The following is a 144,179-nucleotide window of genomic DNA, read 5'->3' as shown; positions in this document are numbered from 1 at the left end:
TATCCAGGTTAAAACTTCTTGCTTCTCCTCCCCACACCCCAAGCTTGGGTCTCAGTTATGGGGAAGAGGAGTACCATTCATTTCTTTGCTCATTTGCTTCAAGGATGAGTGCAGGAGACTGGGATAGAGAGGAGGCAAAGCAGGCAAAGTAATTTTTATTTATATGCTGGCTTTTAAAATTACTGTGGTCTCTTGAAGACCATCCCACATGGCTGCCATGTAGGGTCTGGCTCTTTCTTGCATGAGGTTAGAGATGCTTCCAACCCCCACACAACTTGCATCTTCCAGGTTTTGCTCCTGAGGCATTGGAGAGAGGGAGCTTACATATGTTGAGATATGCTGGGAAGAGGATCAGGGGATCACATTGGAATGGGTTAAGGTTGTTGAAATGTTCGTGAGACATCCAGGTAGAGATGTGTAATAGGTAGGTGGGTGTACAGTTGATCAGAGATAAATTCTGGGAAATACACATCTGGGAGTTCTATTTAAGGCAATGAGAAGGGGTAAGTTTAACCAGAGAGAGTATAGCTGGAAAAGAGAAAAATTAAGCCTAGGGCACTCCAGGGTTAAGAGGTAGGGAAGATGAGCTAGTAAATGAGATTAAGAAGGAGCATTCAGTGAGAAAGGAAAAATCCAGAAGAGTGTGATATACCAGAAGATAAGTGAAGAAGGAATTTTGAGGAAGAGGGCAGGGACAGAACAGGGAAACCCGAGTTGAACCTGATTGGGTTTACCTGTACCCTGTGCTCTCTTTCATTCGTCTCTCCCCCAGGTCTTCTTTCTTCCTCTTCCACCCCTCTTTCTTACTTCTCCTTTTCTTGTTTTGTTCAGTGGTTTCACTGTTTTATTTTTCCCATCTGTCCTACAAACTTCCTCTGATGCCCCAGATAAGGAGCCATGCCTTGACTAAAACTAGCATTTATTCCTAAACATAATGTGAGGCTGACCTAGACTGAATGTGCCTGGAACAAAAATATTACACACGATTTTCAGAACTTGTTATTGCCCAAAGTGACACCTTGTTCAACTGCCTGCCATTAGTAGTTTATTCTGCCTTACGACTTTCCATCTGAACCCCTGAATCCTTTCCACATGGATTCACAGTTTTGGGCCCTCTTCTCAAAGAGAAGCTGTCCTACTGTTTTAAATTAATTGGAATTTAATTATGCATTCATGTTATGTATGCATGCATGCTCAGTCATGTCCGACCCTTTGGACTATAGCCTGCCAGACTCCTCTGTCCGTAGAATTTTCCAGGCAAAAATATTGGAGTGGGTTGCCATTTCCTCCTTCAAGGATATTCCCAACCCAGGGATCAAATCTGAGTTTCCTGCATCTCCTGCATTGCAGGCAGATTCTTTACAGCTGAGCCATCAGGGAAGCCCTTCCATTAGAGTTAGTATTGATCAAAATAATTGAAGTGCTGATAGAAAACACACTTTTGTTAATGAATCTACTAGGATTTTCCCATGGTACTTCCTTTATGGATTAAGGCAAGTGTTGATGAAGATTCTAGCCAGATTCTTCTGGGCTAGCTGATGGTGTCATTTCAATTTGGCCAGCACATCCTAGCTGCACAGTGTGATCATCAGTAGGTAGAACTGTGTACTAGCCTTAAAACTCAAGGTTGTGGACAATCAATGGTGCCTAGTGGCAGATTTATAGGAAGACAATCTGATTTTCCATATGCTATACAAATGACTCAGGAATTTGGTAATAAATAATAATCTTTTATAGAATCCTTCCTACAACCCAGCCAATGGATACATAAAGTACAATGTATTTTTACTATGAGACTGAACCACAGCTACATTTTTTTTTTAAAGAGCTACATATATGAATATGGGGAAAGGATCTTGAAAATGTTTGCAAAGGAAGTTGTAGAAAATAAAATATTCCAAATGATATAAATTTGTATAAGAATTTAAAAACACAAAATAATATTATACACATTGTTCATAATTACATTTACATGCAATAAAGTTATAAAAACATGGATGTAAGTAGTACCCCTCCCCACTTCAGGAGAACTGTTACCTCTGAAGAAATAAGGAGAAGAATGGGATAACTTGGTAGTCTGAGAAAAATCTCACCTGATGTTAACATATATGAAGTATCAGCACCAAAACTGTTTCACAAATTCAAAAAAATCACCCTACATTAAAGATTTTTTTTTAAAGTGTCAGTACAAATATCTCTTAAAGGATGCTCTTGTGGAAAAATGTGGAATCCTCCTCCCCAGAAAATGGTATGAAATGGGTTCATTAGAGTATTCCTAACCAAAGGCATGGATCATCACTTAAGGAATTTTATAAGGGCTCAGTCTTTCATTTAAATGCTAAATCTACTGAAACTCTTTCTCCTCAGGCTTATCAAATACAAAAGTCAATATTAATAAATACTCCCTGGACCATTGAATCATGTTTTGAAAGTGATCTAAATAGATCTCTGTTTTTCCCACAGGAGACCTGCTTGTCTGTGCAAAAATTTATTCAAGGGCCATTGGGCCATTATGCTGTTAATGTGACAACTGCAGCCAAACTCTGCAGTCAGAGTCTATGTAACAATAATGGAAGATGTATTCGAAAAACATCCGAATCCTCCTCCTACCTGCACATGCCGGGGAGTAGCAGTGAGAAATATGGCCCACGCAAGAGCTTGAGAGCCGTCATTTCCCCAGCCAATAAACAGAAGACAATAAAGGACATGAAGGATGGGTTTGTGTGTCATTGCTACCATGGCTGGCATGGAGAGTCTTGCCAGCAACTTTCTTCAGATGTCCTGAGAGGGAAGAATAAGGCCTGTATTGCTAACTTTAAAGTATCAGTTTTTCTCAGCATGACCTTATCTGTGATTCTCTTCATTTTTCTACCCCCATGACAATGTCATTTTTTCCTTGAAATTCTGAAAAGCAGAAGATGCTGTTTTTTTTCTTTAACTTCAATATACTTCTAAAATATTTGTTCTCTTAAAAGTGGAAAAAAAAAAAAAAGGAGGGGTGGGTTGGTGGGTATCTTTGGCTCTATAGAGCCATTAGATAGAGCAATTCTTGCTTGGATGCTTACCTCATGCGAGGCTCTAAGGATAAGGATGTGAATGTACCAAAGTCTCTGTCCTTGGGGAACTTAAATTCTTGTGAGATGAACGATAATAAACAAATTCATTTGTATCAAATGGTGCTAAGTGCTGTGGAGAATAACAAAGCTTGGTAAAGGGATAAGAGAGAGCAGTGGAGATTGTTTACAGGGTGGTCAGGTATGGCTCCCTAATGAGAGGACCTGAAGGTAGGAGGACCAGATCACAAGATGTCTGAGAAAAGCATCCTCAGATGAAGGAAGAGCAAATGCAAGAGTTGTTATGTGAGAGCAGGTTTAGGCCAGTGTGGCTGATGCAGGAGGAAGAGTGAGTCAGGTCATTAACTATTTGAACTAAGAGGTTAAATGAAGGTAATTAAAAAAAATAATAATTTAAGAGAAATTTCTGAAGGAAAGTGATCAAGAAAGATGTCCCTTCATTTTTATTTTTTAAAAAATAAATATACACTTAAATTGGATAGCAACAAGAACATCTATTATGATTAGATGGTGCTACAATGTTTCTGAGACTCCGATTGTTAATAGCAGATAAATTTGTAATAAGGTCATAAGAGATATGGAATGCACATGGGACCTAAGGAAGGCAACCACTGGGTTATGGCTGTTTCTGCTCCAGAGACTGGGAATTCCTATACAATACAAATGACCCCAGGATACCGAGTCGTGGGACCAGAGGGAATCTATACTGAATACTCTAGGATTCATTTCTAGCCAAAGTATCACTAGGGCTCTTGAAAATTCATTTGGTAGTCATCAATATCAGAAAGTAAGCCCTATTATACTCCCATAAGATGGAATTTATATAGGAGATTCTTTGCTGTGATGCTTGTTCTTCATTGAAGTATAGTGTATCCAAGCAATTAATTTCCTTTTAGTTCTTAATGAATGGCAAGTCTTTTGTAAAATTCATTTGGGCACTTGATCTGACCTAGTTACAATCCAGATAATTTTATTTTATAAAGACTCAAAAGACATTCAGTTCAGTTCAGTTGCTCATTCGTGTCCGACCCTTTTCGACCCCGTGAACTGCAGCACGCCAGGCCTCCCTGTCCATCACCAATTCCTGGAGTCCACCCAAACCCATCAAATACTGTTTCCCTTCATAGTTTAGGGAAGGTATTTTCCTGCCTGATATCTTCCAATTATTACACTTTTATATGTACTTTATCCAGGTGTATAGAATGCTGATGGGCTTCCCCAGTGGCTCAGAGTAAAGAATTTGCCTGCAGTGCAGGAGCCGTAGGAGACACAGGTTTGATTCCTGGGTCAGGAAGATCCCCTGGAGGAGAAAATGGCAACGCTCTTCAGTATTCTTGCTTGGAGAATCCCCATGGACAGAGGAGCCTGGTGGGCTATAGTCCATGGGATCACAAAGAGTTGTATGATTGAAGTGACTGAGCCCACGTGAATGTTGATAGTAGACCACAGTCAGATTCAGACTCCCATTTCATTTGTTTGTCTATTTATTTATGCATTTTCAGGAAAAGTAAAAAGTTAAAGAGGCAGTGAAATAGAGTAAGCTAAATTGGGGGCTATTTGTCAGTTTCTCAATTTTGTTGGTATCCTGCTGTACCAAGGGTACAATTACAGTAATTAGATTCTCCTGCTCAAGTTAGAAATGATTTTACCACTGTTAAAGTTAGTACTAGACCATGATAAGTGAAAAAGAATAGCTCCTTCTATCATTACAGTGATGATAGGATTTTAACAATTATTTTTTTGAGTTTTGATATTCAATGAATTACAGTAAGGCAGACAAGGGCAAATATTATCATCATTTTGAAGATAAGGAGAGAATGAGAGGGATAGCCAGTTTTACTCACTAATTAGTGAATACATAAAGGATGGTATACACATCACTGTTCTCCACTGTTTTGTTTTCTTTCTTTCTTTTTTTTTTTGAAAGAAACACAAACGGGATAATTTAATTACGCAGGTTTTTCTAAGTTGTTTTTCTGAACTGGGATATTGGGTCTGTTTGTTGCTCAGTCATATCTGACTCTTTGTGACCATATGGATGGACTTTAGCCCACCAGGCTCCTCTGTCCTTGGGATTCTCCAGGCAAGAATATGGAGTGGGTTGCCATTTCCTCTTCCAGGGGATCATCTCGACCCTGGGATCAAACTCATGTCTCTTGCATTGGCAGGCAGATTCTTTACCACTGAACAGCCATGGAAGCCCCTACCCTGAAACTCCTATGACTGTCTATTTGATGTGGCAATTATATTTTTAAGTACATTTTCACTAGCTTCAACTGTTGTGGGATTCATATCATAAATCAGAGGAAAAAAGGATTAGGGTCAGGGTTAAGGTTAGCCTCTTCATATCTTGGTTAAGAGAATGTGAAGCTTAAGAGATACATAATTTTTTATTGATGTTTATATATAATGAGATAGGTAGTATTTTCTAAATTTATTCTTTTAGGCAGCATAGTATTTGTCTGGAAGAAATACTTTGAGGAGCTACCTAAGGTAGAGGGCAAGATTGCAAAGGCATAAACTCCTATGTGTAAGATTAGAATCATTTATATTCTTTCTGAAATCTAAAATGACTGCTTTCCACTATTTAATAGTCAATGTGTAAGAAGAATTAAGGCAGACAAGAAAAAAAGAGCTGACATATGGAAAATACATAGAAATAAAAAGGAAACTCCAAATCCTATGACCCACAAATAATCATTTAACTTTTTCTAAATAAAAAATATTAAATTTGGGGAATTCCTTGGCAACCCAATGGTAAGGACTCAGTGCTCTCACTGTCAAGGGCTAGGTTTAATCCTTAGTTGGGGAACTAAGGTCCTGTAAGCAGCACAGCCCAGCCAAAAAATTTTTTTTAAGTTACAATTTTATTTTACTTAAATTTAATAGGAAGCAGAAGAAACTAAAACCAAAGGATGCCACATTTCTAACAACAGGTTCTTCCAAATTTTTGGTTTGTTTAAAAATCTGCAAGTTAAAAACAAATCATGGAAGACATTGAATTTTTGTTACTTATTTAGACTTGCATAACTTTGAGTTTCCAGACAACCATCTCATAAAAAGTCATCAATTATATCTACTCCAAAGACAAACATAAACACCTCCATTTTTCTTAAGTAAAAGACCAGAATTTAAACACCATCCCTATGGTTATAATTCTCCAAGAGACATTAATAAAGGGTACGACTGTAAGCAAAATAGTTATAAATACTGCAAACCACTTTAGTAAATGAAATATACCTTCTAAGATGATGGTAATACCTGTTAGGAGCCCTAAGGGTGCCCATCTCATTTCAAAATTACCTGAACAAAGATACTTTGATGTCTAAGGCAGTGTTGTTTCTTACCTCCAATTAATTGTTTAAAAAGCTTGATTGGAAACAGACTTTTTGATGAGATACTTGGTTCCACACCACTCATTTTTAAATCAGAAAGAATGTATATCTTTATTTTAGAAGTAGTATGTCATAACCATACTTTTTGTTCCTTAGTAAATTCGTATCATTGTGTTTATTTGTATATAGGAGATATTCTTTACAAAGCCTTCTAGCTTTCTTTTCTGATTTAGACACTTCAGCTCAAGATAATTTTCTTTCATTATTTTTCAAACAGCTCATTTTCATTCTCTTTGTTCATTTAGGAAATTACTGTCAGATGGATCTTAGCTCTTCTTGAGCTATACTCAGTGTTGTTTTTCTTTCAAGTATTCTAAGCTTTTGTCTTTTTTGTTTTGTATCATGGATTTGCCCACTTTTTCTTTTAGAATGCTAGCTTTATCATATTCTGACACTCATATTTTTAATTTCAAAGATACCTTTCTTGTATGTGTATGTAATCCTTGGCTATCCATTTATATTTATGAAGGAACAGAGTGATTGCAAACTGTCACAAGGATTCCCCTAACCCCTGCCAACCTCCTGCACTTGTGTGGGTATATATTTACTCAACAGGACTCTTACAGTGAGAGAATGGGCTGTAGACTGTGAAAGGGGTTGAGGTGTGTTGACAAGCAAGAGTCCATCTGGAGTATATGAGCAGAAAACAGGCAGGTTGCTAGGAACCTTCACAATTATCAAAGTAAGGAGAAAATTATCTTGGAAGAGGAGTATGGTTCCCTCGAGGACTGAGCAGCCTTTCCTTTTCTCTCCCCTCCATGCCTGCTGGGAAGATCCAGCTATATGCAGTTTAGCACTGCTGTTGTATTTGGTGGGCTTCTCCTGTGGCTCAGCTGGTAAAGAATTCGCCTGCAATGCAGGAGACCTGGGTTCGATCCCTGGGTTGGGAAGATCCCCTGGAGAAAGGAAGGACTACCCACTCCAGTATTATGGCCTGGAGAATTCCATAGGGTTGCAAAGAGTCAGAGATGACTGAGCAACTTTCACTTTCACTTGTATTTGGTTCCACAGCCCCTCTGAACCCTCCCTGGGAAGGTCTTTCTCTATATTTAAGTGTCCTGGGGTCACATGTCTCTCTTACTTGTCCTTCTACATACTCTGGGAAACTGAATGGTCTGACTGACTCTGCTATACTGGAAGCAATGTTTTAGTTGGTTGCTCAGACAATTGGTCCTCCATGCACTTGTGTTTTGTGGATCTGTTATCTCTGCACCTAAGGTTTTTTTGTCCAATGGAAGTGACATTCACACCTCTAAAGTAAATTTCTACTGTTATAAATCTCTGATTCAGTTTTGTTTTTGATCTTTGAGACATGACACCCCTTCTCATTTCCAGCTTTATATTTTTTTTAAGGAGAAATACTGCAGATGACACAGTAAATACATATTCCCAGTTTATCATCTTGAGCCACTGATTCTAGCATATTAATGGATTTACTCTGAATAAGAGCTAAAACCCCACGAAGAGTTGATTATTCCAATAACATCAAGGATAGCACATCCTGGGAAATCTTTTCAATGTACAGTTATTTTTACCTCTCTATTTTCCAACTGATGTCTCAAAGTTTTCTTCTTAAGTCAGTGAATTTCAACCGCGTACTTTCAGAAAGCAGTGGTCACTTATACCTATGTGCTTTTAAGAGAGTCTGATTTTGGTTATAAAGGGATGTAATGCCAGCCTCCAGTTTAACTTGGAGGACTGAGTCACCTCTGTAAAAAACATTACTCTGAATAGCCACAGGGTATCGTTTTGCCACTGAATCTCTGCTCTGCATCAGGTGACTAAAGGACTGGCAGCAAACAAAAGCAAAGGTAAAATACACATTTTTTTGTTTCGAAAAAAATTTAAGGGCTGTTTTTAGAAACATGCTTTCTCAGAGGAGTTAGAAGAAAACTTCCTTTGTTTCATTTCTTGGAATACCCCAGTTTCTTTTTTGGTCAACTTATCTTCTTTTCAAATTCAATACCTTTCAAAATGTGAGTTTGCTTTTATAAACCTAACATCGTAAAATAAAAAAAAAAATTTGTTGGTGATACATAGAACTTAAACTCAAGTTCATGTCATTTTTACTTAACCTAAATTTATATTTGAGGATGAAATAATTATTAAAGCCTTGTTTCATTTCTCTTCCACATGCATGATTTCTGGTTGTAATATGTTGGGTTATCATAATCTAATATTTAACTTACAATAGCATCAGAATGTATTCTCTGAAGCAGGTTAGTAAACTCACTTACTACTACTACTACTAAGTCGCTTCAGTAGTGTCTGACTCTCTGCGACCCCACAGACAGCAGCCCACCAGGCTCCGGCATCCCTGGGATTCTCCAGGCAAGAATACTGGAGTGGGTTGCCATTTCCTTCTCCAGTGCATGAAAGTGAAAAGTTAAAGTGAAGTCGCTCATTTGTGTCCTGACTCTTCGCGACCCCATGGACTGCAGCCTATCAGGCTCCTCTGTCCATGGGATTTTCCAGGCAAGAGTACTGGAGTAGGTTGCCATTGCCTTCTCCAAAACTCACTTAGATAAACCATAGAACATATGGATTTATGTCAGAGCCCAAATTTTAATATTTGTTATAATTGATAACTGTGAAGAATCCCTCAAGCTAACTTTATGTACCCAAACAGTTTTATTTATAGTATAAATGCATTTATTTATTTCAGAAGATTTTATTTTTGCACAATCATTAATTAAGTATGTTTTAAAAGATATGTCACAGAGTTATATATCTACTCTACTGGATAGTATTAGAGGATTTATTTGTAACAAGTATTGCAGTTGGCAACCTACTCCAGTACTCTTGCCTGGAAAAACCCATGGACCGAGAAGCCTGGTAGACTACAGTCCACGGGGTCACAAAGAGTCGGACACGACTGAGTGACTTCACTAGCATTGCAGTTTTCAGGAAACATGACATTTAAATTGGTTCAGAAATTGGTTTTTTTGTTGTTATAAAAGTAGGTTTTAAATTTTATTTCCAAGTACTAATAAAGGGACTGAAAATTTAGGATGAAAATTAACAGGCACACTTCAAACAAGAAAATCAGTAGTTGGGAAGAGACTATAGACATATACATAAAGGTTGTGATTTTCAAAAACAAGTATGAAAACAATATGAGAAAGACAAATCTTGAATCATTTACTCTATTGGAGAGAGTAAATCTGAAAGTCAAGAAATTTCCTAATGATGGAGAAAAAAAGCTGTTTACTTCATTGGCTACATACATCAAAATTAAAGTGAAAATTTTGAAAAATTATGAGTTGAATAAGATAGCTTAAGCAATGAAACTTGGTATGTTTAACTGCTTCATTGCCAGTCCCCAAGTGACTAACTGTAATCTAGACCCATTATTAATTGAGATATTGTATTACTAATCAATACTGATATCGTAGAAATAGTTAAGAGAATTTAGTTCTGTCTTGTATATAAATTAGAATTCAGTAGAAAGAAGGTCTCTTTTTGAAGTATTCATAGATTCTTAATGGTTAAGTAGGGTCAGAAGGAAAGAATTGAAAGATGTTAAATGGAGAATGTCAAGAAAACTTTTAAAAATAACAAGTTATAAAATATTCATGTGCAGATATTTGACATTCATGTTCTTTATAATAGTTTTGAGAATCACATTGTGCTTATTCACTCAGTCATGTCCAACTCTTTGAGATCCCGTGGACTGTGGCCTGCCAGGCTCCTCTGCCATAGTATATGCTATATTTTTCTTGGCAATAAACTCCTATAGGAAGTGAATTCTTTCTTAAGAAAAACTTTAGAAAATTCAGAAATTAAAGTTATAGCTATACCGTCATCTATAATTACTTGTTTGTTGAAACCTAGCCTCCTTAAGAAGCTAACACATTTCTTGAATTTTTCTACATATAATAGAATTGCAGATGCTATTAATTTCTAACAAGAGCAATCTCCAATTGTCTTTTTCACAGACTGGAGTTTTCCACCTAAGCATTGATCCAGTATTCATAATAGATCCAAATTAGTGAATCCCATGCTCTCTCTCATCAAGTATATTTTAAAAAACCAAATTCAACTTTTCAAGTACCACTATTTCTTAGATGTATTATATTGGGTGGTTCAAGAATTTGCTATTATCTTAGGCTGGAACTGCTCTGACTTTGTCACAGGCATTCCAGAATAAACTTGTTTCATCCTTAGTCCAACCCAGAAACTATGAATGGAACATTTCTGAATTTTCTTATTGTATTAGGAGATTCTCTCAAGGTTACATTTGGAAACTAAGATCTAATTTTAAGTAGTTTAAAGTTACATGGCTTATGTAAATAGACTGCATGCAATTAACAGTCTTGAACAAATACACATTTTTAAGGAATTAAAAATCCATTGTATAAAAAAGCATTTACTTCACATTTATAGTTAGTATGTTACTATAAGTAATGCAGAAACTCAATTTTCTTTAGTAATATTAAAGTAGAATGCATTTCTCATATCATGTGAACAGGCAACCATAGTAGAGCATAAGTTCTATAATGCTTTTTTTCAAATTCATACTAATTAATGACTAGTTACTATATTTTGTGTTTCAATAGTTTATCATAATTTTTTAAAAACAAAGCATGATTTCTTGGTTACATGATTGTAGCTACTATTTGTTATTAAAATCTGATGGATCTCTGGCTGATCAGCACATCCAGTTGCAACATCAAGAACTTTATCATTCATTCACCAGTTGTACCCTAAGTGGAAGCCAGGAGCCTTAAAAGGAGATATGAGATATCTAGATAGCTAAACATACAAGATCCAAACCTGGAAAGTGAAGAAAAATGCATGCCAACATAATTATGCCAAGGCATACTTTTTTATGTGCCATAATCTTTTAAGATGGCTTAATTTAATGCATTTGACAGTTTATAGGCAAGCTTAGTGAAGGTTGACAAGGATATTAGCTGCAATGCCAAAGGGCACTGCAAACTCAGGCATGAAATGACTGAGTATCAGGAATTCAGGCCATGGTTGTGAGATGTCCAGAGAGCAGTTCAATTCAGAGGGATTGCCATCTTGGTTAGAAAATCTGCCCTGTATGAAAATGTCAACCAAAGCACTATAAAGTTGCAGAGAGGAGTGGAGGAAGGAGTGAATGGCTAGATCTCATTCTATATTCATAAATTTAAAAATTAAGGTTTAAGTTCACAAGAATAAATTTCAAATGTTGGACTTCAGCTCATGGCAGAGGATGGATGTCAGTACTATATTTGGATACATAAAACACTCTCATTATTTATCATCATACCATTGTCCCCATCCCCCACTCCCACCAAAGACAGTACTGTGATATGCTGGGGAGGCAAATTAAAACTGTGTGAATAAAATTGAATAAGTGAGATAGTGAAACTTTTTATAGTGGGCTAATGATGGTAACTGGCCCTGGAGTCTAAGATTATAACCTCTGCTCCATACTGGCTTCTGTTATGGAGAAGATAATTCTGTTATATTACCTTGAGATTTCCTTATTTTGTGTTGTACACACCAGGGTAGTTGGAGAGAATTCAAAGAAAGAAATTAGATTTGAGAAAGGGTTTACGATAGGGAGGTATGGCAAAGAATAAAATAATAAAAACAATGCCATAAATACTGAAGAATTTAAAAAGAGAGGTCAATAGTTAATTTCCATCAGACAGGTACAATTGGATAAGATACAATGGAATTGAAGTGGTTAAGAAAATACAAGAATAAAAATGATCTGAAGTTGAATAGGTGAAATACAACTTAATTTTTAAAAATTACTTGGATAAATCACCAAAATCAATGCATAGTCAAGGAAATAAAGAACAACATCTTTTCATTACCAATTCCTCCAAATACTTTTATTGTTGTAACTAGAGCTTTGTATTGTTTACAGTTTGAGAAATCCTATTACTCTACAGTGTTTTTTCCCACTTGTAATAAATAATGTAGTGATATTGTGCACTGCCTTTTGTGGTGCGTAATGACACTAATCAATTTCTTCAGGTCTATCTCTGTGTTCCTACTGAACACCTACTAAGCCATTAACCACAGTTAGCTTTCCTTTACCATAGATAATTAAACAACTTATAATTAGCACTTAATACCCATGTGTCAGAATAGAATGGTAACTTAAAGCTCTGGCTGATGCTGTTTACTTCAGCTACCAAAAAAAAAAAAAAGCCCCTGTTATTTCCTGGAAAGAGTTTTGATTGCATAAAAACATACCATTTTCTCAAGTAACTCTATTAAAAATGATCTTTGTAATAAAATCAACCCAGTTTTTAAGAAGCCATGCCTATTCCTCATAGAATCAATGTGCATCTTCTTTCTTGTTTCCAAATAAATTTATTAATATATTTTTAAATTTGAGTAATGGTTTCAAAGAGCTGTTACATCAACACTGCACAAAAATTTCAACAGAAGTTGCCTCTCCCAAAAATCTTAGCCTACCGCTGCCCACTCCTCTCCTTCTCCTAGATGTTCTTCTTGCTCTAGGCAAACAATGTAGTCAACTCTTGAGCATTCAGTTCAGTTCACTTCAGTCGCTCAGTTGTGTCCGACTCTCTGTGACCCCATGAATCGCAGCACGCCAGGCCTCCCTGTCCATCACCAACTCCCGGAGTTCACTCAGACTCATGTACATCGAGTCAGTGATGCCATCCAGCCATCTCATCCTCTGTCGTCCCCTTCTCCTCCTGCCCCCAATCCCTCCCAGCATCAGAGTCTTTTCCAATGAGTCAACTCTTCGCATGAGGTGGCCAAAGTACTGGAGTTTCAGCTTTAGCATCATTCCTTCCAAAGAAAGCCCAGGGCTGATCTCCTTCAGAATGGACTGGTTGGATCTCCTTGCAGTCCAAGGGACTCTGAAGAGTCTTCTCCTACACCACAGTTCAAAAGCATCCATTCTTCGGTGCTCAGCTTTCTTCACAGTCCAACTCTCACATCCATACATGACCACAGGAAAAACCATAGCCTTGACTAGATGGACCTTTGTTGGCAAAGTAATGTCTCTGCTTTTCAATATGCTATCTAAGTTGGTCATAACTTTTCTTCCAAGGAGTAAGCGTCTTTTAATTTCATGGCCAGAGATATTCCTTTGTACATATCATATATTTACATATACATATTATATATATCATATACTGGTTGGGAAGATCTCCTGGAGAAGGAAATGGCAACCCACTCCAGTATTCCTGCCTGGAGAATCCCAGGGATGGAGGAGCCTGGTAATCTACAGTCCATGGGATCGCAGAGTCAGACACGACTGAGCAACTTCACTTCACTTATGTATACATATGTATATCCTTTACTCAGAAAAATAATGGAAGCATATACTTCAAAAAATTTAAATATATATGCAGACATATATATAAAACAAATATGTACTTTAACGAGTAATTGTACCTGGTGAATATCTGTATCAATATGGAGAGGCAACCTCTTTGTTACAGCTGCATAGTATTCCATTGTGTGGAAAGCCACATTTTATTTAACCAGTCCCTGACTGATGGACATCTGTTTCCAAACTGGAAATTATGGGCAATGCTGCAATGAACAGCAGAAGCTACATTTCTAGGTGAAAGTTTTGTGCAGTTTTGTAATTCAGATAGAAATTTCCAGTTGTCTATTTCCACCAGGAATATGCCCTCATTCTTTACTCTTTCTTTGTTACAGTTTAGAGCCAGTCCTTGCACATTTCACCTTGCTCAAATTTCCTACCTTGCCAAAATTTGTATGTTTGTACAGAGAAAAGAGTGCCATTAACAAAGCAAGGGTAACCCTAGATTCCAAGCCATTCCTGTCAGGACAAAGGCAGAAACTGAAATTAAGTCATGCTTGCCCAAGACAAAACAATGTGACCTGGCCACAGCCTTTGTCCTTCAAGTGCCTGCCCTGCCACTCCAGTCTGTGCCCTGACATTCAAATCTGGTATCTGGAGAACCCAGATCAAACTCTCCCATTTAAATATTAGTGCAGAAGGCAATGGCACCTCACTCCAGTACTCTTGCCTGGAAAATCCCATGGATGGAGGAGCCTGGTAGGCTGTAGTCCATGGGGTCGCTAAGAGTCAGACATGACTGAGCGACTTCACTTCACTTTTCATTTTCCTGCATTGGAGAAGGAAATGGCGACCCACTCCAGTGTCCTTGCCTGGAGAATCCCAGGGATGGGGGAGCCTGGTGGGCTGCCGTCTATGGGGTCACACAGAGTCAGACACGACTGAAGTGACTTAGCAGCAGCAGCAGCAGTCCCTAGACCTGAGGTTTGGCCTTAGCCTAGTTTTCTAGTTTCTGTTGCCTACTCTGCCTGGTATCCTAGCTCTTCTGGCTTACATCATTTTCTGGGATAATGGGGTGTTTTAAGTTATAATCTTGACTATGGACATTGAAAAAAAAACCTTAGTAACATTTCACAGACCACTAAATTGCTTTACAGCTCAACAACTGAGTGGAAAATTGAGGATTTAAATCAACCTAATGTTATTTTCCTGACTTCCCTGGTGACTCAGATGGTAAAGCGTCTGCCTACAGTGCGGGAGACCCGGGTTCAATCCCTGGGTCAGGAAGATCTCTTGGAGAAGGGAATGGCAACTCACTCCAGTACTCTTGTCTAGAAAATCCCATGGATGGAGGAGACTGGTAGGCTACAGTCCATGGGGTCGCAAAGAGTCAGACACAACTGAGTGGCTTCACTTTCACTTTCAATGTTATTTTAAGCAGCTTAGTTAGCAACAGCAGGATCCCTGGAGGAGGTCATGGGAACTGGTTTGACAGAGGGAACAGTTTATTCAAAATGTGGTACTAAGACCTTGTATACTTTTCCAAGAAAGCTGTTGATCTTGAATGTAAGAAATTTCAAATCCTAAGAGAAAAGTAATACTTTTTGACAAAGACTAAATGCATGTACTAGTGCTTCCCTGCTGGCTCAGTGGTAAAGTATCTGCATGCCAATGCAGGTTTGATATCTGGATTGGGAAGATTGTCTGGAGAAGGAAATGGCAACCCACACCAGTAGTCTTGCCTAGAAAATTCCATAGACAGAGGAGCCTGGAAGGCTATAGTCCATGGGGTCAAAAAGACACAACTTAGCAAATAAACAACAACAATGACACATGTATGCATTTATATAATGACAATTACACTCTCTTTCAGGTTGTAAAACACTCTTGCTTCATAAAAAACATGGCCTTTCAAACTGAAGAGTGACTTTCCCATTAGCACAAGTGACAGTAAATAGGTATTTTTATATACTTACAAAAGAAGCTCATTTTTAGGAAGACTGGAAGAGAAGCAGTTTTGTACAATCAAGATAGTCCAATAGTTCTAAAATTTGTTCAGATGGAGAGACATCTGTGTTCTTTGATTATGGCATGAAATAGAGTTATGAGAAAATTCATAACCTAATGAAGAATTGTGGAACTTTAGAGATCTTATCATTTAGTAGATTATATTGTAATACTATAGGCATCAAGTTTTTAAGAAAATGTATGGGAAAACTTAATTGGGAAAACTTTGTCTATAATATACATTTTTTTTACTCTTAAAAAATGGAACACTTAGAGCCAGCTTTCATGATGTTAATATTTAATGACAAAGAAATTAAGACTCATCAGCGTAAGACAGTGATTAACAGGCTAAGGTAATAACATCAATCAGAGAAAAAAAATAAAATAGAAGCCTATTATGAGAAAGCGGCTTAACAATTATTTCTACAGAGTTGAGTTAAACTCAGTAGCCTTGCTCTGTTTTCCATTTGATAAATATTTAGCATATGTATTTATTATTGACAACAAAATATCACTTGGAAAGCACTTTCCTTAAAGGTTTGGAAATAAAACACTGCCTTTAAAAATTTCCAATAAAAATGGGGATCATGACCTTCAGCACATCTTTTTAAATCCTATGGATTTAGGGGCAGACACACTTGGCATCTTAAAGGTTTTGGAAACAAGTCCCAATATCATGAAGAAAACAAACAGAACAGTTGTAGATTTGTAAAATTAATTCCTTCCGAGTGTGCTCAGTTGCTAAGTTGTATCTGACTTTTTGTGACCCCAGGGACTGTAGCCCACCAGGCTCCTCCATCCATGAGATTCTCCAGGTAAGAATACAGGAGTGGGTTGCCATTTCCTCCTCCAGGGGATCTTACCAGCGGAGGTACCGAACCCATGTCTCCTGTGGCTCCTGCTTTGGCAGGCGGATTCTTTACCATTGAGCCACTTGGGAAGCCTAATTCCTTCCACTAGCACTTTAATATTAAGATATATGAGTGTGTGTGTTTTTATAAGTCTTCCCAAAGTATTCTGTCTAATCTTACAGATTAGTATGAATCACCATGCTGTATGAAAGAAAGCTACACTGAGTATATAACACAAATTTAGGGTTGCGATCAAAATTAAAACTAGCAGGATTAATTTCAGTTCAGTTCAGTTCAGTCGATCAAGTCATGTCCGACTCTTTGCAGCCTTGTGGACTGCAGCACACCAGTCTTCCTTGTCGATTACCAACTCCCAGAGCTTGCTCAAGATCATGTCCATTGAGTTGGTGATGACATCCAACCATCTCATCCTTTGTCCTCCCCTTCTCCTTCTGCCTTCCACCTTGCCCAGCATCAGGGTCTTTTCCAAGGCATCAGTTCTTCACAACAGGTGGCCGAAGTATTGGAGCTTCAGCTTCAGCATCAGTTCTTCCAATGAATATTCAGGACTGATTTCCTTTAGGATGGACTGGTTTGATATCCTTGCACTCCAAGGGACTCTCAAGAGTCTTCTCCAACACCACAGTTCAAAAGCATCCATTCTTTGGCACTCAGCCTTCTTTATAGTGCAACTCTCACATCCATACATGACTATTGGAAAAATCAGAGCTTTGACTAGAAGGGCCTTTGTTGGCAAAGTAATGTATCTGTTTTCTAATATGCTTAATATGGAGAAGGAAATGGCAACCCACTTCAGTACTCTTGCCTGGAAAATCCCATGGATAGAGGAGCACGCTAGGCTCCTATAGTCCATGGGGTTGCAAAGAGTTGAACACAACTCAGCGACATCACTGACTCACTAGGTTAACAGGATTAATTTATGGATTTATAATATTATTTTTCTGTGTTCAGTTCAGTTCAGTTCAGTCGCTCAGTCGTGTCCGACTCTTTGCGACCCCATGAATTGCAGCACACCAGGCCTCCCTGTCCATCACCAACTCCCAGAGTTCACCCAGACTCACATCCATCGAGTCAGTCATGCCATCCAGCCATCTCATCCTCTGTCGTCCCCTTCTCCTCCTGCCCCCAATCCCTCCCCGCATCAGAGTCTTTTCCAATGAGTCAACTCTTTGCATGAGGTAGCCAAAGTACTGGAGTTTCAGCTTTAGCATCATTCCTTCCAAAGAAATCTCAGGGCCGATCTCCTTCAGAACGGACAGGTTGGATCTCCTTGCAGTCCAAGGGACTCTCATGAGTCTTCTCCAACACCACAGTTCAAAAGCATCCATTCTTCGGTGCTCAGCTTTCTTCACAGTCCAACTCTCTCATCCATACATGACCACTGGGTAAACCATAGCCTTGACTAGATGGACCCTTGTTGGCAGAGTAATGTCTCTGCTTTTCAATATGCTATCTAGGTTGGTCATAACTTTCCTTCCAAGGAGTAAGTGTCTTAATTTCATGGCTGCAGTCACCATCTGCAGTGATTTTGGAGCCCCCAAAAATAAAGTCTGACACTGTTTCCACTGTTTCCCCATCTATTTCCCATGAAGTGATGGGACCAGATGCCATGATCTTAGGTTTCTGAATGTTGAGTTTTAAGCCAACTTTTTCACTCTCTACTTTCACCTTCATCAAGAGGCTTTTTGGTTCCTCTTCACTTTCTGACATAAGGGTGGTGTTATCTGCATATCTCAGGTTATTGATATTTCTCCCGGCAATCTTGATTCCAGCTTGTGCTTCATCCAGCCCAGCATTTCTCATGATGTACTCTGCATAGAAGTTAAATAAGCAGGGTGACAATATACAGCCTTGACGTACTCCTTTTCCTATTTGGAACCAGTCTGTTGTTCCATGTCCAGTTCTGACTGTTGCTTCCTGACCTGCATACAGATTTCTCAAGAAGCAGGTCAGGTGGTCTGGTATGCCCATCTCTTTCAGAATTTTCCACAGTTTATTGTGATCCACACAGTCAAAGTCTTTGGCATAGTCAATAAAGCAGAAATAGATGTTTTTCTGGAACTCTCTTGCTTTTTCCATGATCCAGCAGATGTTGGCAATTTGGTCTCTGCTTCCTCTGCCTTTTCTAAAACCAGATTGAACATCTGGAAGTTCATGGTTCACGTATTGCTGAAGCCTGGCTTGGAGAATTTTGAGCATTACTTTATTAGCATGTGAGATGAGTGCAATTGTGCAGTAGTTTGAGCATTCTTTGGCATTGCCTCTCTTTGGGATTGGAATGAAAACTGACCTTTTCCAGTCCTGCGGCCACTGCTGAGTTTTCCAAATTTGCTGGCATATTGAGTGCAGCACTTTCACAGCATCATCTTTCAGGATTTGAAATAGCTCAACTGGAATTCCATCACCTCCACTAGCTTTGTTCTTAGTGATGCTTTCTAAGGCCCACTTGACTTCACATTCCAGGATGTCTGGCTCTAGGTCAGTGATCATACCATCATGATTATGTGGGTCGTGAAGATCTTTTTTGTACACTTCTTCTGTGTATTCTTGCCACCTCTTCTTAATATCTTCTGCTTCTGTTAGGTCCATAACATTTCTGTTCTTTATCGAGCCCATCTTTGCATGAAATATTCCCTTGGCATCTCTAATTTTCTTGAAGAGATCTCTAGTCTTTCCCATTCTATTGTTTTCCTCTATTTCTTTGCACTGATAGCTGAGGAGAGCTTTCTTATCTCTTCTTGCTATTCTTTGAAACTCTGCATTCAGGTGCTTATATCTTTCCTTTTCTCCTTTTCTGTGTTGGTGATTGTTAGAAATATTGTTAAGTTCTTCCAAATAACTGGATCGTGCCACTCTCATCTCTGTCCTGGATTGACAAGAGCCTCCTCACCAGCTTCCTGTCTCTACTTTGCTGTGCACTTTCCCTTTCAGGCTTGCCTCAACACAGCAGCCTGAGGAATCTGATTAAACTCAAGTAAGATAGTGTCATTCTTCTCTCCAAACTCTACAATCCCTTCTCATCTCACTTAGATTAAAAGCCAGAACCACAACAAGGACATGCAAGACCCTCTCTCTTATCTTTCTGTCTTTTTTCCTTAGTCAGTGGGCTCTTTGTATTCCCTTAAACATGACAGGCATGTGCCTGCCTTGGGGGCTTTGTATCTGCTTCCCCACCTCCATGCTTTCCGGGGCATCCTCCAAGCTTCTGCTTTATCTTCTTTTTGTATCTCTTATTTTCAGATTACTGATGCATTCATATTTAAAAAGAATCTTTGCTTAATTCTTTTCTTTGCTATTACCACATTCCAATATGCTGTATATTTATTTCACCTTGTTTATTATCTGTTTTCACTTGGAGAAGGAAATGGCAACTTACTCCAGTATTCTTGCCTGGAGAATCCCATGGACAGAGAAGCCTGGTGGGCTATAGCTCATGGCATCACAAAGAGTTAGACACAACAGAGCATGCATGCACACCTGGAAGGATTTAAGCTCTGTGGAGGCAGAGGGTTTTGCCTGTTTTGCTCACTACTGTATTCCTAGTACTTAGAATGGGAACCTGGTATACAGAAGGTGCTTGATACAAATTTTCTGAACACTAAATACTCTGCTTTTCACACAGGTGCCAGGGCCCCAGAGACCACCAGGAAACACCTGTCATTCCGTGAGTTGGGTGATGACACGTGGTAGCAAAGGAAGATGCACCCATGGGAGCTGGAATGTCTCAGTGAGAGGGGGTCAGACCGAGTTTAGGCTCAGTTGAGTGATTTGGCATAGGGTCTGAGAAAACAGGGATTTGTTCAGGATTGGATGTGGTCAGGACACAGGGGCACTTCTATGTTGAATAAAGAACAGAAGTCATTCATTTAGCTAGAGAGGGATGTTTGGTGTTCTCTGGGTAGCACTGTGTTCCTAGTTTTGTCTCTGCTTAGACACGATGAAAAAGTGGCCTTGCTTAGTCTTACTTAGTCTCACTTAGTGTGAGAGTAAACACGTTTGAGATTGGCATCCGTGAGACTGTGTATATCTAGTATGAGAAAAACATGGCCTAGTTGTGAGTATTGACAGCTTTTGCAGTGAGGATGGGTGCTTTTTTTTTTTTTTTTTTTAATGTAGCACAAGCAAGTAAAGCTTTGGGCAGGAAGGATTGAGAAGGGACATAGGAATAACCAGAGCATAGACACTTCTCTACAGACTCTTGTATCTGTACACAATGAGCCTCCTCCCCTGAGTGGGTGCCCTCGATTTCCTCTCTATTCTTCACTGTCAGGAGAAGGACAGAAAGAATTGTCTGGAAGGTGCCAAGTGAGGAACTCTCTTCCCACATGCCTTGTTTAATTAGGAAAGTGACAGACGGTACCAGTGCCTTGACTTGACTGCGTGGGCAACATCGATTGGAGACACACAGCAAACTGAAGACATGGGCACTGCATTTTCTTCCTTCATTTTGCCTGTATTCATTGAGCACTTGCACATTTTATCAGGAGATCTCTGCCACCTGCCGTGGAATGTATACCTTCCACTAATTGGAATAAGGAGATGAACAGTGTTCCAGGATAGGAGACAAGAATCACTCTGTGAGTTTGTAGTAAATGGAAGAAGATATTCTGTAGCAGAGATGAGATAGCTGACCAAAGGGGAGATAATAATCAGTGAAAAGCAATGTTTTGAGCAAAAGCAAAAGCAGGAAGCTTTGTGGGAGGATAGATGGTTTTTGTGTGTGTGTGTGTGTGTACATATGTAGCCTTCTCTAACATAAACTGAATTTTAAATTTAAAGAAAAAGATTTTTTCCTATTAATGAATACTTTATGCACATCCACTTTTTTCCATACCCTGAGGCAGAATATATTTTAAAAATTTGAAGATAAAGGGTAGTTTTGAAGACTATAATTCTTAATGGACTCATAAAATTATACTCTTTTGAAAATTCTGTTCTCTTCAAACCATAATTTATACCTTCAGTATATTTCATGTTACTGAATAATCTTACTCATTTTTTGCATTAAGAATTTTTTTTTTTGCATTGTGGAAGAATACAGATATTTATTCAATAAATGGGTGAGGAAATTTCTATATCCATATGAACAAAGCTAGTGGAGGTGATGGAATACCAGTTGAGCTATTTCAAATCCTGAAAGATGATGCTGTGAAAGTGTTACACACAATATGCCAGCAAGTTTGGAAAACTCAGCAGTGGCCACAGGACTGGAAAAGGTCAGTTTTCATTCCAATCCCAAAGAGAGGCAATGTCAAAGAATGCTCAAACTACTGCACAATTGCACTCATCTCACATGCTAGTAAAGTAATGCTCAAAATTCTCCAAGCCAGGCTTCAGCAATACGTGAACATGAACTTCCAGATGTTTAAGCTGGTTTTGGAAAAGGCAGAGGAACCAGAGATCAAATTGACAACATCCTTTGGAAAAAGCAAGAGAGTTCCAGAAAAACATCTATTTCTGCTTTATTGACTATGCCAAAGCCTTTGACTGTGTGGATCACAATAAACTGTGGAAAATTCTGAAAGAGATGGGAATACCAGACCACCTGACCTGCCTCTTGAGAAACCTGTATGTAGGTCAGGAAGCAGCAGTCAGAACTGGACATGGAACAACAGACTGGTTCCAAATAGGAAAAGGAGTACGTCAAGGCTGTATATTGTCACCCTGCTTATTTAACTTCTATGCAGAGTACATCATGAGAAATGCTGGGCTGGAGGAAACACAAGCTGGACTCAAGATTGCTGGGAGAAATATCAATAACCTCAAATATGCAGATAACACCACCCTTACAGCAGAAAGTGAAGAACTCAAGAGCCTCTTGATGAAGGTGAAAGTAGAGAGTGAAAAAGTTGCCTTAAAACTCAACATTCAGAAACCTAAGATCATGGCATTCAGTCCCATCACTTCATGGCAAATAGATGGGGAAACAGTAGACATAGTGGCTGACTTTATTTTTGGGGGCTCCAAAATCACTTCATATGGTGATTGCAGCCATGAAATTAAAAGATGCTTACTCCTTGGAAGGAACGTTATGACCAAACTAGATAGCATATTAAAAAGCAGAACCATTACTTTGCCAACAAAGGTCCATCTAGTCAAGGGTATGGTTTTTCCAGTGGTCATGTATGGATGTGAGGGTTGGACTATAAAGAAAGCTGAGCACTGAAGAATTGATGCTTTTGAACTGTGGTATTGGAGAAAACTCTTGAGAGTCCCTTGGACTGCAAGGAGATCCAACCAGTCCATCCTAAAAGAGATCAATCTTGGGTGTTCATTGGAAGGACTGATGCTGAAGCTGAAACTCCAATACTTTGGCCTCCTGATGTGAAGAGCTGACTCGTTTGAAAAGACCCTGATGCTAGGAAAGATTGAGGGCAGGAGGAGAAGGGGACGACAGAGGATGAGATGGTTGGATAGCATCACCGACTCGATGGACATGGTTTGGGTAGACTCCGGGAGTTGGTGATGAACAGGGAGGGCTGGTGTATTGCAGTCCATGGGGTTGAAAAGAGTCAGAAATCACTGAGCGACTAAATTGAACGTTCACACCATGGATATCAGATTCTGGATCTTTGGCAGGCCCTGCCACTCCTGGACATTGGAATTTCTTTTATCAGAATAATGGAAATTTCCAAATTTCCACTGGCACAACCACCTTTTAGCTGATTTGATTCGTAAGATCTCAATTCAAAGTCTAGAGTTGGATCTAATTGTCCTGCCCACAGTCACAGAGCAGCACTCTACCTTCAAGGAAGGCTGGGAGAGCAGACATTTGGATAATTGAATAAATTAATTAATATTTCCCCTGCTAACTTTGGGGTGCTTCAGAGGGCCCCTGAGGCCTCCCAAAGAAAGACATTAAACTAATTAGGTTCATTTGGTGTGTTCAAGGTATGTGGGAAGTATTGTTAAATAAGGGATAAGTCTTCTCAGGTTATTGTGTACAGTAAATACTACTAATGCAGATATTCTAAAAATAATAAAGAATTCATAAATATCTGATATGTCCTGATAAAATGTTCTAAGTAATAATTCTAGTTATTGTATTAAAGTGTTACATGTCAGCAGTGACCAAAGTTATTTTGTCAGGTCAGTTCCGTTCAGTTCAGTCGCTCAGTCGTGTCCGACTCTTTGCGACCCCATGAATCACAGCACGCCAGGCCTCCCTGTCCATCACCAACTCCCAGAGTTCACCAAAAATATGGAACACTTCACGAATTTGTGTGTCAATTGAAATATAATTAGATTTTAAATGTGCCTTCTTAAGCCTTTATTATTGACAGCTACGATTTTACTCTGATTCTCTTGCAAAAAAATACTATCATCTCATCAAGATTTATGGAAAGGACCCTCTTAGATGAAATTAAAATTAACTAGATAAATTTTATTATTAACAGTAAGCTGGTATCAGACTGAAATTTGATTTTCTCTCTCCATTAAGAGAATAAGATTTTCTTGGAATGTCACTTTTGATAATAGCCTATGTGAATTTCTTTGCCTTTAAGTGATTTATATTTGTTTTTACAATCTTTTGTTACTTTGGTAAAGTTAATATATATTATTTCACAGTGATCTATGAAGACTGTGACACACATAGATCAAGCTCTTCTGCTGCTACAAAACATTAACCCCTCATTGTCAGATTCTTGCTATCCTGAGGTCCTTATAACATGGCAATAGTCTACTCCTAAATCAAGGAATTTAAAATGAGTAAACAATAGCTGTAAATCAAAGACTTGGGGCTATGGGAAATCCAAGACAGCTGCCTGGCTTTTCCCAGCTCCCTGACAAACCTCACTTTTTTAATTTGATGGGATAAAGCCTTTCCTGGCTGCAGGGTTAATGCCCTCACAAAACAAATTATATATTTCACTGAATATTGAATACTACCAGTTTTGTTAACTGAGATTCATGTTGACCAAGACTCACTTCCCCGACAGTTCCTTGTTATGTTTTATCGCTAAAAAGTTTAATTGAATTATTCTAAAGTTTATCTCAGTAGTCTACCTTTAGATGGAGATCAGATACCCCATTAACTACAACCAAGGGACATAAAATCACATATATTTATTGATGAACTATATGCTAATTGAAGCTTATGGCAAAAACAGCAAGGCAAAAGAATGCCTTTGGGCTTCTGGAGTAGGAAATTTCCAGAGGCTGAGAGAAACTATGCTACTTTTGAAAAACAGTTATTGGCTTATTATTGGACTTTAATTGGTATGGAATAATTGACTGTAGATCATACTGTAATATTAAGACCTAAAGTGCCAATCATGCAATAGGTGCAAAGTTCATCCCAAACCTACAGGATTGGGCAAACACAGGAGTCCAGCATATAAAATGGAAATGGAATAGTCAGAACCGAGCCAAACTTGGGCCACATGGGGTTGCTGCATTCAATGAAAAGATTTCTGAAATTCTGTTGAAGGCCTCAAGCAAGAGGCTCTAATTAGGCCTGAGATAACTGAGTCGCTTATAAAATGGGGAAGGCCCTTTGACTTTCTAACTGCACGAGAAAAACAGCATGTATGGTTCACTGATGAATCAACTAAATATATAAGATCCACTCGCTATTAAGAAATGGTGGCATATAATCTGGTTACTACTGAGTTAATGACAACTACTAAGGATGATGAAAGTAGCCAATTTGCCAAGTTACAAGCTGTTTATCAGGTATTAAAGCAAGAGACTTTAACTGAATGCCATATATACACAGATTCTTGGTTGGTAGCCAATGGATTGGCTACTTAGCTTCCCCTATGGGTAAAAAACAACTGGTGAATTCACTCCAGAGAGTCATGGGGAAAGGAATTGTGGTCTGACATTTGGGAAATTGTTCAAACCACTAGTGTTTCAGTCTTTCATGTAGATGCTCTCAGTGTTCCAAATTCTATGGAACGATGGTGTTATATAATTCTATTACAGATGAACAAATCCAAATCCAAGCAGTCAGTTCATCTCCAGCAACTTAAAAGGTTTTGTTTTAGTAGGGAAGAGCTCCATCCATCCAATAAAGGTATCTATAAAGACTAATAAGTATTAGAAGCCCTGGAAAGAGGGCATCTGAGTGAAATCTATTTGCCAGTTTTCTCCTAGACAAGTCTTCTCCTTGACATTGCCTCCTGGATTACAGATAGCACAAAGGGCACAGACTTGAGCAACTCTCTTAATTGTCTCCATGAGCTCTTTCCCTATAAAAGATCAAAAACGAAAACAAAAACTAATCATAGACATTGTATCTCTCCCCAGGTAGAGAGAATCATGTAGTCCTCTAATAATTTTCTGCGGGGAGCTGCCCGTGAGAACGGGGTCCTTTATGTAAAGGACACAGCTCTGGGAGCTGCCTCAGTCCTTGAGGGTTTGCTTGCAAACATAGCTCTCTGTCCCGCCACCCCAGAGATTAGGCGATTATTTACTGCAGACACCTGGAGTTCTGGACAAACTTCTCACACACAGGGAAATGTTATCTGGTGTAAGAAATAATAACAGGGTGCCATTCCCATGCTCTCAAGATTTCTTGTGACTTTTTGTAAGATGTATAGGTCAACCAAGAAAAAATGTTAACTGTCTTGTTTTTCTCTTGCTCTCCTGTTTAAATATAAGATGCTGAATAAAGTCGTGGTCAGACCGCTTCCCTTTGTGGAGACGTGTCTGATCCTCTCAACCCCATCTTTGCTGTAGTATTCTTTTGCTGTAGTATTCTTTCTCAGCCGCGTCGTGCACGTTCTCAGGACCTGATCGACTTTGCCGGCTGGCTCCGGCAATTTTCCACTGGTCAGAGAGAGGTATGAGCAATTTTGGGTCTATGTGCCACCAGACATCTGTTCCCTTAGTTCCTTTCCTAAGGCCTGGGCAAACAGGTGTGGGCTGTCCCAACATCCCTGAGGCAATACTGTCCAGGTATATTTCTGGTTTGGCCTGAGTCAAGATTAGTCCACTTGAAGGCAAACATACTCTGTGATGAGGAATGAACTGGGATGCAAAAGAAGGCATCCTTGAGATTAAGTATAGTAAACCATTTAGTGTCCTCAAAGATTTGAGCTAATATGCTCTAAGGATTGGCCAAGAGGGGATGTATAGGGACAACTGTGTGGTTTATTGCTCTAAGGTCATGTACCATCCTATATCCACTGTTTGGCTTAACACTTGGTAGAATAGAAGTGTTGCATGGAGACTATCAGGGTACCCAAGAGGCCATGCCTTAGAAATTTATCCAAGGGGTGGTAAAACCTTCTTCACCTCCAACATTATAGGATATTGTCTCTTATTAGGATAGACAGTTTCTTTGTTGTTGTTCAGTCACTAAGTCATGTCTGACTCTTTGTGACACCATGGACTGCAGCTCGGCAGGCTTCCCTGTTCTTCACTATCTCCTGGAGTGTGCTCAACCTTATGCCCATTGAGTCAGTGATGCCATCCAACCATCTTATCCTCTGTTGTCCCCTTCTCCTTCTCCCTTCAATCTTTCCCAGCATCAGGATCCTTTCTAATGAGTCAGGTCTTCACATCAGGTGGCCAAAGTATTGGTGTTTCAGCTTCAGTATCAGTCTTTGCAGTGAATATTCAGGGTTGATTGCCATTAGGGTTGATGGTTGGATCTCCTTGCTGTCCAAGGGACTCTCAAGAGTCTTCTCTGACACCACAATTCGAAACCATCAATTCTTTGGTACCCAGCCTTCTTTATGGTCCAACTCTCACATCTGTACATACTCCTGAAAAACCATAGTTTTGACTATACAGACCTGTGTTGGCAAAGTGATACGTCTGCTTTTTAATACACTGTCTGGATTTGTCATAGCTCTCCTTCTTGAGAGCAAGCATCTTTTAATTGCATGGCTGCAGTCACCATCTGCAGTGATTTTGGAGCCCAAGAAAATTAAGTCTGCCACTGTTTCCACTTTTCCCCCATCTATTTGCCATGCAGTGATGGAACTAGAGGCCATGATCTTAGTTTTTTGAATGTTAAGTTTTAAGCCATCTTTTTCAATCTCCTCTTTCACTTTCATCAAGAGGCTCTTCAGCTCCTCTTTACTTTCTGCCATAAAGGCATATGCCATAAGGCATAAGGCATTCTGTCATCAGCATATCTGTGGTTATTGATATTTTTCCCGGCAATCTTGATTCCAGCTTGTGCTTCATCCAGCCCAGCACTTCACATGATGTACTCTGTGTATAAGTTAAATAAGCAAGGTGACAATATATAGCCTTAATGTACTCCTTAGTGATGGAGAGGGGGGCCTGGCAAGCTGCAGTTCATGGGGTTGCAAAGAGTTGGACACGACTGAATGACTGAACTGAACTGAATCCAAAGTTCATTATCTATTCATTCACAGACACTTATAAATGTGCTGAATTTTTGGCAACCATTGTTTGCATACCTTTTTTCATTCTGAAAATTTCTTTAAATGCCCTCACCTGAAATCCCAATTTCAGACTGGTTCAAAATTGGGAAAAGTGGTTTCTGGCCTAGGCTAATTCTTACAGGCTGGTTGCTTATGGTCCCTCCAGGGATTTCTTTGTCCCAAACTGCTTGGAGAATATGGCTGGGAATAGAATCTTGCTCTTCTGGCTGGTGTGTCTTAGTCAAAGTCAAGATAAAGGGCTTCTTGGACCTCCTAACCGGAGCATGGCCCTGAGGGGGCTCAGAAGGTCCCTCCCAAGAAGAGGGGTAGGACACTGGGGCACAACTAGAAATGCATGGGAAGTCAACCATTGCTCAAATTGGCAAGTGGGAGGCCCAGTAAAATAATGGGTACAAGGCTTTCCATCATCATAGTATGGCTTTTGGAAGAGAGAGGTCCAGCATTAGAAATTAAGACAGTTTACGTGGCTCCTGTATCAATTAAGAAATGGATCTTCTTACCTGTTACTTCAAGGACCACCCAGGGCTCATGGTAATAGACATCTTATTGAGGGGAGCCGCCAGAATCCCTGGGCTGCTTCAGTCATCCAGCATGGCCATCTTGGGAGTAGGAGCCCCTCTTCCCGCTTTGGAAATGAGGGCAGTCCCTCTTCCAGTGACCTGTTTGTTTGCAGGCTGAGCATAGCCTGGGGGCCTCTTTCTGGTGATCTTGGGCTCAATGGCCAGTTGACTTGCATCTGTAATATTTCCCCTTGTTGGTCTTATCCCCCAGATGAATAGTTGGATTTTCTTGGCCCCGTTGGGTTGTCCTGAAGTCACAAAGCATGGCGGATAGCAATGGCTATCAGTTGTGCATGTGCCCTGACCTGTTTTTTCTCACGTTGGGTTTTCTTCCTCCTGAACTTGATCTCAATTATTAAATACCCTAAAGGCCACATCTAGGAGTTTGTGGGCCCCAATGGTAACTTTTGGAGTTTCTCCCTAATATCAGGGGCAGACTGGCTAAGTAGCTTCCTGTTAGGAGCAGGAAGAGCTAAGTTTGGAGCAACAAGAGCTCAGTTTCTCCTACAGGAGGGCTTAGAAGGGGATCATCCAAAATGTTGGGAGAGCCTTCTGGTTCTCCAGGTTTTAAATTACAAGAGCCGGATGGGGCAGGATTTTGGTAAAGGACCACAAAAGCCTTTCTAGGGAATATAGGGAATCTCATTCAACTTTCTCATGCTGTGGCAATAAAGATCCAATTGCAACAGGTATTTTAATTTAGATACCTGTTTTCAGGCCATTTTTATCTACTCCCCAATTTACATAAAGGTCGGGTACTGCTACAGTAGAACTTTTTTTAACCCTTTGATTAAAAAAAAAAATTCCAGTTCTTAAGGATACATTCCAGAGGTGTTTCTTCTGGCTTGAAAGGGGATCCTCTCATGTTCAGTAACCTACAACTGAGAACAAGAGAGCACTCCTAGAATGAATCTGGCATCCCGGAAACATTTACCAGGAGGTTTTAACCTGAAGGAATTCAGGGCATCCCCCAAATTCCCTTTGAACCTGGTGGAGTTTCAAATGTACTCTATGCTCCCATCAATTTTTGGACAGACATCTCTGGCCCTCCTTGTGACCTTGCACAAGGAGCCCAGTCTGGCATGGATAGAGAAGGGTTTTTAAACCAGTGCCACAGGTTGCCAGGACTTTCTTTTGAAGGGATCCCTTGTCTATAGAGCTTATGCCTGTGATAAGTCTTCCTGTGCTGGGGTATTCCTTGAGACGGAGCATCTATAAAGCTCACAATTCAATCTTCTGGGTAGTGGCCAGCCTATTAGGCTGTCCATAGCAGTGTGGAGGCTGCCAAGGCCTGGAGTGAAGGGAGTCTGATTGATAGTTGCAAAGAGGAACCCTTGGAGAAATTGGAATTGGGCGATATGGAAGATGACACAGGTTTCTAGGTTTGAGGGCCAGCAAGCAGAGAAATTCTTATAGTGGATTTCTGAGCATAGAGACTAGACAGAAGATTAAACGAATGGTTTGCTTAAACAGTAATTAATTACACTTGGAGAGGGCTCTTATGAAAAACTGGGGGGCTAACTTAAATACTGTCCTCAATAGTTTAAATAATAAACATATAGGAGAATTAGAAATTTCTTTAATGGTAATAACAATTCCAAACTTACATATATATAAAATAAACTTCTATCCTGAGACAATCAAGTATTGGGAAATTAACCCAGGAGCACTAGTTCCTTTCTGAGCAACTCCTGAGGCTGCCATATTGAATTTGTACTCTGTATCTGACCATAGATTTACTGAAAGCTTGATATGTGCTATTTCAGCTGTTATTGGAGTAATGAATGCCTCCCAGACACTTTGGATTAATCAAAGAATGCTCCAGTTTAGCATTAAAAGTGATCTGTGTCTGTAGGGAAGTTATAGACCCAGATTACTAAGGAGAAATCCAAGCAATTTTACAAAATGAAAGAATGAATATTCTTTATTCATTCATTTATTCATTCTTTATTTATTATTTATTAATAAACATGATCAAATCACCCAATTGCTGATTTTTCCATGTGTGATTGGCAAAGTACAAAACGGAGAACCTCCCACCGTATTAACAGTTAGAGATGATGGAATGTTTGGATCCACAAATGAAATACGTGCAATTGGAGCCAAAGTTGGGTGAAGCAGCCTAGTGGTCCTCTCATACCTGCTGATGTGATTGTACAGAGGAAGACTAACACCATGCTAGTGACGATTCCAGACAGAAAAAGTGGAAACATGTGCCATTAACCCACTGTTATTCTCATGAGTAGATTTTTCTCAGAAGCCTGACCGTAATGTGGATTGTCATTCACAGCTCAACCTTCAAGGATATGCTACAATTAAAAGAAAATTATGAAGACGGCTACTTGGAAATCTTCAGCTGGAGAAACCTGAGCCAAACCCGAACTCAGGATAACTTCACCTGGCGGGCAAACAAGGCCTGTCCTAATTAACTGGCTTTTTGGGACAAAATCTGTCTGCTAGGTTATACAGCAGTGGTAAAGATATAGCGCAAGCCTTGAACACAAGTAGTATGTGCCAATTTCATGTGTTACTTTAATAGTCACACCCATTTACTGATAAACTGTGATAAGACTAATGAGGGACGGCTATGTGGACCAACTTCTCGCATTTGGGAAACACTCTTTATTGGAGAACTCCATCAACTATTGTGAATGGACTGCTTTCCCTAAAACTTACAATATGTTTTTTGAAATAGTACCTCAACTAGTATATATTGTAACTGATGTTGTAAACATTACCTCTATGTATCAATTAGGAACCACTTTCTCTGGATTCCTAATGCATGTTGATCATTTATATTGGAAAGGGACCACCTATTATTCCCCCCCATGAAAACTCAGATGTTTTATACTCAAATGCTATTTCTATTTTGTTCCTAATATCAGCTTTTCTTTAGAATCCCTACAATTTTGCAGGAAACCAAAGTATTCCAAAATCTCATAGAAAAATATAATTGTACTTTGATAAAATCTTCTATTGTTACCACTATTATGTTAATGGATATAGAAGTTAATGTACAAAAATACACTTCTCATTCATGGTGGGACTTTTTCCATACTATGTCGCCTACCACTCAGAAAGAGTTTTCTGCATTGTTTAACCCCTTGCTTGTTTCTTTGATTATTTTGTGTCTTTTGACCATTTGGAATTGTTATGTGACCTGTAGAATCAGCATGACTGCTTGGGTTATTTTGCCTTATTCCTATGCTCTTCAGCCTGAACAATCCTGAGGTTGACTGTTAGAGAAATTAAAGTGGCAGAAATTTTGTTCAGATTTCAGAAGCAGGAAAGCAGGGCTCTGACCTTGCTTCTGACCTGCCTGGACACTGCCCAGATTCCGTACCTGCCTGCAAGCATGGCTAGTCACACAGCACTTTAGAAAAGAAAGGGAGTGGGTCTCAGAACTCTTGAGCCCCTGGAGTCCTGGCCATAGTGCCTGGATTTTAATGAAATCCTATGACTCACAGGATGCTGTAAAAATGTTAAAGCCAGAGCTGCATTTTTGCATGCAAACTGATGATGATATCAGTTTGCAGCCTGGGATTATAAGCGAGAACTCCAGAAACTGCAATTTGAAGTCTCACTGGTGGAGTGAGGTCCACAGAGAATGAATCTCCAATTGCTTTACCCTGGGGGCCCATCTACTTCCTGTCTCAGAGACAGCTCTAGTTTTTCACTTGGAAGAAAGGAAATATCCATCTCTAGCCCTATCTAGCCAGCTCATCCCACCTAAGAGGCAATGTGGCGGGGAAACTGAGAAGCAGTTGTGAAGTTCACAGTCCAGAGGCAAAGGCTCACTAAGACTGAGATCTAATCGTGGGACTGTGAGCTCTTCCATTCCCCCCACACCTTACTAACATTTCGCAAAACTCTATTTATAGCAGCTCCTTTTCCCCAGTATGAGCTATTTGCCTACTGAGAAAAATTAAATCTTGTTTAGCTATCAAAAAAAAAAAATTTAAAGACATACTAAAAGGCAAAAACACAATTGCAGAGACAGAGAAAGCACCAGAATTAGAGTCAGATACATCAGGGTGTTAGAATTGTCAGACCAGGAATATAAAACTATTATTAGTATGCTCAGGGCTCTAACGGATAAAGCAGAACAAATGCAAGAACAGATGGACAATGTAAGCAGACAGATAGACATTCTAAGAAGAAAACAAGATGAAAGGCTAGAGATCAAAAACACTGTAACAGAAATTGAGGATATCTTTGATGGCCTTATTATTAGACTAGACACAGATGAAGAAAGATCCTCTGACCTCAAAGATATCTCAGTAGAAGTCTCCGAAGCTGAAAAGTAAAGAGAACAAAGACTGAAAAAAGAAAAGATAAAAAAAGAAAAAACATAGAACAGTTGTCCAAGAACTATGTGAGAGGTAGGAAAGGTGTAGAGACTGAACTGAACTGAACTGAACTGAACATACATATATTCATGGGGATATGTGTATTCCACATTATGTGAATTCTGTATCACATCTCTGTATTCAGGAAAGTATCAATGTGAGCAGAGGGAGAAGCTCTGATCCCTTCAGATCAGATCAGTTGCTCAGTCGTGTCCAACTCTTTGCGACCCCATGAATCACAGCACACCAGGCCTCCCTGTCCATCACCAACTCCTGGAGTTCACCCAGACTCACGTCCATCGAGTCAGCGATGCCATCCAGCCATCTCATCCTCTGTCGTCCCCTTCTCCTCCTGCCCCCAATCCCTCACAGCATCAGAATCTTTTCCAATCAGTCAACTCTTCGCATGAGGTGGCCAAAGTACTGGAGTTTCAGCTTTAGCATCATTCCTTCCAAAGAAAGCCCAGGGCTGATCTCCTTCAGAATGGACTGGTTGGATCCCTTTGCAGTCCAAGGGACTCTCAAGAGTCTTCAGTTCACCACAACAACACCACAGTTCAAAAGCATCAATTCTTCAGCACTCAGCCTTCTTCACAGTCCAACTCTCACATCCATACATGACCACAGGAAAAACCATAGCCTTGACTAGACGAACCTTTGTTGGCAAAGTAATGTCTCTGCTTTTCAATATGCTATCTAGGTTGGTCATAACTTTCCTTCCAAGGAGTAAGCGTCTTTTAATTTCCTGGCTGCAGTCACCATCTGCAGTGATTTTGGAGCCCCCAAAAAGATAAAGTCTGACACTGTTTCCACTGTTTCCCCATCTATTTCCCATGAAGTGCTGAGACCGGATGCCATGATCTTAGTTTTCTAAATGTTGAGCTTTAAGCCAACTTTTTCACTCTCCACTTTCACTTTCATCAAGAGGCTTTTGAGTTCCTCTTCACTTTCTGCCATAAGGGTGGTGTCATCTGCATATCTGAGGTTATTGATATTTCTCCCGGCAATCTTGATTCCAGCTTGTGTTTCTTCCAGTCCAGCGTTTCTCATGATGTACTCTGCATATAAGTTAAATAAACAGGGTGACAATATACAGCCTTGACGAACTCCTTTTCCTATTTGGAACCAGTCTGTTGTTCCATGTCCAGTTCTAACTGTTGCTTCCTGACCTGTATACAGATTTCTCAAGAGGCAGATCAGGTGGTCTGGTGTTCTAATCTCTTGAAGAATTTTCCACAGTTTATTGTGATCCACACAGTCAAAGGCTTTGGCATAGTCAATAAAGCAGAAATAGATGTTTTTCTGGAACTCTCTTGCTTTTTCCATGATCCAGCGGATGTTGGCAATTTGATCTCTGGTTCCTGTGCCTTTTCTAAAACCAGCTTGAACGTCAGGAAGTTCACGGTTCACATATTGCTGAAGCCTGGCTTGGAGAATTTTGAGCATTACTTTACTAGCGTGTGAGATGAGTGCAATTGTGCAGTAGTTTGAGCATTCTTTGGCATTGCCTTTCTTCGGGATTGGAATGAAAACTGACCTTTTCCAGTCCTGTGGCCACTGCTGAGTTTTCCAAACTTGCTGGCATATTGAGTGCAGCACTTTCACAGCATCATCTTTCAGGATTTGAAATAGCTCCACTGGAATTCCATCACCTCCACTAGCTTTGTTCGTAGTGATGCTTTCTAAGGCCCACTTGACTTCACATTCCAGGATGTCTGGCTCTAGGTCAGTGATCACACCATCGTGATTATCTGGGTCATGAAGATCTTTTTTGTATGCTTCTTCTGTGTATTCTTGCCATCTCTTCTTAATATCTTCTGCTTCTGTTAGGTCCATACCATTTCTGTCCTTTATTGAGCTCATCTTTGCATGAAATGTTCCTTTGGTATCTCTGATTTTCTTGAAGAGATCCCTAGTCTTTCCCATTCTGTTGTTTTCCTCTATTTCTTTGCATTGATCGCTGAAGAAGGCTTTCTTATCTCTTCTTGCTATTCTTTGGAACTCTGCATTCAGATGTTTATGTCTTTCCTTTTCTCCTTTGCTTTTCGCTTCTCTTTTTTTCACAGCTATTTGTAAGGCCTCCCCAGACAGCCATTTTACTGTTTTTCTGATCCCTTAGGTCTTTGTTAAAAGAGGCAATGGACCTGGACCCAGCAGAGTCCTCATTCTGGCTCTGCATTTCTTATTCTTCCTCTTGCCAGTATTCCTCATATCATGGATAATTCTCAAAACCATTTTGCTTCCACTATCTCATGTGAGCCTCACAAAAACTCTTCCCATACTTGCCATGTCATGTCACCTCTGACCTGTTCAGCAGACACCTTAGTCCTGGGAAGTAGAAATAGATGTAAGCCTGAAAAGAAATTATTAATAGTTTAAACCAAAATATTTTCTTATTTTTGAAAATTGCAAGGAAATTGCTGAAAAAGCAAACAAACAAAGAAACTTTAAAAACTGGGATTGTAAAATCTTTCATTTTAGTAGACTATAAAAGTGCAAGTAAGGAGACTTCTTTCTCAAGTATTGATACTAATATAAAATACCCAAAGCAAAAATACTGTTTAAAGTTCTGCTTTTAATTTCCACAAAATCACCCAATTGCATTTTCCAGCATATAACCTACAGAAATGGATCCTTAGAGTATAAGGTGAATGTTTACTATTCTAAAGAATGGGGGAATGTATTATGATGATTATAACACACTTACTTAGAAAACCAACTGCAGAAAAAATTAGGAAGCCAATTGTATACATTCTACTTTTATTTTCCCTCTTAAATGACCTAGATTTATGCTAACTTTTAAACACTAAAACAGTAATCCTTTAGGATTACAAAACCAAAATTCTCCCTGCTGAAATTTTATTTTTATCTATCTTAACCATATCTTAACTGAGAAAAATCTATGACTGGATGAATCATAAATAAAGCCCATTAAGTTAGGCACTCTAAAATTAACAACAAATATTTTCAGGGATCAATTATAAGGGCTGGATCAAATCAGATATTGTGGGCCCTAAACACTGTGTTCCTTTGCCTAGTCTGGGAATCCAAATGACACAAAACCCCTCTGATATAAAACAAAAATATTTTTAAAAGCCCTCTGAGTCACTATAGAGGCAAAGTTCTGGGGAGAGTGTTGCAAACTGAAAACTTGGCTTTTTGTTTTCAACCAAAGGAACTTGGCTAAGATGAATGCAAGGCATCCCTCACATTTGGAAAACTTTGGGATTCTGTTTCCAGGTCATATACTTATAGCTGCTTTGTGTGTATATGTCCCTAGTCAACTTTGACTAAACAACTATTGCTGGCTATCTACAGGCAAATTGTCTCAAAATAATATACTGTTTGGGAAGATATCAGTTCAAAAATATATATTTAATATGTTTTTCCATTTAATTATAGAGTGTAATATTTAAACACTGGTTCATTTAACATTTGCATTACTCTAAGAAATTATAGTGTCATCCTATTATTTTACATTTAGCCTCCAATCATAATCACTGGCAGGTTGTTTTATATTCAAATGAATAATGAACTCTACTGTTTTCAATCTGCAAGATCTAATCAGTACTATTGGAGAAAGTGCTGCCCTGAGAACTGTGGGCATTGTTATTTGGGGAGACATGAGTTTGAGTTAAGTTCATCTGAGTTAAGACGGTAACTTGGCAGTATGTTGTTGTTTAGTCTCTAAGTCTTGCCAGACGCTTTTGAAACCCCATGGCGTCTAGCCCACCAGGTTCCTCTGTACATGGGATTTTCCAGGCAAGAATACTGTAGTGGGTTGCCATTTCCTTCTCCTCTTGGCAGTATAGTTACTATTTAAATTATTCACTATTTTCCTATAGAACTTACTCTAATCAGAGCTCTCAGATCTCCCATAGCAAAATTGCCTTATAATCCAAGTTCAAATAAGCACCTGATACATAGAAGTAGCTCAATAAAGATGCTGCTGCTGCTGCTGCTAAGTCACTTCAGTCGTGTCTGACTCTGTGCGACCCCAGAGACGGCAGCCCACCAGGCTCCCCCGTCCCTGGGATTCTCCAGGCAAGAACACTGGAGTGGGTTGCCATTTCCTTCTCCAATGCATGAAAGTGAAAAGTGATAGTGAAGTCGCTCAGTCGTGTCTGACTCTTTGCAACGCTGTGGATTGTAGCCCACCAGGCTCCTCCCTCCATGGGATTCTACAGGCAAGAATACTGGAGTGGGGTGCCATTGCCTTCTCCAGGGGATCTTCCTGAACCAGCGATTGAAGCCGGGTCACCCACATTTCAGGCAGATGCTTTAACCTCTGAGCCAGGAGGGAAGCCCACGAGGGAAGCCCACGAGGGAAGCCCATGAGGGAATTTATATTAAGATGGTTAATATTGATGATTATTGAATATTTACTGTATTCCAGGATTGTACTAAGTGATTTTTTATTTTGAGTTAGCTCACTTACTGATCATAAAACCCTTATGAGGTAAGGACTAGCACCCTCATGTATAGAAGAGGAAAGGAGAAGAAATCTAACTAGGATAACAGCTACTTAGGCTCGCTAATGGTGAAGCTGACACTAACCATAAATGTACAACTCTGGAGCCCTTACATTTAGCCGTCATATAAAATGTGTGATATCATATTTTGAAAAGTGTAATTAGATGGTAATTTCTAATATCCACATTGAACTTATTTATCTTCTATGGAGAAACTGGTGGAAAAAATAAACCCATTTAAAGTAAGATTTTTCTCTTCAAATTTCTTCCAATTAAATATTATCTATTTCCAAGAAGTCTTCCTAGTTTTCCCCAAGCCACATTAATCACAGTCTCTCCTGTATTTCCAGATGTTTTCTGTTTATATCTCTATAGCATATTTTACCTTGAATTATAATGCTTGTATCCTCAATGCTTTTTGTTAAATTTATTTTTTGCAAGTTCATGGTAATCTGATATTATTCTTAGAATTTCATTCACATGCTCAATTTGTTGCTACCAAGATGTTGTTTATGAAATTACTTGTGACAATATAAAGTTAAAAGTCTCCTCTGTCCACATATGAGAATTAGGTAGACACTGAGAGGATCAGTACCTGACTCTACAGGTGTGATATTTCCCTTCTAGCCCATGTGGCTCCTGACGAGTCATCAGGAAGCTGGGTGCAAAACCAGGAGCCTCTGTTTAGAACATACAATAGGAAACACACACAAATTACTTGGTTAGCCTTCTAGGTGTCCCTGTGTTTGAATTGTATAGAGGAAGCTAGATCCAAGGGCAGTCTATGTTTGATCTTAACAGGAAAATCCAGAAGGCTCAGGTTGATGGTCAAGAATAATTTGGTAGAACAGAATAATTCCGGTTCTAACTCAACCCTGCGGAGAAGGCAAAGGCACCCCACTCCAGTACTCTTGCCTGAAAATCCCATGGATGGAGGAGCCTGGAAGCCTGCAGTCCACGGGGTCGCTAGGAGTCGGACACGACTGAGCGACTTGACTTTCACTTTTCACTTTCATGCATTGGAGAAGGCAATGGCAACCCACTCCAGTGTTCTTGCCTGGAGAATCCCAGGGAAGGGGGAGCCTGGCCGGCTTCCGTCTATGGGGTCTCACAGAGTCGGACACGACTGAAGTGACTTAGCAGCAGCAGCAGCAACAACACAACCCTGAAAAGTACACACAGCTGAAAGGTGGCCAGAGAACAACAACTCTGGCGTGATTTCTAAATTTGGGTTTGTTCCTCTTTTTTTCACACCCATTAACTTGGGTTTTAGAAGGAAGAAGAAAAAATAATATACATTGGAAGAAGGCAAGGTCACTTATGGGGCTTCCCTAATGGCTCAGAGGTAAAGAATCTGCCTGCATTGTAGGAGACAAAGGAGACATGGATTTGATACCTGGGGTTGGGAAGATCCCCTCGAGGAAGAAATGGCAACCCACTCCACTTTTCTTGCCTGGAGAATCCCATGGACAGAGGAGCTTGGCAGGCTGCAATCTATGGGTTGCAAAGAGTCAGACAGGACTGAGTGACTGAGCACAGCACAAGGTCATATATGCTGACGCTGGGGCCCATTTCCAAGCTCAGTTAGCCTAAGGCAATATATTTTCCATCTCCTGTCATGATCACCTTTATCTTTTTTGGTCTGGGTCCCCTGTGTTACAGCACCTGAGCCTGAGTTCATTGGCTGGAACCAATCCATTGTCAATCGAGTCCAAAGAGCAGCCTTGTGGGTCTAGATGCCCTAACCCTACCAGTGCTAGAAAAACACTAAATCCTATTTGTTTCTACATTTCTAGGGCAACTATGTTAAAGATGAAGCAGTTTGTGAGTTCTGATTTAGGGAGCTACATAGTCAATGTGACCAGAGCCGCTGAAGTGTTCATGTCTGCAGGAATAATGGGAGATGCATAAGGAAGGTATGGAAAAGGCCTGATTACCTTCACCTGAACCCTGCGAGTTACCACATAGAGGCCTCCAAGGATGGAGAATTTACTGTGAAAGGCAGAGCATCTGATACAGACCTGGCAGTGCTGGCGGAGAGATTCTCCTGTCATTGTTATCAGGGATACCAAGGGGCTGACTGCAGGGAAATGAAGACGGCTGATGGCTGCTCTGGGCCTTCCTCTTTTTCGGGCTCACTACTCACACTGTGTCTGCTGGTTTCCACAGGTTATCAGAGCCGTCAGTGGTGAGATAATTGAGCTTAAAGGGAATTGTGTGGCCTCTAGAGTCGTCACAGGGAAGAGATGAAACCTGTGACAGTTTTTTTCTCACATGAAATCCATTGAGAGGCACTATAAGTAGACATGTGTGTCACTTGATATAAACAGGAAACATTACATTCTTTGGCTCCAATTTGGCTAAGAAGCCAGACCCAGGAGTAAAATCAATGTACCTTTCTTCCTTGCTAGAAGGTTTAAGTTGTATTTAACCTAGAACTAATATATTTTAGTCTTAATATAACCATTGATAAATAAAAGTATACATCTAAATGTTAAATTATTAATTTCAATGACTGCCCTTCCAGCTAGCAATTTACTTAAGGACATATTACTAAGCAATTATCTGATTTAACAAATGGGGTCACCTTAGGGACCTAGTCACCTGGTCCACTGAAGAGAATTAAATGCAGAATTCCTGTTCCAGCCTTATGTTCAAACTTTTCAGGCTTCTTCTCCTTGCCTGGGCTCAATGAGTGCAGAACTGCTCAATGAGCAGATCCTGTTGTGACTTCACACAAGGGCTCAGGAACTGAGGCAAGGGGAGATGTAATCAACTCCCTGCAAAGACATCTATTCCAATATGGCACCTCTCTCACCCACCATAATTCCCTCCCTCAAAGACACTGGTCATGTAAATAAAGTGAAAGACTTCAGGATAGTATTCATGCTTACCTAGGCTGATACTGCTCTAGATGTAGAAACTGGAGACATGTTAATAAAAGTAGGGTTGGTGTTTTTGCAAGCAAAAATCATTAATAAAAAATATTTTAATGCATGACATATAAGGAACCCAGAAATGCAACTAGGAAGGGGTCCTATCAAGAAATGCTGGGTATTTTGGTCCCCATATGTGAGTTTAGAGCAGTGGGTTTTTAATCAGTTTAAATCTAATTTAAATCATTGTTTCATTATCCATCTGGTTATATGACTCTGGGAAAGTTATTCATATTCCCCCTTTCCTCATCTGAAATTTGGTAATATGACTTGGTAATATGATTCTTAGTTAATTATTCTGAGGAATAAGTGAGATAACACATCCCATGCATACTTTCTCTATTAATACATGTTGTTAAATCTTCAGTTATCTTCTCTGGATCACCAAAATAATGGAGACACTTAGAATGAAATGAGGTCTTGGGCAAGTTCCTCTTCCTGATGTTATGTTCTATGTATAATCACCTACACATGTATTCTCTTGCTGCTGCTGCTGCTAAGTCGCTTCAGTCATGTCTGACTCTGTGAGACCCCATAGACGGCAGCCCACCAGGCTCCCCTGTCCCTCGATTCTCCAGGCGAGAACACTGGAGTGGGTTGCCATTGCCTTCTCCAATGCATGAAAGTGAAAAGTGAAAGTGAAGTCGCTCAGTCGTGTCCGACTCTTAGCAACCCCATGGACTGCATCCCACCAGGCTCCTCCATCCGTGGGATTTTCAGGCAAGAGTACTGGAGTGGGGTGCCATTGCCTTCTCCATTCTCTTGAAAGGCACCATTTCAATTGATAGAATTTCCTTCTCCTAGAGACGATCTACATGAAAGGTAAACTCAAGACAGCTATGATGCTATTATAGAAGGCATGAGAGTTGATTCAATCTCCTTTCCCACCTCTTTCATCTTTCTGTGAAGTGTTTGTAATATAGATTTTACTTTTCAACTCTGGGTCCCTGCTTGTCAGGGGTTACTGACATTGTGAAGGTCTAATTTCTAAATGTAAAATACAAACCAAATGAAAATTATAATACCATAGGAGACAGGTAGCATCATGCAGATTAACTTTGAAGTATTTTCATTATTTATTTTTAGAAAACACAGTATAGAAAACTTGTGAATGTAATGGAAATAACCACAAAATAACCAAAAATCACTATAATATATACCGGTAACTCATGATATATTTCTTGCTAGCTTTCCTTTTCTTTTTTTTTTTAAATTTTATTTTGTTTTTAAACTTTACATAATTGTATTAGTTTTGCCAAATATCAAAATGAATCTGCCACAGGTATACATGTGTTCCCCATCCTGAACCCTCCTCCCTCTTCCCTCCCCATACCATCCCTCTGGGTCGTCCCAGTGCACTAGCCCCAAGCATCCAGTATCCTGCATCGAAACTGGACTGGCAACTTGTTTCTTACATGATATTTTACATGTTTCAATGTCATTCTCCCAAATCTTCCCACCCTCTCCCTCTCCCACAGAGTCCATAAGACTGTTCTATACATCAGTGTCTCTTTTGCTGTCTCGTACACTGGGTTATTGTTACCATCTTTCTAAATTCCATATATATGCGTTAGTATTCTGTATTTATGTTTTTCCTTCTGGCTTACTTCACTCTGTATAATAGGCTCCAGTTTCATCCACCTCATTAGAACTGATTCAAATGTATTCTTTTTAATGGCTGAGTAATACTCCATTGTGTATATGTACCATAGCTTTCTTATCCATTCATCTGCTGATGGACATCTAGGTTGCTTCCATGTCCTGGCTATTATAAACAGTGCTGCGATGAACATTGGGGTACACATGTCTCTTTCCCTTCTGGTTTCCTCAGTGTGTATGCCCAGCAGTGGGATTGCTGGATCATAAGGCAGTTCTATTTCCAGTTTTTTAAGGAATCTCCACACTGTTCTCCATAGTGGCTGTACTAGTTTGCATTCCCACCAACAGTGTAAGAGGGTTCCCTTTTCTCCATACCCTATCCAGCATGCCACCTGTACAAACCCACACACAGTGAGGGAACGCCACAATAAAGAGAACTCCACAAACTGCCAGAATACAGAAAGGACACCCCAAACTCAGCAATTTAAACAAGATGAAGAGACAGAGGAATACTCAGCAGATAAAGGAACAGGATAAATGCCCACCAAACCAAACAAAAGAGGAAGAGATAGGGAATCTACCTGATAAAGAGTTCCGAATAATGATAGTGAAATTGATCCAAAATCTTGAAACTAAAATGGAATCACAGATAAATAGCCTGGAGACAAGGATTGAGAAGATGCAAGAAAGGTTTAACAAGGACCTAGAAGAAATAAAAAAAGAGTCAATATATAATGAATAATGCAATAAATGAAATTAAAAACACTCTGGAGGCAACAAATAGTAGAATAACAGAGGCAGAAGATAGGATTAGTGAATTAGAAGATAGAATGGTAGAAATAAATGAATCAGAGAGGATAAAAGAAAAACGAATTAAAAGAAATGAGGACAATCTCAGAGACCTCCCAGGACAATATTAAACGCTACAACATTCAATCATAGGGGTTCCAGAAGAAGAAGACAAAAAGAAAGACCATGAGAAAATACTTGAGGAGATAATAGTGGAAAACTTCCTAAAATGGGGAAGGAAATAATCACCCAAGTCCAAGAAACCCAGAGAGTCCCAAACAGGATAAACCCAAGGAGAAACACCCCAAGACACATATTAATCAAATTAACAAAGATCAAACACAAAGAACAAATATTAAAAGCAGCAAGGGAAAAACAACAAATAACACACAAGGGAATTCCCATAAGGATAACAGCTGATCTTTCAATAGAAACTCTTCAAGCCAGGAGGGAATGGCAAGACATACTTAAAATGATGAAAGAAAATAACCTACAGCCCAGATTATTGTACCCAGCAAGGATCTCATTCAAGTATGAAGGAGAAATCAAAAGCTTTTCAGACAAGCAAAAGCTGAGAGAATTCTGCACCACCAAACCAGCTCTCCAACAAATACTAAAGGATATTCTCTAGACCGGAAACACAAAAACAGTGTATAAACTCGAACCCAAAACAATAAAGTAAATGACAACGGGATCATACTTATCAGTAATTACCTTAAACGTAAATGGGTTGAATGCCCCAACCAAAAGACAAAGACTGGCTGAATGGACACAAAAACAAGACCCCTACATATGTTGTCTACAAGAGACCCACCTCAAAACAGGGGACACATACAGACTGAAAGTGAAGGGCTGGAAAAAGATTTTCCATGCAAATAGGGACCAAAAGAAAGCAGGAGTAGCAATACTCATATCAGATAAAATAGACTTTAAAACAAAGGCTGAGAAAAGAGACAAAGATGGTCACTACATAATGATCAAAGGATCAATCCAAGAAGAAGATATAACAATTATAAATATATATGCACCCAACACGGGAGCACCACAGTACGTAAGACAAATGCTAACAAGTATGAAAGGAGAAATTAACAATAACACAATAATAGTGGGAGACTTTAATACCCCACTCACACCTATGGATAGATCAACTAAACAGAAAATTAACGAGGAAACACAAACTTTAAACGATACAATAGACCAGTCAGACCTAATTGATATCTATAGGACATTTCATCCCCAATGAATTTCACCTTTTTCTCAAGCGCACATGCAACCTTCTCCAGGATAGATCACATCCTGGGCCATAAAGCTAGCCTTGGTAAATTCAAAAAAATAGAAATCATCCAAGCATTTTTTCTGACCACAATGCAGTAAGATTAGATCTCAATTACAGGAGAAAACTATTAAAAATTCCAACATATGGAGGCTGAAAAACACGCTGCTGAATAACCAACAAATCACAGAAGAAATCAAAAAAGAAATCAAAATTTGCATATAAACGAATGAAAATGAAAACACAACAACCCAAAACCTGTGGGACACAGTAAAAGCAGCCCTAAGGGGAAAGTTCATAGCAATACAGGCACACCTCAAGAAACAAGAAAAAAGTCAAATAAATAACCTAACTCTACACCTAAAGCTAGCTTTTCTTATAAAGGCATTTTTAAAACATGGTTCTAAATAATATATAAGAATAATATACATGTATTCTTGCATCTCATGTTTTTCACTTAACCATATATTGTAAGTATTTTTTTGCTATTTAATATAAGTAGAATTTAAGTACTTTGAAGCCACATAATTGTCTATCAACTTCATGTGGCAAAATTTAATTAACAACTTTCCTTAACTTTTGAGTTTTAAAAATCAAGTTTTTACTAGTCACCTCTTCAGAGAAGTCTTTACATATCATCTTCTTAATTCATTTATTCACCTATTAATCAACTTGTACATTAATTGATTTAGTAAACCTTACTTCTTATCAGGCACTGTTCTAGGCTTTGAAATATATCCTTGAACAAAACAAAAAACCTTGCCTTTTTAGAACTCATGGAGGAGACAGTCAATACATAAATTAGCAATTTGTTTCAGATGTTAGATTTATGGGGTAATAAACAGAAGAAGCAGAATGGGAGAGAGTGGGATTTTCATGTGTTGGGCAGCTTTAGCAGACACTGTTTGAATGATAGAGAGTTGACTGTGAGGATGTTTGGGGGAGGGTTTTTCAGCCCAATGGATCAGAGGTGAACATTTGGGAGTGGGCCTGATATGTTCACAGAAGAATCTAGAGGGCACTGGGATGGGATCCTTCCCTTCACCATCAACTTCCCTTGTTTATTCTCTGGTCTGTAGCATTTATCACTGAAGACATAGTATAGATTGTATATTTGCTTATTTCTGTCTTCTAAACTAAGAAAATGAAGACTTCACTTTGTTCACTGCCAGAATACTACTTGGTACAGTGCCTGGTACACAGTAGGTGCCCAATAAATATTTGAATGAATGAATGACTGATGCAGAAACCCAAACAGTGGAAGTTATAAATTTGTTACAGGTTTTCTTTTTTTTTAAACTCTGCACATTTATAGTGAGTTATCGCAGTCACTCTCCAACATTATTGTTCTCTTCTTCTAGGAGTTCATGAGCCTCTGAAATCACATAGTTCAACTCCTCTGTGAAGACTTGAGGCCTGAGGAGAATAAATTACTTGGCAAAGTCAAAGAGCCAGTTTGCAAAAGAGCCCTGTCTGGATTCTGAGTTGCCTAGTTTTCTTCTTGCAGTGGAATTTGAACATTTTCATTCAAGTTTTGACCATGAATTTTACATATTTTTATTAATTTGGGCTGTGACTACTGGTTATGTTCAGTCAGTCCCCAGATATTCCAGCTGAAGATTCTGTTTAATTTGGCTCACTGCTCCTGGACAAGAAATCCACCTCTAAAGATGCTTAATGACCGCAGTTTCTTGGGACAGTCCTAACTTCCCTTTATGGAAACAGCAAGGTGTTCAGGTTCACTAATCTTCAGTGTTCTCTTTCATAAAAGGAAGATCATTTTGGTATCTTTTTTCCTTGTATACAGTTTAATCATATCAAGTAGATAAAACACTTAGCATGAAATCTGGCACATAGAAGTTCCCAACCAAATGTTAGCTATTACCATCAAGCACTATCAATATTGATCCTCATAAAAGCTGCAACAGGCAATCCTATCTTTATTTTGAGGTAGATAAAAGCCTGTATGACTCAGAGTAATGAAGTGACAATATCCTGAAGAAATACCCAGGCTTAGAACCCTTTTCTTTTGAACTTAAACTAGTTATGTTTTCATTAGATCTAATTATATATCCTGGATTTAATCCCTTATCAATCATATCATTTGCAAATATTTTCTCCTATTCTGTATGTTATATTTGCATTTTGTCAATGGTTTTCTTTCTTTTTTTTTTAATTGGCTGCAATTTGTTTAATTTTGCTTTTATATATTTATTTTTTGACTTAGGGGACAGATCCAAAATAGTATTGCTACAATCTTTTATGTCAAAGTATGTTCTGCCTATTTTCTCTTCAAATTTTTTGGCTTTAGGTCTTACATTTAGGTCTTTAATCCATTTTGAGTTTATTTTTGCATATGGTGTGAGGAAATGTTCTAACCTCATTGTTTTACATGGAGCTGTCCCATTTTTCCAGCACCATTTATTAAAGAGACTTTTTCCCATTCTATATTCTTTCCTCCTTTGTCATAGATTAATTAACCATTAGTGTGTGTGTGTGTGTTTCTAGGTTCTCTATTCTATGTTTGTACCAGTACCATGCTGTTTTTGATCTCGGATGGCCTTGGGCTGCAACAGCTTGAGGCTGGGCTTGGGTTCCCAGGCAGAGATCGAGGCTGAGTCATGATGGTGAGACTACCAGATTCCAGCCTCTAGACCAGTGATCAGTGACAAGGGTCCTGGCCCTTTGGCTTTGCAGAAAAGAATTTCCACAAAGACAGAAAGTAATGAAGCAAGTAAAGTGTTTACTTATTAGGAGGAAAAAAGGGTACAGTATGTGTGGATAGACACACGGATGGACTCAGAGACAGAGTTGTTGCATCACACCCCCCGTGTGAGTAACTTTTATGAAGCATTCTTCAGGGAATGAATCTCCAATCACTTTACATTGGGGGAGCCCATCTACCTCCTGGCTCATTTGTTACTGAAGCTTTGTAGCATAGTCTGAAGTCTGCGAGCCAGATAACTGCAGCTTTGTTCTTTTCTCCCAAGATTGCTTTGGCAATTCAAGGTCAGTTGTGCTTCCATGTGAATTTTAGGATTATTTGTGAAAAATATCATAGGTATTTTGATAGAGATCACTTTAAATATGTATATTGCTTTTGAGTAGTATGGCCATTTATACAGTGTTAATTCTTCCAATCCAAGAGCAAGGGATATCTTTCCACTTCTTTGTGTCCTCTTCAATTTCTTCCATGTTTTATAGTTTTCAGAATACATATCTTTCATCTCTTTGGTAAGTTTATTCCAAATCAATTCACATCTTTTTGATGTGATTTTAAATAGGTTGTTTTATCTTTTTGTCATTTTTTACTTTCTCATTGCACCAAATTTCTTCTTACTAATTTATAGACAAATATAACCTGCAAGTAGACTGATTCTGATATCACATAGTCAGTGTCCTTTTATTTATTTATTTGAGATAAAACTGTTAACTATAAGCAATATACCCTTAGCTCTCAAACTCTAAACATCTAAATATCATTGACCCATAATAGAAACTAGGATCCCTTAGGAAACTGTCTGATTCCAGGCCTAAGACAGGAAAAGCACATTAGGCGTCTGAAATAATTTGTTATACTATAAAGCAAGGGTTCTGCTGGGGGTCACTAGGATTGTATCAAAAGTACTCACTAGACAACTCAAAGAGCCACTGCCAAAGATGAGAAAATTTGAGAATCGCTAAATGGAAACCCACTCCAGTATTCTTGCCTGAAAATCTCCTGGATGGAGGAGCCTGGTTGGCTACTCTCCATGGGGTCACAAAGAGTCGGACATGACTGAGCGACTCACACTATCTATCTATCTAAAGAAATAACTGCAATAGATTGAAACACATCAAATACATTTAAATCCATGAGATCAAAATGATACTAAAGAAACTTCTTCACTGACCACCTCTGAAGAATGTTAAGAAAACAACTCATACTCTTTTTAGAAAATTTCCCAGAAACTGTCACGTGATGCATCAGCTTATATCTTTCAGCAGAATTCAGTCACCTGACCCCCAGCTAGCTTCAAGGAAGGCTGTTAAATGTGATCTGTATTTCTGGCATCCATTAGATTAGATTAAAATCTATTACTACTAAAAAAGGGAACAAGAGTGTGGGGAATGATAAGCAGTCTCTGAATTACTATATCCTACATGATAGACACGTTTTTTTCATTTCCTTCTCCCTCTACTCACTAAAACTTCCTAAGTCATAGAGAATTCATCATTGTATTCCTAGGTGAAGCTCAGAGCAGTCACACAGGAGACACTTGAAAAATATGTGTTAAAACAAAGGGCAGTAATTCAGTTATTTTTAGTCAAAGATGTATATTAAAATCATTAGGGAGAGAAAAAATCCACACGTGCATCCCTGGAAGTGACAGTTGGGAAAGGACAGTCCTAAACTGTGTAGTGCTTTGTGCTAGACAAGTGTCTGTCATTAAAAGACTCCTAAGAGTTTTTCAGATGCTATCAGCATGATATTTACCTCACAACATTAAATTTTACTCCATAAGAGAATTAAGAAAGAGATTCCCTTAGCGGAGACTAAGCACCCTCCAAGAAGAAAATAATCTGTGATGTTAATGACGATCAAAATCAGGGGTTATTTTCTAGTTACTCTAAAAATAAAGCAAGGATGTTCTTTATGAGTAACAGTGCAGGACTCTGTGTTCCTGAAAGACCAAGCATCCCCCTTTCAGTCCATTACAGCTTTTCATATACACTCAAGATCTGCATCTGAAATTACTTACTTGGCTTTCAACTTCTTGAAAACTGACTTTCCCAATAGCTTTGTCACCATTAGGCCTGATTGTGGAAATCTGGGGAGAGGTGAAGAAAAGGAGTAGTCACTGGTGACTAGGTCAGGGTGGACTTAATTGTCCTGACTGGGTGGATTCCTTCTGTTACCTTGCTTAATACCTGATCACAAGTAAATAATAATAAATTTCAAAATTGAAATCAAACGCTGTATTTGAACTTCTCGATTCTTTCCTTTCATTGACTCTTTTTTTTCCTTTCGTTGACTTTTGACCCACACAATTTAACAGACACTTGGCAGATCCCCCAAAGTCCCTATTACAGTCTGTGTGCATCCCCTCCCCCAGATTCAGTGGCTTTTCTTCCTCATGGCTCCCTGCTATTCAGTATGATTTTGCTTCCTGAAGCCCTTAATTGGATCTGCAGTGTGATCAGGCTAATGCTGCCTTCTGTAGGACTTTACCTGAAACTACACCCTTTCTTGGTTTTGTCCCCTTTCTTCTGTGGCTTTCTTTCTCTGAGAATTTCTACCTGAAAAAGCTTTCCTAGTAAATCACTTGCACGTGAAACCTCATCTTAGGGTCTGCTACTGGGGAACTTAAATTAAGTCCCATTTATTTCCCAAATATTTTGAAACAAACATAAAGAAAAGCAGCTTGCTTTACATGGAAACAGTACCATGGACAACTCGGAACATGAACTGGAAAAATATATTTGGAATACATGACAAAATAATAATTCTGATGATATATAAAGAGTTCTGAAGCAAATCAATTCAAAACAACTCAAACCTAACATGGGAAAAGGACATGGACCAAAAATTATGACAAAAAATGATGCATGACCCAATTTCTCAAAATAAAATAATAATTATTAAATAATGAGATATTATGTTTACATTCGGAGAAGGAAATGGCACCCCACTCCAGTGTTCTTGCCTGGAGAATCCCAGGAACGGGGGAGTCTGGTGGCTGCCGTCTATGGGGTCACACAGAGTTGGACACGACTGAAGTGACTTAGCATAGCATAGCTTGTTTACATTACTTGGATTGGCAAAGACTTGCAAAATATAGTAATACAGTGTTAGTTTGGGTCTGGGGAATAAGCATCACTTTTTGGAGGAATATTAATTGGTACAATCTCTTTAGGAATTAACTTTATATATTGTATACTGTAAAATGGACAAGAATTGCCTTTTTAACTCTGCTCTTTCTCATTTTTCTCTTTAAGTCCTATAATAGCATTTGCCACAGTCTGAATGTTTGAACCCCCTCAGTCTTCATATGCTGAACTCCTGATGCCTGTTGGGATGATATTAGGATGTTGGGTCTTCAGGAGATGTTTAGATCATGAAGAATGGGTGATTTTATCCAGGAGGCCTGAAGAGCTTGAAAGCCTCCTCCCACCATGTGAAGACAAAGTGAGAGGTCTGCAACCTGGAAAAAGACCCTCACCTGAGCACGCTGGCAACTTGATCTGAAGCCTTGCAGCCTGCAAAACTGTGAGAAAAAATTTGTGTTGTTCATGAGCTACCCAATCTGTGGTATTTTCTTATAGCAGCTCAGACAGACTAATTCAGCATTTATCACTTGAAATTATTTGTGTGTTTGGTTTTTGCTTATTATCTGATTCCTTCACTAGAATGTAAACCACATAAAAATAGAATCTGAGGACTTCCCAAGCAGGCAGGCAGTTAAGATTCCACTCTTGCAATGGATGCATGTATATGTATGGCTGAGTCATTTTGCTATGCACCTATTCACCTGAAATGATTACAACACTGCTTGTTAATCAGCTATTCCCTAATACAAAATAAAAGTAAAAAAAAAAAAAAAAAGACTTCATGCTCCCAGTGCAGGGGGAACAGGGTGGTATGATCCCTATTCAGGAAACTAAGATCCTGCATGAAAAAAAAAAAAAAAAAAGAACAAAATCTAGTCTATGTGGTATCCTCCATGTCTGCTCTTGGCATGTAATATCCCCCATGTCTGCTCTTAGCATGCACCATTTAAAATAGTTCAATCAATAAATCAAGTAGGCAACACTTAACGGTGTGGTTTGAGATGCCCCAGTCACTCCTTGATAGCCCTCTTCAAGGTCTGAAATTCTTCCTTAGGCAATAAACGAAGACCCTGAGGGAGCCTGTTAAACTATTACTTCATGAAAATCTAAACAGAAGTAAATTAGCTAAGGAACTTGAGCAAGAGAGAAGTAAATAATTAAAACTAAGGGTGTGAACCAGGTAAGGTCAGAATCACGCAGTATATTTTAACCAATTGCAAACAAGTAGATGTAGACACTGGAGGGAAGTTGGGGAGCCTCACTTGGGTTGTAGAGATTACAGAACCCAAATAAGACAAGAGACATCTCAAGACAGTTCAGAGGAGAAACTAGAATCTAAACCTAAGCAGGTGGAGGACTACGGTGCCCATGAGAATGCTCTAAACAGGGAAATAAAAGCGAGGCACAGAGGAAAACTGAAGGTATCAGGACAGTTCAAGCAGAAAGAAGTAGCGGGTTAGAGCAAGAGTCTAGAGAGACCAGCGAAGCTGAGTGTAGAATACACTGCAGTATTTCTGGATCAAGTGGGAGACATTTAAAGTATCAGGCATTTTGGCAAAAATATGTGAAAAAAATGATAGAAACTCCTCAATGTTGCCACGTGTAGGACTATGGAAGGGTTTAACGTGTGGTGTGTCCCTCCTTGTATGACCCTCTGTCATAGTCCAGCTGCTGCCAGGGCTACACTTGACTGCAGACCAATGCTCCAGGAGACAAGAGAGCTCCGGACAGAGTCTGGGTTCAGCCAAACCTCTGTTTTGGGACTTTGCTTCCAGCCATATTTCCCTGGGCACTTTCTTGAGTTTTCTTCCTCGGATTTAAAAATTTTATTCTAAATCTTTGAAAATAGCCAGAAACATCTCAGACATCAGTCAAGTCAGACTTTGATGAAATAGATCTCTTAAACTAAAGAACCCACTGGGCCTCCTTGAAACTGGCTTATTTTCTTCTTCTGACCTGCTGCATTAAGGCACTCCAGGACTTTGCCAATGAAATAGAAACAGTTCTGAAATCTGAATCCCAGGGATTCAATGGAAATTTGCTCAGCCTGAAGTATAAAGAAGATGAGTGACATTTGTAGAATAGGGACAATACTTGTGCCTCCTTCATAGGGTTGATATTAATATTAAATGTGTTGACACATGTAGAGTGTCTGAGAAGGAAGGAAGAGAGCTGGGGAAGAAAAAGAAAAGCTAAAATATTAGCAGTCATCAACTTGTCTGAGGATTGGGGCTGAGGTTAGGCTCCAACTAGCTCACTTTGTCCAGTTACTGTATCATGATTTAAACCCCAAAGGTGTTTAGGCTTGAACTTGCCCATTCTCTATGACAGTTTTCTGAGAAAGTTATATAACAAGTTTCAATAACTAACTTAATCACTGTTGGCAAACTTAGAAGATCACATACATTAACCAGGAGGTGAAAGACCTCCACAAATAATTCAACTTACTTCTACTTTAGGTAAAGTGTTGGTCTCTTAGTTTAAAGGATGTATTCTAACTTTTAGGTTGCAGTATGTGGAAAGTTAGTAAATAATACAGCATTTCCATTTTCCTGATCAAGACTGAGTAAACTAAGTTAAAACATAAGACACCACTGCTACGCTAACACTTGTAATCATTTGAAGCTAAAGCATATGCACAAAAATAGTTGAGTGAAAAAAATTAATAGAAGAAGTAATCATTCTGCAAATGTTATCTAAACCAAAACCAAGAAATACTTTGGGGCAAGTGAACTACACTGGAGTCTAACTAAATGCATACCTTTGAAGATATTTAGACTGAATTTTAATTCCTTTCTTTCAAGTGAGGTTAATTCTAATAGCCATACGCTGGTTAATTATACAAACAGAAAGATGTCCATCATCTACATATAGTACTAGATAATTAAAATATTAGGGCCTACTCTCAAGAACATGTCCCGTGTTTGTTTCATATTTTCATCTCTATGATAGTGGCTTATATAATAGAGAGGCTTGGGCACAACTTGAACATCAGAATTAGCTAGAATTGAGTTTTCTAGCTTTGGGATGGTGGTCATCTTTTAATTTTTTTCTAATGCTTATTTCTTCATTTGGAAAATGAGAATTATTCTTACTCCAGGGTGTTACTGAATGATATAAATCCCATAATTAATTTTCACAGAAAACCCTTAGGTGATTTCAGAATCAGTTGTTGATTGTCTGATTGTAAGGATTTGGTTGAAATTGTTTTCCTGCAAACACTGTCTTTTAATGACATTTTAATGAAAGTCTTGATGTACTCATGTTAGCATTTAAAATGTAATAAATATCACCCTAATTAAGGCAGTTTAGGCCATCCATAAACATTACTTATTATCTTGGATTTTTTTCAATTATAAGAATTGTGTGTGAAAAATTAAAAGCAGATAAGCCATACACAACTGAATAAAAGATTTTTTTTTTGTCCAGATCATAAACATTCATTAAGTAGCTAAAATATTAATTAAATACCACCTTGGGAGACTCATTACCTCATAATTATGTTGACAAGTGAGCGAGTGCCTTTAAAATTTTAACTCTTTGATATTGTCTTGTGATTTGTCTAATCTGGCTTACTTTATTTTTTTAAGCAAAAAAAAAAAAAAAATTAGTCTTATAAAGATTTTGTCCTCATCCCTCAAACTCATACTTGGTTTATCCCCCAATAATACTAGGTTCAGACTTTTACTAGGTTATACTTATACTAGGTTCAGACTCTTCAAAAATTCTGAAGTGGAACGGCCTACAATTTTCTTGACGTATGTTCTTGGATATTTCCATAGCTGATTTCTCCAGCCTCTCAGATGTCCTTCTCTTCTGTGCTTTCTCCCAGTTGGTGAATTTCAAGGACACTCCCATCCTGTCATAAACTGGCCAGATTCTTAGTCTCCTATCACACTCGCTCTGAATTCCTGTTTCTCTGGCCTCAGGTGAAAATTATCGGGCACTCCTGTTCACCTCTGTTCTTGGTGGAGACAGAGAACAGTTCCTGCTGTGCTCATCTACAAGGGTAAATATGGTCAGGCTTTTATGGAGTAGTGGAGAGGGGCAGAGATGACAAGTATTGTTCATATACCTTTATAATGGCACTAGAAGGTCGATGTTTTAGTTAATTTTTCTTTTTGATAGCATTAGTCGCCTATTTTGATACATATATATGATGTGCTAGGTGTATTGTTTGATTTGATAACAGCAATAATAATGGTTACTAATGATGACTCTTATTGTGTAGATGTAATAAACCTGCCAATAGACAAAGTAAGTTAGTTTCCAAGAAATACTCTTCTTAACTACTGCTTCTTTGATTTTTGATAATGGCTCTTTCTCCTCTCTGGTGAAATAGAAACAGAACCAGCCTGTTTAGCCAAACTAAGATATAATGACTTAACATTGTAAAACTATCTGTGTTCTATATTAATTGTTTTGCTAATATTTGTTTTAAGTGTCACTTATATGCCACTTGCTTATTTCACTAATCCAACTGAAAAGACTGAAAAGAAATCACATTTGACAGTTCAGTCAGGCTGAGAGAAGACAGTTTTAAGTCTGAGCTAGAATATGTTGTTTTCTAACTGAACTTTTCACAGGACACAAAGAGGCAGCCAAGTTAATGCAACATGCAACACATTCTAAAGCTTGAGTCAGTCTGATCTGCAAATGGAGTCATGACCCATGGAGATCTCATGTAGGTAGGCTCCTTTTCAGGGAGGATGTTGTTGTTTAGTCACTAAGTCATGTCCAACTCCTTGCAACCTCAGGGACTGTAGCCCACCAGGCTCCTCTATCCCTGGAATTCTCCAGGCAAGAATACTGGAGTGGGTTGCCATTTCCTCCTCCATGGGATCTTCCTGACCCAGGGATTGAGCTCAGATCTCTTACTTGGCAGGTGGGTTCTTTACCACTGAGTAAACTCAGGGAGAATGTTGCAGTGATACTGTGCCATCCCTCAGGCACAACGCCACCATCACATCTGGCTTCACTGCAGTATGACTACCAAGTATTTCATTTCCAACAGAACAATTTTTTAATGGCTCATATATTTAGATTTTTTAAAGTCTTATTTTGGTATTTCCTAGGAAGCTTTAATGCCAGCAGGTCTATGAATCATTACATGGTCTTGGGTTTCTATCCTTTCTTTGTACTTGTCTTTTATACAGAGGAGGGTGTAGGATAATAAAGGCGATAATTTATTAATTTTTATTCTTATTTCTTGTTAATTTATTAACATTAAGAACATTACATTTATTTGGTATTTACAATGTGTCTGGTGTAATGGCAGAAAAAAACTTTCTTTTATCCTCTTAAGTTCTATAGCTGGGGCTATGAATTGAACTGGCCAAAGACAGATTAACAGGAGAAAAACACACAAACTTTATTGAATATTTTTACCCATACATGTAAGTTTTTATAGGAAAAGGGTGACCCAAAGGAACAGTGAGGATCAAGAGTTTACAGATCTTTTTAACAGAGAATGATAAATTGTGAAGTGACAAGACAAAAGGAAAGGGGGTTAAGATTTGAGGGACAGTAAATTGTGGCTAGGAAATATCTGAGGGAAACTACTGGGGGATAAGGGTCATTTTCATAAGTTTGTTTGTGCACATTCATTTTAGCATCAGCTACCCATCTCTGGTGATGTTTCCCTCTTCCTGGTACAGAGTACACCTTTCACAAGGGAAATCTTCAAACAGCAAGGCAGAGGTCAGAATATTGTCTGCATTTGCTGTTGTTCAATCACCTTCACCTCAAAATAGTCATAATAATATGGGAAAGGGGCACATTTAGGGTGGCATGTCTGGAACCTCTTCACAGGCTTTGTGCTAAGCAATCTGTGTATTTTATCTCATTAAAATTTCACAGCAGACCTGTGAGAGTGTTGCCATTAATAGTCATATTTTTTAATTGAAAAAAAAAAGAAAAAAAGAAAGGAAAACTAAAGTGCAGTGAAGTTAAATAGTTTGGGCAAGGCCATATTGCTCCCAAGTTGAGAAGCCAGATTCCAGTCCTGCTTGTCCTCATGTAGAAAACAAAGTTGCCTAGAACAGTAGTTCAGTCATTTACAGACATGAAAGAGCCCCGAGACAGCTCAGAATTTTGTTGAGGCTGCTGAAGAGATTAAAGAGAATTAATAACATACCCAAGACCACATCATTAGAAAACAGCTGCACTGAGGATGCAGTATCCAGGTGTGTCAGGCTGAAAGCTTTGAAGAATCAAAGTGGTTTGATCCATTCCACAGTTAAAAAAAAAAAAAATACATTTTACACTTTGACCCATTGCATGCATGTATAATATGTATAGAAAAGATTTGTAAATTCATACTCATGCTTACTATATGGGAATATAGTACCTTCTGTGTTTCCTATTCTGTCCCATTCTATCTTTTTCTATTTCACTGTAGTATTGCCTATTTCACTTATTTTTTTAAAAAAGCTTATTCCAAACAATGAAATCAATCCTGTGGTCCACTAATAGTTTGTGACCTACAATTTGGGGGAAAATGCTAGAGATAAGCCTACTCAACATCACTTTCTTAGATAATCATGTTCACAGTTACCTGTGCCTAAAATGCACATACTACTTAGGTGATTTAGTTTCTGCTCTGAAATGTTAGTTTCTGTGTGTAGATTTTGACCAGTGATGATCTCAGTGCAGAGATTAGCTGTGCTCTCTTGTGGAAGCACTGACCGAGCTCTCCTATTTCCTTCAACTGGTGCCCTGTGATCTTTGTTGAGGCAAAGATCAGTCTTACAGTCATCAGGCAATGCAGTCTCAGAATCTATAGATGGAGAAAAAAAGGAAATGGTTAATGCAGCTTGTACTGAATTTCTACATTTGAAGTGAATTTTGCTAGGTATGACTCTTCCCTTTTCACTGACTATATTTTTTAAATGAGGCTTAGATTACTGTTATTACCCCCAAAATTCTCCGTATTGTCTAGCTATGCCAGTAGCCATGATAAACATTTCTTTATTGTTCTTGGACTGTGCTTACTGCTATGCTTGGTCATTCACTCTTTGCAACACCGTGGACTGTTGCCCTCCAGGCTCCTTGTCAGTGGTGATTCTTCAGGAAAGAATACTGAAGTGGATTGCCATGCTCTCCTCCAAGGGATCTCCTCTAGCCAGGGATCGAACCCAGGTCCCCCACATTACAGGCAGATTCTTTACTGTCTGAGCCACCTGGGAAGCCCCTAGTTCTTGGACTAAGAATTCATAATTCCTAACTTTTTCTAGAGATATCCCTAATCTAACTACACATATTGGCTTTTATGGGCTCCTATGGCACCCCACTCCAATATTTTGCCTGAAGAATTCCATGGACGGAGGAGCCTGGTGGGCTGCAGTCCATGGGGTCATGAAGAGTCGAACATGACTGAGCGACTTCACTTTCACTTTTTACTTTCAGGCATTGGAGAAGATAATGGCAACGCACTCCAGTGTTCTTGCTTGGAGAATCCCAGGGACGGGGGAGCCTGTGGGCTGCCGTCTATGGGGTTGCACAGAGTCGGACACGACTGAAGTGACTTAGTAGTAGTAGTAGTATAAGTCAAAAACAATTCTCTCTACACTTGTTACAGCTATCTTTCTTATAGTTTGGGGCCAAATGCAGTGAACCACAATAAGCAAGATTTAATAATGTAGGTAAGAGAGGGGAAATAACACTACACTTCAGATATACAGAGCTTCTTGTGAAGAATACTTCATAGGTATCATCATCACAGCATCCTTGGGAGTTAGGCTAATCTAGGTGCTACCCATATATTTTTATTTAAAGAGTTGAGTAACACTTAAAGGTTGAATGATTTGAGCTATCCAATCACTGGATAATAAAGCTAAGTGAAAGTGTGAAAGTGTTAGTTTCGTCCAACACTTTTGGGACTCCATGGACTGTAGCCCACCAGGTTCCCCCGTCTATGGGATTTCTTAGGCAAGAATACTGGAGTGGGTTGCCATATCCTTTTCCAGGGGATCTTCCCAACCCAGGGATCAAACCTGGGTCCCCTGCATTGCAGGCAGAATCTTTACCATCTGAGCCTGGAAATAAATGCTCAACTCTTTTCTGAATATAGATTCTTAAATCCCCAAAGTCACTGGCCTTCAGGTCCCATTGGCGAATGGAAGACTCAGTTAAGACAGAAAGAAAAAAGTTAAAAGTAAATGTAAGTAGAGAGAAAAAATGTCTCCTTGTAAAGGAAACCACCAGAAAATGTTTCCACTGCTGCTGTGTGTGCTGTATTCTAATCTTGGGTTATATCACATCATTAGATAGAATGGTGGCAATTCAAGAGAATTCTAAGGGAATAAGATTAGTTAAAGTCCCTGCTAGGGAATTTCCTGGCAGTCCAGTGGTTACAACTTGGCCTTTCCATTGCTCAGCCCTGGGGTTTGATCCCTGGTTGGGGAACTAGTTCCTCCAAGCTCTGGGATGTGGCCAAAAGAAAAAGAAAATAATCTCTGCTAATTGTAACCTCTAAGATACATTTTACTTTTCATATAACAAGGTAACGTAAAACATAGCTATTGGTACTTAAGTAATTGTCACATTACAAAATCATTCTTAAGTACCAATAGCTATGTTTTACGTTACCTTGTTATATGAAAAGTAAAATGTATCTTAGAGGTTACAATTAGCAGAGATTATTTTCTTTTTCTTTTGGCCACATCCCAGAGCTTGCAGGAACTAGTCCCCCACCAGGGATCAAACCCCAGGGCTGAGCAATGGAAAGGCCAAGTTGTAACCACTGGACTGCCAGGAAATTCCCTAGCAGGGACTTTAACTAATCTTATTCCCTTAGAATTCTCTTGAGTTGCCACCTACCTAATGATGTGATATAACCCAAGATTAGAATACAGCACACACAGCAGCATAGTTTGGAGAAGGCAATGGCAGCCCACTCCAATACTCTTGCCTGGCAAATCCCATGGACCAAGGAGCCTGGTAGGCTGCAGTCCATTGGGTCGCTGGGGGTCGGACACGACTGAGCGACTTCACTTTTACTTTTCACTTTCATGCATTGGAGAGGGAAATGGCAGCTCACTCCAGTGTTCTTGCCTGGAGAATCCCAGGGACGGCGGAGCCTGGTGGGCTGCCGTCTATGGGGTTGCACAGAGTCGGACATGACTGAATCGACTTAGCAGCAACTTGAATTTAATACAATAGATTGGGAGAATGATAGAAGATTAAAAGTAATTTAAGTGACACTCAGGATAAGCAAAAAGTAATTAGTTGAAAGGATTAGCAGATAGATTCACTCACTCACATACTCAGTTAAAAACTTAGGGGCCAAGCACAGTACTGGGAATTGGAACAGTAGTGAAAGTGAAGGAGGAGAATGAAAAAGTTGGCTTAAAGCTCAACATTCAGAAAACTAAGATCATGGCATCTGGTCCTATCACTTCATGGGAAATAGATGGGGAAACAGCGGAAACAGTGTCAGACTTTATTTTGGGGGGCTCCAAAACCACTACAGATGGTGATTGCAGCCATGAAATTAAAAGATGCTTACTCCTTGGAAGGAAAGATATGACCAACCTAGATAGCATATCTAAAAGCAGAGACATTACTTTGCCAACAAAGGTCCATCTAGTCAAGGCTATGATTTTTCCAGTAGTCATGTATGGATGTGAGAGTTGGACGGTGAAGAAACCTGAACACCGAAGAATTGATGCTTTTGAACTGTGGTGTTGGAGCAGACTCTTGAGAGTCCTTTGGACTGCAAGGAGATCCAACCAGTCCATCCTAAAGGAGATCAGTCCTGCGTGTTCATTGGAAGGACTGATGTTGAAGCTGAAACTCCAATACTTTGGCCACCTCATGCGAAGTGTTGACTCATTGGAAAAGACCCTAATGCTGGGAGGGATTGGGGGCAGGAGGAAAAGGGGATGACAGAGGATGAGATGGCTGGATGGCATCACCGACTCGATGGACATGGGTTTGGGTAGACTCCGGGAGTTGGTGATGGACAGGGAGGCCTGGCGTATTGAGGTTCATGGGGTCGCAAAGAGTTTGACATAACTGAGCGACTGAACTGAACTGAACTGAGTAAAGGAGGCAGTCCTGAATATTTATTGGCAGGACTGATGCTGAAGCTGAAATCTCAATACTTTGGCCAATTCGAAGAATTTACTCCTTGGAAAAGACCCTGATGCTGGGAAAGATGAAAGGCAGGAGGAGAAGGGGACGATAGAGGATGAGATGGTTGGATGGCATCACTGATTTGATGGACATGAATTTGAGCAAGCTCTGGGAGTTGGTGATGGACAGGGAAGCCTGGTGTGCTGCAGTCTATGGGATCGCAAAGAGTCAGGCATGACTGAAATGACTGAACTGACTGAGGGAGGCAGACATTTCAAATTTGAACACGAACTGTGACTGGTGCTAAGAAAAAAGTACAATTTTTCTGACCGTGTTGATAGATTTAAAATAACTTTAGTGGCAATCAGAGATTAACACTTCAATAGTCATGCATGCTAAATCTCTTCAGTCATGTCCAACTTTTTGCTACCCCATGAACTGTAGCCCATCAGGCTCCTCTGTCCATAGGATTCTCCAGGCAAGAATACTGGAGGGGGTTGCTATGGCTTTCTCCAGGGGATCTTCCTGACCCAGGGATCGAATCTGCGTCTCCTGTAGTTCCTGAACTGCAGGGAGATTCTTGACTGCTGAACCACCAGCGAAGTCCTAATAATCATATCTATTGGTATTTGGAAAGGCTGCACAGTAGGAACAGACATGGAGACATATATTTTTAGGCTCAGAATAGAGATTTTTAAAATCTAAGAAAAAGAAATTAACTGAGAGGTGCACGACAGGATCCCACTGGAAGAAGATATATAGAATTCCCATATGTAATTAATTCTGTCCATGAGAACCTGTAACTCCCCAAACTTCTTCAAAGGAATAGGAACTTTCATGGGTAGTGAAAAATTTGACTTTTATTTTTGTTTACATCCTGGCTGAAAAGTTGGCCTAGACTGGATTGCCACACATTCCTGCTGGGAAGACTGATTGCTTGAGACTTTAGCCATAGTTTTGCTTTCACAAAATAGCCACTAAAAAAAATTATTCATTTATATGGCAATGCTGTTGTAATTGCTGTGTTTGGGATCTAGCTCCCTGACTGGGGATTGAACCTAGGCCCCTTGCATTGGGAGTTTGAAGTCTTAGCCACTGGATCAACAAAGTCCCCCAAATATACATTCTTAAGGCAGACTGCAGAACATGGCTTTCTAGGATGATAAATGTTAAGTCGCTTAAAACTCTCGATCACATTTTTGAACCAGTGCTCTACCCTAAGAAAAAAATCAGTCTGCACCCTGAGTGCTCCATGTAGAAGTATCTCTACAGGCTCCAGATATCTTAAACAGATAAGAAGAAAACATCTGTTTGTCGCATTGTCTTTTGAAGCTGAGCCCATCTGTTCTTTAATGGTATTTATCTTCACCTTTAGTAAATGCGCTCAGGTATATTTAATGCCAGTGGGTCCTTGTTGTCTTTGGACAAAGGAAATTTATGAATACACAGGTGTTTTCTGTTTGTGTTAGACTACAGTGACCATTTGGACCTTTGATATAATCTCATATGTAGAAGATATAGTAACCAGGACTTTGATGATCCAGAGAAATAAAAAGTGAATGTCATCTGACTACTCAGGGGAAGAGAAACAAGTCTTATGGCTAATAGGAGATCAAATGCAAACTCATATCTCATGTTATAGCTATTTTACTGTTGTGAACTTCATTGTGCAAAGCACTGATAATGATGGAGGTATTATTTTTCTTAAACTTGAACTTGACTGGTACTGTTCAGGAGGTGGAACTATTCCTTGCTACCCCTCTTGAGTTCTTGTGCCTATACTGGTAATAAAATTTACACAAGACACATTAACAGGAGAAAATTTCATGTGCATGAGAGATCATAAAATGATGCTCAGAGAGTGATATGAAGTAGGCAGATTTTTCATCTTTTTATGTAAAGAAACAATACATTTGTGAGCATTTGACAAGACAAAGAGGCTTAAGTTTGAGGCCTTAATAAATAAGGAAATTAAGCAAAGTTTAGGCTTGGGTAGTAAAGTATTAAAGAAGGAACAGGGTTTGTGTATATGGGCTTGTCAGCCCTGAAATGAATTATCTCTGGTGATAAGGATGTCTCTATTAGCATCCAGTTACTGGGAGGGTACTCTTCACAAGGGAGATTTATCTCCTGTATTCAGGGAGACAAAGAAGGATCAAAGGGTTCATATATGTTCTGCTTTCCAAGTAACTTTAATTAGAAATAATCAATATGCAGCTTTGGCATCTTTGGGGGCAGGCTGTGTGCCCTGAACTCCAACCTGCTAAGCCCCCTTTGTCCATCAGTACCAGGCAGCTGAGGCACTGGAACCACAGAAGAACCAGCCCTGGTCCCAGCTTTACGTGATGGAATGTTGGTGGGATGACTGCAAGTCAGGCGTCATGGCGCTCAGCCTGGGGTCTGACAGGAGCACCCCTGGGGAAGCTACTGTACTTCTAGTTAGCCTCTAGGATTTAGAGACTCTTCATGGCTTTATTCCATGAAGTATTTGTTCAATTACTTCATTTCAGTCATATCTGGGTGTATCAGGAAGTCATGCTTGGCTATAGAAGACATACTTGTTTTCTGAGTAATGTTTGAATTCTGGCTTATGGATGCTACACTTTTTTTTTTTTTTTAATGTTTGAACATCTTCATTTTAAAGTGTCACCACAAGCCATGATTTTGAGTTTACTGAAATTCCAGGTACATCAAAGTCATTTATTTCATTAACTAGTTAACTCACTCTGCAGCCGCAAACAGGAGGTTGACAAAGAGTCTCCACTGGACCGTATGTGTCAGGCTCACTGAGGTATCTTTTGCCATGGCCTCAAACCCTGGGCTTCAGTGGGCTTCCTCATAGAGTCCAATTAAAGCAAGAACCCTGGGAAGGCAGTTTACCACGAATCCCCCATCCTCCTTCTCTGATCCCCTGGATCTGTAGCAGCTTCCTCATCTGCCACCATCCCCCACATGACCTCTGACCACCTGGCCTGCATTCAGCAAGAATCCTGTCAGGTGACTTTAGCCAGACTCTCCCCTCACCCCTGATATTTCCTTTAGTAATTTTGTACCCACCGACCACCCTCAGCCCCCTGTTCCTCAGTTATAAATTCTCAGATTCCTTGTTGTATTCAAAAATTGAGCCCAGTTGTATGCTGAGGTCTCTTTTCCCCTATTGCAGTAGTTTATCTTCACAAAATTTGTTTTTACTACTTCAATTGCTGTCTCGTTCTGGTTTTTGTTTGATAGTTCTGAAGCTTCTGGATGATACATTTTGTTCTTGTTTGAAAATCTTCATTTTAAAGTGTCACCATAAGCCATGGTTTTGAGTTTACTGGGATTCAAAGTATGTTGAGTTCATTCCTTTAATAACTAACTCCTGTGTGTATCTATTGAGTATCAACTAAGTGGCTTAGAAAGTTGACAATAAACTAATCCTACAGTTAAAGGTATATTATGTACACCTTTTATAATACCTCTATGGTGTACAAAGATATTTTGGACACAGAAAATCCTTAATAGGCACATTCACATACTTTTCAAAGGAACTGTTGTCCAAGAATAAGAAGAATTGCTTTCATATTTTCAATTAAACACTGTTGGTATTGACTCTGCCATGCATTTTCAATAGGTGAATGTTTATACCTTTTACAATATATCAATATAACTTGTTTAAGGTTTCAATATTTAGAATTCATATTTAATTATACTATGGTTTTCTAGCTTCTTTTTTAAAATATAAATTTATTTATTTTAATTGGAGGTTAATTACTTTACAATATTGTATTGGTTTTGCCATACATTGACATGAATCTGTCACGGGTGTACATGTGTTCCCCATCCTGAAGCCCCTCCCACCTCCCTCCCCATCCCATCCCTCTGGGTCATCCTAGTGCACCAGCCCTGAGCATCCTGTATCATGCATCAAACCTGGACTGGTGATTCATTTCACATATGATAATATACATGTTTCAGTGCCATTCTCCCAAATCATCCCACCCTCGCCCTCTCCCACAGAGTCCAAAGGACTTTTATCTACATCTGTGTCTCTTTTGCTGTCTCTCATACAGGATTATCGTTACCATTTTTCTAAATTCCATATATATGCGTTATTATACTGTATTTTTTTTTTCTGGCTTACTTCACTCTGTATAATAGGCTCCAGTTTCATCCACCTCATTAGAACTGATTCAAATGTATTCTTTTTAATGGCTGAGTAATACTCCATTGTGTATATGTATCACAGCCTTCTTATCCATTCGTCTGCTGATGGACATCTAGATTGCTTCCATGTCCTGGCTATTCCAAACAGTGCTGTGATGAACATTGGGGTACACGTGTCTCTTTCAATTCTGGTTTCCTTGGTATGTATGCCCAGAAGTGGGATTGCTGGGTCATATGGCAGTTCTATTTCCAGTTTTTTAAGGAATCTCCACACTGTTCTCCATAGTGGCTGGACTAGTTTGCATTCCCACCAACAGTGTAAGAGGGTTCCCTTTTCTCCACACCCTCTCCAGCATTTATTGCTTGTAGACTTTTGGATAGCAGCCATTCTGACTGGCATGAAATGGTACCTCACTGTGGTTTTGATTTGCATCTCTCTGATAATGAGTGGTGTTGAGAATCTTTTCATGTGTTTGTTAGCCATCTGTATGTCTTCTTTGGAGAAATGTCTGTTTAGTTCTTTGGCCCACTTTTTGATTGGGTCATTTATTTTTCTGGAATTGAGCTACAGGAGTTGCTTGTATATTTTTGAGATTCTTTGTCAGTTGTTTCATTTGCTATTATTTTCTCCCATTCTGAAGGCTGTCTTTTCACCTTGCTTATAGTTTCCTTTGTTGTGCAGAAGCTTTTAAGTTTAATTAGGTCCCATTTGTTTATTTTTGCTTTTATTTCCAATGTTCTGGGAGGTGGGTCACAGAGGAGCCTGCTATGATTTATGTCAGAGAGTGTTTTGCCTATGCTCCCCTCTAGGAGTTTTATAGTTTCTGGTCTTACGTTTAGATCTTTAATCCATTTTGAGTTTATTTTTGTGTATGGTGTTAGAAAGTGCTCTAGTTTCATTCTTTTACAAGTGGTTGACCAATTTTCCCAGCACCACTTGTTAAAGAGATTGTCTTTTCTCCATTGTATATTCTTGCCTCCTTTGTCAAAGATAAGGTGTCCAAAGGTGTGTGGATTTATCTCTGGGCTTTCTATTTTGTTCCATTGATCTGTATTTCTGTCTTTGTGCCAGTACCATACTGTCTTGATGACTGTGGCTTTGTAGTAGAGCCTGAAGTCAGGCAGGTTGATTCCTCCAGTTCCATTTTTCTTTCTCAAGATTGCTTCGGCTATTCAAGGTTTTTTGTATTTCCATACAAATTGTGAAATTATTTGTTCTAGCTCTGTGAAAAATACCGTTGGTAGCTTGATAGGGATTGCATGGAATCTATAGATTGCTTTGGGTAGTATATTCATTTTCACTATATTGATTCTTCTGATCCATGAACATGGTATATTTCTCCATCTATTAGTGTCCTCTTTGATTTCTTTCACCAGTGTTTTATAGTTTTTTCTATATATAGGTCTTTTGTTTCTTTAGGTATATATATTCCTAAGTATTTTATTCTTTTCGTTGCAATGGTGAATGAAATTGTTTCCTTAATTTCTCTTTCTATTTTCTCATTATTAGTGTATAGGAATGCAAGGGATTTCTGTGTGTTGATTTTATATCCTGCAACTTTATTATATTCATTGATTAGCTCTAGTAATTTTCTGGTGGAGTCTTTAGGGTTTTCTATGTAGAGGATCATGTCATCTGCAAACAGTGAGAGTTTTACTTCTTCTTTTCCAATTTGGATTCCTTTTATTTCTTTTTCTGCTCTGATTGCTGTGGCCAAAACTTCCAAAACTATGTTGAATAATAGTGGTGAGAGTGGGCACCCTTGTCTTGTTCCTGACTTTAGGGGAAATACTTTCAATTTTTCACCATTGAGGATAATGTAGCCTTTATTATGTTGAAGTATGTTCCTTCTATTCCTGCTTTCTGGAGGGTTTTTTTTTTTTATCATAAATGAATGTTGAATTTTGTCAAAGGCTTTCTCTGCATCTATTGAGATAATCATATGGCTTTTATTTTTCAATTTGTTAATGTGGTGTATTACATTGATTGATTTGTGGATATTGAAGAATCCTTGCATCCCTGGGATAAAGCCCACTTGGTCATGATGTATGATCTTTTTAATGTGTTGTTGAATTCTGATTGCTAGAATTTTGTTAAGGATTTTTGCATCTATGTTCATCAGTGATATTGGCCTGTAGTTTTCTTTTTCTTTTTTTTTTTGTGGTATCTTTGTCAACTTTGGGTATTAAGGTGATGGTGGCCTCATAGAATGAGTTTGGAAGGGTACCTTCCTCTGCAATTTTCTGGAAGAGTTTGAGTAGGATAGGTGTTAGCTCTTCTGTGAATTTTTGGTAGAATTCAGCTGTGAAGCCATCTGGACCTGGGCTTTTGTTTGCTGGAAGATTTCTGGTTACAGTTTCAATTTCCATGCTTGTGATGGGTCTGTTAAGATTTTATATTTCTCCCTGGTTCAGTTTTGGAAAGTTGTACTTTTCTAAGAATTTGTCCATTTCTTCCAAATTGTCCATTTTATTGGCATATAATTGCTGATACTAGTCTCTTATGATCCTTTGTATTTCTATGTTGTCTGTTGTGATCTCTCCATTTTCATTTCTAATTTTATTAACTTGATTTTTCTCCCTTTGTTTCTTGATGTGTCTGCCTAATGGTTTGTCAATTTTATTTATCCTCTCAAAGAACCAGCTTTTGGCTTTGTTGATTTTTGCTATGGTCTCTTTTGTTTCTTTTGCATTTATATCTGCCCTAGTTTTTAAGATTTATTTCCTTCTACTAACCCTGGGATTCTTCATTTCTTCCTTTTCTAGTTGCTTTAGGTGCAGAATTAGGTTATTTATTTGACTTTTTTCTTGTTTCTTAAGGTATGCCTGTATTGCTCTGAACCTTCCCCTTAGTACTGCTTTTCCAGTGTCCCATAGGTTTGGGGTTGTTGTGTTTTCATTTTCATTCATTTCTATGCACATTTTGATTTCTTTTTTGATTTCATCTGTGATTTATTGGTTATTCAGCAGCATGTTGTTCAACCTCCATATGTTGGAATTTTTAATAGTTTTTCTTCTGTAATTGAGATCTAATCTTACTGCAGTGTGGTCAGAAAAGATGCTTGGAATGATTTCATTTTTTTTGAATTTATCAAGGCTAGATTTATGGCCCAGGATGTGATCTATCCTGGAGAATGTTCCATGTGTGCTTGAGAAAAAGGTGAAATTCATTGTTTTGGGGTGAAATGTCCTATAGATATCAATTAGGTCTAACTGGTCTATTGTATCATTTAAAGTTTGTGTTTCCTTGTTAATTTTCTGTTTAGTTGATCTATCTATAGGTGTGAGTGGGATATTAAAGTCTCCCACTATTATTGTGTTATTGTTAATTTCCCCTTTCATACTTGTTAGCATTTGTCTTACATATTGTGGTGCTCCTATGTTGGGTGCATATATATTTATAATTGTTATCTCTTCTTCTTGGATTGATCCTTTGATCATTATGTAGTGTCCTTCTTTGTCTCTTTTCACAGTCTTTGTTTTAAAGTCTATTTTATCTGATACGAGTATTGCTACTCCTACTTTCTTTTGGTCTCTATTTGCATGGAATATCTTTTTCCAGCCCTTCACTTTCAGTCTGTATGTGTTCCTTGTTTCAAGGTGGGTCTCTTGTAGACAACATATGTAGGGGTCTTGTTTTTGTATCCATTCAGCCAGCCTTTGTCTTTTGGTTGGGGCATTCAACCCATTTACATTTAAGGTAATTATTGATAAGTATGATCCCATTGCCATTTACTTTATTGTTTTTGGTTCGAGTTTATACACCCTTTCTGTGTTTCCTGTTTAGAGAAGATCCTTTAGCATTTGTTGGAGAGCTGGTTTGGTGGTGCTGAATTCTCTCGGCTTTTGCTTGTCTGTAAAGCTTTTGATTTCTCCTTCATATTTGAATGAGATCCTTGCTGGGTACAGTAATCTGGGCTGTAGGTTATTTTCTTTCATCACTTTAAGTATGTCCTGCCATTCCCTCCTGGCCTGAAGAGTTTCTATTGAAAGACCAGCTGTTATCCTTATGGGAATCCCCTTGTGTGTTATTTGTTGTTTTTCCCTTGCTGCTTTTCATATTTGTTCTTTGTGTTTGATCTTTGTTAATTTGATTAATATGTGTCTTGGGGTGTTTCACCTTGGGTTTATCCTGTTTGGGGGTCTCTGGGTTTCTTGGACTTGGGTGATTATTTCCTTCCCCATTTTAGGGAAGTTTTCAACTATTATCTCCTCAAGTATTTTCTCATGGTCTTTCTTTTTGTCGTCTTCTTCTGGGACTCCTATGATTCGAATGTTGGGGCATTTAACATTGTCCCAGAGGTCTCCGAGATTGCCCTCATTTCTTTTAATTTGTTTTTCTTTTTTCCTCTCTGTTTCATTTATTTCTACCATTCTACCTCACTTATCCTATCTTCTGTCTCCGTTATTCTACTGTTGGTTCCCTCCAGAGTGTTTTTTATCTCATTTATTGCATTATTCGTTATATATTGACTCTTTTTTATTTCTTCTAGGTCCTTGTTAAACCTTTCTTGCATCTTCTCAATCCTTGTCTCCAGGCTCTTTATCTGTAACTCCATTTTGTTTTCAAGATTTTGGGTCATTTTCACTATCATTATTTGGAATTCTTTATCAGGTAGATTCCCAATCTCTTCCTCTTTTGCTGGTTTGGTGGGCATTTATCCTGTTCCTTTACCTGCTGGGTATTTCTCTGCCTCTTCATCTTGTTTATATTGCTGTGTTTGGGTGGCCTTTCCATATTCTGGCAGTTTGTGGAGTTCTCTTTATTATGGAATTTCCTTGCTGTGGGTGGGTTGGACAGGTGGCTTGTCAAAGTTTCCTAGTTAGGGAAGCTTGTGTCAGTGTTCTGGTGGGTGGAGCTGGATTTCTTCTCTCTGGAGTGCAATGAAGTGTCCAGTAATGAATTATGAGATGTCAGTGGGTTTGGAGTTACTTTGGTCAGCCTGTATATTGAAGGTCAGGGCTATGTTCTTCTGTTGCTGGAGAATTTGCATGGTGTTTCTTGCTCTGGAACTTGTTGGCCCTTGGGTAGTGCTTGGTTTCAATGTAGGTATGGAGGTGTTTGACGAGCTCCTATTGATTAATGTTCCCTGGAGTCAGGAGTTCTCTGGTGTTCTCAGGATTTGGACTTAAGCCTCCTGCCTCTGGTTTTCAGTCTTATTCTTACAGTAGCCTCAAGACTTCTCCCTCTATACAACACTAATGATAAAACATCTAGGTTAAAGATGAAAAGTTTGTCCACAGTGAGGGACACCCAGAGAGGTTCACAGAGTGACATGGAGAAGAGAAGAGAGGGGAGAGAGATAGAGGTGACTAGGAGGAGAAGAGGGGGAATTAAAAGAGGCGAGAGCAAGCTAGCCAGTAATCACTTCCTTATGTGCTCTCCACAGTCTGGACTGTTCAGAGATGTTCACGTAGTTATACAGAGAAGAGAAGAGGGAGGAAGGAGACAGAGGTGGCCAGGAGGATAAAGCAGGTAATCAAACAGAGAGAGAGAGACTGATCCATCCAGTAATCAGTTCCCTAAGTGTTCTCCACAGTCCGGAACACACAAAGAGATTCACAGAGTTGGGTAGAGAAGGGGGAGGGACGAGATAGAGGCGATCTGGTGGAGAAAAAGGAGAGTCCAAAGGGGGAGAGAGCAGTCAAGCTAGTAATCTTGCTCCCAAGTAAAAATGGGTACTGAGGATTGGGTTCTTAAAGGTATAAAATTGATAACAAATACCAAAAAGCAAAGATTAAAAATCTTAGTAGAGGTTGGATTCTCAAAAATACAATATTAAAGAAAAAAAAGACAAAGTCACAAAATTTTATAATATATATATATATATATATGAAGTTTGCTTTAAAAGATAGGTCTTTTTTTTTTTTTTTGCAAAGTAATAGTACATTATAAAAATGAAAATTAAAGGAGTAGTAGAGGACTTAAAAATTAAAAAAAAAAGATTTTTAATTTAAAGAATGATAATAGTAAAAATGTATCTAGGACTTTCTCTGGTGTTGTGGACAGTGTGGGGTCAGTTCATTTTCAGATAGTTCCTTGATCCGGCTTACACTTCTCAAGATCTATAGGCCCCTTCCTGTGTAGTCGGTGCTGACTACAGGGTTTTAATCTATTGCACCTGTCACTTCCAAGGAGGTTCCCTCTGTTTTAGCTTCTTCTGTTTGTTGGTCTCTTCAGTGTCTAATTTCTGCCCTGACACAAGAGGGCGGTGGTGGACCCTTCTTCAGGTTCACTTGTTCAGTTGTGCTGTGGGCAGGGAGGAGTGCGGCAAACAAATAACACTGGCGTGTGTGGGGGTTCGCAGTGTCTCAGCCACACTGGGTTTGCCTCCCCTCACAATGTGTGTGCTTTCCCTGTCTACACTGCTTAGCCTCTAGGCTGCTCTGCTAGGAACTGTCTGAGGCTGGCCCTGGGTTGTATGCACTTCCCAGGTCTAAGCCCCTCAGGTTCAGGTACTCGAGTACTCCTCAAAGGCACAGATTCGGTTGGGCCTGCGTTTTGTGCCTTCCCAGGTCAGAGCAGCTCAGGTGACCAGGTGTTTGGGAAGCGAGATTGCTGTGACATATTGCCTCCCTGGCCCCTGCCGCTTGGTTTTCTGGGTGTACAACCGGCACACCTTCACAGGCGGATGTCAACCGTCCAGAATCCCAAGAAGTTTTGGTTAGCAGCGAAGCCTGCTTGCAGTTTGGTAGATGATGCCTCGCTGGGGCCACGACTGCCCCCTTCTGGCTCTGGCTCTGGCTGCCCTCGCCTGCCTGTCTGCTGTGGTGGATGGACCTGTCGGCAGCCGGCTAGCTCTAGTCAGTCCTTTGTTCTGTAAGGCCTGGCGGTGTCTTAGGTTAGGGCTTTTCGCGGGGTAGCTATCCCACAGTCTGGTTTGCTATCTAAAGTTAGTTCCCTCAGATTGCCCTTGGGGCATTCAGGCCAGGTCATTACTCTAAGCAATGCAACCCGCGCCTCCCTGCCCAGCTCCTGCTTGCTAGTGGTGGATGAGGGCATCTGTGCTGCTTCTCCACTGGGAGTTACAGTTTGGCATGTAATCTGTGGGTTTTAATTATTTATTTATTTTTCCTCCCAGTTATGCTGCCCTCTGAGGTTCCAAGGTTCACCACAGACTCTCCAGTGAGAGTGTTTCCTGGTGTTTGGAAACTTCTCCCTTTTTAAAGACTCCTTTCCCAGGACAGATCTCTGTCCCTACCTCTTTTGTCTCTCTTTTTATCTTTTGTATTTTTTCCTAGCTCCTTTCGAAGACAATGGGCTGCTTTTCTGGGTGCCTGATGTCCTCTGACCTGGCTCCTGAGAAACCTATATGCAGGACAGGAAGCAACAGTTAGAACTGGACATGAAACAACAGACTGGTTCCAAATAGGAAAAGGAGTACATCAAGGCTGTATGTTATCACCCTGCTTATTTAACTTATATGCAGAGTACATCATGAGAAATGCTGGGCTGGAAGAAGCACAAGCTGGAATCAAGATTGCCGGGAGAAATATCAATAACCTCAGATATGCAGATGATACCACCCTTATGGCAGAAAGTGAAGAGGAAATAAAAAACCTCTTGATGAAAGTGAAAGAGGAGAGTGAAAAAGTTGGCTTAAAGCTCAACATTCAGAAAACGAAGATCATGGCATCTGGTCCCATCACTTCATGGCAAATAGATGGGGAAACAGTGGAAAAAGTGCCAGACTTTATTTTTTGGGCTCCAAAATCACTGCAGATGGTGACTGCAGCCATGGAAATAAAAGATGCTTACTCCTTGGAAGAAAAGTTATGACCAACCTAGATAGCATATTCAAAAGCAGAGACATTACTTTGCCAACAAAGGTTCATCTAGTCAAGGCTATGGTTTTTCCTGTGGTCATGTATGGATGAGAGAGTTGGACTGTGAAGAAAGCTGAGTGATGAAGAATTGATGCTTTTGAACTGTGGTGTTGGAGAAGACTCTTGAGAGTCCCTTGAACTGCAAGGAGATCCAACCAGTCCATTCTAAAGGAGATCAGCCCTGGGTGTTCTTTGGAAGGAATGATGCTAAAGCTGAAACTCCAGTACTTTGGCCACCTCATGCGAAGAGTTGACTCATTGGCAAAGACTCTGATGCTGGGAGGGATTGGGGGCAGGAGGAGAAGGGGACGACAGAGGATGAGATGGCTGGATGGCATCACCAACTCGATGGATGTGAGTTTGGGTGAACTCTGGGAGATGGTGATGGACAGGAAGGCCTGGTGTGCTGCGATTCATGGGGTCGCAAAGAATTGGAAATGACTGAGCGACTGAACTGAATTGAACTGAACTGATGTCCTCTGCTGGCATTCAGAAGTTGTTTTATGGAGTTTACTCAGCGTTCAAATGTTCTTTTGATGAATTTGTGGGGGAGAAAGTGGTCTCCCCGTCCAATTCCTTCGCTATCTTAGGGCCGCCTCCCTAGCTTCTTAACTAGATTACTTTCTGATTATGCCATGGCTCAATGGGACAAGTTTTATTGCATAAGATGAGCATGTATAAATTATATCTCTTTGTTCCACTACAGCAATTAAATAAAATTAGATTTTGGGGACTTCTTTTGAGGAACTGTGTTATTTATTTGACTCTTCTTTTTCTCTTCTTCCCGCTCCAGTCCCACCTTATGGAACAAAACAGAACTCAGAAAATTATTTTCCTATGGCTAACAAATATCAAACATGGCTTTCTTCATCATTTTGAAAATATTCAGTCTAATTCATTTTTTAAATTTTGTAGTAAAAGATTAACTTTACACTGAATGCTATATTTCCTTGAAACCAGTGTCTTAAAGTTGATTCTTCATCTATATTACACTGGAAAAATCTGTCATTATATACAAAATGTTTAACCATCAAAACAACTGCCATAAGAGTTTGTTCTATCATTGGGTTCTTAAACTCACTTCAAATGTCAATGAAACATTTATAGCATTCTTATATTAACTTATCATCCTGGCTAATTCTTTCTATTAGGAAGGCACTTGAATTTGCTGGAATTCAAACACACATATTGAAATACACACACCCGCACATACAAAATACACACACCCACACATACAAAATTCCCCTTTTCCCCATCACACAATAACATCTCAAAAAATTAAGTCTTTCTTTAACTGACTGGGCAAAGAGCTGTCTTTTATCATCCAGCAGGTTAAATACTGCAGACCTATTAGATTATCTGGAACTGTTTCTGACCTAAAGACTTTTTAGAAGAAAACTTAAATTTCGCTTCAAAAGTAAGTAGTCTTTTCAAATTTCTCCTGTGTAGCCTGATAGGGAACATGAGGTATGCCTTTCTGTGAAAAAAAAAAAAAAATTAAAAGTTGTATAATGTGCTGTGTTTTTAAAGCTACATCTTTGACTTTAGGAGGAAAATTTTTCTGCATTTACTTGTGCTTTATAGGGAATACACAGATTAAGGATTAGCAATATTTTTTAGTCTTGAGGATCTCCAACCTGTGTAAAATTTATCTGCGGGAGAAACTGACAAAGTTGAGACAAAGTGTAAGGAACCAATAATAAGAAATGCTGATGATAATAGTAATAATAATGATAGGAATGGGGAAGGAAAAGGAGTTGATGGAATGCCAGCAAAAATGCTACTAACTTCTCTTATTGAGCCAAGTTTATCACCTTATCTATTTCTGGCCAAGTTACATTATAAAATATCACAGTTTAATGTGAAATTTTCTAGGAAAAATGTCTTGCTTGAAAGCACCTTTCTTTCCTGAAAACATAAGTTTCTGCTTTAAAAGAAGAACCTGCTTTGGGGATTTTTCTGCTTTGAGGATATTACACTGGTCTCTTATTTCAGAAGTTTACTCAGAATTCAGTTTGGATTCATGGTTACTTGTTACTGGAGGTAGAAGTCAGCCTTTGCATTGAAATGATAAACTAAACAGTTCAGAAAGGGCACATGCCCTTCTGATATGGTTAGTGTATAAGTGCTATGAGGGCAATACATCTGGGAACTGCTGCTTCACTTGGAATTATGCTTTTTATTTGTCATGTTAAAGAATGGTTCCCAGAGTTTTTATGAATATAATTTATATATTATGTGTGTGTGTGTATATATATAATATATATACATATATATACATATACATATATGTATATATATATATATATATATGTGTATATATATACATATAATCCCTTATATATATATACATATATATGTGTGTATATATATATATATATATACATATAATCCCTTTTAGTATCATGAGGCTAGAGGCTGTTTGCTGGGTATGTATATGTATGTATATATACATATATGTATATATATATACATATACATTACATATACATATAATCCCTTTTATATATATACATATATATATAACATATATATACATATATATACACATATATGTATATATGTATGTATGTATATATGTATATATATATATATACATATATGTATATGTGTATATATATATATATATACACATATACATATAATCCCTTTTAGTATCATGAGGCTAGAGGCTGTTTGCTGGGTATTGTAACAGCGCCTTTATCATGCTTGGTTGATCTGGGGACTGTGAAGTAATGGAGACTGAGGAGGTCCTAAGGAAAGAAGACATAAAAGGAAACCCATAGACAATATAGGAGATTTTCATCTTGGCACTGTTTCCCCATTGCCAGTGATAAGAATGTTATCTTTCTGGTACCAAAGAGGGCATCTTTCTTATGGAAAATTTTGTGTCCTGCTTTTAGGTAGAAATAGGGAGATCAGAAAGGCTTTCCTATACTTGCTCTTTCTCAAGTATCTTCAGCTCAAAATCATCAATACGCTGAAGGGGCATATTTGAAGATGGCACATCCTCATCTCCTTCAATTCAAACATACACAGAAGTAGAAAAAATTGACCTTCATATCCTCATCACCAGTTTCTACAATTATTAATCCATGGCCAATCATTTCCACCTAAACTCAAATCTTCTCCTTCCCACCTAGTCACCCTTCCCCAACCCAAATTATTTTGTAGCAGATCTGAACAGGGCATAAAATGACATCTAAAAAACAGCTTAAAATATTTAAGATATCTAAGATATTTTACTTTTTATAGGAAATTTCACTACCATTATCTTTATCAAGTTTGTTACTATTTTTCTAACAAACGGAGAATTATGGGGATAAAGAGACTGAGTGACTCTTTTTGATTCAGTTTGATCCCTTCTAACTGTTCAAGCCAGAAACCAAGGAGTCTCAAGTTACCAGCTTCCTTAATCTTCCAAATGCAATTGGTGACCAATGGCTGTTGTCTTGTTCTTTTCCAGTCATTATCACTCTTCTTCTTCTTTTTTTTTTTTTTTTTTAGTAAAAGGGAAACTTTATTTGTAGTTAAAACTATTCTTAGATTTTTGAACTTTTAAAGAAGAACGTCTCTATCACTGAGGTTCAGAGGAAGCGATTGCCAGAAGCCACTTGAGGGCTGAGAATCTAAGAAAAAAAAGGGAAGGAAATATCTTCTGGTTTACTTGTGGCTACACACTGGACTATAAAGAAAGCTGAGCACCAAAGAATTGATGCTTTTGAACTATGGTGTTGGAGAAGACTCTTGAGAGTCCCTTGGACTGCAAGGAGATCCAACTAGTCCATCCTAAAGGAGATCAGTCCTGGGTGTACATTGGAAGGACTGATGCTGAAGCTGAAACTCCAATACTTTGGTCACCTCATGCGAAGAGTTGACTCATTGGCAAAGACTCTGATGCTGGGAGGGATTGGGGGCAGGAGGAGAAGGGGATGAGAGAGGATGAGATGTCTAGATGGCATCACCAACTGGATGGACATGAGTTTGAGTAGACTCTGGGAGTTGGTGATGGACAGGGAGGCCTGGCATGCTGCAATTTATGGGGTCGCATAGAGTTCGGACACGACTGAGTGACTGAACTGAACTGAACTGAACTGAACACACTGGGCCACACCAGACATGCAAGTGAACAGTCCCTGTTGCATCTTACAAAGCCCTCCTGGTGGCTCAGTTGGACCCTTACTGACAGTTTTCACACATTTCTACATACATCATTAAACTCTTGGGTTTATTTCACCACAGAGAAGTCAACGTGGGTTTCGTACAAGTAAATATCAATGACAATGACAGTAGCTTCCATTTATGGAGTGTCTGCTTAATACCTGACACTATCCCAGATGATTTAAATTATCTCTTTATTTTTTTTTATTTTTATTTTTTAAATTTTATTTTATTTTTAAACTTTACAATATTGTATTGGTTTTGCCAAATATCGAAATGAATCCACCACAGGTATACCTGTGTTCCCCATCCTGAACCCTCCTCCCTCTCCATACCATCCCTCTGGATCGTCCCAGTGCACCAGCCCCAAGCATCCAGTATAGTGCATTGAACCTGGACTGGCGACTCGTTTCATACATGATATTATACATGTTTCAATGCCATTCTCCCAAATCTTCCCACCCTCTCCCTCTCCCCCAGAGTCACTCTTCTTTTTTAATGTAAAATTTTAAAGATTTTTTTTGATCTGGGCCATTTTTAGTGTTTATTGAATTTGTGACCATGTTGCTTCTGTTTAATGTTTTGGCCATGAAGCATGCAGGATTTTAGCTCCCTAACTAGGGACTGAACCCTCACCTCCTGCATTGGAAGTGCAGTCTTAACCACTGGACTACCAGGGAAATCCCCCTATTACTCTTCTACTCTCTAACTTATTTCTACTCCTTTTGTCTTGCATCTCTAGGGTAATGACATGATCAGATTTGTTTCGTAACAATTATTATTATATAGCATGGTTATAATAATTGTTATGAAACAAATCTGATCATGTCACTACCCTAACAAAACACTATTTTGGAGCAAAGATCCCTGATAGACAACCCAAAGCTCTGTTAGCTGATATATTTTACCCCCTCTCCACAATGTTTGAACACTACCAACATTTATACATACAGACATTTGTCCTAATGTAAAATAATGTCCACATTTAAAAATTTTTCGTATTAAACCTTGAAGGATTTGGCACCATTCCAAACAACTCAAGCCAAATAGCAGATGTTCATTTAGAACAGGATATGACCTTTGACTTTGGCCATAGTTCCACACATCTTGCATTCTCATTTATTCTGTCACTTGCCTAAGGGCTACAGTCAGAAACCCTTGGTATGATATCTGAGCCTCCTCATTGTCAACATTATCTTTCTTTCTCAGGTCCTCAAATTTCTCCCTACTGGATTATTGAATATATTGCTCCGAACACTACTCCTCTGTATCTAATCCCTGCTTCCATTCCCAGCCCCTACTCCTACTTGGGTTTGTCCAGCTTGAGCATTCTTCTCTGTGTGGAGCCATAGCTCACCCACCCAGAGATCTTTGGTATTTGACTCTCATGGTGCTTTAGACATATCCTAAAGCACTATTGTGCTTTTCACATCTGGCCATCAATTTCTGCATTCCTAATACCTGTCAGCAAGTGTGTGCTATCATCTTTCTCTTCATCTCATCTTCCTTCTTTTTCTTTTCCTCTTCCCTCTCCTTCCCCTCGCCCCTCTTCTTCTTCTTTGTTACTACTGCTTGCCACAGTACCTGGCATACTATGGGGGTTCAGTGAATGTTGCATGCATGATTGGCTGGTTTTATTATTATCTTTAGGTAATAAGGCCCTGAGTATGTTGAGAGGTATTTGGGACAATTAAAACCTCAGCCAGCCCAAATGTACCTTTCCTACTCATATTGCTCTGAAATTATGCAGGTTCTTCTAACTGGGCCTCAGAAATGAATGTTGAGAATCCCGAAGATTCTGCTAACAGTTTAGCTGGGATTCATTTAAGTCTTTGACTACAAATCTATGATCTGTGATTTTGAGATCTTGCTTTGTACTTTAGACCTAAAACTGTTTATCTCTGCTTCCTTTCTTTTCTCTCACTTATATATTAACACCCTAGTCTCTGAACTGTCTATTTGCCCAGAGATATTAAATTTCTCTAGAACTCTTCTCATCTCTGGGACTCAAACCTGCATTCAAGTTCAAGTGAGTCTTCTGGCCTTGTGTGCTTTGGATTCTGATCATTACCTTGGCTCACACAGATACCAGTTGCCTTGCTATGTGTGAAACAGTGACATTTGAGGAGGTTATGTTGACAATCATCAGGTGGCCCAAAGGATGAAGGAATTCTCCTTTTCCCCTTAAACTCTGAAGACTTCAAGAAGGTTTTATTCCACAAAATGAGTCTGAAAGATGCAGGTTCTGGATCTGTCACTGGTTTGTTGTTTTTAGGTCAGTTTGGGTAAATGAGTTACTTCCTGATACATATAAATATACTAATCTTTCTCTTGAAACCAGTTTGAGAAAACAGACTTGTAGAAATTACAATCTGTTCTTCACATTTGGTGATTAGAATGAGATTCCCAGGGCTACCATAATGAATTGCCAAGGACTTGGTGGCTTACAGCAATAGAAATTTATTATCTCACTATTCTGAAGGATAGCAGTTCTAAATCAAGGAGTCAGAAGGGCCATTTTTCCTCTCAAAATTCCAGAAAATAGCCTTTCCTTGGTTTTTCTTAGCTTCTGTTGGCTCCTGGAAATCCTTGGCATTCCTTGGCCCATAACTGCATTATTTCAGTCTCCATAGTCACACAGCTTTCTTCCCTGTATCTTTCTATCTTTGTGTCCTCTCTTCTTCTTATTTAAGTACCAGTCACTGGATTTAGGTCCAACTCTAAATCCAAGTTGATATCATCTTAATATCTTTAATTATTTTTATCTGCAAAGACTCTGTTTTCTAGTAAGGTCACATTCTGGGGTTTGAGGTGGAAGTGTATTTGGGTTGGGAGGGGCATGTTAAACCCAGTAGAGTACCAGCCTTCTTTAAATGTCAACAACATTATTACTTTTTAAATTTTAGATTCACAATTTTCAAGGATAGAAGTGTCTATTTTTTTTAACAATCTGCTCTCTTTCATTATTTCTTCATAAGGAAGACACACATGTCCATTCTTTTTTGAAGATTTCTGTGGGTAGAATTCTTCCTAATAGGCTCATTCTGTCCCATGTTTTCCTTATATAAAATGACCATGTGGAAATTAGGTTTGAATGTTAATTATTTCAATAAGCCTAACTTACTCCTTCACTGAGATATAGGGACATCTGATCCTTTCTTAGTTCCATGTACTTGTTTCACTAGCTACCATTCAGGCATTTGTGTTGGTAATTGGTAGTTGGAAGGAATTAGTTTTTCCTCCACCATTATTTTAGGTGAAGATTATCTAGGTCCTAAATGAGGAAGTTTAGAAGGGCTTAAACTGTGAAAATCTTTAGTTCCTTTATATGTTCTAAACATTAAGGGGGGAAAAAATCCATTATCTTCAAAGAATGAGACTATAACAATTCTTAGGGTTTTATTTTATTCTGTTTATGATGTCCTCTTTAGAGTAATTCCTTTTATAGAAATGGGGATAAGTGGATAATTTGCTATGGTAAGGTCAAATGTTTGTGGGAAAAAATGGTACAATTCTCATTGTACCTTTATATAGCATATGCTACTAATCTAATTAAAATAGACATTCTAGTTTTCTCCTAGAAATGTAGCATATTTAAATATGCCTTCTTATAGGTAATTTTTGCAGATACTAAGTTTTAAATAACACATAGCTAATTTCTTATCCTTGACTATTTTATTTTACCACAAAATATACCCTAACATTTCATGCTGTGACAATAAGAATGACACTATAATCTCAATTATCAAAGGCTATAAAATAACAAAGTTCATATGTTGCTTTTATTAAGCAAAACCAGAACCAGTTCTTTCAGTGGAAGATATAATCTCATAAGATATTTTATCAACTGTAAACATGATTGGACATTACTTTGACATACAGTAGAGTGAGCTTTCCTGGTGACTCAGATGGTAAAGTGTCTGCCTGCAAGCAGGAGACCTGGGTTTGATCCCTTTGTTGGGAAGATCCCTTGGAGAAGGAAATGGCAACTCACTCCAGTACTCTTGCCTGGAAAATCTCATGGATGGAGGAGCATGGTGGGCTGCAGTCCATGGGGTTGCAAAGAGTTGGACACAACTGAGGGACTTGACTTTCACTTTCTTTGACATCTGATGGAGCATCATTCTAAATAGCACTTCAACTTACCCTTCAGTGGGAGGTGTTGTTTGATTTAATAGTTTCAAGCAAACTTTAGCATTATTACCTCTGGCAGAAGTGATTTTTGCCTCCTCCTCCCTTAAAAAGCAAAATATATATATATATATATATATATATATATAAAACCTCAAAATTCTCTGAAGTTGTTTTTACTTTTTTTTGGCAGACCACTATAAAGTGGTCTTTCAGGAAATAACAAACAAGCTTAAGAGGCTCAACTTGGAATTTATTTTTACTTAACAGTCTTTTGCTAAGGCATTGCTTGATACAGCATTCTTCACAACTAGGAAAGCAAAAGGAAAAATAGCTTCATTCACTTCTCTGTGATTCAATAATGATTGGAACAACTAGAAAATGGTTAGCTATTATAGGTTTTGTATCATACATAAGAAATGATCTATATCATGCATAGAAAATGATTTTATGGATTCAAACACAGGAGTCTTCCATTTTCAAACACTGAATTAAACTCCCTGCACTTGAAGCTGAGAACTTGGTAAAGCGTACAGTCTCTTATGCAGAAATGAGTATAACAATATATTCTACATTTCTTTTTTTCTTTTTTCAGTTACAGATGAAGCAACTTGCAAAACATTGCTAAAACAAGAAGCAAGAAGAATAATATTTAAATACTTTTCATCATTATACATTTTTATCCATCAAAGTGGCTTCATTCCATACTTTCTCTTCTGTGTTTATATCTTACATCAAATATTAGATAAACCAAAGTGTGTAGGAGAAAAAAAGTGCAAATCATTACTTTTTGCAGTGGGAATGCTAAGGCACCAGCATATCTCTTTTAGGAACTTTGTTGGGTCCAATGGAGCACCCCAGGCAGTGTTCACCTTCCTTCTGGTTCCATGTTGTTTGGCTTTGAACTTTACAGCACCCCCTCTCATTCCAAATATTCCTTTCCTGTGGGCCTGGAATGCCCCAACTAACCATTGTGCTAAAATATTTAGCATGCCTCCAGATCTGGGCCTCTTCTCCTTAGTAGGAAGCCCCCAAAAAGATGTTACAGGACAACCTATTACATTATTTTATGCTGATAGGCTTGGCTACTATCCTAAGATAAATGAAAGAACAGGTGTCCATAAGAATGGTGGAATTCCTCAGGTGGCTTCCTTAAAAAAACATTTGGACAAAGCTGAAAAAGACATTGCCTATTACATGCCAATCGACAACGTGGGCTTGGCGGTCATTGACTGGGAAAACTGGAGGCCTACCTGGGTAAGAAACTGGAAACCTAAAGATGTTTACAAGAAGGCGTCTATTGAGTTGGTTCTGCAACAAAATAGACACTTTACTTTGAAAGAGGCTACCAAGAGAGCGAAAGCGGATTTTGAAAAGGCAGCAAAGAGCTTCATGCAAGAGACTTTAAAATTGGGAAAGTTTCTTCGGCCAAACCACTTATGGGGTTATTATCTTTTTCCTGATTGTTACAATCATCATTATAACCAAGCTAATTACAATGGAAGTTGCTTTGATGAAGAGAAAAGAAGAAATGATGCACTCAATTGGTTGTGGAAGGAAAGCACTGCCCTTTACCCCTCTGTTTATTTGAATACCAAGCTAAAATCTTCTCCACAAGCTAGACTCTTTGTTCGTAATCGTGTTCAGGAAGCCATTCGATTGTCTAAAGTTGCCAATGTTAAAAGTCCACTTCCGGTTTTTGTATACACCCGTCCAGTTTTTAGTGATATGTCTTCAAAATTCCTTTCTCAGGTAAGAAAATCAAGGAGAGAAGGCTATGGAATATTGTCTGCATTTAGTGGCATTTAGTGGAATTGAACATCATTTTTGAAAGGACTGAAATTTAGGTTTAATAACCTTTAAGCTTCCCTGGTGGCTCAGACAGTAAAGAATCTGCCTGCAATGCGGGAGACCCAAGTTTGATCCCTGGGTCAGGAAGGTCCCCTGGAGAAGGGTATGGCAATTCGCTTAAGTATTCTTGCCTGGAGAATCCCATGGACTGTAGCCTACCAGGCTCCTCTGTCTATGAGGTCTCAAAGAGTCAGACACAACTAAGCCATTAACACTTTCGCTTTCACTTTTCAATCTTTAGGAAATATGCACTCAGGTAGTTCTGCCTCATTATATGGATTTAAAATAAATAAGACTATATTTCATTTTAATGTAATCATATAATGTCTTAGCAACCATGGAGGATTTCATAATATAGATAATGTATTAATTCAGTTCTTTTTATTTATTTTTTTATTTTACAGACCTACTCTCTTGTCAGAAGTAATTAAAATAATAGCAGAAAATCTGAATTTTTGTTATAGTAGGCAGTGGTGGCTTAAAAGATAGAAATGAATAGTGGAGAAATATTTACATAATTATTGTAGGGTCAGCATTCTTGGCTTTGGTGTTACTGTCTGACGTATAACACTTCATTTTATTCCTCCCTGTTAACTCTTCACCTTTGCCAGGATGACCTTGTGAGTACAATTGGTGAGAGCATTGCTCTAGGTGCTTCTGGAATTATAATGTGGGGAAGCTTCAACTTAAGCCTAACTAAGGTAAGTTGAAATGGTAGGAAATAGATGAAAATATTTTTGCTTTTAATGTTTTTCAGGGTTTCTGTGGGATTGAATAATAAAATAGACATGATCTTTGGCACACAGTAGTAGGTGCTCAATTAATAGTGGCTAAATCAAACTACCATTTGTGTGGTTGTATTGTAAGGCTGTTTTCCAGCGAGGAAACAGAAGTTTGATGAGATTAATTGAAATTGCCTAGGCTACATGACTAAGAAGTAGCAAAAACAGGACTACAGTCTTGGTTTCCTTATGTGGTCTTTGGTGTTTTCTCTACTATATAATTGTATTACTTTTCTCCTAATGCATTTTATTCAAAAAGCTTTTAACTATCACAACCTAATCCTTTTCTCTCTTCCTTTATTCTCATCTTTTTAAAACAATTTTCCATGTCAGGTTTTAATCTTTCACCTCTTCAATATTCTTGACTCAAAGCATGAGTAAAGCTATTACATGGACACTGCTGAGTTAGAGCTAAACTTTTCCTTCTCTAATCAATGTGGGAATACTAGTGATGTGGGTGCCATGGTGTCTAATAAAGCTCTTGGCTCAGAGGTTTTATCCTAGGATGTACAGAGAACAAACCTTATACTCTAAAGACCAGAAGAGATCTTTTGATATCTTGTCCTTCAGATAGACTAGCCATATTTTCCCTTCATTTATAAAGATATTTGGCTTTGTGAAATTCTTTCAAGGTTATCTGAGCCATACAACCCATTTAGTAGATTCTATTGTCTCTGGTTTGATTACCAGTTAAGGGAAGTAATAGAAACTAAGTTCAGAGAAAGGTATATGTCCTTTTTGCAAAATCTTTTACATGTCAGAAAATTATTTAAGAATTATAATTCTCCTAAGAATATTTCTAACTTTTATTAGTTGTTTTCTCAAATCTATAAACTTCTTTCTCCAGGATCCTGGTAATTCTATGATGGAACAATTTATAAATTCCCTATACGACTTCCTTTTTTTAAAGATTAAGAACTCCTTCTTTTAAAATTAAGAACTCTGATGAGGAATAAATCAGGCATTCTCCGATTAGTAGGATGACATGGCAAACTAGTCAATTGTCACATTTGTTTTGTTTTTAATTGCACTTTAATCTTAGATTCACACTCTTCTACTATGACTCTTAAATCACCTCCAGTATTATTTACCCAGGGACAGTCCTTCAGTTTTAATATGATGATTTTCTACTGGATTGAAATAACACTGTCTTGAAATTGTTCCCCATGGACTTTATGCTGCACATCTCTGCTACTTTTCCAAATTTATCATTTTGAATGTTAATTCTGGCATTACTTTGCTTTTTCCTATGTCATTGGAAATCAATAGAATCATGGATTGCTTGTGTTTCCTCTGATTCACTGACAACTTGAGAAACTGGTAACTGCAGGTTTACTTCCAATGACTGGAATTGACTTAAAACAATGGCTATTGAATGTAGGCAAACCATTCCTTCCATTCCATCTTAGTAGATCCAGTGCTATGACCGGGCCAGCTTCTCCTGGTCCCAATTCATGAGACCTGATAAATATTCAGAAATTTTGTGAACTGTTTGTTAAACACAGTCATTATTAAAAATTAAATTATGAAAGCTTAGAATAAAATTATGTTAAAAACAAAAGTAATAAATACTAAAAATGCATCGATTATTTATTTTCCTATTATTTATACTTTTAGGGTTATTTACATCTATTGTGCCTGTATAAATGGAAATGGTATTATATAGTGATATGTAGTTCACACCATACTTCCATCAGTGTAATGGTGGGGTACCTGATTCCTAACTCTGCACTCAGTGATGTCAGGTTGGTAGCTTAAAATGGGCCATGGTAGGAGTATTTACACCATGGGTCTTTAGAAACGCTATAAAACAGATTTTTTTTCTCTTAGAGAGCCAGGTTTAGATCTTTCCAAAGACTACATCTTATGCAGGCTAATGATTCTCCAACATTCTCATTCTTTTTCTCCTCTTCTCATCTAGTTCTTGTCTCTGTACCCAACTCCAATATCATCTGATCTTGGAATAAGTCCTTATATATTCTTGATACTGGTGTTACTATGTTGAATAATACTGATAAAGTCCCTGCCTTTGTGAAGCTTGGAGGGATAGAAACAATACAAAACAACAAAAATATTTTATGTGATAAGTACTATGCAGAAAATTAAAATAGTTGTGAGAAACTGGATAAGAAAGGTGTCTGAAAAGGATCTTATCTAATTAAAACTGCAATCTGAATGACAAGATGTAGTCAGCTATGTTAAAAACGAGAGGAAAGAGAATTCTAGACAGAGGGGACAGTAAGCGCAGTTTGAATGGACCTGCCACACTTGAGAAACAACTAGTACCTGCTGTGCTTGTGAAACAAGGCCGAGTGGGTGAAGGGGGCTGGACAAGAGGAAGGAGAGGTTTCACCCCAGCAGGCAGTATACAAGTGAATTGTATTCTAAATGCTATGTAAAGCTACTGGAGAATTAAGAGGTTTTCTATTGCTGCCATAAAAATAGCAACAGTGGTTTAAACAGCAGAAAATTATTATCTTACAATTCAGTACTTCAGAAGTCCAACATGGACCTTAATGCACTAAAATCAAGATATCAGCAGGATTACATTCCTTTCTACGGAAAGACCCTCATTTACTTGTTTGGGTTGCTGGCAGAATTCATTTCCTCGTGTTTGTAGCATCAAGATGTCTATTTTCTGACTGGCTATGGTTACGGCGATTTCCAGCTTCAAAAGGTCACTGTATTCTTTAGTTTTTGGTCTTCTCATCTACATTCAAAGCCAGAAATGCCAGGTTGAGTGTCCCTTACCTTTGTATTTGTCCTCCTTCTCCCAGCTCATTTTAAAAATCCAAATATAAAAAGTTTCTACATTTTTAAGGACTCGTGGTTAGATTGAGCCCATCAGATGGTTCAGGATATTCTCCCATCTCCTCCCATCTAAGTACTAACCAGGCCCAACCCTGCTCAGCTTCCAAGATCAGACGAGGTCAGTCACGTTCAGGGTGGTTTGGCTGTAGACTCTCCCCATCTCAAGATCCACAACCTTAATCATATCTGGAGAGCCCCTTTCACCATGTAAAGTAACACAGCCACAGGTTCCATGGGACTGGAGAATGAATATCCTTGGAAGGCTCTTATTCTGCCTGCCACTGATGGTGTCATTTCAAGAAGGTAACAAGAAATAGATTCAAGTGGAAGCTGCCAAGGTTCCTCAACTTGCCTGCCAACCTACCACAAACAAACCGGCCAATTCACTCAATGGAACTGTTGATCTTGAAAGAAAGCAACTACCTTCCATGTTTTGAAAAGGACAGTTTTCCAGTTTTGGAAAATATCAGTTTCAAGATGAATCATTTTAGTGACTCATACTCTGCCAAATAAGTATATCTTCAAAAGAGCTGTCATGGTTCAACCATACTTGAATTATACATAACACTTAAGATATACTCAGTTGAGAGCTTCCTTGTTGGCTAAGTAGTAAAGAGTCTGCCTGTAATGCAGGAGACAAGGGAGACATGTGTTTGATACCTGGGTTGGGAAGATTCCTTGGAGAAGGGAATGGCAACCCACTCCATTATTCTTGTTTGAAAAATCCCATGGTCGGAGGAGCCTGGCGGGCTACAGTTCATGTGGTCACAAACAATGGGACACAACTTGGCTACTAACAACAAAAAACTCAGTTGAACCTGTTTAGTTGTTTTGAGCTAGCAGTTTAGAAACCACTCTTCACAATGCCCGAACATATCTGACAAATGTGATATTTATTACATTTATTTGTACTTTATATTGATTATACTTTGAGAGGTAATCAATGATATCTTGGGCTCTGTGCTTAGCTGTTTTACATACATTGCATCCTTTCATCTTCACAATAACTCTATGAGGTAAGTGCTATAATTATCTGTATTTTGCAATGATGAAGCTGAGTCATAGCCAGTTTAATTACTTTCTACAAGGTCACCCAGAAAGGAAACGAAGAAAGCTCAAGGGATTCCCAAGCTCACACAGCTAGCTATTCATGGATCTGTGACTCCAAACTGGGCAGAAGGACTCCAGACCCCATGCTCTAATCCCTCCACCCACACTTCCACCCCTGTTAGTGTAGGAATTACTGAGGAAGCCCAAGGCTGGGTATATTAAACTTCAACTCATTAGTTATTTAGTGACATGAAATAGCATGTGAAACTTACAAATGTTACAAAGAACAGTTGGAATTGTCTTGCTTATTAAAGTAAAGAAAGATAAAAATATTTCCTACTCTTACTGAGTCTGGTTTTTATGTGTATGCTTCTTTAGAAATTGTTTGGCCTTCGCTGGTGGCTCAGATGATAGAGAATTTGCCTATAATGCAGGAGACCTGGGTTCAATTCCTGGGTTGGGAAGATCCCCTAGAGGAGGAAATGGCAGCCCACTCCAGTATTCCTGCCTGGAGAATTCCATGAAAAAAATTGCTTAACATAGTAAATTAATTAACATATGAACTCACTTGGATCTTAATAATCTGATCTTCTTATGATTTTACAGCAATCTTGCATGAACCTAAGCAATTACTTGAATACTATACTGAATCCTTATATAATCAACGTCACTCTAGCAGCCAAAATGTGTAGCCAAGTGTTGTGCCACGAGGAAGGAGTGTGTACAAGGAAACACTGGAATTCAACCGACTATCTTCACCTGAACCCAATGAATTTTTCTATTCAAAGGCAGAAATATGGAAAATACACCATACATGGGAAACCCACACTTGAAGACCTGCTACAATTTTCTGAAAGTTTTTATTGCAGTTGTTATGCCAACATCCACTGTAAAAAAAGAGATATAAAAAACATTCATACTATTAATGTATGTTTTGCTGAAGATATTTGTATAAACGCTTCTCTAAACTCAGACCACAGTAAGCACACTTCTAGCCAGAAAGATATATCTTCTACCACTTTTAGCACTGTCTCATCCTCCACACCGACTGCCAAAGTGTCTGCACGTGTTCCTGGGAAAGATCATGTGTCCCTCAAAATCAGGCTTCCAGGGAAAGCCCTCTCCAACACCATCCGAAGGGGCCATAAGAGTGTTGACTGGAAAAATATATTCCGTCAGTTATACATTCAAAACATTAAAAATGAAACAAACTATTAAAATATAAATTCAGTGATTATTAGGTTTCCTATCTGCATGTTTTATGTTTTGATTTTTTTTTACATTATAATAGTTTATAACTTCAATGACTTTTTAGGCAAATAATGATACCTATATATTTGAAATTTTACATTTGAAATGTGAATCAAAACTCATGGCCAAGATAGTATTTTAATTTTTTGAGCAAAGATTGCATTTTCATGATCAAATTTAACTTGAAGTTAGTATTGATTGATAAAGAATTGTGATCAGCACCTTTAATATTCAAAATCATAGGGCAGTGTTATTACTAAATCCATTGATGCTACATTTTACTTTTGAAAGTCAAAGTAGACTTTTGATAATTAAGATAGCATAGAATTTACTTTGTAAGATGATACCCATTTTTTTAAATTATGGCAAATATTTCACATAGTGTGATTAATACATACTGAGAGATGCCTGTTATATTCTTGGTTCTATCAGAGACTGATTATAAGGCCTATGATACTTAGAGATACTATGTTCTTCTGCAAAAAGTAAAAGTTTGAATAATGTCAATTTACTGCAAATGAATGTCTTTATGGGTAATTTTCAATAAAAATATCAAAAATATTAAAGCTCAACATCATATTTTTTTAAGTAATATCCTAAGTGTACTAGTCTATGTCAGCACAGAACTATATTTTTTAGCTATTTCATCTTGATAATTTGTTCGAGTTGTGTTTTATAGAAAGATAAACTACAAATAATCCTGTTAACTTTTGTACACAGTTTACTGTGTCTTCAAAGTTCACATATAAATTATTCTAATTTTAATTCTTGATGTCAAATTTGACAATCTTGTGTACCTAAAATGCTTTGTTTCATCTAAGCAGTTATTCACATCCTTCATATAGCCTTTGTTGAGTGTTTCTTTCTGTTAGGCTAAATATTAAGCAGGTTCAAGGTGAAGCAGCATGCTTCTTGCTATCTGTGAGCTTGTTGTATATTTGAAAAAGACAGACATTGAAAGTGGAAACTCACAGCAAAACGTGTGAGAAGTGCTATAGTTCAGCATGCTCTTGTATACAAACAAGAGACTGAGGAAGGATTTCAAAGATACCATGAGAGATATAAAGTGTCCATTACCTTGAAGGCCGAATAGCAATTAGTGCATCTGGAGATATGAGATAGAGGAAACCTTATTAGAACAGAATGCTGATTGTGATGATGAGAGTTGTATTCAATAGACGGCCACATGGTGAAGGCTGCTGTAGACCATACCAAAAAGTTTGGGCCTTACAAGGAAGATGCTGCCAAACTTCTTGACCTGCCCCATTTTCCCCATGCACAATTATCACACAAAAATTTCTCTCTTTTAACTGCCCATCACCTTCCTATAAGGTAAACATCCAAAGGACAGGTGTTAGTTTTTCTTGCTGCTGTATCCACAGAGTAATGGGTAGCGTCTGAGACTTAATAGGTGCCCACTAAATATTTGTTGAACAAATAAAAGACAAAAATCATAGCTTTGACTAGATGGAAATTTGTTGGCAAAGTAGTATATTTGCTTAATATGCTGTTTAGGTTGGTCATAGATTTTTTTCCAAGGAGCAAGCGTCTTTTATTTCACGGCTGCAGTCACCATCTGCAGTGATTTTGGAGCCCCCAAAAATAAAGTCTGACACTGTTTCCACTGTTTCCCCATCTATTTCCCATGAAGTGATGGGACCAGATGCCATGATCTTAGTTTTCTGAATGTTGAGCTTTTTTTTTTTTTTTAGTGCTTTTAATTCTTTTTTTCTTTTCTTTTCTTTTTTTAATTTTATTTAATTTTTAAACTTTACATAATTGTATTAGTTTTGCCAAATATCAAAATGAATCCACCACAGGTATACATGTGTTCCCCATCCTGAACCCTCCTCCCTCCTCCCTCCCCATACCATCCCTCTGGGTCGTCCCAGTGCACTAGCCCCAAGCATCCAGTATCGTTGAGCTTTAAACCAACTTTTTCACTCTCTTCTTTCACTTTCATCAAGAGGCTCTTTAGTTCTTCTTCACTTTCTGCCATAAGGGTAGTGTCCTCTTCATATCTGAAGTTACTGATATTTCTCCTGGCAATCCTGATTCCAGCTTGTGCTTCCTCCAGCCCAGCATTTCTCATGATGTACTCGGCTTCAGCTTCAACATCAGTCCTTCCAATCACTTTCATTAAGAGGCTCTTTAGTTCTTCTTCACTTTCTGCCATAAGGGTGGTGTCATCTGCATATCTGATGTTATTGATATTTCTCTTGGTGTACTCTGCATATAAGTTAAATAAGCAGGGTGACAATATACAGCCTTGACCTACTCCTTTGCCTATTTGGAACCAGTCTGTTGTTCCATGTCCAGTTCTGACTGTTGCTTCCTGACCTGCACACAGATTTCTCAAGAGGCAGGTCAGATGGTCTGGTATTCCCATCTCTTTCAGAATTTTCCACAGTTTATTGTGATCCACACAGTCAAAGCCTTTGGCATACTCAATACCCAGAAATAGATGATTTTCTGGAACTCTCTTGCTTTTTAGATGATGCGGTAGATGTTGGCAATTTGATCTCTGGTTCCTCTGCCTTTTCTGTATGCAGCTTGAATATCCAGCAGTTCATGGTTCAGGTATTGTTGAAGCCTCGCTTGGAGAATTTTGAGTATTACTTTGCTAGCATGTGAGATGAGTGCAATTGTGTGGTAGTAGTGAACATTCTTTGGCATTCTCTTTGGGACTGGAAGGAAAACTGACCTTCTCCAGTCCCATGGCCACTGCTGAGTTTTCCAAATTTGCTGGCATATTGAGTGCAGCACTTTCACAGCATCATCTTTCAGGATTTGAAATAGCTCAACTGGAATTCCATCACCTCCACTAGCTTTGTTCGTAGTGATGCTTTCTAAGGCCCACTTGACTTCATATTCCAGGATGTCTGGCTCTAGGAGAGTGATCACACCATCGTGATTATCTGGGTCATGAAGATCTTTTTTTGTATAGTTCTCCTGTGTATTCTTGCCACCTCTGATTAATATCTTCTGCTTCTGTTAGGTCCATACCATTTCTGTCCTTTATCGAGCCAATCTTTGCATGAAACGTTCCCTTGGTATCTCTAATTTTCTTGAAGAGATCTCTAGTCTTTCCCATTCTGTTGATTTCCTCTATTTCCTTTCATTGATCACTGAAGACGACTTTCTTATCTCTCCTTGCTATTCTTTGGAGCTCTGCTTTCAAATGGATATGTCTTTCTTTTTCTCCTTTGGCTTTAGCTTCTCTTCTTTTCTCAGCTATTTTTAAGGCCTCATCAGACGACCATTTTTCCTTTTTGCATTTTTTTTTCCTTGGGGATCATCTTGATTCTTGTCTCCTGTACAATGTCATGAACCTCTGTCCATAGTTCTTCAGGCACTCTATCAGATATAATCCCTTGAGTCTTTTTGTCACTTCCACTGTATAATTGTAAGGGATTTGATTTAGATCATCTCTGAATGGTCTGGTGGTTTCCCCTGCTACTGCTACTGCTGCTAAGTCACCTCAGTCGTGTCCGACTCTGTGTGACCCAATAGACGGCAGCCCACCAGGCTGCCCCGTCCCTGGGATTCTCCAGGCAAGAACACTGGAGTGGGTTGCCATTTCCTTCTCCAATGCATGAAAGTGAAAAGTGAAAAGTGAAGTCGCTCGGTCGTGTCCAATTCTTAGCGGCCCCATGGACTGTAGCCTACCAGGCTCCTCCATCCATGGGATTTTCCAGGCAAGAGTACTGGAGTGGGGTGCCATTGCCTTCTCCGAGTGGTTTCCCCTACTTTCTTCAATTTAAGTCTGAATTAACAGAGAGTAGTATATGGAACTGGGGCTTTGCAGGTGGTGCTGGTGGTAAAGAATTCACCTGCCAATGCAGGAGACATAAGAGATGTGGATTCAGTCCCTGGGCCAGAAAGATCCCCTGGAGAAGGGCACAGTATTCTCACCTGGAGAATCTTGGACAGAGGAGCCTGGTGGGCTATGGTTTATAGGGTTGCAAATATTTAGACACAATTGAAGCAACTTGGCACATACACATGCACTCACTAAAGGACCTGAGTAATTTGGTTTTAAAAGATAGGGAATTAATTTGTTAGATGCAGATAACATTGTTAAACTTTCAGTATCATACAAAACCTGTCTCTTTACCAGCAGAGGGCTCAGTCCCAAAGTTATTAGAGAAAACATATGCCTTTATTTCTGTAAGTGAATTTGAAAGGAGAATAACATATAGTAGACCACTGGATTTATTGCATTCAGTTCAGTTCAGTCTCAGTCATGTCTGACTTTTTGCCACCCCATGGACTGCAGCACGCCAGGCTTCCCTGTCTGTCTCCAACTCCCAGAACATGCTCAAACTCATGTTCATTGAGTTGGTGATGCCATCCAACCATCTCATCCTCTGTTGCCCCTTCTCCTCCTGCCTTAAATGTTTCCCTGCATCAGAATCTCTGCTAATAAGTCAGTTCTTCACATATATTCAATATTATTAAAAAACTGTGAAAAATTCTGAAGGAGATGGAAATACCAGACCACTGGACCTGCCTCTTGAGAAACCTGTATACAGGTCAGGAAGCACAAATCAGAACTGGACGTGGAACAACAGACTGGTTCCAAATAGGAAAAGGAGTACATCAAGGCTGTATATTATCACCCTGCTTATTTAACTTATATGCAGAGTACACCATGAGAAATGCTGGGCTGGAGGAAGCACAAGCTGGAATCAAGATTGCCAGGAGAAATATCAGTAATTTCAGATATGAAGATGACACTACCCTTATGGCAGAAAGTGAAGAAGAACTAAAGAGCCTCTTGATGAAAGTGAAAGAAGAGAGTGAAAAATTTGGCTTAAAGCTCAACATTAAGAAAACTAAGATCATGGCATCTGGTCCCATCACTTCATGGGAAATAGATGGGGAAACAGTGGAAACAGTGTCAGACTTTATTTATTTGGGCTCCAAAATCACTGCAGATGGTGACTGCAGCCATGAAATTAAAAGACACTTACTCCTTGGAAGGAAAGTTATGACCAATCTAAACAGAATATTAAAAAGCAGAGACATTACTTTGTCAGCAAAGGTCCATCTAGTCAAGGCTATGGTTTTTCCAGTAGTCATGTATGGATGTGAGAGTTGGACTGTGAAGAAAGCTGAGCACTGAAGAATTTATGCTTTTGAACTGTGGTGTTGGAGAAGACTCTTGAGAGTCCCTTGGACTGCAAGGAGATCCAACCAGTCCATTCTAAAGGAGATCAGTTCTGGGTGTTCATTGGAAGGACTGATGCTGAAGCTGAAACTCCAATACTTTGGCCACCTGATATGAAGAGCTGACTCATTTGAAAAGACCCTGATGCTGGGAAAGATTGAGGGCAGGAGGAGAAGGGGACGACAGAGATGAGATGGTTGGATGGCATCATCGACTTAATGGATGTGGGTTTGGGTAGACTCCAGCAGTTGGTAATGGATAGGGAGGCCTGGTGTGCTGCAGTTCATGGGGTAGCAAAAAGTCAGACATGACTGAGTGACTGAACTGATTCATGAGAATTAAATAGACATTTCTAAGAGATGCTGAAAAATGATTTAAGGATATTTGCTAAGCAATAATGAAATCATGAAAAGTGGTGTTAAAAAATGCCCTTAAAGACTTCTCTGGTGGTGCAGTGGGCACAGATGGCCTGCCAGTACAGAAGACACAGGTTTGTTCCCGGGTTTGGGAAGATCTCACATGCCACTGAGCAACTAAGCCCGTGTGCCACAACTAGTGATTCTGCACTCTAGTGCCTGCAAGCCATGACTTGTGATCCTGTGTGCTGCAACTACTGAAGCCCACATGCCTAGAGCTTGTACTCCGCAACGAGAAGCCCCAACAATGAGAAGCCCATGCACCCCAACTAGAGAAAATCCTCGCAAAGCAATAAAGACCCAGCACAGGAAAAATTTAAAAAACTAATTATTTTTTTAAAAAAGCTCTTGCCAGTGAACTTTGCATCAATATGTCCATTTAGGAAAATTAATTCTTGGATTCTTAATCTATGCAGATATTATGCAAGCGCAAAAATGACTAACAGGAAATAGCCCACAGGAATATATAGGAAAAAAAAAGAAAAGCAGAAAGAGGTGAAATAAGAAAAATTTCCAAAACAGTAGCCTTTATTTGGTTCAGTTCAGTTCAGTCATTCAGTCATCTCTGACTCTTTGCAACCTCATGAATCACAGCACGCCAGGCCTCCCTGTCCATCACCAACTCCAGGAGTCTACCCAAACCCATGTCCATGGAGTCGGTGATGCCATTCAGCCATCTCATCCTCTGTCATCCCCTTTTCCTCCTGCCCCCAATCCCTCCCAGCATCAGACTATTTTCCAATGAGTCAACTCTTCACATGAAGGGGCCAAAGTATTGGAGTTTCAGCTTCAACATTAGTCCTTCCAATGAACACCCAAGACTGATCTCCTTTAGGATGGACTGGTTGGATCTCCTTGCAATCCAAGGGACTCTCAAGAGTCTTCTCCAACACCACAGTTCAAAAGCATCAATTCTTCAGTGCTCAGCTTTTTTCACCATCCAACTCTCACAGCAATACATGACTACTGGAAAAATCATAGCCTTGACTAGATGGACCTTTGTTGGCAAACTAATGTCTCTGCTTTTAAATATGCTATCTAAGTTGGTCATAACTTTCCTTCCAAGGAATAAGTGTCTTTTAATTTCATGGCTGCAGTCACCATCTGCAGTGATTTTGGAGCCCAAATAAATAAAGTCTGACACTGTTTCCACTGTTTCCCTATCTATTTGCCATGAAGTGATGGGACCAGATGCCATGATCTTAGTTTTCTGAATGTTGAGCTTTAAGCCAACTTTTTCACTCTCCTCTTTCACTTTCATCAAGAGGCTTTTTAGTTCCTCTTCACTTTCTGCCATAAGAATGGTGTTGTCTGCATATCTGAGGCCATTGATATTTCTCCGGCAATCTTGATTTCTTCTTGTGCTTCTCCCAGCCCAGCGTTTCTCATGATGTACTCTGCATATAAGTTAAATAAGCTGGGTGATAATATACAGCCTTGACGTACTCCTTTTCCTATTTGGAACCAGTCTGTTGTTCCATGTCCAGTTCTAATTGTTGTTTCCTGACTGGCATACAGGTTTCTCAAGAGATGGGTCAGATGGTCTGGTATTCCCATCGCTAAGAATTTTCCACAGTTTATTGTGATCCACATAGTCAAAGGCTTTGGCATAGTCAATAGAGCAGAAATAGATGATTTTCTGGAACTCTCCTGCTTTTTCCATGATCCAGTAGATGTTGGCAATCTGATCTCTGGTTCCTCTGCCTTTTCCAAAACCAGCTTGAATATCAGAAAGTTCATGGTTCACATATTGCTGAAGCCTGGCTTGGAGAATTTTGAGCATTACTTTACTAACATGTGAGATGAGTGCAATTGTGCGGTCGTTTGAGCATTCTTTGGCATTGCCTTTCTTTGTGATTGGAATGAAAACTGACCTTCTCCAGTCCCATGGCCACTGCTGAGTTTTCCAAATTTGCTGGCATATTGAGTGCAGCACTTTCACAGCATCATCTTTCAGGATTTGAAATAGCTCAACTGGAATTCCATCACCTCCACTAGCTTTGTTTGTAGTAATGCTTTCTAAGGCCCACTTGACTTCACATTCCAGGATGTCTGGCTCTAGGTCAGTGATCACACCATCATGATCATCTGGGTCATGAAGATCTTTTTTGTACAGTTCTTCTGTGTGTTCTTGCCACCTTTTCTTAATATCTTCTGCTTCTGTTAGGTCCACACGATTTCTGTCCTTTATCTAGCCCATCTTTGCATGAAATATTCCCTTGGTATCTCTAATTTTCTTGAAGAGATCTCTAGTCTCTCCCATTCTGTTGATTTCCTCTATTTCTTTGCATTGATTGCTGAGGAAGGCTTTTTTTTTTTTTTTTTTTTAATCTCTCCTTGCTGTTCTTTGGAACTCTGCATTCAGATGGGAATATCTTTTCTTTTCTCCTTTGCTTTTCGCTTCCCTTCTTTTCACAGCTATTTGTAAGGCCTCCTCAGACAGCCATTTTGGTTTTTTTTTTTTGCATTCCTTTTTCTTTTGGATGGTCTTGATCCCTGTCTCTTGTACAATGTCATGAACCTTCATCCATAGTTCATCAGGCACTCTGTCTATCAGATCTAGTCCCTTAAATCTATTTCTCACTTCCCCTGTAAAATCATAAGGGATTTGATTTAGGTCATACCTGAATGGTCTAGTGGTTTTTATCCACTTTCTTCAATTTCAGTGTGAATTTGGCAATAAGGAGTTTATGATCTGAGCCACAGTCAGCTCCCGGTCTTGTTTTTGCTGACTATATAGAGCTTCTTCATTTCTTTATTTGGTAATGTAGTAGTAATAAAAAATGAATTTCTCAAATTTTAATAAATTGGCTGTTGGCAAATTAATTGATCTTTAGAAGATGTTTGACCTTCTATGAGGAAGACTACTATTAGGTATGCCCTGTTGTTGTGTGACTAGATAGTTGAGGACTGTGAGGACATTTACTTGCCATGTATCTTTATGCTGCACTTTTAAAGTGATTTCCAGCCTGTATTCTTTCTAACCCACTCCCAGATAAGCTTAGTGAAGGGACAACCACAAGCTGGGATCCTATGACACAGCACAATTCCTGGCACAGAATATGTGCTCAATAAAAGTTGTATAAAAAAGGTTGTAGTGACTATTGAATATAATAACTACAGATTAAAAGTAAATTTGATGTTTTTAATTCAGTTGTTTAACTACCTTGTGTTGAATGCATTTTTGCTTTACTTTGCCAGAGGGTATTTATTTTGGAACACTTCATTTAAAATTATTTTCAACTTTGGAAATGCTCCCCATCACTCTTCTTTGTTTTTGGGGGGTACATGTTGAAAATGATCTTACTCCTATCTTCCTGTTTAATAATAATAGTAACAGTCATTCATTTTCTGTGTCTGCGGATGTTCTAACATCTTAAAACACCTTTCTGGCAGGAAATGGACTGCACTTTCCAGGACTAGTCAATTCTCACAAATAGCAAAAAGCATGAAATTTGATATGTAAACTAACCAATCCAAGTCCTACCTCCTCTATGGACCTGCACACACCAGGAGGCTATACTCTTCTGCCTTCATCATCCTAGGGCCAGATTCCAGAGAACTGGAGAGCACTTCTTTAGCCCTGTTGGGGTTCTGGACACACAACCCCAAATTATGGCACATTGGTTACTGAATATTTTAAGTTGAAAGAGTTTGAAAAAGAGTGGAAGCAAGAAGATCACTATAAGTCCTTCCCCATTCCACTTTTCTTCCCTGAATAGGCCAAAATACCTTCTTGTGAAAGGTGTCCCCTGTGGACCTGGAGGAAAGAAGCAGACTTTTCTCTGAAGACCAAAGAATGCCAAAAAGGATCTAACCAACTCGCCTTGCTGTTTCCTCCAGTTTCCTACAATTATCTCATACTCCTTTTAACTCATCATATTTCTCCCCCACTGCCCTTCTTCATCCAGCCTAGAATTTAACTACACAGGTTGAACTGTTTTCTTGGGGTCTTCATATTTTTGATGAAGGCACTGGTGTCCCATAAAACATATTAAACATAAAACAGATTTGTATGCTTTTCTCCTGCTAATCCGCCTTCGTCAGTTTAATTTTTAGACTCAACTTTGCCAACAAAGGTCCATCTAGTCAAGGCTATGGTTTTTCCTGTGATCATGTATGGATGTGAGAGTTGGACTGTGAAGAAGGCTGAGCACCGAAGAATTGATGCTTTTGAACTGTGGTGTTGGAGAAGACTCTTGAGAGTCCCTTGGATTGCAAGGAGATCCAACCAGTCCATTCTGAAAGAAATCAGCCCTGGGATTTCTTTGGAGGGAATGATGCTGAGGCTTAAACTCCAGTACTTTGGCCATCTCATGTGAAGAGTTGACTCATTGGAAAATAGTCTGATGCTGGGAGGGATTGGGGGCAGGAGGAGAAGGGGATGACAGAGGATGAGATGGCTGGATGGCATCACTGACTCGATGGATGTGAGTCTGAGTAAACTCTGGGAGTTGGTGAAGGACAGGGAGGCCTGGCGTGCTGCTATTCATGGGGTCACAAAGAGTCAGACATGACTTAGCGACTTAACTGAACTGAACTGAACTGAAGGACTCCAGCTGGAGGAGCACATAGCAACCCACTCCATCATTCTTCTCTGGAGAATCCCCATGGACAGAGGAGCCTGGTGGGCTACAGTCCATAGGATCACAAAGACTTGGACACGACTGAGCCACTAAGCACGCTCGCGTTCACGCACACACACATGCACACACACACACACGCAAGGACAATAAGAGGATCAAATAGAACGTTTTCCTCCATGCAGCCCAAAGCCTGCTAAAGTTATTCAAATGAGCCAGTTTACCCTGGAATAAGTTCTGCCCTACTCCTGCATCTGTGTTTTGTCCAAAACCTGGTGTTCCTCACATGGTTCTCTGCATAGCCACTCAGTCACCTTTATAAATGAAGACTCACAGAACAAATGGGGAAGCAGAAATGTTTTATCTCTTTGTAGTATTTCGTTCTTCTGTGTAAGCTCGTAAGTCTACCTATCAGAGTAAATGAACAATATGCCCATTTTAAAGTGTTCTTTGTAGACTAACTCTAAAAGGATCATCTCTCATGGAGAGGTCATTTTTGGAAAGACTTTTTGAATTACTATACCTGGTGAATGGCAATTTCCTTTTGAATTTGACAAGCAGTGCAATCTCAACCCTGGGTCCAGGACTGATATTTCAGGACTCAGCAGTTTGCCCACCAGTGGCCCCAGCTTAGAGGATTAAGACTTACATGATCTGTTTCACAGGCAAAGCTGCTGGGATTGTGCAAACACAGTCATCCTGCACAAGATACTGACATTTTGATGACACTGAAATTTCATATAGTGTGTTTAAACTTTGGAAAATGAAAAATCTATTGATAAAACCCATCAATAAAATTGAGAACCTGGATTCTTATCTTTTCTCCTCTGCTTGCAGACAGAGGGTAAGGGAAGGAAGGAGGTGGGGAAGAATGGGAGAGAAGAAAATAAAAGGAGAGAAGAGATAAGGAAAAAGAGCTAGAATGTTTTCTCTGATTCTACTGAGGACTGTAATTTGCACAGGATTAAAAGAAACATCTGATGCAGACACAATCAGCCTTCAATTCCCTGTAAAAGCCAAGAGTAGTTGTACTTGAATGCCCTACTTGGGCTCACCTGAATAAATGTCTCCTTCTTCCCTTGCCGCAGACTTCCTTTAAGAGGCAAAAGTGATGAAGGCACAAAGTGGTGGCTGTTTGGGATGTACCAAATTCACAAGGGGCCTTATACTTGCAGGTTGTGGTACAAAGTCATTAAGATCTTAAAAGTACTCCAAAGAGACACAGATGGCCAACAGACACACGAAAAGATGCTCAACATCACTAACTGTTAGAAAAATGCAAATCAAAACTACAATTAAGTGCTTCCCTGGTGGCTCAGACGGTAAAGCGTCTGTCTGCAATGCAGGAGACCCGGGTTCGATCCCTGGGTTGGGAAGATCCCCTGGAGAAGGAAATGGCAGCCCACTCCAGTATTCTTGCCTGGAAAATCCCATGCATGGCAGAGCCTGGTAGGCTACTGTCCACGGGGTCGCAAAGAGTCGGACACGACTGAGCGACTTCACTTCACTTACATCGATAAGAATGGCATTATCAAAAAATCTACAAACAATAAACGCTGAAGAGGATGTGGAGAAGAGGGAGCCCTTCTACAGTGTTGGTGGAAATGTAAATTGGTACAATCTCCGTACTGGGAAACAGTATGGAAGTTTCTCAAAAAAACTGAAAATATAACTCCCGTAAAACCCAGAAATCCTACTCCTGGGCATATACCTGGAGAAAACCATAATTCAAAAAGATGCATGCACTGTAATGTTCATTGCAGCACTCTTTACAATAGCCAGGCCATGGAAGCAACCTAAATGTCCATCAACAGAGGAAAGGCTAATGAATATTGGTCCACATGGGGACTTCCTGGGTCGTCCAGTGGTTAAGAATCTGCCTGGCAATGCAGGGGAACTAAGATCCCACACAGGCCTCAACTAAGACCCTGTATGCCTAAACTAAGATTTACAGTCAAATAAAATATTTTTTAAAAGTTAATTTAAAAAAAGGTACCTATACACAATGGAACATTATTCAGTCATAGAGTGCCATTTGCAGAGACGTGGATAGACCTAGAGACAGAGTGAAGTAAGTCAGACAGAGAAAAACAAATATTGTATAATACCACTTACAAAGGTGGAATCTGGTATCTAGAAAACTGGTACAGATGAACTTGTTTGCAAATCAGAAACAGAGACACAAATGTAGAGAAAACATGATGAATGCCAAGGGTGGGAAGAGGATGAATTGGGAGATTGGGATAACTAATAAAAACTGGGAGATTGGGATTGATATGTATACAGTACTATGTATAAAATAGATAACTAATAAGAATCTGCTATATAGAACAAGGCGCTCTACTCAGTGGTGATCTAAATGGGAAGGAAATCTAAAAAAGAGAGGATACGTGTAGCTGCTTCACTTTGCTGCACAGCAGAAACTAACACAACATTGCAAAGCAACTCTATTCCAATAAAAATTTAAAAAGTCAACTCTTTGAGGCATTATATTTCCTGTGAGGAAAAAGTTTTACTACAGAACTTGTCTTTTTATGTCTAAAATTTGTTTAATATTTGAGTTGAGATGGAGTAATCAAGATGATTCAAAGTCTTATTTTACATTTTTAGTCTCCAATAATTTTTTTAAATTTGAACTTCTTATTGTGTATTGGGATATAGCCGATTAACAATACTGTGATAGTTTCAGGTGAACAGAGAAGAAACTCAGCCATACATATATCTAATCTCCTTCAAACCTCCCTCCCATCCAGGCTGCCATATAACATTGAGCAGAGTTCCATGTGCTATACACTAGGACTTTGTTGTTCACCCGTTTTAAATATTAAGCTCCAATATATAAATGGAAACCCAGAAACACATATAGTATTTTATATTATGTTGGTTTAAAGCTTTTTTATTCTTTTAAAGTTGGAGCTTAACGCCTAGATGGCTATTTGTGATTGGTTGTCCTTAGTGTCTTGGCTGTGTAACACGGAGGCACTTACAGGCTTAGGTTTTTGGTTTGCTTATATATGCTAAGAACCACCGTACTCTAATGGCCTCTTTGTTTAATTATTAAACAACATATTTAAGGCTATGGTCCATCAGATCAGATCAGATCAGATCAGTCGCTCAGTCGTATCCTACTCTTTGCGACCCCATGAATCGCAGCATGCCAGGCCTCCCTGTCCATCACCAACTCCCGGAGTTCACTCAGACTCATGTCCATCGAGTCAGTGATACCATCCAGCCATCTCATCCTCTGTAGTCCCCTTCTCCTCCTGCCCCCAATCCCTCCCAGCATCAGAGTCTTTTCCAATGAGTCAACTCTTCCCATCAGGTGGCCAAAGTACTGGAGTTTCAGCTTTAGCATCATTCCTTCCAAAGAAATCCCAGGGCTGATCTCCTTCAGAAGGGACTGGTTGGATCTCCTTGTAGTCCAAGGGACTCTCAAGAGTGTTCTCCAACACCACAGTTCAAAAGCATTAATTCTTCGGTGCTCAGCCTTCTTCATAGTCCAACTCTCACATCCATACACGACCACAGGAAAAACCATAGCCTTGACTAGACGGACCTTTGTTGGCAAAGTAATGTCTCTGCTTTTGAATATGCTATCTAGGTTGGTCATAACTTTCCTTCCAAGGAGTAAGCGTCTTTTAATTTCATGGCTGCAGTCACCATCTGCAGTGATTTTGGAGCCCCCCAAAATAAAGTCTGACACTGTTTCCACTGTTTCCCCATCTATTTCCCATGAAGTGGTGGGGCCGGATGCCATGATCTTAGTTTTCTGAATGTTGAGCTTTAAGTCAACTTTTTCACTCTCCTCTTTCACTTTTATCAAGAGGCTTTTGAGTTCCTCTTCACTTTCTGCCATAAGGGTGGTGTCATCTGCATATCTGAGGTTATTGATATTTCTCCTGGCAATCTTAATTCCAGCTTGTGTTTCTTCCAGTCCAGCGTTTCTCATGATGTACTCTGCATAGAAGTTAAATAAACAGGGTGACAATATACAGCCTTGACGAACTCCTTTTCCTAGTCCATAGTTGTCTATATCTACATCTCCCACATGACTATATATTTTAGGTGTCTGTCCACATCAGGACATTTCGTAGTGATCATGCTACATTCCACTATATCAGATGAAAAAGTTTTTGAAAGTTCTTATTGACGGATATTTCACGTTCTGGAGAATTTTCCCCCCTGTGTCAAAAATGCAGATTTGATAGATCTGTATTTAGAAAAAATTTGTATTTGTATTTAGATGATACATGTTCTTGCCAGGATGAAATGGAATGGCTAATGCAAAGGATGTATACATTTTAACTTAGAGAGTTATTGCCAAATTTTCTTCTGAAAGTTTGTTCCTATTAAGGATCTCACCAATAGTAAATGGGAGGGCCAATTTTCCTTACCAGCACTGCTGCTGCTGCTGCTGCCAAGTCACTTCAGTCGTGTCCAACTTTGTGCGACCCCATAGACAGTAGCCCACCAGGCTCCCCCATCCCTGGGATTCTCCAGGCAAGAACACTGGAGTGAGTTGCCATTTCCTTCTCCAATGCATGAAAGTGAAAAGTGAAAGTGAAGTCGCTCAGTTGTGTCCGACTCTTTGCGACCCCATGGACTGCTGGGGATTACCAAATTCTGTATTGTTATCCATAAGTAAAAATGGCATCCCAGTTTAAGAACTAGGTTCTTACAAAGTAAAGTACACATTTTTTTCATACTTTGTTAAGGGTATTCTGTTTTTCTTTTCACAATTTTTTTTTTCATAAGAGTAAATCTTGTTTTGTTTCTCATATTACTCAAAGTCTATTTTTAGGAGATGTTGCCATTTCTGAAAAGTAAGGTATACCTTTTTCAGATATCAATAGATTACAATATGAAACAGGAAATCAAAGAAATCAAATTTTATTTCTTCTGTCTATTACTTCTCATGTGGCATCAGTTTTGGTTTTCATTGCTGTATTTTTAAAGCAGATCATTCACTGATGGTGGTGGTGGTTTAGTTGCTAAGTCATGCCATACACTGGTGACCCCACGGACTGTAGCCTGCCAGGCTCCTCTGTCCATGGGACTCCCCAGGCAATAGTACTGGAGTGGGTTGCCATTTCCTCCTCCAGGGAATCTTCCTGACCTAGGGATTGAACCCCGAGTCTCCTGAATTGCAAGAAGTTTCCTGTAGCAGGTGGATTCTTTACTGTTGAGCCACCAGAGAAGCCCACATCAGTCACTCTGTGTGTGTGTGTGTGTGTGTGTGTGTGTGTGTGCGTGCTGTGCGTGTGCTTAGTTGCTTGGTTGTGTCTGACTCTTTGTGACTCTATGGACTGTAGCCTGCCAGACTGCTATGTCCATGGGATTCTCTAGGCAAGAATACTGGACAGAGTTGCCATTCCCTTCTCCAAGGGATCATCCTGACCCAGGGGTCAAACTTAAGTATCCTGTATTGCAGGCAGATTCTTTACTGTCTGAGTTATCAGGGATATCAGTCACTAGGAGCTACTAATTCATCTATCCAATGAACCTCTTTGCATTCATGTAGCCATAAAACCTAATCAAATTGGCAAATAATTATTTTATAAGATATCTTTTAAAGAAAATTCTGGTAGTTTTTATGAAAAACCCAATCTTTGAAGGATATAGGGAAAGAACAAACTAATCCCAGTTTAGTTATCTGCAAGTTGTTAACCTAGGCTAGATAGTTACATTCGGAGTGTATTCCCTCAACCTGAAGGGCCAGTTGTTGAGAAGATTAGAGAAAATATACAGTAATCAGCAGAGTCTTTGTCATAAAAATGGTAGGCACTCGATAGTGATCATCATTTATCGGAAGCCTTGATACACTTTCCAGAGTATTCCCTCTGAGAGGTGAGTTTAAATTTGAAATCTAAACTGTTCATAAAATTTTCAGTTTGAGGAATAGGATAACTAAAATATATGCAGAGTTGTTCTTTATTTAAAAGACCTAAATATGTTTGACCATCCCACCCCTCTACATTGTCACAGAGCACCTGATTTGAGCTCCCTGTGTCATACAGCAAATTTTTATATGTTTCCATGTTACTCTCTGAACTTGTCCCACCCTCTCCTTCCACCACCGTGTCCACAGGTCTGTTGTCTATGTCTGCGTCTCCACCGCTGCCCTGCAAATAGACTCATCAGTGCCATCCTTTTAGATTCCATATGTATGTGCTAATATACGGTATTTGTTTTTCTCTTTCTGACTTACTTCACTATGTATAACAAGTTCTAGGTTCATCCACCTCATTAGGACTGACTCAAATGTATTCTTTTTTATGAGTGAATATATACGTACCACAACCTGCTTATCCATTCGTCTGTTGATGGACATCTAGGTTACTTCCATGTCCTAGTTACTGTAAATAGTGGGAAAACTGGACAGGTACATATAAAAGGATGAAACTAAAACACTTCCTAATATCATACACAAAAATAAACTCAAAATAGATTAAAGACTTAAATGTAAGGCCAGAAACTATAAAGCTCTTAGAAGAAAACATGGGTAGTACACTCTTTGACATACATCACAGCAAGATCTTCTTTGACCCACCAACTAGAGTAATAGAAATAAAAACAGAAATAAACAAATGGGACTTCATTAAACTTAAAAGCTTTTGCACAGCAAAGGAAACAAAACTAGATTAAAAGACAACTTACAGAATGGGATAAAATGCAAATGAAACAACTGACAAAGGATTAATCTCCAGACTATATAAGCCACTCACATAACTCAACACCAGGAAAATAAATAGCCCAATCAAAAAAATGGTCAGAAGACCTAAACAGACATTTCTCCAAAGAAGACCTACAGATGGCCGATAAGCACATGAAAAGATGCTCAACATCACTCACTGTTAGAGAAATGCAAATCAAAACTACAATGAGGTATCACCTCACACCAATGAGAATGGCCATCATCAAAAAATCTACAAAAAATACTGGAAAGGGTGTGAAAAAAAGGGAACCCTCCTGCACTGTTGGTGGGAATGTAAACTGGTACAGCCACTATGGACAACCGTATGAAGATTCCTTAAACAACTAGGAATAGAACTACCGTAAGACCCAGCAGTCCCACTGCTGCGCGTAGATCCTGAGGAAAGCATAACTGAAAAAGATGCATGTACTCTAACGTTCATTACAACTTCTACTTGATTATTTTTTCTTCCAGCTGAGGAAACTGAGCTTTAAAATAGGTCCCATTGGTGGCAGAGCTGAAATGAAGATATGAGTGGCTTTGACTACAAGCCTGTGCTCTGAAACATCACACAATGATGCTCTCCCATAAAGTTATAAGATGAAGTAACATCACAGCACATCGAACATAAAACTACTTCCGATTCCTTCTTTCACTCCACGGCAGTACCTGACCATGGATGTCTGCCAACGGCTGAGACTTCTCTGACCCTAGGGCACAGGTGATCAGGAGACACTTAATTTTTTATATATACTTTCAAAGTGTAGCTTGTGCAGACTAAAGAAAATGACATTCAAAGGAAGAAAGCTTAAGAAAAGCTACTAGAATTTTGCATCACCTTGACCTGTCTCCAGCCTCATTTGCAACAAAATGAAAAACTTCACATTTTCAGCAGCAGGGGGCAGTAGAAGAGCAGGGTCAACCCCCTGGGCTTCTTCAACAATAAATCTCTGTATCCTTGAAGCTTTTAGCTCCAGCAAGCAGAAATACCTAGTCACATGCTAACCATTTATGTCACTAGAAGAATCAGTTAGCTTTTCTTTCAGACAGAAAATGTGGGTTAAGATGATAAAATACACAAATACTATTGCTGGTTTGAGATTGTTTTGTAGGTTCTATGTCTTTGCAGGATGACTTTAAAAATTTTTTTCTTTACTGATAAAACTGATTTATAAGTGATTTTTTTTCTCTGCAAGTAAATAAAAAAGTTAATTTTGTGGGTATTTTTTCAGGAAGGAAAACAGTGGGTAGGAAATTGATTGATCATCGTTTCCTTGTGAATGATTGTTTTATGTATTCTTAGTGAGCTGAATAAAATTTTTCAATGTAGACTCTAATATACTAGTTGTAATAGTGTGTGTGTGTGAGTGAGAAAGAGAGAGAGAAGAGACAGAAGAAGTGGTATTTGGTGGGAGGTGGAAGTTGAGGCTGAAAAGGTAGAATGGAGTCAGATATGAGGGATCTTCTGGGTTCTGCTAATGAACACATAATTCATTCTTTAGGCAGGATTGAGATGGTCAGCTTTGTATTTTAAATGTGAAGAGTCTTGGAGCTTGGAGGCAGAAATACTGGTGACAAGGCTCTATTATCTCCAGCAGAAATGATGACAGCTTGAACAAAGGAAGTGTTAATATTAGGGATAAAGAGAAGAGACTAGAACTAGAAATCAATAATTGATTGCTTGGAGGTGGGAAGGTAATGGGAAAGCAAGGAACTTAACATGACTCCAGGTTTTTGCCAGTGTCATCCACTCCCGAGAAAGGGGCACAGGTGGAGAGGGGACTTGTGGGTCTCCTTTGTGTATGTTGTATCTGCTGTATGCAGCACCCAGACAGGTGTTTTTTTGTTTGTTTGTTTTGCTTTCTTTTTATTGAAGTATAATTGATTTACAATGTCTTATTCATTTCAGATGTATAGAACAGTAATTCAGTTATACATATATATATATATGCATCTATAAATATATATATATATATATATACATCTAATATTTTTCAGATTCTATTCCCTTATAGATTGTTATAAAATACAGAGTATTTTATACTCTGAAGAGCCTGCACCTCACAGTAGATCCTTGTTTGTTATTTGTTTTACATAGAAGGGTTTTTGTTTTTTTTTCCCCCAAGCCATGTGATTTTGGGGCTCATGGGAAAGAGTAGGGTAACTTTCATCAACAACCGATAACAATAATAGTCAGACACAGTGTGCCTAACACTTTGAGAAGATGGTCTCTGGAGCCAAGCCGCCCTGGTGGGGCACTGGTAAAGAATTCACCTGCCAAGGCAGGAGATGCAGGTTCGATCCCTGGGCTGGAAAGATCCCCTGGAGGAGGAAATGGCAACCCACTCCTGTATCCTTGCCTGGAAAATCCCATGGACATAGGTGCCTGGCAGGCTGCAGTCCATGGGGTAGCAAAGAACCAGACAGTGAGTGAGCACGCACAAGCCCCTTAATAAAGTACAACAGACTGGATGACTTAAATCATAGAAACTTATTTTCTTACAGTTCTGAAGGCTAGATGTCTAAGAAACTAATGTTTTTTTTTTTTTTTTTTTTTTTTTATTCTGAAGGCCATAGGAAAGGATCTGTTCCACGCCTCTCTCTTTGGTTTGTAGATGGCTGTCTTCTCTCTGTCTCCCATCTGCCCCTATGTCCAAATTTTCTCTTCTTGTAATGGCGCCAGTCTCAGTGGATTAGTGCTTACCCTGATGACCGCGTGCGTGCGTGCATGTGTGTGGGTGCTCAGTAGCTTCAGTTCATTTGGACTCCTTGCAACCCTATGGACTGTAGCCCACAAGGCTCCTCTGTCTATGGGGATTCTCCAGGCAAAAATGCTGGAGTGGGTTGCTGTGCCCTACTGCAGGGGATCTTCCGGATGCAGAGACAGAACATGGGTCTCCTGCGTTGCAGGCAGATTCTTTGCCGCTGAGCCACTGGGGAAGCTTCCTAATGACATCATTGTACCTTAATTACCTCTGTAAAGATCTTGTCTCCAAATAAGGTCGCATTCCGAGGTCTGAGTGTGGGGCTTCAACGTATGAATTTTGAGGAGAGGTAAGTCAGTCCATAACATTATCAGTACCCTAATGATGTTTAGCTTAATGGTTAAAGGCTTTGACTTTGTTGGAAATAAGTATAGAAATAAGAACAAGCAAAGAAACCCCGCCATTTTGTGGTATCAACCAAAGGAAATATATATATTTTTAATATTCTCCCAATCAGATCTTCCTTCTCCAATTCATAGGATACTTAATAAGCTTTTCTCCTTCTCTTGATAAAGAATAAAGATTTGCACTCAGTTTTAATGTTAAAATACATAGGTAACGATGTTCATTCAGCAAACTCTATCTCCTATGGTCAATGTTATTTGGGGAACTGGAAAACCATGACTACCAATCACCAGTGTCGTTGGGTGTTAAACCCAGCCCTTTTATTAGGTTCTGCAGGGAAAAGGCAGCTTAGAAAAATGGCTCTGACCTCAAGATACTTAGAATTTCACGCTATTGTTCTTTTAGCCCTTTTGACATTGTGGAGGCTTTGGGAATCTGGTGAAAACTAGAGCTTCTCTTCTCAGAGATAATTACATAAGTGTATTAGCAAAATTATCTACACCACTTATTTTGTTGTAGCCATGCATTTCGGGAAACAAACGCACCCAGAAGGACAATGCAGATAGTGGAGTGCAGTTTTTTACACCAGTCTCCTCTTAGCCAAAAACCCCGACCAGTCTTTGTGAAAACCTTATATACCCTAAGTGTATAAGCTTCCCTGAAACTAGTCTGAACAAGGAAAAGAAAGATACAATCAAAGTTAACCTGTGATTCATATGCCTTAAGCCTAGGTAGTTAACAGTGGACAATTATCAATAGGCTTGAGGTCATACCCTGATAAGCATAATAGAATGTATGATTCTATTTGGTCACACAGATAATTAGGGTATTCTTTTAGGCGATGGAGAGCACTGGGGCTCTTCCTTCCAGGGGCCTGGATTTCCAGTTGGTATGTCATTTCCATAGATACTGGGCATATAGCTCAAAGTCCACAGTCCAGCCCAAGATGGAGCCCTGCTTTCAAGATAGAACCTGCTCTGTTTCCTCCTTCAATTTCACTGCATTGGATCAAAAAGAATTGTACTTTTTCCATCATTTTTTTTTCTTGCAAAATGAATTTCAGGCAATATCATTTTTAAAAAATAATAAAAAGAAAAGAAATCTAAAGTACACAAAGAAAAGTAAAACATAACTTTGGGGGAGTTCGCTGGTGGCCTAGTGGTTAGGATTCGACACTGTCACTGCTGTGGCCTGGGTCCAATCCCTGATTGGAGAACTGAGATCCTGCAAGCTGCAAACTCCACCCCCCCCAAAAAAAAAAAATAAAAAGCACAAAGAAAAAATAATAAAACAAAAATCATTCAAAAAACTACATAAATAAACATTGGTTTTGCTAAAAAAAAAAAAAATTTTTTTTTCAATGAGAAAGCATCTCTCCCTTGACTTGAATGAGAAGCTAAAATTACTGAGTGGTCTTTAGCCTGGCAGCAAGCACACTTTCTATAGACTTTCTGTTTTGATGGTAACACAAGCTAGAAACCTGGATTCACAACAGTATGTTGCAAACACAATTGGTTTACATTCCCAGATGACACAATGGGCTTGTAACAAGTGAACACCAAGGTATTCCAAGACTATCTGAATCGGATTTATGTCCTTTCATTTCTGTTAGCTTCACATCACTGAGTTTCATCTTCTGCAAGGGGATGCTGTTGATGTTAGCAAAGTGACGATTAGGAACCCGTGTTTCTAATTTCAGGTTATCTGAGCAGAAGTCCTTTAAGAGTCATAGGGAGTTTCAAGTTGTCTGCATATTTCTGTTTCACAGACTTGTGTAAGAGAAGTTCATATTCTGCTGTCACCTTATGAGAAAACATTTTGAAAAGGCAACAATTCAAGGCCCTGACATTAACACAGTTGACATCTTGCTGCATGTAAGCAGGATCCTACAAAGCAATGGGTGGTAGAGTTTGCCGCATAAAGATCTTTCCTTTAAATGTGTTATCAAGCATCACAGGTGTTCTGTCTGTTCACAAAATGCCCAGTGAGTTTTATTTGCAAGAGAAACTTTGCAGCCTTTCAAAGATATTGCCAGATTTGAAATTTCAAAAAGAACTTGCTAAGCAGGAATTCATTTCTGAAGGCATCATCCGGTTGCATAAAAGAAGCTTTGAATCCCACCATCACATGCCTCAAAATAGTATTTTTAAAAAGTCAACCATCATGGAATAATTTCACTTTTTTAGAGGCACTACTTTAACCCTCCTCCTCTGCTCCCAACCACACAGGAACTTGGCCGTTTCTGGGGTACACAGCTTTTACCAGTTAACTTGCTGCTATTTTAAGATGAGGGTTCTGCATCAGGGCAACCCTAATTTTGGTGAAGCCTTGCATTTTCAACCAACCTTTCCTTCTGGAAAAAGATCTAAGCTAATATATTTTTGGAACCGAAAGTATGAGGTGCTACTTTAACATTTTCGGCTTCATGCTCCTTTCATCAGCAAAAATGTCGTTATGCAGAAAAACACTGGGTATTGGAGTCCTAACACACCAGGTGGAAGGCAAAGCCAAGGATACTTGCTATTTCTTCTTTATCATTTTCTTTGACATTTTCTAACATAAGCCAGTCCTCAAGTAAACAAAGAGAGATGTTTATCATCATAATGGCAGGGCATGTATTTTAAATCTCCTAACAGAGGAAAACTGTTCTGGCATATGACCACACTGATGACTATACAGTACATGTGTACAGGAGCCACACTAGACAGAATAGTGTGTTCCAAGATGATCTGGAAAAATCACATAAAAAATATTTCCATGTACAGTGGAGGACCGTGGAGCCTGGTGGGTCCCCGTGACTCCAAGGGGTCACAAAAAGTCAGATATGACTTAGCAACTAAACAACAACAACATTGTGTGCATAACTGTCCATGCATATGTGTATGTGGACACACACATAGCCACATGCCTGGTTCATAGAACTCTCTCTGATGCCCTCCCATGGACATCAAGTTACACACCCTTATGCAAAGGTGTGGGCAGTAGCTTCAGCCCAAGCCCAAATCCAATGTGATGACAAAGACGGAGGTGAGCCCAGGTGAGCCCTCTTTCCTGGTGACCAGTGAGACAACACTGAAGGGTGTGTGTATGTGTTAATTGTTTAGTCCTGTCCAACTCTTTGCAACCCCGTGGTCTGTAGTCCCCCAGGCTCCTCTGCCCACAGAATTCTCCAGGCAAGAATACTGGAGTGGTTTTCCAGTCCCTTCTCCAGGAGATCTTCCTGACCCAGGGATCAAACACAGGTCTCCTGCATTGCAGACAGATTCTTTACCATCTGAGCTACCAGGAAGGTTGAGTAGTAGCTTATTAGATTGAGGACATCCTATTACAGAAACTAAAAAGGGAGATGTCGTAATGAGGGAAATGTGGGTGGTGTGGATGCTTCTAAGCCTTCTGTTGGAAGTGCTCAGCTGCAAAGGCAGAACAAAATGCCTTGGCATGGAGTTCTACTCTTATTTTCTCTTTTTGGTTCAGTTTTCTCCTTTTTAATATGAGGAAGACAGTTTTGTGCTTGTCCAAACATGATTTCTGTAGTCCTTATTTGTCTCACCGAGTACATAAATGCTCTGTAAGAGAGGATATAGTCAGTCACCCTATCTTTGTTTAGGATAAATAATATGTAATAGTAGCTATAATTCTAGTAGAGGAAGTAAAATGAGCCCCTATTCTGTGTTAAGTATTACACTAAGCTCCTTGCATGTATCATCACATGTTGCCTTTTTAACACCTGAGGAAGAGATTGCTATCATATCCATGACAAGGAAATGGAGGCTGGAGTATAATAAGTCCCCTACAAACGAACATTGAAGTTACAAGGTTTCAAAGATGTAAACATGCATCTGGTTCCAGCAAGGAACCAGAACCTGTGTCATTAATGTCAGGTGTGATGAAGAGTTTGCCCACCCTCTCCTTCAGCTCTACCATCTCCGACTTCCTTTCCCTCCTCCAGTCAGTAACTCTTCTTGCTTGTTCCCTCGATGCCAGCCCCTGTATGCCAACTGTTGTACTGTACTACTGTACTTATAAGATTAGAGTACTGTACTGTAAGATTAGAGATGTTTATTTTTGTATTTGTTTTTTACATATGACTTGTGTGAAAAGTTTTATAAATCTGTTACAGTACAGTACTATATAGCTGATTCTTTAGTTGGGTACCTTGACTAACTCTGCTGGACTTAACAAAATTGGATTTACAAATGTACTCACGGAACAGAACTTGTTCATATGTAGGCCCCTTACTGTAGGTTAGGGCTTCCTTGGTAGACCAGTCAGTAAAAATCTGCCTGCAGTGCAAGAGACCTGGGTTTGATCCCTGGATCAGAAAGATCCCCTGGAGATGGAAATGGCAACCCATTTCAGTATTCTTGCCTGGAAAATCCTATGGATAGAGGAGCCTGGCAGGCTACAGTCCTTGGGGTTGCAAGAGTCAGACATGACTTAGCAAATACACCAGCTACTGTAGGTTAGGAGACATGGCTGAAATTTCTCAGAGAGCAGTCACAGTACTAGCACTTAAATCAGGCTGTTTCCTCTGCTCTTCTTCACTTGTGTCCAGTGATCTCACACCTGGATTCACCATCCCTGGCCAGCCCTTCAGCATGAAGCCTCCTTTGTGAGCCACACATACTAGATAGACTTCTCTCTAGAGGTTGTTCCTCCGGTCATCTGCCTGGCTGCACACACCTCAGTCTATGTGCAAGTGGCACAGAACCCACTTGACCTGAGCTAGAGGACGCTGTACTTCAGATAGGACCCAGGGTGTGGGCCCCTTTTTGTCTGGGAGCTGGGCTTCTGCAGTAGTCAGATGTTTTCAGGGCCATGGAAAATGGTTTCTTCTGGAATGTCCTAGAAATGAGTGCCCCTGTGAGTGAGATGAAGTTGTGTCAGCCTAAAGCTGTGATTGCCCTGGGTCTCACCAGCATGTTCAGAAAACTGAGCGTGGGGAGGACAGAGAAAGAAAGAAAAAGAAACATCAAAAAGGGAAACATGGAGGAGGGATGGACTGGGAGCTTGGGGTTAGCTCAGTTCAGTTCAGTCGGTCAGTCGTGTCTGACTCTTTGTGACCCCAGGAATTGCAGCACGCCAGGCCTCCCTGTCCATCACCAACTCCTGGAGTTCACTCAAACTCCCATCTAACGAGTCAGTGATGCCATCCAGCCATCTCATCCTCTGTCGTCCCCTTTTCCTCCCGCCCCCAATCCCTCCCAGCATCAGAGTCTTTTCCAATGAGTCAGCTCTCCACATGAGGTGGCCAAAGTACTGGAGTTTCAGCTTTAGCATCATTTCTTCCAAACAACACCCAGGACTGATCTCCTTTAGAATGGACTGGTTGGATCTCCTTGCAGTCCAAGGGACTCTCAAGAGTCTTCTCCAACACCACAGTTCAAAAGCATCAATTCTTCAGCACTCAGCTTCACAGTCCAACTCTCACATCCATACATGACCACTGGAAAAACCATAGCCTTGACTAGATGGACCTTTGGGGTTAGTAGATACACACTATTACCTACAGAATGGATGGGCAACAAGGTCTTCTTGTATACCACAGTGAACTATATTCATTACCCTGGCATAAACCATAATGGAAAAGAATATAAAAAAGAACAGGTATCTGTATAACTGAGTCCCTTTGCTGTGTAGCAGAAATTAACACAACATTGTAAATCAACCATACTTCAATTAAAGGAGTAAAAAATCTAAGTGCTCCAAGGTGATCCTGCAGTGGAGGCAATGTGCTTCTCTGGGTATATACAAACACAGGCTGGGTTTCTCTTCATTCTGAGGAGTTTTGTCTACACTCAATAGAGGAGCTTGTTCTGCCTGAAGGAAGTAACTCCAGCTGGATCTAGCTTGAATTAATCGTTGATATTTCTGAATTTCTTCTCTCTTATCTCTCCCTGTCAAATTATCTTACCCAGCTAGCTCAAGGTTATAGCAGGAAAGTATCTTTGTTGATGTCTTAGTTTATTTGGGCTGTTATAACAAAATAAGCAGGTAGCTTATAAACAACAGAAAGTGCTCACAGTTCTGGAGGCTGGGAAATCCAAGGTTAAGGCACCAGCATGGTTATGTTTTATGAGAGTCCTCTTCTAGGTTCTTAGCTGGCCAGGTTCTGGTTCCAGATTCTCTCTATATCCTCATCTGGTGGAGGGAGCTAGAAAGTTTGCTGGAGTCTCTTTTATAAGAAAACATATTCCATTCACAAGGGCTCCACCCTCATGACCTAAGTATTTCCCAAAGACCCCACCTCCTAATACCATTCTCCATGGGAATTAGGATTTCAAAATATGAATTTGAGGGAGACATAAACATTCAAATTCCCTAGGAGTTCTCAGTCTCTTTGCCAGATCCCCAGGTTGGAAAATCTGTTGTGGGTCCTAGAACTTTATCTGGTCCCATCATTTCATGGCAAATAGATGTGGAAACAATAGAAACAGTGACAGACTTTATTTTCTTGGGCTCAAAAATCACTGCCAATGGTGACTGCAGCCATGAAATTAAAAGACACTTGTTCCTTGGAAGAAAGACTATGACCAACCTAGACAGCATATTAAAAAGCAGAGATATTACTTTGTCAACAAAGCTCCATATAGTCAAAGCTATGGTTTTTCCAGTAGTCATTTATGGATGTGATAGTTGCAGTATAAAGAAAGCTGAGTGCCAAAAAATTGATGCTTTTGAACTGTGGTGTTGGAGAAGACTCTTGAGAGTCCCTTGGACTTCTAGGAGATCAAACCAGTCAATTTTAAAGGAAATCAGTCCTGAATATTCATTGGAAGGACTGATGCTGAAACTGAAGCTCCAGTACTCTGGCCACCTGATGCAAAGAACTAACTCATTGGAAAAGCCCCAGGTGCTAGGAAAGATCGAAGGCAGGAGGAGAAGGGGATGGCAGAGGATGAAGTGGTTGGAGGGCATCACCGATTTGATTGACATGAGTTTGAGCATGCTCTGGGAGTTGGTAATGAACAGGGAGGCCTGGCATGCTGCAGTCCATGTGTTCACAAGTAGTCAGGCATGACTGAGTGACTGAATGGAAAAACTAAACATTCAAACCATGGCAGTTAATTTCTGCCTTTCTTATTTTTTTGAGGTTGATTTTCTGAAGTAACATGGTAAAGATTAAAAAGGGAGAGGAGCAGAAGGTTAATCTGTCTTCTTATCCCACCACGTGAAAATACAGGCTACGAGTGCCTTTGTGCACAGCCTTATAAACCTTCTGGACGCCTTCCTGATCTTAATTAAGAAGTAATGTCTCATGCTCCCTGCCACAGCGGACATAAATCTTTCCTCCTGCTTCAAATCATTACATAGAAAGTCTTATGGAGGGATCTAGGAGAAGCATCATCTTAGTGTCTCTTACTCACATTTCTACTATGTGATATATTTTGAACTAGATTTGTGGTCACTTCAAAGGCATATTTCCAGATATAAATTAGTGAGTGAATTTATATCAGCTAAATATATATCAGCTAAATATATCTCAGCTAAACAGACAAGAGAAATTTTAATAATATTAGAGAAAACTCTCTCATAAACTTGCTTTCTTTTAAGTGTTTATTTTTTTCAATTTATATATTTATTTGGTTGCTCCAGGTCTTATGTACAGTGTGAAGGATTTTCAATCTTTGCTGTTGCATGTGAACTTTTGGTGTGACGAGGCATCAAACCTGGGACTTCTGCATTGGGAATGTGGAGTCTTAGCCACTGGACCACCAGTAAAGTCCCATAAGTTGTTTTCTTTACCATAAAAAGGATTCATTCATATACCCTGTGGCATGAAAGCCTTGAAATTAGGGGGTCAGAATAAACGCTCTTTTTATACTGGAACCACTCTGGACAGAAGAAGGATCACAGTGCTAAAGCGACTTGCATGTGCCATTTGAAGTGACCTCTGACCTCGCTGTAGTTTCATCTCTGTCCCTTCCTACCTTGGGAAAGTTGTTTCCGAAGCCAGTCTTGAGAGCTTGTAATGAGCTGCTGTGTTTACTGTGAACATACACAGCGCTGCTGTCAAAGCTGCTTTCCCTGCCTGAGATCAGGCAGGTTCTCAAAACACTTCAGGAACTTTTAACGAGTCCTCACAAATCCCCTGTGAAGCGGGACATTCTTCATCTGCCTCTGAGCAGGAGGTAAAACATTTGTCTGACTTGTTTAAGGTCACAGAGGAGAGAGCCAGAGCATACAGAAACAGGAATGAGGCTGGATAGGAACCAGCACTGTGGGTGCAACAAAGTCAGGGCGATGCGCATGGGTGAATGGGGCCAGGCTGTAGGTGTTTTGTAGGTTATTACAGCAATCAAGGGAACAGAGATGCTGAATGTAGGCCCTGTGCCTTTCCTCAGAGTGAAAAGGCATCTGAGTGTGGGCTGGATTGAGGCAGGGACTGGGTGAGGAGAGAGGAAGAAAGCAGGGATCAAAGATCAAGTGTCAGGGTGAGGGAGCAGGGAGGGAGATGCAGGGACTGAATGTAATGGGATGGTGATGCAAGAGTGGAGTCAGAAACAGATCTAGAATGAGTGGAGGGAGAGGTTTGTTTTGTGTCTGGGTCCTAATTTAAGAGGCTAACTGAGTGATGTTACAGAGTAGTTGATGTCATTGAAAAACAAGCTTAAAGTTACTCATACTTTCTCTAGAAACAAGAGATGTGGCTCACTACACAACATCTGAGCAGCACCAGGTGTTGGTCAGGAAGCAGAAGCAGGAGTGGGGATGGGTGTGGGTCAGGGAGAATTAGGTCATAGCCTTCATTGGGGTTTTCATGGGAAAGGCAAGGCAGGGCTGGGTGAAGAGTTTAGGATTAAATAGATTGAATAATCTCGGTGGAGTCTGGGCTCTAGGGGTGATCTCTAGTTGCCTGGCTCCTGGCCCTGGCATGATGAAGGCAGGGCTGTGCACCCAGGTGTCCGCGTATCACGTAGCATGCCTTTTGCTATCTCTCACTTCAGTTCAGTTCAGTTCAGTTGCTCAGTCGTGTCTGACTCTTTGCGACCTCATGAATCACAGCATGGCAGGCCTCCGTGTCCAACACCAACTCCCAGAGTTCAGTCAGACTCACGTCCATCAGGTCGGTGATGCCATCCAGCCATCTCATCCTCTGTAGTCCCCTTTTCCTCCTACCCCCAATCCCTCTCAGCATCAGAGTCTTTTCCAATGAGTCAACTCTTCACATGAGGTGGTCAAAGTACTGGAGTTTCAGTTTTAGCATCAGTCCTTCCAAACAACACCCAGGACTGATCTTTAGAATGGACTGGTTGGATCTCCTTGCAGTCCAAGGGACTCTCAAGAGTCTTCTCCAACACCACAGTTCAAAAGCATCCATTCTTCGGCGCTCAGCTTTCTTCACAGTCCAACTCTCACATCCATACATGACCACTGGAAAAACCATAGCCTTGACTAGACAGACCTTTGTTGGCAAAGTAATGTCTCTGCTTTTCAATATGCTATCTAGGTTGGTCATAACTTTGCTTCCAAGGAGTAAGCGTCTTATAATTTCATGGCTGCAGTCACCATCTGCAGTGATTTTGGAGCCCCAAAAAATAAAGTCTGACACTGTTTCCCCATCTATTTGCCATGAAGTGATGGGACCGGATGCCATGATCTTTGTTTTCTGAATGTTGAGCTTTAAGTCAACTTTTTCACTCTCCTCTTTCACTTTCATCAAGAGGCTTTTTAGTTCCTCTTCACTCTCTGCCATAATGGTGGTGTCATCTGCATATCTGAGGTTATTGATGTTTCTCCCAGCAATATTGATTCCAGCTTGTGCTTCTTCCAGCCCAGCGTTTCTCATGATGTACTCCCCATATAAGTTAAATAAGTAGGTGACAATATACAGCCTTGACATACTCCTTTTCCTATTTGGAACCAGTTCTGTTGTTCCATGTCCAGTTCTAACTGTTGCTTCCTGACCTGCATATAGATTTCTCAAGAAGCAGGTCAGGTGGTCTGGTATTCCCACCTCTTTCAGAATTTTCCACAGTTTATTGTGATCCAACACAGTCAAAGGATTTGGCATAGTCAATAAAGCAGAAATAGATGTTTGTCTGGGCTGCGATAGACCACGTAGAATCATGGCTGAGAGGAGCTACCCCTCGCCCGAGGTCAGGGGCGGAAGTCAGTGGCAGCGGCTGAGAGGAGCAACCCCACATCCAAGGAGCGGCGCAGGAGGGCCGAGAGGAGCTACTCCACGTTCAAGGTCAAGAGGGGCGGCTGTGAGGAGATACCCCTCGTCCAAGGTAAGGAGCAGCGGCTGCACTTTGCTGGAGCAGCTGTGAAGAGATACCCCACGTCCAGGGTAAGAGAAACCCAAGTAAGACGGTAGGTGTTGCAAGAGGGCATCAGAGGGAAGACACACTGAAACCATACTCACAGAAAACTAGCCAATGTGATCACACAGACCACAGCCTTGTCTAACTCAATGAAACTAAGCCATGCCATGTGGGGCCACCCAAGATGGGTGGGTCATGGTGCAGAGGTCTGACAGAACGTGGTCCACTGGAGAAGGGAATGGCAAACTACTTCAGTATTCTTGCCTTGAGAACTCCATGAACAGTATGAAAAGGCAAAATGATAGTATACTGAAAGAGGAACTCCCCAGGCCGGTAGGTGCCCAATATGCTACTGGAGATCAGTGGAGAAATAACTCCAGAAAGAATGAGGGGATGGAGCCAAAGCAAAAACAATACCCGGTTGTGGATGTGACTGGTGATAGAAGCAAGGTCTGATGCTGTAAAGAGCAATATTGCATAGGAACCTAAATGTTAGGTCCATGAATCAAGGCAAATTGGAAGTGGTCAAACAGGAGATGGCAAGAGTGAATGTCGACATTCTAGGAATCAGAGAACTAAGATGGACTGGAATGGGTGAATTTAACTCAGATGACCATTATATCTACTACTGTGGGCAGGAATCCCTTAGAAGAAATGGAGTAGCCATCATGGTCAACAAAAGAGTCTGAAATGCAGTAACTGGATGCAATCTCAAAAATGACAGAATGATCTGTGTTCATTTCCAAGGCAAACCATTCAATAACACAGTAATCCAAGTCTATGCCCCAACCAGTAATGCTGAAGAAGCTGAAGTTGAACGGTTCTATGAAGATCTACAAGACCTTTTAAAACTAACACCCCAAAAAGATGTCCTTTTCATTATAGGAGACTGGAATGCAAAAGTAGGAAGTGAAGAAACACCTGGAGTAACAGGCAAATTTGGCCTTGGAATACGGAATGAAGCAGGGCAAAGGCTAATAGAATTTTGCCAAGAGAATGCACTGGTCATAGCAAACACCCTCTTCCAACAAAACAAGAGAAGACTCTACACATGGACATAACTAGATGGTCAACACCGAAATCAGATTGATTATATTCTTTGCAGCCAAAGATGGAGAAGCTCTATACAGTCAGCAAAAACAAGACTGGGAGCTGACTGTGGCTCAGATCATGAACTCCTTATTGGCAAATTCATACTGAAATTGAAGAAAGTAGGGAAAACCTCTAGACCATTCAGGTATGACCTAAATAAAATCCCTTATGATTATACAGTGGAAGTGAGAAATAGATTTAAGGGACTAGATCTGACAGTTAGAATGCCTGATGAACTATGGGTGGAGGTTCATAACATTGTACAGGAGACAGGGATCAAGACCATCCCCATGGAAAAGAAATGCAAAAAAGCAAAATGGCTGTCTGGGGAGGGCTTTCAAATAGCTGTGAAAAGAAAAGTTAAAAGCAAAGGAGAAAAGGAAAGATATACCCACTTGAATGCAGAGTTCCAAAGAATAGCAAGGAGGGATAAGAAAGCCTTTCTCAGTGATCAATGAAAAGAAATAGAGGAAAACAATAGAATGGGAAAGACTAGAGATCTCTTCAAGAAAATTAGAGATACCAAGGGAACATTTCATGCAAACATGGGCACAATAAAGGACAGAAATTGTAGAGACCTAACAGAAGCATCTGGTACAGTCAGACGTGAAAAAGTTCTGACCATTTTAGTTGATCAGAAAGTGAAGGTTGCCCAGTGATGTCTGATTCTTCGATACCCCATGGACTGAAAATTGCCAGACATTTCTGTCCATGAAATTCTCCAGGCAAGAATACTGGCATGCGTAGCCATTTATTTATCCAGGGGGCCTTCTCAACACAGGGATCAAACCCATATCTCCTGCACTGCAGGCAGATTCTTTAACATCTAGCTACCAGGGAAGCCCAAATTGCCAACATCCGCTGGACCATGGAAAAAGCAAGAGAGTTCCAGAAAAACATCTATTTCTGCTTTATTGATTATGCCAAAGCCTTTGACTGTGTGGATCACAATAAAGTGTGGAGAATTCTGAAAGAGATGGTAATACCAGGCCACCTGACCTGCCTCTTGAGAAACTGATATGCAGGTCAGGAAGCAACAGTTAGAACTGGATGTGGAACAACAGACTGGTTCCAAATAGGAAAAGGAGTATGTCAAGGCTGTATATTGTCACCCTGCTTATTTAACTTATATGGAGAGTACATCATGAGAAACGCTGGGCTGGAAGAAGCACAAGCTGGAATCAATATTGCTGGGAGAAACATCAATAACCTCAGATACACAGATGACACCGCCCTTATGGCAGAAGGTGAAGAGGAACTAAAAAGCCTCTTGATGAAAGTGAAAGAGGAGAGTGAAAAAGTTGGCTTAAAGCTCAACATTCAGAAAACAAAGATCATGGCATCCGGTCCCATCACTTCATGGCAAATAGATGGGGAAACAGTGTCAGACTTTATTTTTTGGGGCTCCAAAATCACTGCAGATGGTGACTGCAGCCATGAAATTATAAGACGCTTATTCCTTGGAAGCAAAGTTATGACCAACCTAGATAGCATATTGAAAAGCAGAGACATTACTTTGCCCACAAAGGTCCATCTAGTCAAGGCTATGGTTTTTCCAGTGGTCAAGTATGGATGTGAGAGTTGGACTGTGAAGAAGGCTGAGCGCCGAAGAATGGATGCTTTTGAACTGTGGTGTTGGAGAAGACTCTTGAGAGTCCCTTGGACTGCAAGGAGATCCAACCAGTCCATTCTAAAGGAGATGGGTCCTGGGATTTCTCTGGAAGGAATGATGCTAAAGCTGAAACTCCAGTACTTTGGCTACCTCATGTGAAGAGTTGACTCACTGGAAAAGACTCTGATGCTGAGAGGGATTGGGGGCAGGAGGAAAAGGGGACGACAGGGGATGAGATGGCTGGATGGCATCACTGACTCAATGGACGTGAGTCTGAGTGAACTCCGGGGGTTGGTGATGGACAGGGAGGCCTGGCGTGTTGCGATTCATGAGGTCGCAAAGAGTCGGACACGACTGAGCGACTGAACTGAACTGAACCTGGGAAGTCCAGTTGACCTGAAGTTTATCATGATTTTAAAGTGTAACATAACTGTTGAAAAGCTAAAAAGATTAGCCTGCTATAGGGAAACCCACCAGCTGTCTTAATGGAATAACTTTCTAATTCTTCAGGCTTGGCAATGGACAGAGGGGCTCCAGATAGGGAATGCTGCTGGACTTCACAGCTCTTCTCTTACCTTAAAGAGATTGCTGTGGCACCAACAAGCTGTACCCCCATCTGTCCTTATTCTAGCACAAGCCATAATTTAAGGTTCCAGGAAACTGGACACAGTTTCTACCCAAAGACTACCATAAATAATTAAACTCCAGGATTGGCTCTTTTCAGAAAACAGAACTCTGGCTCTCCCCAGGGTCCCCTAGTGTGACTTCCTGTCCAGCCATAGCATTGTTTCTCCTTGCTAACCATCCATTTGCCTCTTCAACCAAGAGCCCTCTAAACCCTTCAGAAAGACCCAAAGTGGAACAAGGAAGATGGTCCATCTATTTCCCATTGTAAATTTTCTTCAGTGTTATAATTCTATTCCCAGAATGTTTCTGTTCCATGGTTTTTTGACACTGGAATGATGATTACATTACCATGAGATCCCAATGTCTACTCATGTGATTGGTATGACAGTACACTTTGGCATTAATAGGACAACCATGTTATATCACACTAGTCCAGTATTAGGATGAGATACACACACATGGACAGAGAGGTCCTTTCCATCAAACCATATCATTATCTGGATTAAGAAATAATTTTCTCTGATTTTGCAGTACACAAAATTTTGAATGCTAAATTCGTTTCTGCCCGTCAAAAAAGAAAAACTTTGACAATCTGCCGTGTTTTCCAAAGAATGAGCTCAGGTCGAAGAAATTGAGAACAATGTGCACATTGCTATATTTAAAATGCATAAGCAACAAGGACTTACTGTATAGCATAGAGAACTCTGCTCAATGTTATGTGGTAGCATGGATAGGAGGGAAGTTTGTAGGGGAGTGGATACCTGTGAATGTATGGCTGAGTCCCTTTGTGAAATAGGGGATTTCTTCCCTTTGAAGAAATAGGGAAAATGAAGCTCAGAGAGTAAAACAGAAAGATATGGTAGCTCTCTCTGAATTCCATTTATATGAAGAAGCATGTGAAAGACGTCCTAACAGTGTAATTTTTATGATTCTTTATGACTCAAAGGTTTCTGGTTCTCTGACTTGTTCTATGTCATTCTGGACAGATGTACCAAGATGATTGGGTACAAGATACAAGGAAGTAGACTTGGGTTCAATATAATTAAAAATAAAAACTCTCAAATTCCTAAAACTGCTCCTATAAAAAAGACCACCTTATGATGTATTCTGTCTATTTTTAAACCATCAAAAGAATTCCCCTGGAAGGAATGCTAGTTAGTAAGTGGTTAATAGATAAGGATCTGTAGCTCAATGACTTGCTTCAAATCCCAGTTCTACCACTTACTACAGGTAACCTTGGTTATGTTATTCCAACTCTGTTTCTCTATTTCTTTAGCTGTGTAATGGGTCTAACAATAAAGTTGTGGGGGACAAAACAAATTACAATAGAAAAACCCCTTGGAAAGATAGATGACAAATATTGAACACTTAATAATTGTTGGTTTTTATTAGTTCCTTCCAAACACTAATATTCTTTGATTCTAATTGTAATTATTTTCAATGTCCCTAATGTTCTTTATATATAAGAAGAAATGTATTAATATAATACCAAAATAGGGCAAGTGCTTGGGTTGATGAGATTCTTTGCCTATGGGCTATGATTTAAAGGCCAGTTTAGTAGAAATATGGACTCAATATTGACATAAGTTTATGCTCTTATACAACAATTTATAGTTTGATGCCCTTCAGGTGACTCCATGGACTATAGCCTGCGAGGCTCCTCTGTCCATGGCATTCTTCAGGCAAGAATACTGGAATAGGTTGCCATTTCCTTCTCCAGGGTATCTTCCCAACCTAAGGATTGAACCGGCATCTCTTAAATCTCCAGCATTGGCAGGTGTGTTTTTTTTACCACTAGAGCCACCTGGAAAGCCCAAATTTGGTTTAGCATGAATTTAAAAAATTTAACAATAGGAAATATTGAAAAATGAAAGCAATGCAGAACTGCAAAATAAATTAATTTCTTTTGGACCAGTTCTTAAGCAAATAAATAAGCATATATGATTTCATATAGTTTACTCCAAAACAGAAATTACACTTACAGAAATTACACTGATTTGCAACTTCCCTTTTTAAAATTAAGATATTATAATTTTTAGAACATTTTAGATTCACAGCAAAATTGAGGGTATAGAGATTTCCCATATATTCCCTGCACCCATACATGCCCAGCCTCTTCCTTTATCAACAGCCTCCCCCAGAGTGGTGCATCTGTTACAACTGATGAACCTATGTTGACACGTGTAATTATCCAAAATTACATTACAGTTCACTTCTGATGTATTTTCTATGAGTGCAATTTCCTTTTGTGTACTGTTACAGTTTAAGAGTTCTACAGAGAACACTTTATGGCTTTAGAATTAAAATCATAAGTATAAACAAATGCTATTGTTGCTGTTGTTCGGTCGCCATGTCGTACCTTGGGGATATACCTTTTAAACAAAATTTTCACATAGATTCTTTTAAAAACGTATTTTCCCTTATTTATTTATTGGCTGTACTGGGTCTTTTGTGGTCACTTCTCTTGTCGCACAGGCTCTGGGCATGCAAGCTTCAGTAGCTGCAGCACACAGGCTCAGTATTTGTGGCACACTGGCTCTGTTGTTCCTAAGCATGTGGGATCTTCCTGGACCAGGAATTGAACCTGTGTCCCCTGCATTGGCAGGCAGATTCTTAACCAATGGACCATGAGGAAAGTTCCTCGTATAAATTCTTGATCTGCTGATATCATCTAAAGTTGCACAGGTTGGTCAATTTAGGAACTGTGGAGCATGAATCTGGGAGTTTTACTCTTGGGTGTCCATGGCTCCAATCCAATTATTTTCCTGTCAACAAGTTCCTCTTCCATTTGCACAACTGATATAAAACTGTGCCTATGTATCACAAACTTTTAAAAAAATAAAATAATATTTCTAGGATAATTGTTAATAACACTTCTCTAAGAATTTAAAAATGAGTTTAAAAACTAATATTTGGATGATTTATACACTGAGAAAGCCCTAAGGCATAATATAGTACAGTTTTTTTGTTTTGCAGATGAAGAAACCAAGGTTCAACAAGACCAAATGACATGTCCAAGACTGAACAACAAATGTGTAGTTGGGCTGGAAGGTGAGACTCCAGTGGTTACTTTTTATCTCTCAACTCAGTGCCCTTTCTATTCTAAAAAATGATAACTGGGATTTTTGAAGACCAATAAACACAGAAAATTAATGTTATTTCAACAAATGGTTAATAAGCAATTTTACAAAAAAATTTTCTACTTGATGAAAGTAAGTTGAAATTTTAAGCAAATGAATGGTTCATTGAGTTCTTTTTTGTACTATACACATATACAGTGTCATTTTTAACAGAATCTTAAAAGAATATATTTAACAGAGTTAAACAATTTTATGGCATTTCTGGCATCGCTAGTTATTTCACAGTTGTCATGGAAGTGGGACTCTATTGACATAAAAGGAAGAACTCAGAAGACCAGCCCTTCACTGTTCCCAGTTGGGGTGCTGGCTGATATTAAGCAAAAAAGATGTCTTGCCTTTTTGAATAAGAGTGAATAGGTACTGGTTTGGAACATTAATTATAAAGATCACATAATGAAAGAGAAAACATTTACCTATATGGAGCAAGAGAAAGTTTCCTATGTGTCAACAAAATGAAAGTTGTCATCAGTTGAGGGCTTTTTCATTCATATTGATAATTTACAGCTGTGTTTTCTACTGTCTGCTTAAATCCAAACATGAAAGAATTTCTTTTTTTTCAATTGCTCTGAGAACAGAAAAGAAGCAAAATTAGCATACCATATCCCCAATAGGGTTAAAATGAAAGGAAAACAGGTGTTTAAGTTAATTCTCTTTCCACTGGAAGGTTTCTTTTAATAATGTGCTTCTTGAACATTTAAAGTGGTCTAAGATTGCCTATAAACCAATTTAAACATGCAATGCCCAGAAAAACCTATTTTATAAAACATGGCTGATTGTTTACATTAATTTCTGAAAAGAAATATGTATTCACATATGGAAAAGGCTGCATACCCCTTTAAAAAAATACACTAAGTGAAAAGTTATATATGTTATAGTTTTCGAGTTTCAAGATGTAAACCATGTAAAGATATATATATATATATATAAGGTTTCCATGTTTTATTAACTTTGACATTAATTTAATGAAATTAGGTGATTTAACACTGAGTCAGTTATGTGGCCTCTATAGTAATAAGGTGACAGCACAAGCTTAATTCTGAAATGTGCCTTTTGAAGACAAAATATTAATTTCTTCTTAAACATCTCTTATTAAATTAAGACTTTCAGATTCATAAATGGAAAAGCATCTTGCTAATTCCATGCAAATCACAATAGGAATTGGAATTAGAGCCTGATTTTTTCCTTTGTAGGACTATTCCTATGTTGCCTAGACACGCACCAAGAAGTAAACCAAGCTTACTTCTTAGTGCCGTAGTTTAACTCTTTCTGTTCCTTTGCCCCAGGTATGATATTAAGATAATATCTTTTATACATTTGCTATTGCCCTCTTTTTTTGTTCGAGTTTTTGTTAAATGTTTGTAGTTCATAGCATTTCTATAAGAAGGACTTTTGTAATCTATGTTGCCTTTAAATCTTTTATCCATCATGTATTTATTGAGTTCGAATATGGCCATGTACTGTTCTAGACAGAGGGGATGTGTCTGTGAAGAAAAAAGACAAAGGTTCCTCCTTGTGGAAGGTCTAGTGCAGAGATAAACAATAAATCATCAACCAACAAATTCAATGTTGGAAGGCAGTAAGTGTTCTGGAAAGAGGAAAAAAGACTAGGGAAAGAGTGGTCAAGAGTTCCTGGAGGAGGTGTTGGCAGATTGCAATTGTCAATGTAGTCAGAATGGACCCCATCGAGAAGAGACACTTGAGTAAAGACTGAAACTAGTGAAGCAGCTTCTATTTAACAACAACATGCTTTTCATTAAAACAATACTTTCTTTAATCCATTTTTTAAAAATTAATTAATTAAGTTTTGGCTCTGCTGGGTCTTTGCTGCTGCTCGGACTTTTCTTTTGTCACAAAGAGTGGGTGTTACTCTCTATTTGCACTGCGCAGGCTTCTCATTGCAGTGGCTTCTCTTGTGGAGCACAGGCTCTAGGGAGCGTGGGCTTCAGAAGTTGTGACTGGAAGGTTTAGTTGCCCCACGGTATATGGAATCTTCCCAAACCAGGGATCAAACCCAAGTCTTCTTCATTGGTAGGCAAATTTTTGACCATTGAACCATCAGGGAACTCTTTAAAAGAATTTAGACTGAAGACCTGTTCCCAGAATACAGCAATCACCAGCAATATCTGCAAAGACTATGGATTGAGTGTGGTGGGGAAAACTTGGCAGAGCCTATAGACGAGAGTCCGCTCTGTGTTCCTTTGTCTCTGCACAGCCCAGTGAACATCTGTTTACCAAACATTTGCTTTTTCATTGCAATGTTAATTGGCTTCCTCCCCTTTGAAATTCCAAACCACTACACCCAACATCCTCTTTTGTCTTCACTGAAGATGGTATTTAAGGTGAGAGTTACTCAATTCTCCATGGTCTCCACATGTATACATGTTGTTAAACTTTTGTTTGACTTTCTCCTGTTAATCTATCTCTTGTCAATTTAGCCAGAAGAACCTGGAGCAGTAGAAGAAAATGTCTTCCTCCTTGACAGAGTTAACCAGGTAAAGAAGCAGGTACAAACAGTCTGAGTGGGCAAAATAGCTCATGCACATGAAATTTTCTTGGGCTCCAAAATCACTGCATATGGTGTCTGCAGACAAACCCAGGCACCATATTAAAAAGCAGACACATCACTTTGCCTACAAAGGTCCGTGTAGTCAAAGCTATTGTTTTTCCTGTAGTCATGCAGGGATATGAGAGTTGGGCCGTAAAGAAGGCTGAGCACCAAGGAATTGATGCCTCTTGTGAGTCCCTTGGATTGCAGGGAGATCAAACCAGTCAATCATAAAGGAAATCAATCCTGAATATACATTGGAAGGACTGATGCTGAAGCAGAAGCTCCATTACTTTGGCCACCTGATGCGAAGGGTTAACTCATTGAAAAAGACTCTGATGCTGGGAAATATTGGAGAAGGCAATGGCAACCCACTCCAGTACTCCTGCCTGGAAAATCCCATGGATGGAGGAGACTGGTAGGCTGCAGTCCATGGGGTCGATAAGAGTCGGACAGGTCTTCACTTTCACTTTTCACGTTAATGCATTGGAGAAGGAAATGGCAACCCACTCCAGTGTTCTTGCCTGGAGAATCCCAGGGACAGGGGAGCCTGGTTGGCTGTCGTCTATGGGGTCGCACAGAATTGGACACTACTGAAGCAACTTAGCAGCAGCAGCAGCAGCTGGGAAATATTGAAGGCAGGAGGAGAAGGGGTCGACAGAGGATGAGATGGTTGGATAGCATTACTGACTCAGTGGACTATGAAGTTTGAGCAAACTCCAGGGAATGGTGAAGGACAAGGAAGCCTGGTGTGCTGCAGTCCATGGGGTTGCAAAGAGTTGGACATGACTTAGCGACTGAACAACGACAACAGGTGCTATAATGATGGGAATGACATAAGGAGAGATCTTAAGGCCACAACGGCTAAGGTGGAATGATCGAGGTACTGTTGAGACTAGCTCTGTTAGGGACCTTTGTCTTTATAGGTAAACCTCACTTCTACAAATGTCAATTAGCATTTTATTGCAATTGTGCTCCTCTTATCAATTCATTGTGTCTTCTTATTTGTCTTTGGATGTAAGGTATCTTTTTTGGTAGGTTCCAGCATTTTTTGCAGAGAAGGCAATGGCACCCCACTCCAGTACTCTTGCCTGGAAAATCCCATGGACAGAGGAGCCTGGTAGGCTGCAGTCCATGGGGTCGCTAAGAGTCGGACACGACTGAGCGACTTCACTTTCACTTTTCACTTTCATGCATTAGAGAAGGAAATGGCAACCCACTCCAGTGATCTCGCCTGGAGAATCCCCTCTCCCAGGGGGAGCCTGGTGGGCTGCTGTCTCTGGGGTCTCACAGAGTCGGACATGACTGAAGCGACTTAGCAGCAGCAGCAGCAGAATTTTTTGGTTTATTATTGTTCAACAGTTAGTTGTGATTTTGGTGTTTTTGTTAAGAGGTGAGGTCATATCCTTCTACTCTGCTACCTTGTTGATTTCCTCATTAGCCTTTTAATTGTGATGCTCGGTTTCAATTGTGTTTATTTTTTAAGGTAAACTTTTTAGTATAAGCTATTCTAATTTTCCTTTTACTTAATAATATTTATATTTTACAGTCTACTTATCCTGGTAGCTCAGCTGATAAAGAATCTGCCTGCAATGCAGGAGACCTGGGTTCGATCCCTGGGTTGGGAAGGTCCCCTGGAGAAGGCAACAGCTACCCACTCCAGTATTCTGACCTGGAGAATTCTATGAACAGAGGAGCCTGGCAGGCTACAGTTCATGGGGTTGCAAAGGGTCAGACACCACTGAACAACTTTCACTTTATTTAAAAATAGAATGATAATTTTATAATCAACATGATTATAGACGTGCATAGATTTAGAAGTAACTATGAAGGTGGTACAGGCATGACTCAAGTTTGAGAAACTACTAGGCTAGTGTTTGGCAAATTATGCCCCTTGGGCCAAAACTGGCTCTCCACCTGCTTTTGTAAATAACACATATTGCAATACAGTCACACCCATTTGTTTATTACTGCCTGTGGTTGCTCTCCCTACACTGACAGAGATGAATAGTTGAGACAAAGACTATATAGTCCAAAAAAACCTAAAATATTAATATTTACTATCCAACCTTCTGCAGAAAAAAATGTGCTGATCCCTCTATCAACCCATACTATAAAAACATTTTTAAAAATGCAATCAGTACAATTTGAACTTTTAAGACATGGATACATTTAACAGCCAAATTTGTCCTTTTATTATGTGTCTCTTTTCTATATTCAAGACACTTGGTGCCTTTCTACAGATTAGGAGCATTCCAGGACACCTAAGACTTGAGGCCATGTGAGAACACTGAGCTATTATGAGAGTTTCTTTGTCTACTGTTTGACAGGATGGATTCTGCCTTCTCCTCAAATTCCGTTTGATCAGAAATGCTGTGGCATGATAAAAGGAGCTGACGAATTACTGAGGCCCCGAAGCTCCACTAAAGATTAGAGTAAAACATGTACTTCAAAGGATCCTGGTGAAGGAGGAAAGGTCAATAGCTTTGATTTCTAAATGGAGAGGAAGCCAAGGGATTTAGAATGAGGGAATTGGAAACCATTTTTTTGTTTTAATTTTTTTTTTTTTGCCACTCCTTACAGGATCTTAGTTCCTGGACAAGGGATTGAATTTGTGCCCCCTGCATTGGGAGTGCAGAGTCTTAACTGCTGGACTGGTGGGGAAGTCCCTGAAAACCATCATTCTTAAATGAGTTTTGGTAGAGCAATGTAGGGATTGCTTATCTGGTGGTCAACGTTCTGCCACACTCTGGTTTCATGTTCCTTTTCAGCTTCACAAAGTAAGTCTTCCATAATCAATATTCTTGCAAGAAGACATTTCTCTTGATACTTCTGTATATTCTGAGCACTCTTTTCAGTGTTTGGCTTCTATTATTTCACTTCATCCTTACATTTACCCCATGAAGTAAGCACTGTTATTATCCTGTTTTACAAAAGAGGGCACGGAAGTCCTCCACGGAGAGGTTTAGTAACCTGCTCAAAATCATATGACTGGTAATAAAGTGAGGATTTGAACCCAAGATTTGATTCCAGTACCTGTTTTTTAATCACTGACCTGCATGCTTGTGTGATAAGTCACTTCAGTCCTGTCTGACTCTTTGCAGCTCTATGGACTTTAGCTGTCCAGGTTCCTCTGTCCATTAGTCTCCAGGCAAGAATACTGAAGTGGGCTGCCATGCCCTCCTCCAGGGGGTCTTTCTGATCCATGGATTGAACTCGTACATTTCTTACATCACTTGCATTGGCAGGCAGGTTCTTTACTACTAATGCCACCTGGGAAAGGCAATGACTATCCTGCTGCTGCTGCTAAGTCGCTTCAGTCGTGTCCGACTCTGTGCAACCCCATAGACGGTAGCCCACCAGGCTCCCCCGTCCCTGGGATTCTCCAGGCAAGAGCACTGGAGTGGGTTGCCATTTCCTTCTCCAGTGCATGAAAGTGAAAAGTGAAAGTGAAGTCGCTCAGTCATGTCCGACCCTCAGCGACCCCATGGACTGCAGCCTACCAGGCTCCTCCGTCCATGGGATTTTCCAGGCAAGAGTACTGGAGTGGGGTGCCATCGCCTTCTCCGATGACTATCCTACTCTGCCTCTATTCTGACCTGGACACCCTGTGAAAAGCACAGTATAAAAGTCACATTGCCAAACCAAACTTGGATCTGCTCACCTGCATGTAGTAAAGCCAATTTACTGACTCCCAATTATGGTGAAAAAAAAGTGCAACATTTGTTGCAGAGTGCCATGCAAGGAGTCCAGGGCAGCTAGTGCTCAAAACACTCCCTGATGGGTTTTTTGAAAGGACTTTTTAACAAAGGCAAGGTTGGGGAGGAGGAGTCCCAGAGTATGAGGTCAGTTCATGCATAATTCTCTGATTGGTTGATGGTGAGGTAACAGGGGTTAACATTATCAATCCTTAAGGGACAGTGGGTCTGGGAGCTATGTGCTTTTGGTCATCAATTAGTTAATTTCTTCCATTTGGTGGTGATTTGGGCATTTGTTAAAAAAAAACTAAGGAAATATGCACCAGATACTAAGCAACAGAAATTTACTTTGTCAGTTCTGGACGTTAGAAGTCAGAGACCAAGTTTTGGTAGGATTCTTTTTTAATGAGAGCTGTCTTCCTGGCTTGCAGATGGCTGCCTTCTCACTGTCTTTGTATGGTGGATAGAGAGCAAGCTCTCCCCCTTCTTTTTATAAAACACTAATCTTATCAGATTAGGGCCCTACCCTTATGACTTCCTTTAATTACCTCTATACAGGTTGTATCTCCTAATAGAGTGACATTGGAGGTTAAGGCTTCAAAATGTGAATCTGGTGGGGAACATAATTCAGTTCATAGCCCTTACTTTTTTAATTCAAAGTAACCACTGGACCTCCAGTGAAGTCCCCCCCCCCATATTAATTACTTTAAATGAAAGTAACTAAAGAAATGGCCCATGTAAGAGGGACACTTAGATCTCCCTGTCTCCCTGAAAGTAGGAAATAAATTTCCCATGTGAAGGGTTCTATTCTCGAACCCAGAGGTAGAAAAACATTGTTAGGGAGTTTAGAGCCAATAAGCCTGTATAAACAAACCTGTAATGCCATATTATTATTGTTAACATGAGGATTGTTAGTGTAAATAAATGATAAATCCAAATTTTATTGCAGAGTAGTTGAACATGGCCATCTCTTAAGCTCTAGTCTTCAGGAGAATACATTATTCAGAGGGATATTTCCCAAATAAGGTGCAAAATAAGTAATCGAAACATACTTTTACATCCTCAAAACTTCAATAATTTTAGACATTATAATACCACTCTTTAATTAGGGCAGACTGGTGATTTTGAACTGGAGAGGGTGCTACTGGCTTCTAGTAGATAGAGACTAGGGATGTTGCTAAATATCCTACAGGGTGCAGTATAGCCCCTCCAACAAGGACTTATGTGGCCCCAAATGTCAAAAGTGATAAAGTTGAGGGCTTCCCTGGTGACTCAGTGGTAAAGAATCCTCCTGCCAATGGAGGAGACATGGGTTTGATCCCTGATACTGCAAAATCCCACATGCTGCAGAGCAACCAAGCCCGTGAGCCGCAGTTATTGAGCCTGCGCTGTAGAGCCTGGGAGCTGCAACTACTGAAGACCACACACCCTAGAGCTGATGTTCTGCAACAAGAGAAGCCGCTGCAGTGAGGAGCCTGTGCACTGCAGCTAGAGAACAGCCCTCACTCACCACAACTAGAGAAGACTGTGTGCCGCAGTGACCCAGCACAACCAAAACTAAATAAACAAATAAATAAAGTTACATATAAAAAAGAAAGCTTTGCATTTTTTTTTTAAGGGATAACATTTAGAAACTTGATGTGTAGTCGCTCAGTTGAGTCCGACTCTTTGTGACCCCATGGACTGTAGCCCACCACGCTCTTCCGTCCATGGGATTTTCCAGGCAAGAGTACTAGAGTGGGTTGCCATTTCCTTCTCCTTAGAAATGAGGATAAATGTAAATATAGAGCTGTGATGTTCCCTTTGCTTCTACTTTTCAATGTAAATGTAGCATAATTTTTGTGTTAGGGAATAAAAAATATTCCTTCTATCTTTCTAGGTTCTTTGGTTGGTCTAATAATAAAATTGACAAAAGACAGAATAAAAGGAGAAAAGGAAAGCTTAATAACATGTATACCTCCTGAAAACATGGGGGAGGCCAAGGAAAACTGAGTAGCTCACCAAAATTACCAAAGCCACCACCTTAAATACCATCTTCAGCTAAAGACAAAAGAAGTTGGGAGTGGGGGGAGTCAGTTACGGTGGTTTACCAGGAAAAGTACAAGTAGAATAAACAAGGGTAAGGTTGTTGTGCAAATCTAAGTCATTCCCATCTCCACTGATAGGAGTTTCTAGAGGTAAATTTATCATACTCTTCCTGGTACAGTGAGGGAGATATCCTTACAAATGAAGGTTTATCTTTTTTTAACTGAAGTATTAGTTGACTTATAAATTGTCTTAGTTTCAGGTATATAGCAAAGCGATTCATATATATATATTGTTTTTTTTCAGATTCTTTCCTATCATAGGTTATTACAAGATATAGATTATAGTTCCCTGTACTATACAATAAATCCTTGTAGTTTTTTATATAGCGGTGTGTAACTTTTAATTATACACTCTTAATTTATCCTTCCCTCCCTTACCCTTTGGTAACCATAAGTTTGTTTGTGTCTGTGTTTTTGTTTCCATTTTGTCAATAAATTCATTTGTACTATTTTTTAGATTCTACATATAACCTGGCAGGCTACAGTCCATGGGGTTGCAAAGAGTCAGATACAACTGAGCACGCATGCACCCACATAAGTGATTATCGTATAGTATTGGAGAGTTCTCTTCTACAGGTAAATGTCTCTTACAAAAGGGTAACTTCTTCACAGTTTTCAGATCTCCTGTACCTGCAGTTTCTTAAAAATAACCAGCTTAAAATAATCCTTTTGCCAAAGAGGCATATTTTGGGATAGCAAATTCTGCTCCCCTATTGTTCATATCAATATTCAGCATTTACACCATTATGACTGTTTGCTGCTGAGTCAAGTAATATACTATGATTATCACATCAACGGTTTTCATTTAATATAAATTCTGCTTCTCACAAGGCAATTCTTGCCTCATTTTTTTTTCATTTTTATGCCTAACTACTATTAAATCCTCCTACATATTACATTAATCTCTCAACATGATTTCCACATTGTCAAGCTTACCAGTTAGTCCAAAGTCATTTTTTACCTAGAGAAAATGTTTTTCTAGAGCACTCTTGTTTTTATGTTCCATGTTAGAAAACACTGTGAAACAGGCCCAGAGAGGTTCAGTGTGCAAAAGTCAGGTGGTTAGTGTATAACAGCTGGAACTTACACCCAGGCAAGGCAATCTGTCCCTTGCATTTATTATTGGTGTCTCTGTTAGGGAAACATTGACCAAAACCACTTGAGTTGGCCAAGCATTTTGATAACTACTCATCTAGTTGTCTCAAGAAAGGCAGTTCTGATAAGGAACAAGATGACACTGCCAAAAACCAACCAGGAGAATTCAAAAGGGGCCTAAAGGAGCGAGGAGATGCCACTAATAATGTTATCCTACCGATCTCCCACAATTCTTTGTGATGGAATCCATCCACTGAGAGATGTGCACACCACCAGGAAGGAGCCTATGTCAGACCAAATATAGGCCAAGCAAGATGATTGGCGAGAAACAACTGGGAAATTAACCCCAATACCATAAAACCTGAGACAGTGAGCCACATGGTGCAGTTCTCCTGGGTTCCCTAACCCTACTGCACTCTGCCCAGACACCCCTTCCCAATAAAGTATTTTGCAGGGCTTCCCTGGTGGCTCAGTGGTAAAGAATTTGTCTGCCAGTGTAGGAGACATAGGTTTGAACCCTGGTCCAGGAAGACCCCACATGTCATGGAGCAACAAAGCCTGTGCATCACAACTACTGAGCTTGTGCTCTAAACCCAGGAACAGTAACTAATGAGCATGCTGCAACTACCGTCCTCGTGCCCTAGAGCTGGTGCTCTGCAACAAGAGACGTCGCCACAATCAGAAGCCCACACACCACAATGAGGGTAGCCCCTACTCACTGCAACTAGGGAAAAGCCCATGCAGCAGTGAAGACCCAGCAGAGATAAAAATAAATTAATGAATTTTCAAACACCAAGAAAGTCTTTTGCTTTGTTGATACATGTCTCCTTGAACAATTCATTTACAAATGTTAGACAAAAGCCCACTCTCGGGAGTTCCCCTTCTTACAACATCTTTATCAGTTATCAGTTGCCAAGATAATTATGTGTAACAAACGACTGCAAAAACTCAGTCCTTCAAGAAACCATGAAACCATTATTTTTCATGTTTCTGAGGTTGGCTAGGCTTAGTTGTGGCAGCTTATCAGAGCTAGATGGATTCCATTTACCTGTGGGCTAGTCCAGGCATGTGCCCATTGGGACAGCAAGAATGCAAGAACAGATTCAATTGTGCAAGTACATTTCAGCTTTTGATTATCACTTCCTCTTAATGTTCTGCTGATAAAGCAAAACATATGGCCAAATCAAAGTCAAGTGTCAGGAAAATTCAGTCCCCCTGTGTGTGGCAGGGGAGAGGGCAGGGAGTGGAGACTGGCAGGGGTGTGGGTGCCGGGGGAAGAGTAGGAAGTGATTATTGATTAACAATAACTGGAGCTACCACATTGATCAGCCTGCATACAAGGTGGAAATACTTTTGTTACAGAGTCTGATTCATTTTGGAGCATAAAAGCAAGTCATTTACAAACATTCTTGTAAAACCGTCAGAATAAAGCAATAACTATATAAATGACAAAAGACTTAAAAGCATGGCTAAAGATTTAATTACAATGCAATTGTTAAGAAAATTTGGCTACTTCTGTGACAGATGACATTTTAAGATAATAACTAGAATTATGACTGACAACATACCAGGACATTTCAAATTTTAGGAATTTCATATAATTTCTAGAACATTTATATTAATAATATTCATTCATATAATGAATGGATAACTAAGAAGTTTATCATTACTCATTTGACATGTGTTTCCTATGTAATTTAACATACAAAATCAGCCTAATTTGAGGGCCCTCTGAAGCATCTCAAAGTTAACTAGAGGCCAAAATAACTTCATTTAGAATTTGACTTGAGAAAGTTTGCAAAAAAAAAAAAAAAAAAAAAAAACAAAAGGTTTTAAATGTTTGGTCAAGTAGGATCATAAGTCACTGTGAAACAGTATTTATTCACTTAACCAAAGTGACAATAAAGGATTCCAAAGACAAATGCAGAAAGTTGCAACAGATTAGTTAAAGGGTAAAGAAACTTCACAATCTGTTATCAAAAGAGGTCAATATTTTAAGAAAAGTTTGTCTTCTCAACAGAGGAAAAAAACCCCAAATTCCAGTTTTGCATCATTTCATTTTTAATATTAAAATTCACTCATTTGATTAAATTCAATCTAATATCAGTTGGTTTTAATCACACATGAAATTCTTTTATCAAAAGACAAAAACTAATGTCTATAAATATATATAGGGCTTCTCTGGTAACTCAGCTGGTGTATATATATTAATACATAGTAGTACAGCATTTCAATAAAGCACAAAATATATTTATTAAAAGCCTCAAACATATTTAGTTTTTCTGTAATAAGACATCAAAAGTAAATAACATAAACTTCTTTAGCAATGTTTCAGTATTTTATCTTGTCAAAAATGATCTAGAAAGTCAATAAATTTCATCAGTTAATTTAGCAGAACTTAAAAGTTTCAAGTCACCAAAAATCTGGAGAAACTATTTTTAGATAGACATATGATGAAACATAATTATCCATAAAGACTTCACCCAAAAATATTTTTCTTATTTATCTTTTTATTACTTCTGATAATATCATCATACTGTTAATTTTCTTGTTAACAAATTTTGTAACAGAGATGCATGCTGCTGCTGCTGCTGCTAAGTCGCTTCAGTCGTGTCCGACTCTGCGCAACCCCATAGACGGCAGCCCACCAGGCTCCCCTGTCCCTGGGATTCTCCAGAGATGCATGCATGCATACAGTCATGTCCGACTCTCTGCAACCCCATGGACTGTAGCCTGCTCTTCTGTCCATGGTATTTTCCAGGCAAGAACACCGGAGTGGACTGCCATGTCCTTCTCCACGTAATAGAGATAACATGAGCTTATTGACTTTCAGCTAATGTAGGTACAATTATATTTAATATTGATGACTTAAAAACATATTCATATTAATTAAGCCATCAACTTATCCTCATTCATTAAAGATTAATCCTAGATCATGTGATCTTTTTAAACTTTGGGCTAGTCTAATTACATTTAGAAATATTTGACTTGTAAGTGCTTACTTTAAGTCAGTTAAATAGAGTTCTTTTACAAATTAATTTTGATAACACCATCAGGTGTTAGGCACATATCATATGTACAATAATCACACAGACATACGTACATATAGATAGACATAGACAGAGATCTCATAGTTTTTCTGCTTGAGTTTTTTAAAATTTTTTCACATCTTTTTTGTTTTTATTTTTTATTTTTTTAAATTAATTTATTTTAATTGGAGGCTAATTACTTTACAATATTGTAGTGGGTTTTGCCATACACTGACATGAATCAGCCATGGGTGTACATCTGTTTCCCATCCTGAACCCCGTTCCCACCTCCTTTCCCATCCCATCCCTCTGGGTCATCCCAGTGCACCAGCCCTGAGCACCCTGTCTCATGCATCGAACCTGGACTGGCAATCTGCTTCACATATGATAATATACATGTTTCAATGCTATTCTCTCAGATCATCCCACCCTCGCCTTCTTCTACAGAGTCCAGTAGACTGTTCTATACATCTGTGTCTCTCTTGCTATCTTGCATATAGGGTTATTGTTACCATCTTTCTAAATTCCATATATATGCATTAGTATACTGTATTGGTGTTTTTCTTTTTGACTTGCTTCACTCTGTATAATAGGCTCCAGTTTCATCCACCTCATTAGAACTGATTCAAATGTATTCTTTTTAATGGCTGAGTAATATTCCACTGTGTATATGTACCACAGCTTTCTTATCCATTCATCTGCCGATGGACATCTAGGTTGCTTCCATGTCCTAGCTATTGTAAACAGTGCTGCGATGAACATTGGGGTACATGTGTCTCTTTCAATTCTGGTTTCATCGGTGTGTATGCCCAGCAGTGGGATTGCTGGGTCGTATAGCAGTTCTATTTCCAGTTTTTTAAGGAATCTCCACACTGTTCTCCATAGTGGCTGTACTAGTTTGCATTCCCACCAACAGTGTAAGAGGGTTCCCTTTTCTCCACACCCTCTTCAGCATTTATTGTTTGTAGACTTTTTGATAGCAGTCATGGCATGAAATGGTACCTCGTTGTGGTTTTGCTTTGCATTTCTCTGATAATGAGTGATGTTGAGCATCTTTTCATATGTTTTTTAGCCATCTGCATGTCTTCTTTGGAGAAATGTCTGTTTAGTTCTTTGGCCCATTTTTTTGATTGGGTTGTTTATTTTTCTGAAATTGAGCTGCAGGAGTTGCTTGTATATTTTTGAAATTAATTCTTTGTCAGTTGCTTCATTTGCTATTATTTTCTCCCATTCTGAAGGCTGTCTTTTCACCCTGCTTATAGTTTCCTTTGTTGTCTGCCTGAGTTTTAAAAGGCATCTTTTTCCTTTTTTCCTCTTTCAATTTTAGGTTCTACTCTGAACTAAAGCTCAGGTGATGTGGGCTTAGTTTACTTTTCAATGACATGATAAGAGTTATAACTTCAAGTTTCCTCCTTAGGAACACTACTGTTCTCTCAGGGTCAGAATTTTGAAACAGATGTTTTATCAAGCTAGCTGTCTCTACAATTTTGAAATATCGAAAGAGTTCCATCCTGGTTGTTTAGGAGTAAGATAAGAGAACTTCTCTGGTGGTTCAGTGGTTCAGAATTTACCTGACAATGCAGGAGACATGGGTTTGATCCCTGGTCTGGGAAGAAGTCCAAGCTTCACAACTACTGAGCCCACGAGCCTAGAACCTATGCTCCACAGCAAGAAGCCTCCAGAATGGGAAGCCTGCATTGCGTACTGTAAGGAAGAGTAGCCCTGCTTACTGCAACTAGAGAGAGCCTGACCACTGCAACACAGCCATAGTGCAGGCAAAAAATAAATACATTAAAAAAAAGGGAAAATGATTATTTATTAGCCCATTTCCAGGTAAGGGATCTGGGAGCAAGACCTGGGTTCCATGTTCATACATTTAGTGGGAAGAAAAGGCAGCAGAAACCTGCCGCTGCTCTGACTGAAGGAGGAAACAGAACAGGCTCTGGGCCGGACTGTGGACTTCTTTGCCCAGTATCTTTGGAAACGACATACAAACTGGAAAACCAGGCCCCCAGAAAAAAGAGCCCCAGGGCTCTCTGTGCCTAAACACACACAACAGAAGTCGCTCAGTCGTGTCCGACTCTTTGCGACCCCATGGATTGTAGCCCACCAGGCTCCTAGGTCCATGGGATTTTCCAGGCATGAATACTGGAGTGGGTTGCCGTTTCCTTCTCCAGGGGATCGTCCTGACCCAGGGATCGAACCCAGGTCTCCCGCATTGTAGGCAGACGCTTTACCGTCTGAGCTACCAGGGAAGTCCATCAAAAACACAGAAGAGTAGTAGTAAGTTTCAAAATGATGTCAGTTGAGATCTTTTATAGATGAAATCTACTTCCTAGAAGTCAACTCGCCAATTATATGCACAGCTGGAGACAAGAGGCGGCAAAAAAAGGTCCAACTGGAAAATATCTCGGGTACCCAATTAGATCCAGTTATTCTGCATCTGTGGATTTAAAATGATCATCATCCATGGTGGAATAGATGTGTCCCTCGTTGCTTAGAAAATCCACAGCTAGCTTGATTGAGGCTACAGACATGTGCTGGAGTTGGTTCTTGAGATCCTGAAAGTTCAATCCTTCAGATCTTGGGCAAGCCTTGAACAAATTCAGCACCTGGTTCTGGGCCACAGTGAGGCCATTTGCTGGTATGAAGTTGTTCCCACCCAAGTTCCCAGCTTCACCCATTCCTGGATTGCTGATAGGCGCTCTCCCTGTTGAAGGCTGGCTGTTCGATTTGCTCAGCATCATGTGTGCATTGACTACTTCCAGAGTATGTGTGGTGAACTCATTCATATCCTCCAGGGCATGATCTTAAAGGCTACCAGGCTTTTCTTGTTCTGGAAAGATCTCAGATGACCAGCCACTTTCACATATGTTTCTGGAGGGACCACAGTGTTTTCACCACTGGCATCATCTGTGTCAACCCACTGGCGAACATCCATGGGTGCAGCTGTCATGTCATCTATCTTGTAAACAATGTTGGTTGCAGCCTTCTCTGCATTTCTGATAATCCGCACAATAGTGACCTGTGAAATCTCAACATTTCCAATTCTGAATACTTCATCAACCAGAGTAGCAGAAAGCAGCTGAGATATGGTACGGGGTAAAATGTGCTGAGCTCGAGCTCTGGATTTCTTTTGGCCTGGGAAGCTGTCGGAGATCCAAAGCCCCCAGGGGACCGTGTGTAGCCGCTGGCTCCCCCGACAGAGGAGGTGCTATAGCTTTCAAATCCACTGTGCCTAAAAGAATACCCTAATTATCTGTGTAACCGAATAGAATCATACATTCTATTATGCTTATTGGGGTATGACCACAGGCCTATTGATAATTGTCCACTGTTAACTACCTAGGCTTAAGGCATATGATCATGGTTAACTTTGATTATATCTTTTTCCTTTGTTCAGACTAGTTTCAGAGAAGCTTATACACTTAGGGTATATAAGGTTTTCACAAAACTGATCGGGGCCCTTGGCTAAGAGGAGACTCTGCCTTGGGCCACTGGTGTAATAAACTGCACTCCACTATTTGCATTGTCCTTCTGAGTGAGTTTGTTTCCCGAAACGTGTGGCTACAACGTGACTACACAGCTTTGTGCTCACGAAACCTTTCTCCTCCTCCTGGAGGAAGGATACAGGGCCAGGAGGGAGCAGCTGGCTTTACTCTCAGCTGGCCTCTGAGTTGAACTGATATAAGACAGCATGTGTGCATGCTTGGTCATGTCCACCTCTTTGCGACCCCATGGACTGTAGCCTGCCAAACTCCTCTGTCTATGGGATTTTCCAGGTAAGAATACTGGAGTGGGTTGCCATTTCTTCCTTCCAGGGATCTTCCTGACCCAGGGATCGAATTTGCATCTCCTATGGCTCCTGCATTGGCAGGCAGATTCTTTACCGCTTGAGCCACCTGAGAAAACTGACATGAGAGAGATTAATGGGAAAATCAAACACAAGTTTAATAATGCATATACATGGGAGAATTGAGTAACTGGACAAAATGCCTGAAGCATAAGAGAATGTTGCCTTAAGAGCCCTCACCTAATAGGATGTTGGTTTTGTGGTTATGGCCTTCAGAGAGGAGAAAGGCAATTCACAGGGAGATGGAAAGGCAAATGTTTGGTAAACACATGTTTACTGGGCCCTGCAGAGACCATGGGTCACACAGCAGGCTGATCTCTAGGCCCTTCAAAGTGTTCTCCACCACACCTAATCCATAGTCTTTGCAGATATTTCTGGTGATAACTCTATCCTCAAAATAGTTTACCTATCTCAATTTTTTTAGGCAGTTAAGGGGGAAGTAGCAAGAAAAGTTTCCAGTTTTCTGTTTCTTATAAACCTCATGCCAAAGGGGCATTTTGAGGTAGCAAAGTTTGCTCCCCTACTGTAAACAATTTTCTTGTTTCTAACCATGAATTCCTACAGAAAATATGTGACATCAAAATCACATTTCAATGCAATAATGAGTATATCAAAATATTTCAATTTGTTGTGGTTTTTTTGCTAATTATTCTAATTCTCTTTGTAGGTTTTGAATTTTGTGTCATATAAATGAGCATATCCATTTGAAAAAGGAAATGTTATAAAAAATGAAATTTAGCTAATTCATTTGAACCTTAAAACAGAGCATGAAAATATCTTTCTCTTGGACCACATCAATATTTGAGTGATAAAAATACATAATTCAATTTTACTCCTAATTAATATTCTTAGAGTTAAACCATGCTCATACTTTACAAATTTGTAGAAGGCATATTTAAAAAATATGCTACTATGACATGCTAAAGTAACCATTCTCTAGGGATGGTTAAAAGATATATAATATCTTTTAAATAAATAAATAATACAATACAATCTAAATAAATACAATCAAGAAAACAAGGTCATTTTAAATACTTCTTGTTGTGCCTAGTCGCTTCAGCCGTGTCCAACTTTGTGCGCAACCCCATGAACTGTAGCTTGCCAGGCTCCTCTGTCCATGGAATTTTCCAGGCAAGAATACTGGAATGAGTGGCCATTTCCTCTTCCTGGGGATCTTTCTGACCCTTCCCTCTTTCTTATTTGTACTTTGATAGCCTGGGGTTAAGTGGATTTTTCACTTCTTTTTTTTGGACAATATGGAAATAGGACAGGTACCGGGACTCTTCCTTTTAGGTTGGTATGTCAGTAAATTGTACTGCACAGTGGTCTGCGACAGGCTCAGAGTCAGATCATATACAATCTCTCTGGGGTAGAAAAATAGGAGTTCACTAATAGGATAGTAAAATAAATAGGATTCAGAGTCATTAGACCTGGGATTTCACACGGTACATCTGTGCCCTCCTAGAGAAGTGTCCTTGACTTAGCTCTGATCATAGTGCTTCCCTGCAGACTGCAACTAGAAGGGGTGTCTTACCTCTTCTGCTAAAATTATACACTCTGAAACCCAGCCTGTAGCTGCCTGAGGGAGAGTCGTAGAGGGCCGGGAACCAACCGTCTGTGTGCCTTGCTGGAAGAACTGCTTCAGCTTGTTTGCTGAACCCAGGTCCTGGAACTTGCCAGCACCAATCTTTCAATTTGGTTATTCCCTCCTGGGAACAGATTGAAATCGCTCAAATCTGCCTTTTGTTGAGATTACTCCTAAAGCCACTTCATTTGCAATTGCCAGTAGTTGCCTTGTGCCTCTTGGTGGGTGTGAAAATCTTCAGATCATCATGGTACTTAGGATAATTTTTTGACAGCTGCACTTTCTGGAGAGTGGGCCAAACAAAGGCCCCCAGGCACCGCAGCGCCCCTCCAGGGAGCAGGTTTGCAACCTCGGTGACCCAAGGTTAGACAGTTTCCATTCACAGGTACCTTGAGGTTCTTTTTCAACCTCACCGCACCCTGAACCAGTACCTTACCAAGGTTGTTGGGTACCTTTGATCTTTAAATATCACACAATATAGACAAAACATTTTAAAACAGGAAGTAAGCCAGAAACTGGCACAGTGAATGATTATTGAGATAATAAAATAAGAAAAATAAATTATGCAAGCTATCTGTTTATGTAGAGTACAGCAAAGGCAGGAGAAGTTTTTACATGTGGTAGTTCTGTCAGTTGTGACAAGATTATGTTTTAGTTAGAAATATCAAGTCCTGGGGATGTAATGAACAACATGCTGACCATAGTTAATAATACTGGACTGCATATTTACAACTTGCTAAGAGAGTAAATCTTCAAAGGTCTCATCACAAGAAAAAGAAAATGTGTAACTATCTGTGGGGCAGATATTAATGGTTCTTATTGTGGTGATCACTTTGCAATATATATATATAAATATAGAATCATTATGTTTACACATGAAATTAATATATTGTATGTTAATTTTATCTCAGTAAGAACATATCTGTATATACATATACATATATATATACATATATATATATATACACACACACACACATAAAGATAAAGAGAAAAAGAAAAAAAAAAGGTTGAGGATGATGTAGTGTTTCATCTCCCACATACTCAAGACTAAAATCTTACCATCACAGCCCCTCCTATCCCTCTTTTGCTGTATCCATTAATTTTCCAGAACCTACTTTCCGAGTAACTTTCTCCTGTCCACTCTGCCACAGCCTAACTCAGACCTTCAGCATTTCTTATCTGAATTATCACATTGACCTCCTGGTTTCTCTGTCATTCCCTAGTCTCTCCCTGCTAATCAGAGTAGTCTTTCTAAAACCCATATCTGCTTACAGATGGCTCACTCTCCTGTTTCAACTGATACCCAATATCCACAGGCTAAATCCAGTCGTGGCCTGGACTACACACCTCTCCCATCTCTTGATCCCTATTGCAGTCTTACCTTGCAGCCACTCCTCCTTTGATGTCCTTCCTCCCTGATCCTGCAGGAATACACCCTCTGCTCCCCTTCCCCATCCCAGTGAACTTTTTGTCCTTATGTTTGATCTAGGACAGGATTTGTCTGTAAAAAGTGCAGTTACCTATGCCCTTGTGGTTACAGAAAAAGGGTACTTAATACCCACTCTCATCAATAAACAGCATGATTCCAAACAGACTTTTATAGAAATCTTATGAGTGTGGGATTTTGAGATACATACATGTATTATTTATGAGGTTTTTTTTTTTTTTTAGTCTAACCCCAGTAGGTAAAAATGTACTTAAAAATTCCTATTAAGAAATGCCCC

The 144,179-nt window shown here is 39.5% G+C and overlaps 2 protein-coding genes and 1 pseudogene across 2 annotated transcripts in view; 2 read left to right on the top strand and 1 right to left on the bottom strand.

Moving 5' to 3' along the window:
• LOC102267588 (hyaluronidase-4) overlaps positions 1-2,880 on the top strand; it is a 15,613-nt gene extending 12,733 nt beyond the window's left edge. Inside the window, exon 3 of the mRNA XM_005895333.3 lies at positions 2,464-2,880. Coding sequence (XP_005895395.2) covers positions 2,464-2,880 — 417 coding nt within the window. The remainder of the gene's footprint in view (positions 1-2,463) is intronic.
• Positions 2,881-39,453: 36,573 nt separating this feature from the next.
• LOC102275634 (hyaluronidase PH-20) lies at positions 39,454-87,812 on the top strand. Its single transcript, XM_070368844.1, has 5 exons — positions 39,454-39,538; positions 70,498-70,785; positions 80,696-81,852; positions 82,563-82,652; positions 87,201-87,812. The coding sequence occupies exons 1-5, from the start codon at positions 39,454-39,456 to the stop codon at positions 87,810-87,812; spliced, it is 2,232 nt and encodes a 743-aa protein (XP_070224945.1).
• A 51,634-nt stretch (positions 87,813-139,446) lies between these two features.
• Positions 139,447-140,210, bottom strand: LOC138987523 (replication protein A 32 kDa subunit pseudogene; annotated as a pseudogene).
• Between the last annotated feature and the right edge of the window lie 3,969 nt (positions 140,211-144,179).

Source organism: Bos mutus, chromosome 4 (assembly GCF_027580195.1).
Source record: "Bos mutus isolate GX-2022 chromosome 4, NWIPB_WYAK_1.1, whole genome shotgun sequence".
NCBI lineage: Eukaryota > Metazoa > Chordata > Mammalia > Artiodactyla > Bovidae > Bos > Bos mutus.
Note: the sequence above shows the minus strand (reverse complement) of the source record. Positions and strands in the feature narration are given on the sequence as shown.

Bases quoted from the DNA above. Each gene is read 5' to 3' on its own strand.
- LOC102275634 (XM_070368844.1), top strand. From the start codon at position 39,454: ATGGCTGCTCTGGGCCTTCCTCTTTTTCGGGCTCACTACTCACACTGT. The intron at 70,786-80,695 runs GTCAGTCCTTTG...TTCTTTTTTCAG, and splicing joins TCGGCAGCCGGCTAGCTCTA to TTACAGATGAAGCAACTTGC. The intron at 81,853-82,562 runs GTAAGAAAATCA...CACCTTTGCCAG, and splicing joins CTTCAAAATTCCTTTCTCAG to GATGACCTTGTGAGTACAAT.